The sequence below is a fragment of the Bufo bufo genome, chromosome 4 (assembly GCF_905171765.1).
Source record: "Bufo bufo chromosome 4, aBufBuf1.1, whole genome shotgun sequence".
Lineage (NCBI taxonomy): Eukaryota > Metazoa > Chordata > Amphibia > Anura > Bufonidae > Bufo > Bufo bufo.
This window is the reverse complement of record NC_053392.1, coordinates 489473079-489617257: the sequence shown is the minus strand read 5'-3', so window position 1 is coordinate 489617257 and position 144179 is coordinate 489473079.

Genomic DNA, 144179 nt, shown 5'->3' with positions numbered 1-144179 from the left:
GGTAAGCTGCGTGTGTGCGTATTTCTAAAAGTCATCGACAGCTTCAGCCGGTCTGTCAACACTGCAGCGCTTCATATTGCCAGCTCACCGGCTGTTGTGCGACGTGAGCACGCACTGGAACTCCACGTTCCATATGTTGGCCAGGCTTTGTGAGCAGCAGAGGGCAGTAGTGGAATACCAGCTGCTACATGGTCGTCACATTTCCAGTCAGCTTCCGCTATTCATAAGCGAGGAGTGGGCATGGATGTCTGACCTCTGTGAGGTTTTAAGAAACTTTGAGGAATCAAAACAGATGGTGAGCGGCGATAACGCTATTATCATTGTAACCATCCCACTTCTGTGTCTACTCAAACGCTCGCTGCTCACAATTAAGGCCGACGCTTTGCATATGGAAGAGGTGGAAATGGGGGAAGAAGACATTACACAGGGTTATAGCCAGACCACCCTCCATCCATCTTCTCAGCGCGAATTGGATGATGAAGAGGAAGAGGAGGAGGAGCACGAAACAGTTGCCTCCGCTACAGAGGGTAGTACCCATGGAAGTTTAATTCCATCTGTTCAGCGTGGGTGGGCAGAAGAGGAGGAAGAGGATGAGGAGCTGGACAGTAATCCTCCTGATAACGACAGCGAAGTCTTGCCTGTTGGTACTCTGGCACTCATGGCTGACTTCATGTTAGGCTGCCTTTCCCGCGTCCTGCGCATTATACGCATTTTAGACAACACGGATTGCTGGGTGTTCACCCTTCTCGACCCCTGCTACAAAGGTAACTTGTCATCTCTCATTCCTCAGGTGGAGAGGACGAGCAAAACGGTGCAATACCAGAAGCTCCTTGTTGAAAAATTGCTCCAAAGTTTTCCTCTGAAAACGCTGGCGGCAGAGTCCGTACTTCCTTGGGCAACCGAGGAGGGGAGACAAGGGGAACACACAGCAGTTCCAACAGAGGTAGGGCAACACTCTCCAAGGCCTGGGACAGTTTCATGACACCCCGCCAGCACCCTCACCCTAATGTGCGGCCTAGTGTCACAAGGAGGGAAAAGTTTTGGAAGATGGTGAAGGAGTACGTAGCAGACCGTTTCAGCGTCCTCGGTGGTCCCTCAGTGCCATACAACTACTGGGTGTCCAAGCTTGACACGTGGCACGAACTGGCGCACTACGCCTTGGAGGTGCTGGCCTGCCCTGCTGCCAGCATTTTGTCTGAGTGGGTATTTAGTGCTGCTGGTGGCATTATAACAGATAAGTGTATCCGCCTGTCAACTGAAAATGCTGACAGGTTGACACTTATAAAAATGAACAAGGCCTGGATTGCCCCTGACTTCTCGACTCCACCAGAGGAAAGCGGATGAACATAAAGGCACTTTAATCGTGTTGTTTATAATGTACTGAATATTCTGTATTCCCATGCACCCCTTCCACCACAAAAAAGGGTATGTGGTTGAATCTTCCTTTTCTCCTCCTCCTCATCTTCCATCATATCAACATGCTTATTCGTTGCATATAATACACTCGTATATATGCCCTATGTAGTAGCCCAGAGGGGAGAATCGTGTATGGTCTCAGTCTCACTGAGAATGTATGCCTCAGTGATATAATTCCCGGAAATAAGTATACCAGTAACATAAGGTTGCTGGGAGGTTTTCATTAAAGTGGATTTTGGGTCTGGGTTTTAGGAGTGACCAGAGAGATTGGGTGGAACAGGTCACTCCCGTACTCCATCCAGGGTTTTCCTACGGTGTGGTTAAAAAGGCTGTGGAAATCTTAGCTGGAGAAGAGATCAAGTGTGCACAGGCTAACTGAAAGCTGAACAAGCTGAGAGGGAGGATTTGGTCTCCGAAAGACCCCAGAGAGTGGTGAGATCATATTGTTTTGTTACCCGATTTGGACTGAACACAAAATGTGGGACTTTATGTTATGCAATATGTGTGGGCTGAAGGAAGCTTAAAGCTAAAGTTTGGACATGTTTACTTTTGTTTGCGGAAATAAACACTGCCTGTGGTGAAGACAAAACTGACACGTATGTGTGCACAGTGACGGAGTTAAAACCCCCACACCTCGCATATAATTTTTTACAGGGTTAACTCACCCACATGTCCTCTCATATAATTTTTTACAGCGTCAGCTCACCCGCAGGCCCTCTCATTAAATTTTTTGCAGGGTCAGCTCACCCGCAGGCCCTCTCATATAATTTTTTTTACAGGGTCAGCTCACCCGCAGGCCCTCTCATTTTAATTTTTCACAGGGTCAGCTCACCCACAGGCCCTATCATATAATTCTTTACAGGCTCAGTTCACCCACAGGCCCTCTCATTAAAATTTTTACAGGGTCAGCTCTCCAGCAGGCCCTCTCATGTATTTTTTTTACAGGGTCCGCTCACCCGCAGGACCTCATTTTATTTTTTACAGGGTCAGCTCACCCGCAGGCCCTCAGCGAAAATCTTTTAGAGGGTCAGCTCACCAGCATGCCCTCACCCATAATGTTTTAGATCGTCAGCCTAGCAGCAGACCCTCACGCCTAATGTTTTTGAGGGTCACCAGCAGGCCATCAATCATACTTTTCCGTAGACTGTGTCCGCTGCAGACAGTTAAATTATCCACGCCACATATGCTGTGTAAAGTGTGCGGATATAAATTTTTAAAAATATTTTAGAGGGTCAGCTCACCAGAAGGCCCTCAGCAGAAATCTTTTCAAGGGTCAGCTCACCAGCAGGCCCTCAGCGGAAATCTTTTAGAGGGTCAGCTCATCTGCAGGCCCTCTTGTATCTGTGAGATACAGTGTACCTTTGCCATAGACGCTGCGAACAGTGTCATTACCTGTGGTACCTCTACTGTATAACGTTTCCTCATCCTAAATACCTATGAAATTCCTTGTAATTTTTTAGTACTCATTCCAATGACTGGGCCTCTTAAGAGTCCTGTAATTGTTATTTATCGTTACTACCTACCTGAGTCGGGAGTGGTTAATTTGCACGCCCCCGTCTGCCTTTCTTGGAAGTGGTAGCCTTAGCCGTTACTCAGGCTCCCTCTACAGAAGCGAACCCTGATTCCTCGTTACTCGTGGTCACCATGGTCGTCGACATCACGGGGACGTGCGATCACCAAGAAGTTATCTAGAGTCAACTAAGTGGCAACAGGCCCTTGTACATAATGTTTAAGAGGGTCAGCTCACCATCAGGCCCTCACCTACAATCTTTTACAGGGTCAGCTCACCAGTAGGCCCCCACCTACAAGTACAATCTCACTATCCAAGAGTCTGGTCAACACAATCCTCACCACTAGGGGTCATGTAACTACTTAGCACCGAATGAACCACACAAATCGTCTCGATCCACCTGCTCACAATGGCCATGCACCACCACCCACAGAATAGAGAAAGAGGTATCAAAAGAACCCCCCTGCAGATTTTTGGTGGCCTCAGGTCGACCATCTCTAAGGCATTACCAGGAGACACCTGGCCGATTCAGTGCTGAAGAGGGTACTGCAAAGCCCTCCAAAACACATCCGCCAACAGACCGTCCAGCATAGCAGTGGGAATCAATATGTCATGAGGCAGTCATTTCTGCAACCGGTGTAGCAGGTCATAATATTGTGGTCTGGTGGGTTCAGCTGAGTTAAATTCCCACTGGTGCACCCGCTGAGCCCGGACCAATACATTCACCCCCAGTCTCGCCAGGATCTCACCTTTTACGGTCGGGTAGTCGACCGCTTGATCATCTGGAAGATCAAAAAACACTTGCTGGGGCCCAGATGCCAGGAACGGAGCTACGGCCTCAGCCCACTGGTCTCGGGGTAACTTCTCCCTCACGGCCACCTTTTCGAACATCGCCATATAGGTCTTGACGTCATCCAAGGGGGACCTCTTAAGGATTGCCACACAGACAGCTTTCCGGGCATCGTGGACATTCTGGGACGCTCCGGCCGCTTGCAACGCCATGACATGTTGTAATAGCAGCTGGTTAGTTTCCTGCTGCTGCTTGTTAGCCTCACGCTGCTGCAAGTTAGCCTCCACGAGGGCTTTCACGACCGCCTCCATTTTGTCAGGGGACACGGGTCGTAACCTTGCCGGCTTAATGTAGGACATGCACTTGTGCCCTGGAAAAACAAAAAAACGTTTTGGCCTTCAGGCCTGCCTCACTGCATTTGCACGCGTCCAACACCAATTGTGGGGTTTTGCTCTGGTAGACAAGCTAGCGGACGCAGTATAGAGGCAATCACAAAGTCTTTAACTTAAATAGTTTGGTGTTTATTCACACATAAGGAAAAACAAAATGACCTTTCACAGTCTTGGTGTTTGTCCACACCTTGCGATGTCCATAGAACAAAATCTTCACCTGGTTAGTTTTCCATCTGCAGTCACAGCAGGCTTTAGGGGCCTGTTTCCTGGCATGCGGCTCTCAGCCCTTTAGCACGGCACAAATTCCCAAAACACAGAGACTCCCCAGCTTCTCTGTCAGATGGAGGATAAACCACACCCCACTGAGACTGCTGGCTGGTTTTTATATAGGCCAAAAAAGACCCGGCCTTTAGTGTGGGGAACAGCTACCCACCCAGCACTTTGGCTACTCCCAGTAAGAGCCGGATCGGCTTTACAGCCATACTAACAACAAAACAGTGTCAGTCAGCACTAGCTGCCACTGACACTTAAAACTACCAGCTCTTACTTTACCGAGGCCAGGAATCTCGGTGACACATACCTTCCATCAATGACGGCCCCTTGTGCCTTTCCTACAATATATATATTTTAACTATATTTCCAACGTTTACAGTCTACTACTCCACTGAGAGATTTTATGAATTGAACACATATAATTTTGGCATTTAATTGTCCTGATATATATGAAGGATCAATTTAGATAAGATATACATTATATATATATATATATATATATATATATATATAGTATTTATTTAAGGCCCTACTTGTTTTGATTATATTTTAAATATTGATGTTTATACTTGATGTCTAAGTTCAATTTTCTAGGTGGAAGTGTGTCTGTCATTCATTTTTCAAATCTAAAATTGAGACTCCCCTTTGAAAGCCTTGGCACAGTCTACAAAGGTAAATATGGTTGTGATGTTTAAAGGGATGCTTCCATCGCATTTTGTAAAATAAGTAATAGAATCTTTAACAACCACTCTGTGTAGACTTTCAGCACAGCAGACAGCTTCAGGTAATACTCTTTGCCAGACCAGAGAGAAGTGAGGGTGTTACAGTGACAGCTCAAGCCTGCTGTTCCTCTGCCTTCCGGTTCCAGCATCTTCTTGTTCCTGCAGCATGAACCCGCTGGCCCCTCCCTCCTTCTCCTTCTTGGCAGGTTCGGCCACCGAAGTAACTCTATTCCTCCATGCAGGCTGCAGCCTGCTTCTTCAATGCTAGGCCTCTCTCTGCCAGTAGGGTGCACTCGCACTTACAGGTCTTGCACCCTATTCTTCCTAGGTAATTGCTGGCTACTCTGGGTTATTTAAGGCCCCTTCCTCTATGCAAAGGTGCCTGAGCAATAGGTTCTAATCCACTAGTGTCCTGCAAAGGTGTGCTGCTCTATATTCAGCTGCCTGTGTACCAACTTCTGCCTGTTTTCTGGATACGACCCTTTGCTGCCTTACCTGTCCGCTGCCTAATCTTTGTTTTGACCCTAAACTGCCCGCTCTTACCTTGTAATATTTATTGGGTTGCACTAACTATGCCTGCTCTGACCTCAGCCTCTCCATGACTACTGTTTGGCCTAATCCCTCGGTGCTCTGCACCAGTATCTCTGGACTCCCATGGGTAAATACCGGGGGGCACTTAGATAGCCCAAATGTGTTCAAATGGCACAGCGGATCCACATATGCTTTGTAAAAGAAGTTCAGTGACTCAGAGCACCACACTTTATTATTATTTTATCCGAGTAGTGTGGCTGGAGAGGGCTTCTCACATTATTCTATCAATGCACTCAGGTTTCATGTTTATCTAGGTCTATAAAGAGAACAATACAGCTATCATTCTATCAATCATTCTAGTTCTCCCCCTACTATAGTGATGAGACTTATCTAGCAGATAACTACTTCCCTATGCAGAGCAGTCATAAATTTAGATTATTTTGCTCTACTATTGAGAACTTTTATTTCTCTTAGGTTAATGCCACAGAAGGGCAACATTTAGTAAAATTCAACAGTTTAAAAAAGAGATGAATGACAAATATATTTGTCATGATCGTGTGTTAGGTACCACATCTTGAGCCCTGAGTTGAACCCAGTCTCTAGAGAGACCTGAAAATGGCTTTCCACCAATGGTCCCCATCCAACCTGATAGAGCTTGAGAGCATCTGCAGTAAACAATGGCAGAAAGACACCAAATCAATGTGTGAAAACTGTGACATCATACCTGAGAAGCCTGGAAGCTGTAATCGCTGCAAAAGAGTAAAGGGTCTGAATATGTCAATGCAATATTTTCATTTTTCCTTTTCAATAAATCAGTAAAGTTTTTGTTGTAGAACAAGGCTACAACTGGGTTAGCAAAAAAAAAAAAAAAAACACAATCCCTCATACAGATTTGTGAATGGAAAACTAAAAAAGTTATGGCTCTAGGAAGGCAGCAGGCAAAAAAGAAAAAAAAAAGAAAATTGCTGCATCAATAAGGGGTTAAAGATATTTTCAAAAATATTAGGTCTTATTCACGTGTCAGTAAGTTGTCTGTCATTTTTTTTATGTGTCTGCTTGCAGTACTTTGGACCTTGTTTGGACAGAATGCAGCCATTCTATTCCATGAGTGACTGATGTAATCCGCGTGTTGTGCGTTTTTCACTCATCCATTGCATGGAAAATTAAAACAAAGTTTATTCAAGATAAGTGAAATTTTGCACGTGCATAAAAAAGATCACCCAAATTGAAAATACATTGACACACATTCTGAACTCGGACATTTGTGGATGTAAGACTATTTGACCTCCTCCAGATGACTGGTTTTTATTCCATTCCCCCAGTGCCTTTTTTGGGTTGTTTTTTTTTTGCCCAACCTTTCCTGATTCCGGACGTAAAGGATTTGCACTTAAAGAGATTCCATTGCTTCTTTTTAACATTAGGTGGCAGTTTCTGACTGTGCAACTTGGCTTGATTGTCATTTTGCAATGAATGTCTTATTTGCTGCTGAAATAATATTTGTTTTCAAAACTTGACATTTCTAAAATGTGAATATTCTGCAATGTCTTGTTGAAATTGCATAAGCATGCCTAGAATAGGAGAGCAAGTTATTGATTTTACCACCTGGAATTTCATTCTTGTCACGAAGATGAATTTAGAAAAGAAGTAAGCGATAAGGGTATGGTTACACACTGCAGAAATCCACGCATTTGCTTAACCACTTAAGGACCACAGGTTTATACCCCCCTAAAGACCAGGCCCTTTTTTACAAATCGGCACTACACTACTTTCACCGTTTATTGCTCGGTCATGCAACTTACCACCCAAATGAATTTTACCTCCTTTTCTTCTCACTAATAGAGCTTTCATTTGGTGGTATTTCATTGCTGCTGACATTTTTACTTTTTTTGTTATTAATCGAAATTTAACGATTTTTTTGCAAAAAAATGACATTTTTCACTTTCAGTTGTAAAATTTTGCAAAAAAAACGAGATCCATATAGAAATTTTGCTCTAAATTTATAGTTCTACATGTCTTTGATAAAAAAAAAATGTTTGGGTAAAAAAAAAATGGTTTGGGTAAAAGTTATAGCGTTTACAAACTATGGTACAAAAATGTGAATTTCCGCTTTTTGAAGCAGCTCTGACTTTCTGAGCACCTGTCATGTTTCCTGAGGTTCTACAATGCCCAGACAGTACAAACACCCCACAAATGACCCCATTTCGGAAAGTACACACCCTAAGGTATTCGCTGATGGGCATAGTGAGTTCATAGAACTTTTTATTTTTTGTCACAAGTTAGCGGAAAATGATGATTTTTTTTTTGATTTTTTTTTTCCTACAAAGTCTCATATTCCACTAACTTGTGACAAAAAATAAAAACTTCTATGAACTCACTATGCCCATCACGAAATACCTTGGGGTCTCTTCTTTCCAAAATGGGGTCACTTGTGGGGTGGTTATACTGCACTGGCATTCTAGGGGCCCAAATGTGTGGTGAGGAGTTTGAAATCAAATTCTGTAAAAAATGACCAGTGAAATCCGAAAGGTGCTCTTTGGAATGTGGGCCCCTTTGCCCACCTAGGCTGCAAAAAAGTGTCACACATCTGGTATCTACGTACTCAGGAGAAGTTGAGGAATGTGTTTTGGGGTGTCATTTTACATATACCCATGCTGGGTGAGATAAATATCTTGGTCAAATGCCAACTTTGTATAAAAAAATGGGAAAAGTTGTCTTTTGCCAAGATATTTCTCTCACCCAGCATGGGTATATGTAAAATGACACCCCAAAACACATTCCCCACCTTCTCCTGAGTACGGCAATACCAGATGTGTGACACTTTTTTGCAGCCTAGGTGGGCAAAGGGGCCCATATTCCAAAGAGCACCTTTCGGATTTCTCAGGTCATTTTTTACAGAATTTGATTTCAAACTCCTTACCACACATTCGGGCCCCTAGAATGCCAGGGCAGTATAACTACCCCACAAGTGACCCCATTTTGGAAAGAAGACACCCCAAGGTATTCCGTGAGGGGCATGGCAAGTTCCTAGAATTTTTTATTTTTTGTCACAAGTTAGTGGAAAATGATGATTTTTTTTTTTTTTTTTTTTCATACAAAGTCTCATATTCCACTAACTTGTGACAAAAAATAAAAACTTCCATGAACTCACTATGCCCATCAGCGAATACCTTGGGGTCTCTTCTTTCCAAAATGGGGTCACTTGTGGGGTAGTTATACTGCCCTGGCATTCTAGGGGCCCGAATGTGTGGTAAGGAGTTTGAAATCAAATTCTGTAATAACTACCCCACAAGTGACCCCATTTTGGAAAGAAGAGACCCCAAGGTATTCGCTGATGGGCATAGTGAGTTCATGGAAGTTTTTATTTTTTGTCACAAGTTAGTGGAATATGAGACTTTGTATGAAAAAAAAAAAAAAAAAAAATCTGCATTTTCCACTAACTTGTGACAAAAAATAAAAGATTCTAGGAACTTGCCATGCCCCTCACGGAATACCTTCGGGTGTCTTCTTTCCAAAATGGGGTCACTTGTGGGGTAGTTATACTGCCCTGGCATTTTCCAGGGGCCCTAATGTGTGGTAAGTAGGTAAATGACCTGTGAAATCCTAAAGGTGCTCTTTGGAATATGGGCCCCTTTGCCCACCTAGGCTGCAAAAAAGTGTCACACATGTGGTATCGCCGTATTCAGGAGAAGTTGGGGAATGTGTTTTGGGGTGTCATTTTACATATACCCTTGCTGGGTGAGAGAAATATCTTGGCAAAAGACAACTTTTCCCATTTTTTTATACAAAGTTGGCATTTGACCAAGATATTTCTCTCACCCAGCATGGGTATATGTAAAATGACACCCCAAAACACATTCCCCAACTTCTCCTGAGTACGGCGATACCAGATGTGTGACACTTTATTGCAGCCTAGATGCGCAAAGGTGCCCAAATTCCTTTTAGGAGGGCATTTTTAGACATTTGGATACCAGACTTCTTCTCACGCTTTGGGGCCCCTAGAATGCCAGGGCAGTATAAATACCCCACATGTGACCCCATTTTGGAAAGAAGACACCCCAAGGTATTCAATGAGGGGCATGGCGAGTTCATAGAAATTTTTTTTTTTTGGCACAAGTTAGCGGAAATTGATATTTTTAATTTTTTTCTCACAAAGTCTCCCGTTCCGCTAACTTGGGACAAAAATTTCAATCTTTCATGGACTCAATATGCCCCTCACGGAATACCTGGGGGTGTCTTCTTTCCGAAATGAGGTCACATGTGGGGTATTTATACTGCCCTGGCATTCTAGGGGCCCTAAAGCGGGAGAAGAAGTCTGGAATATAAATGTCTAAAAATTTTTACGCATTTGGTTTCCGTGAGGGGTATGGTGAGTTCATGTGAGATTTTATTTTTTGACACAAGTTAGTGGAATATGAGACTTTGTAAGAAAAAAAAATAATAATTCCGCTAACTTGGGCCAAAAAAATGTCTGAATGGAGCCTTACAGAGGGGTGATCAATGACAGGGGGGGTGATCAATGACAGGGGGGGTGATCAATGACAGGGGGGTGATCAGGGAGTCTATATGGGGTGATAACCACAGTCATTGATCACGCCCGTGTAAGGCTTCATTCAGACGTCCGTATGCGTTTTGCGGATCCGATCCATCTATCAGTGCATCCGTAAAAATCATGCGGACATCTGAATGGAGCTTTACAGGGGGGTAATCAATGACAGGGGGGTGATCAGGGAGTCTATATGGGGTGATCACCACAGTCATTGATCATGCCCCTGTAAGGCTTCATTCAGACGTCCGGATGCGTTTTGCGGATCCGATCCATCTATCAGTGGATCCGTAAAAATCATGCGGACGTCTGAATGGAGCTTTACAGGGGGGTAATCAATGACAGGAGGGTAATCAATGACAGGGGGGTGATCAGGGAGTCTATATGGGGTGATCACCACAGTCATTGATCACGCCCCTGTAAGGCTTCATTCAGACGTCCGGATGCGTTTTGCGGATCCGATCCATCTATCAGTGGATCCGTAAAAATCATGCGGACATCTGAATGGAGCTTTACAGGGGGGTGATCAATGACAGGGGGGTGATCAGGGAGTCTATATGGGGTGATAACCACAGTCATTGATCACGCCCCTGTAAGGCTTCATTCAGACGTCCGGATGCGTTTTGCGGATCCGATCCATCTATCAGTGCATCCGTAAAAATCATGCGGACATCTGAATGGAGCTTTACAGGGGGGTAATCAATGACAGGGGGGTGATCACCACAGTCATTGATCATGCCCCTGTAAGGCTTCATTCAGACGTCCGGATGCGTTTTGCGGATCCGATCCATCTATCAGTGCATCCGTAAAAATCATGCGGACATCTGAATGGAGCTTTACAGGGGGGTAATCAATGACAGGGGGGTGATCACCACAGTCATTGATCATGCCCCTGTAAGGCTTCATTCAGACGTCCGTATGCGTTTTGCGGATCCGATCCATCTATCAGTGCATCCGTAAAAATCATGCGGACATCTGAATGGAGCTTTACAGGGGGGTGATCAATGACAGGGGTGTAATCAATGACAGGGGGGTGATCAGGGAGTCTATATGGGGTGATCACCACAATCATTGATCATGCCCCTGTAAGGCTTCATTCAGACGTCCGGATGCGTTTTGCGGATCCGATCCATCTATCAGTGCATCCGTAAAAATCATGCGGACATCTGAATGGAGCTTTACAGGGGGGTGATCAGGGAGTCTATATGGGGTGATCACCACAGTCATTGATCATGCCCCTGTAAGGCTTCATTCAGACGTCCGGATGCGTTTTGCGGATCCGATCCATCTATCAGTGGATCCGTAAAAATCATGCAGACGTCTGAATGGAGCTTTACAGGGGGGTAATCAATGACAGGGGGGTAATCAATGACAGGGGGGTGATCAGGGAGTCTATATGGGGTGATCACCACAGTCATTGATCACGCCCCTGTAAGGCTTCATTCAGACGTCCGGATGCGTTTTGCGGATCCGATCCATCTATCAGTGGATCCGTAAAAATCATGCGGACGTCTGAATGGAGCTTTACAGGGGGGTGATCAATGACAGGGGGGTGATCAGGGAGTCTATATGGGGTGATCAGGGATGATCAGGGGCTAATAAGGGGTTAATAAGTGACGGGGGGGGGGGGTGTAGTGTAGTGTAGTGGTGCTTGGTGCTACTTTACTGAGCTACCTGTGTCCTCTGGTGGTCGATCCAAACAAAGGGGACCACCAGAGGACCAGGTAGCAGGTATATTAGACGCTGTTATCAAAACAGCGTCTAATATACCTGTTAGGGGTTAAAAAAAACACATCTCCAGCCTGCCAGCGAACGATCGCCGCTGGCAGGCTGGAGATCAACTCTCTTACCTTCCGTTCCTGTGAGCGCGCGCGCCTGTGTGCGCGCGTTCACAGGAAATCTCGGCTCACGCGAGATGACGCCTATTGGCGTTAGCGTAGCCTGGGGGAGCCGCCGCAATGACGCCTTTCGGCGTTACAGTTGCGGGAAGTGGTTAATAAACAACCTCAGTAAAATGTATGGAAACTATTTTAGAAATCGCTTTAACAAATCTTTCCTGAACATAACCTGTGATGCAAAGTTGAGACCTTAGTGACCTGGTTACTTCTAAATCATCTAAGTGATACTTTGATTTGTTATATTGCAATGTTCCTTGGCGTACCAGGTTGGTTACTGGCTGTTGATGCCATCCATATACATGGTATGGTACAGCTTGTGTAATGCCCCAGTTTTACAAACCTATTTATGCAAACCAGTTTATAAAGTTGGTCAACACTGTTGCTTTCCTTTCCCTTTTAATAGAATTTAGGCTTCATGTACATAGTCGTATTATGGCTCCTTTTTGTGTGTATAGGGTTGTATGGGTGTTCCCCTAGAATCATTATTTAGAGTATGTAGATATATCGCTTAACAAAGCATATACGGAAAAACATGGGAACTGCACAGCTTCTTAATTAGCTCTATGACCTGTCTAATATTATGTAGGTCGCCCTTGTGTTTAAATAAATCTTTGTCACATGAAGCAATGAATCCTACAAGACTTAAAAAGGTATGCAGCATTTTTCCAACCGTTTGTACCACAAGAGATCTGTAGTGGGATACTTAGAGTCTTCTGTCCAACCACACTTTATTGAGTCGCAGGTGCACATGATCCAACAGTCAATGGTTGTTCTTTTTTTAACCACTTTTGGTAGGTGACTGCGGACTATAGCATACCCAACAAGACCAGATATTTCAGAGATGATCTGACTCAGTCATCTAGCCATCACAAGTTGCCTCTTCCTGATGCCAAGACATGAACCGACTGTTCGCTTGGTGCTTGTCTTTTTAGACGGGCTGATTGTGTGCTCATTAAAGGGCATCTGTCAGCAGATTTGTACCTATCAAACTGGCTGACCTGTTGCATGTGCGCTTGACAGCTGAAGGCATCTGTGTTGGTCCCATGTTCATTTGAGCCCGCATTGTTTCGAAATATTATATTTTAATATATGCAAATGACCCCCTAGGGGCAACAGGTTTTTGACCTGCAACTGGTTTTGGCTCAATCTAATATTGATGATTAAAGATGAGCGAATTTCTAAAAAATTTGATTTGGCTGGTTCGCCAAAATTTCCGAAAAGATTCGATTCAATATGAATTTATCTGCGTCGAATTGTGTTAAAAAACAGCTATTTCCTGGCTGCAGAGAGCCTGTATAGTGGTGTAGAACACTGTCCCTTGCAGTAGGGAGTCTGCTGTGGTAGTGAAACAATACTGCAAGTCAGTATGACATGCACATGAGAGGTGTCGCTCTTAGAATCACTGCACACTTCACTTATTTGGGCAGTTACGGGGCCGAAACTGACCAAATAACTCTAGTGTGAACTCAGCCTTACAGGTCAATGTTAGTGCCAAGTATAAGGAACCGTGCAGAGGCCCAAGATCTTACTGTAGCGTGAAAACGCACACTCCTTTTACACCATCGTCAGCTGATTCCACATAGATGTCTACAGAACCTGTTCTATTAAACGCTTACAGATGAAACCAGAAGTTTACACACACTATATAAAAATGACACATATGCATGTTTTTCTCAATATCTGACGTGAAATCAGAATAAACCTTTCCTGTTTTGGTCAATTAGGATTACCATAATTATTATTATTTGCCAAATGCCAGAATAATGAGAGAGGCATTTTTATTACTCTCTGAAAAGGCAAAAGTTTACATACATTTCATTAATATTTGGTACCATTGCCCTTAAACTGTATGAATTGGGTCAAATGTTTTGGATATCCTTCCCCAAGCTTCTCACGATAGTTGGTCGGAATTTCAGCCCATTCCTCCTGACAAAACTGGCGTAACTGAGCCATGTTTGTTGGTCACGTTGATCGCAACTGCCTTTTCAGCTTTGCCCATACATTTTCAATAGGATTCAGATCAGGGCTTTGTGATGGCCGCTCCAAAACATTGACTTTGTTATCCTTAAGCCACTTTGCAACCAGTTTGGCAGTATGCTTCGGGTCATTGTCTATTTGGAAGACCCATTTCCGCCCAACCTTTAACTTCCTGGCTGATGTCTTGAGATGTTGCTTCAGTATTTCCACATAATCTTCTTTCCTCATGATGCCATCTATTTTGTAAAGTGCACCAGTCGTGCAGCAAACCCCCCCCCCCCCCCACAACAAGGCTATATTCGAATTCACGATATTTCCCAAATATTTGGGCGAATATTTGTCATATATTCACAAATGCGCGTCATGTGCGTGAAATACAGGTGTGGGTCACTTTTGATACATTTTCCAAGCTGATAGAAGTTTCCTGAGACTGGAGAAAATGGTTAGAACGGCAGATCATTAAAAATGGCTTTATATGCAGTTAGAGTGCTCCAATATATTTGCGATTGCACTAATCGGCACTAATGATGCAAATATTTTGCCGCAATACTTCACATTTTAGCAGGTCTGCATGTATGTATGGACAGCAGAACCTATCACACTACCTAACACCCTGCACTGCAACAGCTACACTATATCAGGATATAACCTACACTGACTATCTCCCACTATCTGTATTATATATATAAGCTATCTAACTATCTATCTAATATAGTGTGGAAAGCACAGAGCACAGCAATGACACTGCTGTCTCTCTCAGAACTTTAAAAAACTGTAAAAAATGGCTGCTAGGGAGGTTATTATATAGTAAGGGGTAGGCAACCTTCCTATTGGTTTCTAGGGATGTTGCTAAGCAAGAAGGGAAGTTACTGATGAAAAAAAATCTAGAATATTCAAAATTACGAATATCTAATTCTCGAAGTGCCGATATTCGCGATTAATATTCGCGATTCGAATATTCGCGCCCAACACTACCCACAACATGATGCTGCCACCCCCGTGTTTCACAGTTGGGATAGTGTTCTTAGGCTTCCAAGCTTCCCCCTTTTTCCTCCAAACGTAACGATGGTCATTATTGCCAAAAAGTTCAGTTTCGTCAGACCACAGGTCATGTCTCCAAAAATTTTGGTCTTTGTTCCTGTGTGCATTTGCAAACATTAATCTGGCTTTATTATGTTTCTTTTGGAGTAATGTTTTCTTCCTTGCAGAGTGGCCTTTCGGCCCATGTTGATACAGTATTTGTTTCACTGTGGATATTGACACAATCTTACCAGCTTCCGCCATCATCTTCACAAGGTCTTTTGCTTTTGTTCTTGGGTTGATATGCACATGTCGGTCCAAAGCACGTTCATCTCTGGGACACAGAACCCGTCTCCTTCCTGAGCGGTATGATGGCTGGACATTCCCATCTTGTTTGTACTTGCGTATAATTGTTTGCACAGATGAACGAGGCACCTTCAGGTATCTTGAAATTGCACCCAGTCAGACTTGTGCAAGTCCACAATTCTCTTACTGATATCTTGGCTGATTTCTTTAGATTTTTCCATAATGCTACAGAAAGAACCAGTGTGTTTCAGGTGTGCATTTAAATACATCCACAAGTGTGTCTCTAATTAACTCAGATGTTGCCAACAAACCTAACAGAAGCTTTCAAACACATGATATCATCATATGGGCAGTCCAGAATTGTTTAAAGGAATAGTAATCATAGTGTACAGTGATGGTCAGTTCGCAGTGTTCACGAGCGAAAACATGCGGGCTGCCATATTTAGTAAGGTAGACTCACCCGGCCGGCGATGCACAGATAAGCCCTTACCTGTGCCGGGAGCCGGTCTGAGATCAAATGCAGTCACCGGGAGCAGGCAGTTCTGAGAACAGCCCGATGAAGGCCCCCGGCGGCTGTTCTCGGAACTGCCTGCTCCCGGTGACTGCATTTGATTTCAGACCGGCTCCCGGCACAGGTAAGGGCTTACCTGTGCATCGCCGGCCGGGTGAGTCTACCTTACTAAATATGGCAGCCCGCATGTGTTCGCTGGCGAACACTGCGAACTGACCATCACTGTACACTATGATTACTATTCCTTTAAACAATTCTGGCTTACCTGTGCATCGCCGGATGGGTGAGTCTACCTTACTAAAGGTGGAAGCCCGCATGTGTTCGCTAGCGAACACTGCGAATTGACCATCACTGTTAGTGTATGTAAACTTTTGACATTGCAGAAAGTAATAAAAAAGGACTTAAAACATTCTTTCTCTCATTATTCTGGCATGTGGCAACTAATAATAATAATTATGGTAATCCTAATTGACCCAAAAACAGGAAAGGTTTATTCTGATTTCATGTCAGATATTGAGAAAAACATGCATATGTGTCTTTTTATATAGTGTATGCAAACTTCTGGTTTTAACTGTATACAAGTAGAGCCCCCCTGACAGAGTGGAGAGGGTGTCAGCAGTAAGTTTTTGTTGACGTCACTGATTATTTTGCCCTTCCTCTGATCCGTCAGAACAATAGCCAGTTGCAGCCACAAATCCAGTTTGGCTGCCCAGTAGTCGAGCGGATCTTCAATGTGGGGTGGCAGGGTGCTGTCCAAGTATGCCATCACCTGCTGGTTCAGGTTCTGCTCCATGTCTAGCTGCTGCTGCTGGTGAGTAGTTTCTTCACTAGGCGGCTTAAGAAAGTTGCTCATCATCGACTCTAGACTCAAGTTGCTGCTGATGGAGCTGGTACTGCTCCTACCCCACACCCCACCACAGCAGCCATGGCAGTGAAATGATAGCGCAGAGGGCCCCCCGGTCAGACCTGCAAGAGGATGGACAATGGCACAGATAGTCAGTGGCCAACTGACTACATAGGATGTCTCTATAGTAGTTAATTTTGTCCTCCCTCTAGGTGGGTGTAAAAAAGGCCCTCATTTTGGACCGGGAGAGAAGGGTCAAACAAGGTGGAGAGCCAGAATTCATCCCTCTGCCGAATGGTAACAATTCGACTGTCACTACCCAAGCAAGTGAGCATGCAGCGGGCCATATGCGCAAGTGACTCGGAGGGACTCCCTGCCTCCATCTCCACTGCATACTGCCACGGTGTGCCTGGGTCATCTGCCTCGTCTTCCTCATCTCCATCTTACTCCACCGGCTGCTCATGCTCCTCCTCTCCTGTCACCTGTGCAGAAAAACCAACCATTTAGCTACACATTGCTTGTGCTCCAATGTCCTCCCCCTCCTCCAGTTCAGCCCCCACAGGGATCATGCGGCCGTGAGATGTAGGCACCACATCTCCAGTCTCCTGACCAGCCAGATGTACCAGCATCTGTTCCAGGGTATGAAGTAGTGGAATGACGTTGTTCATACCGTAGTCCTGGAGACTGAAAAATAATGTGGCATCCTCAAAGGGCCTGAGAAAACGGCAGGTGTCACGCATGAGCTGGCAGACATCGAAGTTACACAGGGGAGAAATTGTTTATGGTCTTTCTCGGTTAGTATAGTCGGTCCAACATATGGAGGGTGGAATTGCAACAGGTGGAAACGTCGCATATCAGCCTATGTTGGGGGACCCCATTCTGCCGCTGCAGCTCAAGAAGGGTGTGCTTGGCTTTTTACGAGTTGCTGAAGTGCATGCAAAGTTTCCTTGCCATTTTTAGGATGTCTTGCAGATGGGTGGAAGACTTCAGGAACCGCTTGACAACCAGACTGAACACGGGCGCAATGCAGGGTGCATGTCTCAGCCCTACTTGATGCAGCGCTGACACCATGTTCTTCCCGTTGTCGCGGAGCAAGCCAAGATTCGATTTCTTGATGAAGGACACGGAGCAGTTTCTCCCCTGTGGCTTAAGGACTGGCCCAAATTCTGTTCTACATATTTGTACAGGGCTGGTACTGCTTTTTGGCAAAGAAATGATGGCTTGGGACTCTCCACCTTGGCTCGGCACAAGCAATCATTACTCTGAAAGGTGTAGAGTTGCTGCATCAGGCTGGACCCCCACATTGGAGCCACGGTTCTCCCAGGCCACTTTATGGTGACGCTGCATATGTTGACGCAGTGCCGTGGTGCCAACATTGGCACCCTGGCCACGCTTCACCTTCTGCCTACAGAGTCGGCAAATGGCCATCTTCACCTCCTCTGGCTGTCACAGGTAATGGGGAGGGGGAAAAACACCAGATAATACACAGAAGGAAATAGACTGGAGTCTAGGCCTCAAAGCTAAGGGTGAGGGATGGTGACCTCCTAGGAATCCCTAGACCTCTCCCTGTCTCCTGCCAATATGAGTATACCCTGAAGGTAAAAATACTCATACACCAGAATTTTAGCCATGGAGACCCTGGAAAGCCCTTAAAGAAGAATGAAGGCGCAGGAGATCCAAAGGAACAACACACCAGCTCAACCAAATCTAGCAGGAAATATCAACCGCATGGTAAGCAGTGTGAGTCAGAACTAAATAGAGCCTCAGTAATGACCACAGGCTGCACCTGGCAAGAGGTGTGGTCGTTACCAAACAACACTACACGGAGAAAACAGAGACTGTCAGATACCCTCACGTGCCGCCAGTCTCTCAGATCTTCTCACCTCTGTAATGGGAGGGACCGTGACACCGACAGCTTAACAAAAAACTGGCACACCGCCGAGTAGGTGATTTTACCCCCAACACTACGCACTGACTGACTGTTACCGCCGCCGCCTCCGTGAACCCATCCACCGCTACTTTCTGGGCAGGTAGAAACCTGCGAAGCGTGTGGTCTATTCCAGCTCCCAATTGCGATTGGCTACATCATCATCGAGTACTGTTGTCACTGTCGTACAAGTCACCGATGTTCTCCTCAAAGGTCTCTGAGCCAGGAGCCTGACCCCTCGCAACACCAGCTCCCATGCCACTCTCCTCATTCCTACTTGCCTGCCTACCAGAGGAAGCAGTGGATGTCTCCTCCAGATCTTGGCTGGGCAGTAGCTGCTGATTGTCCTCTAGTAGCTCGTCCTCGCTTTATAGTGGAGCTGAGCCCACAGCATATAATTCTTCTCTGGCTGAGGGAACAGAAAAGGACAGAGGCAGGTTGAGGACAGGTGACGGCACAGAGACTGCTCCTGGGCCATGCCAACTAAGGGTTGTGTCTGACGAACCCACCGACTCTTGGCTGGGGGTGTCTGATGTCACTTGGAACAAAGTGGATGACCGAGTCAACCATTCAAGAACCGCAGGGTTGCTGGTCAAGACACGACCGCTAGCTGACACTGGGAGCTCAGACCTCTGGAAGTGACCCCTGCTGCCACACCCCCTTATTCTGCTGCGACCTATGCCTGCGCCAGAAACATTTCGGCCTCTGCCCCTCCCCTGTGCTGGGCCTTTCCCTTCTCTGTCTGACATACTGTTAGATCAAATAAGTAAATAAAAAGGAAATTAATACACCCCAAAAAAGGCTGTAATTTTGTCACTTCACCACACAGCGGCAAATAATACTTTTTTTTGCCACTAATACACGCCAAAAAAGGCTTTAGAACATATAACTGCAAAGCTGAACAGCAAATAATTCATTTTTTTTTGCCACTAATACACGCCAAAAAGGGCTGCAATTTTCTCACTTCACCACACAATGGCTAAAAAGCCCCTTTTTCCCCCACTAATACACGCCAAAAAAGGCTTTAGAACATATAACTGCACCGCTGAACGGCAAATAATACTTTTTTTTCCACTAATACACGCTAAAAAAAGCTTAAGAAGATATAACTACACCGCTGAACGTCAAATAATGCTTTTCTTGCCACTAATACATGCCAAAAAAGGCTTTAGAACATATAACTGCGCTGCTGAACGGCAAATAATAATTTTTTTTGCGACTAATATGTGCCAAAAAAGGCTTTAGAACATATAACTGCACCGCTGAATGGCAATTTAATACTTTTTTTTGCCACTAATACAAGCAAAAAAGGGCTGTAATTTTCTCACTTCACCACACAATGGCTAAGCCCTTTTTCCCCCCACTAATACACGGCAAAAAAGGCTGAACGGCAAATACGGTAATACTTTTTTTGCCAATAATATTCACCAAAAAAAGGCTTTAGAACATATCACTGCACTGCTGAACGGCAAATAATATTTTTTTTCCCCCACTGATACACGCAAAAAAAGGCTTTAGAACATATAACTGCACCGCTGAATGGCAAATAATACTTTTTTTTGCCACTAATACACACCAAAAAGGGCTGTAATTTTATCACTTTACCACACAACGGCTATTAAGCCCTTTTTTCCCACTAATACATGCCAAAAAAGGCTTTAGAACATATAACTGCACCACTGAAATGCAAGTAATACTTTTTTTGCCACTAATACACGCCAAAAAGGGCTGTAATTTTCTCACTTTACCATACAACGGCAAATAAGCCCCTTTTTTCCCACTAGTACACGCCAAAAAAGCTTTAGAACATATAACTGCACCACTGAACGGCCAAAAAAGCTTTAGAACAGGGACAAAATCCTACATCTTTCTGCTCCAAACTTAATTCTAAATTCTCGGCAAATTTTATAAATCATTTGAATTATAGGAAAGATACTTGTTTTCACTACTATTTATTTAACAAAAAATAGACACACCTATCAAATAGGGCCCAATATAGACAATGTAATTGCCTGTGCAAACCACATAAGAAAACACTGATAAATAACAAAATTAGCACACTGCTAACAAGATCATGCAAAAATATATATCTTTATTAATCACAATATAAAACCAACATAGAAGATACCATGTGATGATTTGGCCTTGTTTTGTAGCCACAAGATGTGGGCACCTTGCAGTCATTGAGTTGACCATGAATTCTTCTGTATACCAAAGTTTTCAGGAGTCAAATGTGAGGGCATTTTTCCAACAGCTAAAGCTTGACCGAAACTGGGACAATGATTCGAAGCACACCAGCAAATCTACAACAGAATGGTTGAAAAATGAATCAAGGTGTTGTAATGGCCATGTCAAAGTCTAGACCTCAACCCAATTGAAGTACTGTGGCAGGACCTTCTAGGGGTTTTCCCATCTTGCTATTTCATCCTCACCTGCAGCCAGCTCTGCTGTTCACTTCCTGGTTTCCTGCTTCTAAGGCCGAATGCACACGGCCGTGTTCCGCGGCCGAGAGCGGTCCGTAGTATGCTGGGCTGGATTCCTGTTCAGAGCAGGAGCGCACGGCGTCATTGGTTGCTATGACGCCGTGCGCTTCATGTCGCCTCTGCACTACAGTAATACACTATACGAGTGTATTTTTTTCTTTTCCGGCACTGAGTTCCGTCAAAAGGGCTCAATGCCGGAAAAGAACTGATCAGTTTCATCCCTATGAATTCTGAATGGAGAGAAATCCGTTCAGGATGCATCAGGATTAGGGTTGAGCGAACCCGAACTGTAAAGTTCGGGTTCGTACCGAACTTTAGGATTTTTGGACCCCAGACCCGAACATTTCCGTAAAAGTTCGGGTTCGGTGTTCGGCGCTTTCTTGGCGCTTTTTGAAAGGCTGCACAGCCAGTTAATAGACCTTTGAGACTCTATTAACACTACTGTCAACATCAGGTCATTTAGAGAAACAGCAGGTTTTTAAAAGGAAAAATCTTTTTAAAAACCTGCTGTGTCTCTAGATGACCTTATGTTGACAGTAGTGTTATTAGAGCCTCAAAGGTCTGCAAAAATAGGGTAACTATAGCTTCTATAGACCTTTCAGACTCTATTACCACTGCTATCAACATAAGGTCATCTTGAGAAACAGCAGGTTTTTTATTTGTTTTCCTTTAGGTGTTCAAGCAATCAAATAAGTTATGTTTTAACACCTAAAGGAAAAAAAATAATTTTAAAAACTTGCTCTTTCTCTAGGTGACCTTATATTTATAGTAGTGTTAATAGTCTCGTGGGTCTATAAAAGCAGTTACCCTATTTTTACAGACCTTTGAGACTCTATTAACACTACTATCAACATAAGGTCACCTAGAGAAACAGCAGGCTTTAAAAAAATCCCTTTAGGTGTTAGAGTAAATTGCAATCAAATGAACGTTATAAGATTAGGGTCAGAAGCAGACAAGCAGGGTTTCTTTAGCCTCTTGGCTATTAGTTTTTACATTCATAAAGCTCCACATTGAGCTTCAAGCAGCAGACAGATGCCAGGGCACTTCTGTGGTCACCTCACCTGGGCACATGGTCTTTGCTCAGCAGAGTCCTGCCATACATGCTGGGTAGATGCTAGAATGGATTTGTTAGAAGGAGGTCTGTGACGTCACTGGTCACATGATCCACTGTGAGAACGCCTGCCTCCTGCTGTGTTCAGCTTCAGAGAGAAGGGGGCGTGAAAGGATGGACCAATGGCAGGGCAGCTAGCTGATACTGGCCAATCAGCAGCCTCCTGCTCCTATCTGTGGCTTAACACAAGCGCAGCTTAGAGTGAACACTGGCTGGGGAGGGCGCCCGGCAGCGCTGCGCTGCTGTCAAGTAAGTGAAAAAAAAAATAAGTTCGTTTTTCCAACCACCCCAAGCTGTGCCTCTGTGTCGGCCCAGCCCTGAGTAATACACACAGTATTACTCATACACCCAATGCATTCCAATACAGAAGTATTGGAATGCATTGTAAAGGAATATTCCCCCAAAGTTCAAGTCCCAAAGTGGGCCAAAAAAAAAAGTGAAAAAAAAGTTGAAAAAATAAAAATTTAAGTTTCAAGTAAAAATAAACAAAAACATCATTTTCCCCAAATAAAGTAAAAAAAATTGGGAAAAAATAGGGAAAAAAAAAAGCATCCATATTAGGTATCGCCGTGTCCGTATCGACCGGCTCTATAAACATATCACATGACCTAACCCCTCAGATGAACACCGTAAAAAATAAAAAATTAAAACTGTGCTAAATAAACAATTTTTTTGTCACCTTACATCACAAAAAGTACAACAGCAAGCGATCAAAAAGGCGTTTGCCCACCAAAATAGTACCAATCTAACCGTCACCTCATCCCGCAAAAAATGAGCCCCTACCTGAGACAATCGCCTAAAAAAAAAATATATATGGCTCAGAATATGGAGACACTAAAACATAATTTTTTTGGTTTGAAAAAAGCTGTTATTGTGTAAAAGTTACATAAATAAAAAAAATGTATATATATTTGGTATCGCCACGTTCGTATCGACCGGCTCTATAAAAATATCACATGACCTAACCTCAGATGAACACCGTAAAAAATAAAAACTGTGCTAAATAAACCATTTTTTTGTCACCTTACATCACAAAAAGTGTAATAGCAAGCGATCAAAAAGTCATATGCACCCCAAAATAGTGCCAATAAAACCGTCATCTCATCCTGCAAAAAATGAGACCCTATCTAAGATAATCGCCCAAAAACTAAAAAAAACTATGGCTCTCAGAATATGGATACACCAAAACATGATTTAATTTATTTTTTCAAAAATTATATTATTGTGTAAAACGTACATAAATAAATAAAAAGTATACATATTAGGTATCGCCGCGTCCGTATCGACCGGCTCTATAAAAATAACACATGATCTAACCCATCAGATGAACACCGTAAAAAATTTAAAATAAAAACTGTGCTAAATAAACCATTTTTTGTCACCTTACATCACAAAAAGTGTAATAGCAAGCGATCAAAAAGTCACACGCACCCCAAAATAGTGGCAATAAAACCGTCATCTCATCCCGCAAAAATCATACCCTACCCAAGGTAATCGCCCAAAAACTGAAAAAATTATGGCTCTCAGACTATGGAAACACTAAAACATTATTTTTTTTGCTTAAAAAATGAAATCATTGTGTAAAACTTACATAAATAAAAAAAAAGTATACATATGGTTAAGGCTGCAGCGCAGCCTGTAATTGTGGGAGGGGCATGCAGCATTTAGGCCGGCACGCACCTCCTCTCCAGCCTGGCGTTCCTGCGGCGTGCTCGTGCAGTCCGGTCCTCAGCAGCGACCTCCTTACTTCCGGGTCCGCCCCCTCAGCTTCCTCCAGCTGCGTCTCCAGCGTTCGGCTCTCCTCCGCTCCCGGCGTCTCAAGGATTCCACGGTAGGTTAAGCGCAGGTTCTGCCTGTCACCTCACGCTGCCTGGGTGAAGCGGCCTCCAGGGTCTCAGATCCCGCATCTGCCTGGTCGGGGTCCCTGTCCACTGCATCGTCTTCTCCCCTTGTCCTGGGGCACGTTGTCTTCACCACTTCACTGCTGCACGTATTTTTCTCTGTCTCACCTGGGCTTGGTTCAGGCCTGGGCGCTTTTGTGACGCGCTCCTGCGGGCTGTGGGATGGCCGACAGGCGGGGGCCATTGATCCCCCGGGAATGGCTCTCCCCTAGGCGTTTTGCAGCACGTGCGTCCGCGCGGTGGGACGCCCGACACCCAGGAGGTACTCATGCGTCTTTGGGGCATATTGTCGTGCGTTCCCATAGTCTCGGGAAGGGGGGGGGGGGGGGGGGCGCGCGACAATAGGCGTACGTTTGTCCTGAAACCGCATATTTCGGCTGCCTGCGGCTTCGTGCCTGCAGGGCACGACATTTTGGACGCCCAGGTCTGAACCAACATTGGGCAGCCCGCCTACCCGCGGTGAGTTGAGGTTGGGTCTGCTCCTGCATTCCGCAGGTTTCGTTCCTCGATTTCCGGGTGGGTGTGTGGTTCCTGCGCATGATTCACAGCATTCCCGTCCCCCAGCTGTAGCATGTTCTTCCTCCATCTACTGCGGAGTCTTGTCCAGTACTCTGGGTATGACAGCCTCCGCAGTCACCAGTACATGTATCACGGGCCTCACCTCAGGTTGTCCATTTCTCTTACACTACGGCTCTCGGTCCTCCGAGTGTTCCGGCTCACAACATTCTCGCCACAGTCCCTGTCATTGCTTGGTCTTTCCGGATCGCCCGGGCTCTCTCTCACACAGTGTTCATCCTGTCTCAAGCCTTGGATCGCCCAGGGTCGTCTCTCTCCGGTTCGCCCGGTCCACGTATTTGTCTCCTGGATCGCCCAGGTCTTCTTCCCTAGTTCGCCTGGGGCTTCTTCTTTCTCCTGGATCGCCCAGGTCTCTTCCCTAGTTCGCCTGGGGTTCTTCTTCTGTTCCCTGGATCGCCCAGGTCTCTTCCCTAGTTCGCCTGGGGTTCTTCTTCTCCTGGATCGCCCAGGTCTCTGCCCCAGTTTACCTGGGATTCCTTCTTTCTCCTGGTTCGCCCAGGTCTGTTTCAGTTTCTCGGCCATCTGGTCGCTCTGCATTTTTCGGGTGTGGGTTGTCCATGCTTCTTGCTTCCAGTCGGCATGTCCCTCGTGCCTCTGGGTCATGTCTCAGGCTCTCTCGTTCCCTGGGCCAGCCTGATCGGCTGATCCTTTTCAGCGTCTTACCTGTCACCGATTCCTTTGGGGGATCGCCTCCCGTCTCTCTTCCCAGCTGTCGGTCACCTGGTCCTCATATGCATTATCTTCAGATCGCAGGTTTCGGTCCGTTTTTCAGCTCGCGTCAGTCAAAGGTTTAAATCCTTTCTAAGGTAAGTTCAGGTCATGTTCAATCCTCTGAGGACCGTATTTTCGTTTGCTTTTCTCTTCTCTTCTGAAGGTCTGGGTTTTTCTTTAGCTTACCGGTTCGTTATCGGTTTCGGATCTCCGGTTCCTTGGTCTTGGGCTTCTTCTGGTAAGTATTTTGATTGGTTCGTTTCCCTCACCTTTCATCTTCATTTTAGGCTGTTCCTTCGCGACCGCAGCTTCGTTTCCCTCTCATTTACCTTTCCGCAGGTTAAGGATGTCGCACGTGTCAGAGATGGAAGACAATATTTCCCTTCCTGGAACATCGGCTTCGGGTCACTCCGTCAGCGCTTCCTTGCGGAGCTGGACTGTGCCTAGGCTGGTCACCGAGCTCAACCGCAGGGGGATTCGTCATCTCGCGTCAGCCCGCAAGGCGGAATTATACCGCTTGTTGATGACGGCCCCGAGTTCAGTGGAGAGTCAGTCTAGCTCTCCTTCCATCCAGCAAGCCCTGTCCCAGATTCATTCCTCTATCAGTGGGCTTGCCAGTTCTTTATGTGACATTTAGGCCAGGGTTGCAGCCCTAGAGTCCAGACCCTCGGCAATCCCACCCTCCCCAGTGGTGGCACCCCCCCACCTCTAGATGTGGCAGGTAGGCCAGCTTCTGGTCCTCTGATTGTCCCGTCTCACTTCATTCCCGAGCATATTAAGAAGGACATCCTGGCTGGGAAGGATGTGAATTTGGCCTCCATCCTCATCGCCTCCCAGGACATCTCGGAGAATCGGATCATTAATTGCGGGGAGGTTTCGGTGGTCTTGAAGGCCAAAGACGCCAGACTTAACCGCAAATTGTCCATTCCCGAGTTTCTCCTGGCCTTTAGCCTGTATCGGGACATTGTTTGTTCTGCCAATCCGTCCAGGAGGGAGGAGCTTGATACCTACCTGTATCGGGTGGCGGACCTGGGCCACAAGTACGGTGGCCCAGCGTTTTACGATTATCACAGGTCCTTTTCCGGTAAGGCGGCAGCAGCCCTGTCGCAGTTTCAGTTCATGACTAATTGGGCTGATCTCAACATGGAGCTGTTCTGCCGTCATTTCGCCGGTCTCAGAGCTCCCTCCTGCACCTCTTGCCAGTCCATATTCCATTCCTCTGACTGGTGTCCCGATCGGGCTCATCCTTCCCAGCCGGGAGCTGCTCCTAGTACTTCCGGGGCCACCAAGCCCTCGGCAACTCTGAACAAACTGGGCAGACCAATCATCTTTTTAGGTAGCAGCCAGGTCTGCAACAACTTCAATGCGGGGGGTTGTGCCTTTAACGCCTGTCGAGCTCTTCACATCTGCTCGGCATGTTTTCGGGCCCATCCGCGTTCGGCTTGTACCAGGAAATCTTCCAAGAGCTCCTGACTAGCCGACATTGATATAGACCTTCTGGCTGTTCTGCTGCAGGATCACCCAGACCGTCTTTTCGTGGCCTTCCTCTTGGCCGGGTTCAAGGAGGGCTTTCACACAGGGCTCATCACCCTGCCTCAGGGGTCATGGGAGGGTCCCAATTTGCGCTCGGCGTTCGGTGACCCGGAGGCCGTGGATGCCCTCCTTCGATCCGAAGTTGAAAAAGGGTTCATCATTGGTCCCTTTCTCCACATTCCCTTTCAGTCCTGGCGGATCAACCCTATTGGGCTGGTTGTGAAACAGTCTTCGAATAAAAAACTCCTCATCTACGACCTGTCAGCGCCTCATATGTCATCCACCCCAAGCCTGAATTCTCTTATCCCGTCTGAGGAGTATTCTATGCAATACTCGTCAGTTGAGGAAGCCATTCAGCTCATTCTCCAGTCGGGGGTTGGGTCTTGGCTTGCCAAGGTAGACATAGCCGATGCCTTCAAGCTTCTCCCTGTCCACCCGCATCTTTGGAGATACTATGGTATCAATTGGTCGGACAGGTTTTATTTTGCCAACCGCTTAACCTTTGGGTCCAAGAGCAGCCCCTGGCTGTTCAACCAGTTTGCCAGGGCTCTCCATTGGATCCTGGTGCATCACGGAGGTCTTCCCATGGTAATTCATTACCTAGACGACTTTTTGCTCATTGAGAACCCTCATCCGGTCCCCTCAATTCCCGCTACCCTCTTGGAGTTCTTCTCCCTCCTCCAGGTGCCCGTGGCCTCCACCAAGTCCGAGGGCCCTGCCACCAGGGTAACCTTTCTGGGCATCACGTTAGATTCCATCAAGATGGAGGCCAGTCTGCCCCCTGAAAAGTTGACACGGATCCGCTCTGCCATCTCCCGGGCGGTCAGCGCCCTGTCCCTGACCAAGGCGGAGCTTCAGTCCTTACTGGGTCTGCTGAATCACGCCACGAAGATCATGCCCCAGGGCCGATCTTTTCTGGCCAGCCTGTTGCATCTTCTTTCCACATTTCCTGACCAGGATTCTGTTGTCCACCTGAACTGCCACGCCATCTCGGACCTTGCCATGTGGAATACCTTCCTCTCGGATTGGAACGGCATTTCCCTCTTCGTTCCCCGCTGGGACTCGGCTTCCCCGATTATTTTCTCGGACGCAGCCGGTTCCATCGGCTTTGCCGCCATCTTCAGGTCCCACTGGCTGGCGGCCAGGTGGCCTCCGGAAATCCAAGCAGACCCAGCTGCCATCGGTTCTTCTTCCCTCCTGGAATTATACCCCATCGTGGCTGCCGCCTTGGTCTGGGGCAGTTCCTGGTCCAACTTGCCGGTTTTGTTCGTCACGGACAACCAGTCCCTGGTCGATATCATCAATTCCGGCAGGTCCAAATCTCTCCGGGTCATGGCCCTGCTGCGGAAATTAGTGTGGCTATCCCTCACCCACAACTTTCATGTACGTTGTGCTCACATTCCAGGGGATTCCAACACTGCCGCTGACGCCCTCTCCCGTTTCTGTTTTTCCACTTTCTTTCAGGAAATGCCCGAAGCGGATCATTCCGGCACTCAGGTTCCTCCACTCAGCTCATTCATCCTGGATTAGCATCTCTGGTGATCCAGGCAGAGAGACTGGTCGAGGGTTCCCTTTCTCACAACACGGCTAGGAACTATCGGGCCGGGTTTACGGCTTTCAGCAAGTTTGCTCGAGAATTCCCAAGGGGTCAGCTGGAGGAAACCTCATATGTCATGGCGTTCATTGCATTTTGCCACACCCGCCTCTCCTTGTCGCACAACACCATCAAGCTATATTTAGCAGGGCTCCAGCATTATCGCTTGATCGCCAGGCCAGATGGGGGTTCCATCCTCGCTTCACAAGCCGTCAAGGCAACGCTCAGGGGTCTGCAGAAGAAGGGGAAGGGTCCACGCACCCGTAGACAGCCGGTGTCGGGGGAATTGTTCAGAGCCCTATCCTCGGCCTTAGACGGCAGTCCTTTTTGGCCCTCTCTCAGCACGGTTCTGAAGGCGGCTATTTTCCTCGGGTTCTACGGCTTCCTCAGGCCTGGTGAATTCACGTCGGGCTCCGGGCGTCATAGCTTCCTCCAGAAACGCCACCTAGTCTGGTCCGCAGACCATTTTGTCCTCCATCTCCCGTCCTCCAAGACCAACCAGTTTGGTCCCCCCACCGAGATCAAGTTTTTCCCTTCAGGTAACCATTGGTGCCCGGTCGAGGTTCTGTGTCAATTAACGTCCTGCTTCACGGTCTCTCCACCAGACTCCCCTCTTCTGCCTTGTGTAGGTAAGCCACTCACCACATCCAAATTCATGTCCCTTGTCCGGTCCCTCATGCAGGGGTTGGGTCATGACCCCAGTACTATTTCAGGTCATTCCTTCCGCATTGGGGCTGCGTCGGCAGCTTCTAAGCATCAGGTCCCCGCACATGTCATTCGCTGCATGGGGCGTTGGCGTTCGTCCTGTTTCGCCCGTTATATACCAGATCCCCAGGCAGAAATCTCTCAGGCCTTCCGTACACTGGCTTTGTAATATATTCAATAAACTATGTTACCTATTCAGAGTCTTTGGCCCCTTTTCTTGGCGTATCCGCGATCGTGGCTCCCGGCACACCCCAGCCACTAGGTTCAGGGTTTCCCCTTTCCCCACTTCCACCATCCTTAGCCCTGACCACAAATGGTTAAGGCTGCAGCGCAGCCTGTAATTGTGGGAGGGGCATGCAGCATTTAGGCCGGCATGCACCTCCTCTCCAGCCTGGCGTTCCTGCGGCGTGCCCCTCCCTCCCTCCCCTTTCTTCCACTCTCACCTTGGGTATGCCCCCTTTTCTTGGCGTACCCGCGATCGTGGCTCCCGGCACACCCCAGCCACTAGGTTCAGGGTTAAGGGTTTCCCCTTTCCCCACTTCCACCATCCTTAGCCCTGACCACAAATTAGGTATCGCCGCATCCGTGACAACCTGGTCTATAAAAATATCACATGATCTAACCTGTCAGATGAATGTTGTAAATAACAAAAAATAAAAACTGTGCCAAAACAGCTATTTCTTGTTATCTTGCCTCACAAAAAGTGTAATATAGAGCAACAAAAAATCATATGTACCCTAAACTAGTACCAACAATACTGGTACCCTATCCCATAGTTTCTAAAATGGGGCCACTTTTTTGGAGTTTCTACTCTAGGGGTGCATCAGGGGGGCTTCTAATGGGACATGGTGTAAAAAAAAAACAGTCTAGCAAAATCTGCCTTCCAAAAACCGTATGGCATTCCTTTCCTTCTGCGCCCTGCCGTGTGCCCGTACAGCGGTTTACGACCACATATGGGGTGTTTCTGTAAACGACAGAATCAAGGCCATAAATATTGGTTTGGCTGTTAACCCTTGCTTTGTAACCGTAAAAAAATTATTAAAATGGAAAATCTGCCAAAAAAGTGAAATTTTAAAATTGTATCTCTATTTTCCATTAATTCTTGAGGAACACCTAAAGGGTTAACGATGTTTGTAAAATCAGTTTTGAATACCTTGAGGGGTGTAGTTTATAGAATGGGGTCTTTTTTGGGTGGTTTCTATTATGTAAGCCTCGCAAAGTGACTTCAGACCTGAACTGGTCCCTAAAAATTGGCTTTTTGAAAATTTCTGAAAAATTTCAAGATTTGCTTCTAAACTTCTAAGCCTTGTAACATCTCAGAATGGCCTGGATAAGTCAAAGCGTTTTAAAGTTATCAGCACTTAAAGTGACACTGGTCAGATTTGCAAAAAATGGCCAAGTCCTTAAAGTGAAATAGGGCTGAGTCGTTAAGGGGGTTAAGGTAGAAATACACCCATCATTTTCTGGGGTTTGAAAAGCACACTTTTTTTTTTTCTTCAAAAACAGTATTTTCCAGATCTGCAAGTGTTAAATTCAAGTTTAATATATACAGCTTTCATATTCTGTTAGCAAAAAAAGACTTTCCAGCAGTGGTTTCTCTCGCTTTGGCGGCAGTTTCAGAGACCTCTGCTTCTTTAGTGTTTTTTTCCACTTTGGTAGCCGTTCCTTCGTCCTCCCACACCTCTGCCTTAACTTCTTCAGCCTTGGTTTTCTTGGACCCGGCATCATCTACTTGCCCTCTAAAGTCCTTTTCCTCTTTCTCACCAAGGTAGGAGGTACTGGGGACAACAGGGACTTCACCAGACTCGTAGACTTCTGGCATTTTCTCCAAAGGCTCACTTAGGACATGGTTCTCCTTTCCAGAAGAATTCAGGAGAGCCAACCCACAGTAGTAGACAGGATCCGCATACTAGTCGTCCATCTCCTCGTATTCCTTCCCCAGCAGGCTGCTGGCTACTTGGACTGCTTTGCAGGCGGAAGGGACGTCTTTTGGGACCAGTGCTGGCTACCCACTGCCACGAGTGTTTTGGCCTCTGCATCCACATCACCCCCATCAGCTGGTTCAGTAGAAAGATCTTCCGTCTTCTCAGCCCCGGTCGGCACCGCGGCGCCACCATCTCCAATACCCTTCTTAACAGGCTCTGGCTTAGACTTCTCCAACACGTAGATGTTCTTCCCAATGTCATCCTTTGAGCTCATAAGATCCTCCATCTCTGCTCTGAGTTGCTTGTTGAGCCTCTCAAACTCATCTCGCTCCTCTTGCGCTTCTTCAAGGGCTGTAGCCAAGGAGAGGGCTTTGTCTTCGCTTGGTCATGTTCTTCGGCATATCGGGCCGAGATGTATTTCTCTCCAGCCCAGGGCCAGTCAAACTTTTTCTGTTTTTTCTTAGTTTTTCGCACCAGTTTGTTGGAAGCGCCCCGCTCTTGAGCCTCCTGGTCCAACTGCTCCTCACTTGGTTCTGCGACAGCAGATATAGGAGTATCACCATTCTTTTTTGGAGACCCTGTGGTGGTTCCACCCAGAGTCCCTTCAAACACTTTATCAATGTCTACCACAGTTTTCTGTATTTCAATGGTGCCTTTGCTCTTCACCTGGATATCAGGCTGTAGACCCTTCAGCTCACTCATTTCTTTCTGGGTCTCCTCCCTTGACCCCCCTGCAGCCTTCTTCAGTGACTCTGTGAAGACAGCTAGTTTTTTCTTTATCAGATCTAGGGAATGTATAGAGAGGAAGGAATCATCTTCCTGCTTGCAGCTGTACTGACATGTCAGGTAATTTACCACGGCCTAGGTATGGGTCTCAGACATTAGACTGAAGTCTCCCCACTTAACTCTCGTCATGTCAGATACAACTGTCATCTGGTCACTACGGTACTAGTAACCACCTCAACTTCACAAGACTTCAGCCTTGTAGCTTCCCTCTCGGAGTTGCTAATGGTCACAGCGCATATGTCACCTATGACGCTCATGTCATTGTTAACGTTGACCTCTAGGGGCACTGACAAGTTAATCCCTACCTGGGACATTATTTTATTGCTCATAGAACACTGTGGAGACTGCATATCCACCTCTGGTACGTGTGGAACACCTTCTAGGACTGCCACCCTTTCTTGCACGTTCACCAGAGTAGGATTGCTCCACTCTGTGCTCACAATATTTATCAACCCTTCTGCCTCTTTTATAACTTTTCCTCCAGGGGGCACTTTTTCCCCCACTACATCCTGCAATGGAAAAGGCATGTCATCATCATTACCTATTTCACAAGACGTCACATTTTAATTTAGCATTTTATCAGCACCATTGTTTCTAATGGTCACTTCATTTAAAGGGCTAGAAACCACTTCTGCAGGAGTTTCCCCACTAGCTGCAGAAGTGTTTCCCCACTTCACCTCATGTACGAGCACCTTAACATCAAGTTCACATGTTTTGCAAAAATCCACATTGTCATTATGCCGTTCAAGTAACTTGACACTTTCACTTTGCACCCTTATTCTGAATGTGCAGCTCCTTCACATTATCATTTAAAGGGACAGGTACGGGTTCTGCAGGGGTTTTGTCGCTCTCTGCAGAAGTGTCTCCATTACTCAAAACCTCCAAGCATAAGGGAAAATTATGGCCCAATATTCCCTCATATATGAGCGTATTTGTAACATCAGGTTACCCTCAGTGAGAACCTCCTGATAGTCCATATTATCCACATAATTGTCCCAAACATTTAACATTCTATCAGTCTCTCGGGCGGCTATCATGCTACCTTTTCATCGGGCTAGCATGGGATCTCTGACTTTCATTACCCCAAATCTAGATTTGATCATAGGCTCTTTGGGCGACCCAGAAACCTTCTCCCCTGCAGGTTCCTGCTAGGGAGTAACCGCAACAGGTTTACCCGCCTGTTCAGACACTGCATTTTTCCCAATGTCATACACTTCCGAGACGGTTTCTTGCCTCTGTGATTTTTCAGTCACTGACCCAGCCGGTTTCCACTGCGGCAGGATCACTGTCACTGGGACTGCCGCAAAACAGGAACAGTCTTACTGCCTGACGTCGTGGACTCAGGAGACGACGATATTCCCAGGACATCTCTACCAAGATGACCAGCCTTCTCTTGGTTCCTGGTATCCCGAACACCGGCAGACTCCTTAATGCAACCATTGCCACCGGATACAGCCACACCCTTTTGGACTCTGTGCACAGTCGCAGGCAATATAGGAACTCCTGAAAACTGCACTGTTCTCACACCTGGCAAACACACACCTTTGTCTCCGAAACTCCAACTGCAGCACCGACATCTTGGATTTTTGCAAAGGGTCCACTCAGCGTTAGAGAATTTGTCTCGCGGGCCCACTGCAATTGCGCCCTCAAAGCCTCCCACTCTACATCAAAGCACGCCATTTCACTGGGGCCATAACCCAGCTCCTTGGCCATGTTTTCTTGCCGTTTTATATGCTGCCACCATCATGTAGGTCACGGTAACAGACATTTCGGCAACCAAGTCCACTCAGCCAGTGACCCCCCCCCCCCCCCCTAATTTTTTTTCACAAGTCAGTCTCTCTCACCAGGCTTCTGGCCCTTTAAGCTCCACACAGCAACTCCTTTGCAACCTAGCAAAAAGTGTCCAGAACAGCATGAGCAGCACCTGCTCCTTTCAGTGATGTTGTTGCTTCTAGCAACCATATTACCTCTTACTTTTCAGCACGGATGCCTGCCCGCATCTGACACCAATTGTGGGGGATTAGCTCTTTTTCGGGGGTCATTCTCATAATTATAGCCACAACAGCCGGATTGCAGGTCCAAACGTGGGGTTTATTTTCATAACAACAAAACAGAAAATAACACCTTACCCGTTTGGGCTCTAACTAAACAGGAAATATCCTTTCCTCAATTAAAGCGCCGTTCACACACGGTAACAACATGCAGCTTTTCCAGCCTCTCAGTTAGTATCAAGTCCAGTACTTTTGGGGGATTGTGGCCCAGAAGTCCGCCTAACTCTGACCGTCGTTTCCGCGGAGTCCCCCAAAGTTCAGGCTAACACCTAGCCCTGTGGCTCCTAAGCCAGCCCGGCTGAGACCACTCTTACAGATTCTCCGGCAGGACTCTGTTGCACAAAGAATCTCTCCCTGACTGACAGTCTGGGATGGGCTCTGATCCCAGACTGATTGTGGCACCTGGTGCTGCCTCAGAATTGATGACTGACGGGGAAGACATGGAAACTCCTGCCATGAATCTCCCCTAGCAGCCATGAGGCCTGTCACTACCTCACACCATCTATTCAACAATGGCGTCCCCTGTGTCCCTCCACTTCTGAATGTCATCCCCTCTCTGTCCCTCCCTTCAATAATGTCATTGCCGCAGACCTGATGCTTAGCTTTGGGAGCGAGGATCTGTGTTTGGCCTCGTTCCCAGGGCGGCCTTGCTAGCTGGGAGGCTCCCTGCTCCTAGGTCTGCCTTGAGCGCTGAGCTGATCACTCGGTGCTCGACTTGTTTGTCTGTCGGTCATGTGACGCTGGCCACGTCACATAACCCTCACTCCCCACTATAAATACAGACGGCCTGCTGGCTACAGGTTGCCTGTGATTTTCGTCCTATAGGCTGTGTACTTTATTGTTATTAAGCTACCTCTGGAATTGAACCTCGATCCGCCTCTTGACACCTCTTCTTGACACCTCTTTTGACCTCGGCTTGTTTACGGATTTGTCTTTGCCTCTTCCCTTGTTCTGACGTGACCTCCTGGACTGACCTCAGCTAGTTGACCCGCCTCGCCTTCCGTTTTTGTTCTACCTCTTGTTAGCTTATTGTTACTTCTCAGTGGCTGTCCTCTTCCCTGCTGTCTCTTTCTCTCTGCTTGCACTTAGTAGGTTAGGGACTGTCGTCCCAGTTGCGCTCTGTCACCTAGGGCGGGTGGTGCAAGTAGGCAGGGACAGGGGACTGGGTAGCTGCTCAGGGGGTGCACCTCCGCTCTATTTTGATTCCCGTGACTCTACCCGTGACATTCATCCTCTCTGCGTCCCTCCAGTAATGGCCTCCCCTGTGTCCCTCCACTTCAGACTGTCATCCCCTCTGTGTCCCTCCATTCAATAATGTCATCCCCTCTGTGTCCCTCCATTCAACAATGGCTTCCTCTCTGTGTCCCTCCATTCAATAATGTCATCCCCTCTGTGTCCCTCCATTCAACAATGTCATCCCCTCTGCGTCTATCCAGTAATGGCCTCCCCTGTGTCCCTCCACTTCTGAATGTCATCCCCTCTGTGTCACTCCATTCAATAATGTCATCCCCTCTGCGTCTATCCAGTAATGGCCTCCCCTGTGTCCCTCCACTTCTGAATGTCATCCCCTCTGTGTCACTCCATTCAATAATGTCCTGTGTGTGTCCCTCCATTCAATAATGTCATTCCCTCTGCGTCTATCCAGTAATGGCCTCCCCTGTGTCCCTCCACTTCTGAATGTCATCTCCTCTGTGTCCCTCCATTCAATAATGTCATCCCCTCTGTGTCCCTCCAGTAATGACCTCCTCTGTGTCCCTCCACTTCTAAATGTCATCCCCTCTGTGTCCCTCCATTCAATAATGTCATTCCCTCAACGTCTCTCCATTCAACAATGGCGTCCCCTGTGTCCCTCCAATCCATATTGTTGTCCCCTGTGTGCCTCCATTCCATAATGGAGTTCCTCCTGAATTCCAGAGGAACCCCCTTTATTGCCATCGTTGGTGGATTTGGTGGTGCATTTATTTATCTAAAAATGATACTCACCTCTTTCGCAGTTGTCCCGGTCCTCCGATAACTCTCCGGCACGTCCTCTCTCTCTCCACTTCGTCTCCGAAGTCTGATATGGGGGTCTTATTTGAGCTCTGATGGGGGTCTGATATGGGGATCTGATCTGAGGTTTCATATGGGGATCTGATCTGAGGACTGATAGGGGGGTTTGATCTGTGGTCTGATATAGGGGTCTGATATGACAGTCTGATTTGAGGTCTGATATGGGGCGAAAGATATGATAGATGTGTTAAGCGCTAACTACCTACCTGCAGTCATGTACTGTACTCTTATGGCACTGAGCTGGGAAATTAAATTATGAACCTTGTTGGGGACATGGACTGATGTAACTGATGACATTCTCTGTACATATCTGATAAATATGTTGGCACTACAAAAGTAGCAAAAAAGAAAAGAAAAAAAGTTTGCCAAAAAGTGGAGAAAGGTGTCAATTTTCAAATATTCTTCCCAATCTTACACAGAGCAACTGTTCAATACTTATTCCTACTCTATAAAACTTTTATAATGTCTGCAGTAGAAGGCTGGAAGTAATTGAAATATAATTTAAGATAATCTTATAACCCATTGTAATTCTGTGAGATATTAACAAGATCATATTCTAACAAGAAATTTGACATTAGCATTTTGTGTTTCCATTATCACAGTATGTTATCTGTTTTTCTGCATCTCTGAAAGTAATTGCAATGGGAAGAATAGATGATGTGAGATCTCATGCCTAATGTGCAGTAAAAGTGCAGGAGCAGTACTGTGTTTCATTGTGAAACCGTTGAGTGTCATCCACTTATAGATCAAACACTATGTTGGCATATACAACATTTCATTTTTTTGGTGCTAGTAATGCAATGTTCAGTCTGTTCTAAGATCTAATTATAGTGTGTGAGCTCTAGGCCTTATCTATTCTGTTTTGATATGCTGGTAATAACTTTAGCAATAAGGCAATCAGCTTTATGTCACATAAAGAAAAAAATCATGAAAATGAATAGAGCAGTCAACTATGACGTACTACTCTTATATTAACTGCTAGTACAGATATACAGGTAAAGATTTATTTTTATTTTACTTTTGGTTAGCGTATTTTTTGCTTTTCCCAAAAGTGGGGGAAAATGGCAGTGCATCTTATAAAGGGAACTCTAGCGAGCCCTTTCATTATGGAAGCGTTCTTTAGTATGTAGGAGGAGTGGTAAGTGTAGCGCTGCTAGCGCTGGCTGTACTCGCCACTCCCTGGTCTTCTTTCGGGCACATGTCCTGACTTTATATAGCGTCATAATGTAGTGCAGGTATGCGTGCACTATAATCTGATGCTGTGCGACGTCTGGTGCCAGTGCAGTGCGGGGCCAACCTTAGACCGGGGATTGGTGATTGCAGGGAGAGCCCGCTGGTTCTGCAGAGTGGAGGTGCCATCCGGAGTAGGAGAGGTAAGTTATTTTATTTATTTTATGTCTGATCTGAGGTCTGATGAGGATAAGTGGTCTGATTGGGGGGTGAGGGGGTTGATCTGAGGTCTGATACAGATTGTTGGTCTGATTAGGGGGGTTTGATCTGAGGTCTGATACAGATTGGGGGTCTGATCTGAGGTCTGTTAAAGTTTGGGGATCTGATTGGGGAGTCTGATGTGAGGTCTAATAAAGATTGGGGGCTGATTGGGAGATCTGATCTGAGGTCTGATAAAGTTTGGGTATTCTGATACAGATTGGGGGTCTGATCTTAGGTCTAATAAAGGCTGGGGGGTCTGATATGAGGTCTGATAAAGTTTCGGGTGTAATTGGGGGTTTATACTTTAACTCAGCTATCTCTGGCAGTCTTATAGAGCTGAATAGAGCGGCAGACACACCTGCATGTCTGCTTCTTCATTTGAACAGGACATGTGCCCCAGTGGTCAGAGCCCCCACGATCCCCTGTGGATAGGGGATAGATTGTTGTAATGGGACAATACTTTTAATGGTATTCAGACAGTTCAAATAAGGATTTATGGAGTCACAGAGAAACAGTTTGCAGAAGCGCTCTACGAACACTGAATATTTGACTTGTTTTATGTTGCATTACTAGTATAGTCATTATACTGTAAATTTCAGATTCTTAGTGCACAACTTGATCAAATAATAATAAAACTAATAGTAAAACCTTAGAAGGTATTTTTATCTTTTTTTACAACCAGTCTGTCAGATTCCAAAATCAAATCATTACATGTAATAAACATCCATTATGGACAGTGCCCTTATCCTTCTCTATATAGCATGCGTACTTGTCTATCAACATCTCCGCCGGTCAAGACTGAACAGCAGTTGGACCTATTTTGTTACTTCTTACAGCTGCTTCTACACCCAGTGGTTATTACATTTCATAGTATGGAGATGTCCATTGACACTACATATGTGGCTGCCTGGTGAAAATTACAACCAAGCTGCAATCTCACATGTGTACCAAAGTAGTGAGACAGCTAAAAAAAACATATACAGAATATAACATTGCTACAGGCAGATACACCCCCCCCCCCCCTCTATGGTTATACCTGGGACCTAGGACCTAGGTAAGTGCTATACCTATGGCTGAGGTTTCTTCATAGTTCTTATCACTGAAGATATGGAGCTTCGTATTAGCTTTAAATCTCCACATGAGTTTTTTCACAACACATTTACCGTATGATGAAATTTAAAGGACATCTGCCAGCAGATTTGTATCTATGACACTGGCTGACCTGTTGCATGTGTGCTTGATAGCTGAAGGCATCTATGTTGGTCCCATGTTTATATATGCCTGCATTGCTGATAAAAATCTAGTTTTAATATATGCAAATCAGCCCCTAGGAGCAACGAGAACATGGCCATTATGCCTAGAGGCTCTGCTCTCTCTGCAGATGCCACACCCTCTTCACTTTGATTGACAGGGCAGATATGATGATGTTTTCACTGCCTGGCCCTGTCAATCAAAGTGCAGACGGTGCAGCAGTTGCAGAGGGAACAGAACCACTAGGTGTAATGGCAACGCCCCTTTGCTCCTAGAAGCTCATTTGCATATATTAAAACGTATTTTTCTTAATGACATTTTTGAGCATTGCAATCAATTATTGCTTTTCCATAGAGTTATGGATTTAAGTTACAATGGTTTCAACTTACAGTGGTCATTCCAGAATTATTGTTGTAACTTGAGGGACCATTGTATCTTGTATGTCATAGTCACATGCAATATTCTGTATGGGCACATGACTAATTTGATGTCACTACCAGAGCTTTGGGACGTTCTCACAGCTCTGTTTCTCCACCCCTGTGATGATGTCACTACTAGAGCTGGGAGGAGTTCTCACTGCTCTGTTTACTTTTGGTTTCCTTCCTCCCAGCTGTTCCTTATGCGTTTGATTTCCCTCTCTTTATATCACCCCTCCTCCTATTGTAGGGCGTGGATTATAGTTCTCATTTCAGTTGTAGCACTTGCTTTAGTATCTTCACTTGTAGCTATCAGTTCACTGGACCTGTGTTCTGCTGCAGCAAGCACTCCGGATATTGCCAGCTGTCCTTGGATCCGTCTTCTCTGCGGCTGCAACACCTTCAGCTAAGTGTACAGACATTGTTGTGTACCAGATTATTTTCTGACTGGATCTGAGGTGGCCACGGTTCCCTCCATATACTGAGTAGGGCACCGGTGGCTGTGCCCCTTCCACTATTGTAGGGGTTACAGTGGTCATCAGTCTTAGGTACGTGGGCATGCCTCGTTCCGCCATTTGGATCCGGGCATGTGCTTAGCAGCATAGGGAGAGCTTTGAGGGTCTGACAGGGGTCACCCTTTATCCTCCCTAGTTTGGGTCCGGTCAGTAGTTCTTTTACTGTGTATACTATTGTTGCTCACATACAGCCGTGACATTATAATCCACCAAAACCGTCCTTTTTCTGTTTACGCCAAATTCGGACTCTACCATTTGAATGTCTCAACAGAAATCGAGACTCATCAGACCAGGCAACATTTTTCCAGTCTTCAACAGTCCAATTTTGGTGAGCTCGTGCAAATTGTAGCCTCTTTTTCCTATTTGTAGTGGAGATGAGTGGTACCCGGTGGGGTCTTCTGCTGTTGTAGCCCATCCGCCTCAAGGTTGTGCGTGTTGTGGCTTCACAAATGCTTTGCTGCATACCTCGGTTGAAACGAGTGGTTATTTCAGTCAACGTTGCTCTTCTATCAGCTTGAATCAGTCGGCCCATTCTCCTCTGACCTCTAGCATCCACAAGGCATTTTTGCCCACAGGACTGCCGCATACTGGATGTTTTTCCCTTTTCACACCATTCTTTGTAAACCCTAGAAATGGTTGTGCGTGAAAATCCCAGTAACTGAGCAGATTGTGAAATACTCAGACCGGCCCGTCTGGTACCAACAACCATGCCACGCTCAAAATTGCTTAAATCACCTTTCTTTCCCATTCTGACATTCAGTTTGGAGTTCAGGAGATTGTCTTGACCAGGACCACACCCCTAAATGCATTGAAGCAACTGCCATGTGATTGGTTGACTAGATAATTGCAATAATGAGAAATAGAACAGGTGTTCCTAATAATTCTTTAGGTGAGTGTATATATATATATATATACACTGCTCAAAAAAATAAAGGGAACACTTAAACAACACAATGTAACTCCAAGTCAATCACACTTCTGTGAAATCAAACTGTCCACTTAGGAAGCAACACTGAGTGACAATCAATAAATTTCACATGCTGTTGTGCAAATGGGATAGACAACAGGTGAAAATTATAGGCAATTAGCAAGACACCCCCAATAAAGGAGTGGTTCTGCAGGTGGTGACCACAGACCACTTCTCAGTTCCTATGCTTCCTGGCTGATGTTTTGGTCACTTTTGAATGCTGCCGGTGCTTTCACTCTAGTGGTAGCATGAGACGGAGTCTACAACCCACACAAGTGGCTCAGGTAATGCAGCTTATCCAGGATGGCACATCAATGCGAGCTGTGGCAAGAAGGTTTGCTGTGTCTGTCAGCGTAGTGTCCAGAGCATGGAGGCGCTACCAGGAGACAGGCCAGTACATCAGGAGACGTGGAGGAGGCCGTAGGAGGGCAACAACCCAGCAGCAGGACCGCTACCTCCGCCTTTGTGCAAGGAGGAACAGGAGGAGCACTGCCAGAGCCCTGCAAAATGACCTCAAGCAGGCCACAAATGTGCATGTGTCTGCTCAAATGGTCAGAAACAGACTCCATGAGGGTGATATGGGGGCCCGACGTCCACAAGTGGGGGTTGTGCTTACAGCCCGACACCGTGCAGGACGTTTGGCATTTGCCAGAGAACACCAAGATTGGCAAATTCGGCGCCCTGTGCTCTTCACAGATGAAAGCAGGTTCACACTGAGCACATGTGACAGAGTCTGGAGACGCCATGGAGAACGTTCTGCTGCCTCCAACATCCTCCAGCATGACTGGTTTGGCATTAGGTCAGTAATGGTGTGGGGTGGCATTTCTTTGGAGGGCCGCACAGCCCTCCATGTGCTCGCCAGAGGTAGCCTGACTGCCATTAGGTACCGAGATGACCCCTTGTGAGACCATATGCTGGTGCGGTTGGCCCTGGGTTCCTCCTAATGCAAGACAATGCTAGACCTCATGTGGCTGGAGTGTGTCAGCAGTTCCTGCAAGACGAAGGCATTGATGCAATGGACTGGCCCGCCCGTTCCCCAGACCTGAATCCAATTGAGCACATCTGGGACATCATGTCTCGCTCTGTCCACCAATGTCACGTTGCACCACAGACTGTCCAGGAGTTGGCAGATGCTTTAGTCCAGGTCTGGGAGGAGATCCCTCAGGAGACCGTCCACCACCTCATCAGGAGCATGCACAGGCGTTGTAGGGAGGTCATACAGGCACGTGGAGGCCACACACACTACTGAGCCTCATTTTGACTTGTTTTAAGGACATTACATCAAAGTTGGATCAGCCTGTAGTGTGTTTTTCCACTTTCATTTTGAGTGTGACTCCAAATCCAGACCTCCATGGGTTGAAAAATTTGATTTCCATTTTTTCATTTTTGTGTGATTTTGTTGTCAGCACATTCAACTATGTAAAGAACAAAGTATTTCAGAAGAATATTTAATTAACTCAGATCTAGGATGTGTTATTTTAGTGTTCCCTTTTTTTTTTGAGCAGTGTATATATATATATATATTTTTATATATATATATATATATATATATATATATATATATACAGTCAGGTCCATAAATTTTGGGACATCGACACAATTTTAACATTTTTGGCTCTATACACCACCACAATGGATTTGAAATGAAACAAACAAGATGTGCTTTAACTGCAGACTGTGAGATTTAATTTAAGGGTATTTACATCCAAATCAGGTGAACGGTGTAGGAATTACAAAAGTTTGCATATGTGCCTCCCACTTTTTAAGGGACCAAAAGTAATGGGACATAATAATAATCATAACTCAAACTTTCACTTTTTAATACTTGGATGCAATTCCTTTGCAGTCAATTACAGCCTGAAGTCTGGAACGCATAGACATCACCAGACTCTGGGTTTCATCCCTGGTGATGCTCTGCCAGGCCTCTACTGCAACTGTCTTCAGTTCCTGTTTGTTCTTGGGGCATTTTTCCTTCATTTTTGTCTTTAAGAAGTGAAATGCATGCTCAATCGGATTTAGGTCAGGTGATTGACTTGGCCATTGCATAACATTCCACTTCTTTCCCTTAAAAAAACTCTTTGGTTGCTTTTGCAGTATGCTTTGAGTCATTGCCCATCTGCACTGTGAAGCGCCGTCCAATGAATTCTGAAGCATTTGGCTGAATATGAGCAGATAATATTGCCCGAAACACTTCAGAATTCATCCTGCTGCTTTTGTCAGCAGTCACATCATCAATAAATACAAGAGAACCAGTTCCATTGGCAGCCATACATGCCCACGCCATGACACTACCACCACCATGCTTCACTGATGAGGTGGTATGCTTAGGATCATGAGCAATTCCTTTTTTTCTCCATACTCGTCTCTTCCCATCACTCTGGTACAAGTTGATCTTGGTCTCATCTGTCCATAGGATGTTGTTCCAGAACTGTGAAGGCTTTTTTAGATGTCGTTTGGCAAACTCTAATCTGGCCTTCTTGTTTTTGAGGCTCACCAATGGTTTACATCCTGTGGTGAACCCTCTGTATTCACTCTGGTGACGTCTTCTCTTGATTGTTGACTTTGACACACATACACCTACCTCCTGGAGAGTGTTCTTGATCTGGCCAACTGTTGTGAAGGGTTTTTCCTTCACCAGGGAAAGAAATCTTCGGTCATCCACCGCAGTTGTCTTCCGTGGTCTTCCAGGTCTTTTCGTGTTGCTGAGATCAGCGATGCGTTCCTTCTTTTTAGGAATGTTCCAAACAGTTGTTTTGGCCATGCCTAATGTTTATGCTCACTCTCTGATGGGTTTGTTTTGTTTTTTTCAGCCTAATGATGGCTTGCTTCACTAATAGTGACAGCTCTTTGGATCTCATCTTGAGAGTTGACAGCAACAGATTCCAAATGCAAATAGCAGACTAAAAATGAACTCTGGACCTTTTATCTGCTCATTGTATTTGGGATAATGAGGGAATAACACACACCTGGCCATAGAACAGCTGAGAAGCCAATTGTCCCATTACTTTTGGTCCCTTAACAAGTGGGAGGCACATATGCAAACTGTTGTAATTCCTACACCGTTCACCTGATTTGGTTGTAAATACTCTCAAATTAAAGCTGACAGTCTGCAGTTAAAGCACATCTTGTTTGTTTCATTTCAAATCCATTGTGGTGGTGTATAGAGCCAAAAATGTTAGAATTGTGTTGATGTCCCAATATTTATGGACCTGACTGTATATATACAGTACAGACCAAAAGTTTAGACACACCTTCTCATTCAAAGAGTTTTCTTTATTTTCATGACTATGAAAATTGTAGATTCACACTGAAGGCATCAAAACTATGAATTAACACATGTGGAATTATATACATAGCAAACAAGTGTGAAACAACTGAAAATATGTCATATTCTAGGTTCTTCAAAGTAGCCACCTTTTGCTTTGATTACTGCTTTGCACACTCTTGGAATTCTCTTGATGAGCTTCAAGAGGTAGTCCCCGGAAATGGTTTTCACTTCACAGGTGTGCCCTGTCAGGTTTAATAAGTGGGATTTCTTGCCTTATAAATGGGGTTGGGACCATCAGTTGCGTTGAGGAGAAGTCAGGTGGATACACAGCTGATAGTCCTACTGAATAGACTGTTAGAATTTGTATTATGGCAAGAAAAAAGCAGCTAAGTAAAGAAAAACGAGTGACCATCATTACTTTAAGAAATGAAGGTCAGTCAGTCAGTCGAAAAATTGGGAAAACTTTGAAAGTAAGGGCTATTTGACCATGAAGGAGAGTGATGGGGTGCTGCGCCAGATGACCTGGCCTCCACAGTCACCGGACCTGAACCCAATCGAGATGGTTTGGGGTGAGCTGGACCGCAGAGTGAAGGCAAAAGGGCCAACAAGTGCTAAGCATCTCTGGGAACTCCTTCAAGACTGTTGGAAGACCATTTCAGGGGACTACCTCTTGAAGCTCATCAAGAGAATGCCAAGAGTGTGTAAAGCAGTAATCAAAGCAAAAGGTGGCTACTTTGAAGAACCTAGAATATGACATATTTTCAGTTGTTTCACACTTGTTTGTTATGTATATAATTCCACATGTGTTAATTCATAGTTTTGATGCCTTCATAGTCATGAAAATAAAGAAAACTCTTTGAATGAGAAGGTGTGTCCAAACTTTTGGTCTGTACTGTATATATATATATAGAGAGAGAGAAAGAGAGAGAGAGAGAATAGAGAGAAATACAAATTGTAGATAGCAGCACTCCAATTGAAAAGCCAGGTTCTAAATCCTCAAAATCTCAGACAAAAAAAAATTCACAGTATGTAGAAGAAGAAGCGAAGACAGAGGCAGCACTCCAGAATTGTGAAGAAATGTGGGACCCATTTCTTCACAATTCCAGAGTGCTGCCTCTTCGCTTATATATATATATACACTCACCTAAATAATTATTAGGAACACCATACTAATACGGTGTTGGACCCCCTTTTGCCTTCAGAACTGGCTTAATTCTACGTGGCATTGATTCAACAAGGTGCTGATAGCATTCTTTATAAATGTTGGCCTATATTGATAGGATAGCATCTTGCAGTTGATGGAGATTTGAGGGATGCACATCCAGGGCACGAAGCTCCCGTTCCACCACATCCCAAGATGCTCTATTGGGTTGAGATCTGGTGACTGTGGGGGCCATTTTAGTACAGTGAACTCATTGTCATGTTCAAGAAACCAATTTGAAATGATTGGAGCTTTGTCACATAGTGCATTATCCTGCTGGAAGTAGCCATCAGAGGATGGATACATGTTCTCATTCTGTTTACGCCAAATTCGGACTCTACCATTTGAATGTCTCAACAGAAATCGAGACTCATCAGACCAGGCAACATTTTTCCAGTCTTCAACAGTCCAATTTTGGTGAGCTCATGCAAATTGTAGCCTCTTTTTCCTATTTGTAGTGGAGATGAGTGGTACCCGGTGGGGTCTTCTGCTGTTCTAGCCCATCCGCCTCAAGGTTGTGCGTGTTGTGGCTTCACAAATGCTTTGCTGCATACCTCGGTTGTAACGAGTGGTTATTTCAGTCAACATTGCTCTTCTATCAGCTTGAATCAGTCGGCCCATTCTCCTCTGACCTCTAGCATCCACAAGGCATTTTTGCCTACAGGACTGCCGCATACTGGATGTTTTTTCCCTTTTCACACCATTCTTTGCAAACCCTAGAAATGGTTGTGCGTGAAAATCCCAGTAACTGAGCAGATTGTGAAATACCCAGACCGACCCGTCTGGCACCAACAACCATGCCACGCTCAAAATTGCTTATATCACCTTTCTTTCCCATTCTGACATTCAGTTTGGAGTTCAGGAGATTGTCTTGACCAGGACCACATCCCTAAATGCATTGAAGCAACTGCCATGTGATTGGTTGACTAGATAATTGCATTAATGAGAAATAGAACAGGTGTTCCTAATAATTCTTTAGGTGAGTGTATATATATATATATATATATATATATATATATATACACACACAGTATATTAAAATTGTCATCTAGCCCCAACCTTTTTTTTTATCGTGTGTGTCATTGTTTGGTCTCCTGAATAATGCGCAGCTTCTTCACCCTTATTGACTTTCAATTGCCAGCAATAGCGACAGTTAAACTTGTAACCGTATATGCATTTTATTCTACTTGTGTCCCCAAAATTATGCATTGTGATGTGTGAATTTGTTCGGCTGAATATGTAGTTGGCTAAATGGATTTTCTTTCTGCTACTGAATATACACTGCGTGCAGAATTATTAGGCAAATGAGTATTTTGACCACATCATCCTCTTTATGCATGTTGTCTTACTCCAAGCTGTATAGGCTCGAAAGCCTACTACCAATTAAGCATATTACGTGATGTGCATCTCTGTAATGAGAAGGGGTGTGGTCTAATGACATCAACACCCTATATTAGGTGTGCATAATTATTAGGCAACTTCTTTTCCTTTGGCAAAATGGGTCAAAAGAAGGGCTTGACATGCTCAGAAAAGTCAAAAATAGTGAGATATCTTGCAGAGGGATGCAGCACTCTTAAAATTGCAAAGCTTCTGAAGCGTGATCATCGAACAATCAAGCGTTTCATTCAAAATAGTCAACAGGGTCGCAAGAAGCGTGTGGAAAAACCAAGGCGCAAAATAACTGCCCATGAACTGAGAAAAGTCAAGCGTGCAGCTGCCAAGATGCCACTTGCCACCAGTTTGACCATATTTCAGAGCTGCAACATCACTGGAGTGCCCAAAAGCACAAGGTGTGCAATACTCAGAGACATGGCCAAGGTAAGAAAGGCTGAAAGACGACCACCACTGAACAAGACACACAAGCTGAAACGTCAAGACTGGGCCAAGAAATATCTCAAGACTGATTTTTCTAAGGTTTTATGGACTGATGAAATGAGAGTGAGTCTTGATGGGCCAGATGGATGGGCCCGTGGCTGGATTGGTAAAGGGCAGAGAGCTCCAGTCTAACTCAGACGCTAGCAAGGTGGAGGTGGAGTACTGGTTTGGGCTGGTATCATCAAAGATGAGCTTGTGGGGCCTTTTCGGGTTGAGGATGGAGTCAAGCTCAACTCCCAGTCCTACTGCCAGTTTCTGGAAGACACCTTCTTCAAGCAGTGGTACAGGAAGAAGTCTGCATCCTTCAAGAAAAACATGATTTTCATGCAGGACAATGCTCCATCACACGCGTCCAAGTACTCCACAGCGTGGCTGGCAAGAAAGGGTATAAAAGAAGAAAATCTAATGACATGGCCTCCTTTTTCACCTGATCTGAACCCCATTGAGAACCTGTGGTCCATCATCAAATGTGAGATTTACAAGGATGGAAAACAGTACACCTCTCTGAACAGTGTCTGGGAGGCTGTGGTTGCTGCTGCACGCAATGTTGATGGTGAACATATCAAAACACTGACAGAATCCATGGATGGCAGGCTTTTGAGTGTCCTTGCAAAGAAAGGTGGCTATATTGGTCACTGATTTGTTTTTGTTTTGTTTTTGAATGTCAGAAATGTATATTTGTGAATGTTGAGATGTTATATTGGTTTCACTGGTAAAAATAAATAATTGAAATGGGTATATATTTGTTTTTTTGTTAAGTTGCCTAATAATTATGCACAGTAATAGTCACCTGCACACACAGATATCCCCCTAAAATAGCTAAAACTAAAAACAAACTAAAAACTACTTCCAAAAATATTCAGCTTTGATATTAATGAGTTTTTTGGGTTCATTGAGAACATGGTTGTTGTTCAATAATAAAATTAATCCTCAAAAATACAACTTGCCTAATAATTCTGCACTCCCTGTACATGGATTCAAAAAGCATAACAATAAGACCAAGACATAAAGACAGCGCTAGGATTTAACATTTCTAACACCCTAAAAGTTGTCTGTGTAATTATTTCCCTTAAGCTATCTATATTTTAATGCTCATCAAGTCAAGTGATTTGTGTAGTTAGAAAGATTATTATAAATGATCTATTGGAAAGGATGAGTGAAATCATCGGGTAACAGCAATAACTGTCAAAAAGCAGAAAATCGAGAAACCGTGACAGCTCTGAAATTTGGCGATGTCAGTCACATGTCAGCATGTCACACAAAGGCAGGTGCCATTTATGAAGAATACCAGGCGATGATGACTGAAAGAATAAGGTCACATAAAATAAAAAGGTTTCATTTGCAGATCCTAATTATATTTAAAGAGCAATTCTATATTGCCTTGTCTCTCACAGGACCCAAAAGGGTTAATATATGTACTTTTCACAAACATAGAAGAGGATTCTTTACGGTAAGAGCTGTGAGACTATGGAACTCTCTGCCTGAGGAGGTGGTGATGGTGAGTACAATAAAGGGATTCAAGAGGGCCTGGATGTATTTCTGGAGCGTAATAATATTACAGGCTATAGCTACTAGAGAGGGGTCGTTGATCCAGGGAGTTATTCTGATTGTCTGATTGGAGTCGGGAAGGGGATTTTTTTTCCTCTAAAGTGAGGATTTTTTCTTCTAGCTCAGTTTTTTTTTTTGTCTTCCTCTGGATCAACTTGCAGGATTAACAGGCTGAACTGGATGGACGGATGTCTTTTTTCAGCCTTATAAACTGTTATTATGTCAATGTTAAATAATCACACAGGTGGGCACCACTAGGGGTAAGAAAAGGGAGACAATGCGGCAGCACTCTGCAAATCAGACAAAGTACAACAATGCTTACAAAAATTATGGTGCTAATACTACGCTTAAAAAGCGAGATGCTTGGTCAATGCATTTTGTACAAAACCATCTAAGCCCGTATGCCAAACGTCAAGGCGATCTCTGTTACACGGGTCCTAACACTAAATACTACCTGTTATGCGCCATAATGACCGCCATAAAATTCAGGGAGTGTTGGACCCACATGCATGCCGGATCCACTCTGCCTTTTTCCGTTTTTTGTGCCAAAATGGCCTCCATTACAAGGGATGCAGGTACCAACATGCATGCTGAGCCCACTCTATACCCTTCCTGGTGCTAAACAGCTTCCAATGAATGTAGTGAGAGCAGGCCACAGCTTTATACTGAAAATAATTAAAATCAGCCTATGGGGCAGACAGGCTAATCAGGAGTGCACGACTCGCTGGAGTGCCACATCTCCAGCAATGTAAATCTGCAAAAAAAGGGGGTTAGTCAGCACCTCCCAGTGCGCAGGTGCACGCCGCCATGGCAAAGACCTAGAGGAAAAAAAAGGGAGACAATGCGGCAGCACTCTGCAAATCAGACAAAGTACAACAATGCTTACAAAAATTATGGTGCTAATACTACGCTTAAAAAGCGAGATGCTTGGTCAATGCATTTTGTACAAAACCATCTAAGCAAAATGCATTGACCAAGCATCTCGCTTTTTAAGCGTAGTATTAGCACCATAATTTTTGTAAGCATTGTTGTACTTTGTCTGATTTGCAGAGTGCTGCCGCATTGTCTCCTTTTTTTTCCTCTAGGTCTTTGCCATGGCGGCGTGCACCTGCGCACTGGGAGGTGCTGACTAACCCTCTTTTTTTGCAGATTTACAATGCTGGAGATGTGGCACTCCAGCGAGTCGTGCACTCCTGATTAGCCTGTCTGCCCCATAGGCTGATTTTAATTATTTTCAGTATAAAGCTGTGGCCTGCTCTCACTACATTCATTGGAAGCTGTTTAGCACCAGGAAGGGTATAGAGTGGGCTCAGCATGCATGTTGGTACCTGCATCCCTTGTAATGGAGGCCATTTTGGCACAAAAAACGGAAAAAGGCAGAGTGGATCCGGCATGCATGTGGGTCCAACACTCCCTGAATTTTATGGCGGTCATTATGGCGCATAACAGGTAGTATTTAGTGTTAGGACCCGTGTAACAGAGATCGCCTTGACGTTTGGCATACGGGCTTAGATGGTTTTGTACAAAATGCATTGACCAAGCATCTCGCTTTTTAAGCGTAGTATTAGCACCATAATTTTTGTGAGCATTGTTGTACTTTGTCTGATTTGCAGAGTGCTGCCGCATTGTCTCCCTTTTTTTTTCCTCTAGGTCTTTGCCATGGCGGCGTGCACCTGCGCACTGGGAGGTGCTGACTAACCCCCTTTTTTTGCAGATTTACAATGCTGGAGATGTGGCACTCCAGCGAGTCGTGCACTCCTGATTAGCCTGTCTGCCCCATAGGCTGATTTTAATTATTTTCAGTATAAAGCTGTGGCCTGCTCTCACTACATTCATTGGAAGCTGTTTAGCACCAGGAAGGGTATAGAGTGGGCTCAGCATGCATGTTGGTACCTGCATCCCTTGTAATGGAGGCCATTTTGGCACAAAAAACGGAAAAAGGCAGAGTGGATCCGGCATGCATGTGGGTCCAACACTCCCTGAATTTTATGGCGGTCATTATGGCGCATAACAGGTAGTATTTAGTGTTAGGACCCGTGTAACAGAGATCGCCTTGACGTTTGGCATACGGGCTTAGATGGTTTTGTACAAAATGCATTGACCAAGCATCTCGCTTTTTAAGCGTAGTATTAGCACCATAATTTTTGTAAGCATTGTTGTACTTTGTCTGATTTGCAGAGTGCTGCCGCATTGTCTCCCTTTTTTTTCCTCTAGGTCTTTGCCATGGCGGCGTGCACCTGCGCACTGGGAGGTGCTGACTAACCCTCTTTTTTTGCACACTAGGGGTAAGGTGAGCTGATTCAAAGGGTGAAAGGACAAGATAGAAAAGATGTGTGATTATGCTAAATTAAAATATAACTTTATTTTGTTGATTATTAAAAATGTCAAGACCGGCTAACTATGGTGTTTGAAGTAACTCATGTAAAATAATTACCACCTCCTGTACTCACGCCTACTAGGTGAATCGGCAGACTCCTTTAAATTAGAGGGTGCACTCTGACTCCACATGTTATAATCAATGTAATTTCAGCGGGTCAACGTTATGGGTCATATTCCAGTGTATATGGCAGGTAAGGGGTGCAAGTGTGTGTTGAATTCTCCACATTATAATGTTACACCATAGGAATGTATATAGATCGTTTTTATTAGGCTGGAGCTAGGTGTAGATGTATTACGTGACAAAGAACATTTGTACGACTTTTCTGCAATCTGCTGTTGTATGACAATTTTATAGCTGTAATTTGGCTATAAAGGTACAACCAAATGCAGAAAAGTTGTATGAGACTTGCATTGTGGTCTGTGGTGGCATTGCGCCCACAAAAACGCTACACTTTTTAAATTTATGCGATTGCCGTTTTGAAGTTGCACCACAACACCATTGACAATTATTAGACACCATGTTGCTCAATTTTCATGTCACACACCACATGTTGCCATGCATCCCTAGCCTAATGTGCAGTACCCCAGAATAGGGTACTTGCAAAGTTGTTGTTATTTAATATTATTTGGTTATATGATGTATTGTATTATACCTGCATAGTTCTGTATGGATAAGTCAGGGTTAACAATCCTGACTCTGCCCTTGTAGGAGGCTAGGAGACTTTAGTGTGTGATTCTAGTGTTAGCTGAGGAAGAGAGAGGAGCTACATGTGCTCCTCAGAAGACTATGCCAAGTCTGGAGAGCACCCGACAGGGTAAGGAGGGTGATGAGGGACTGTTGGTCCCCCTTCCCCCTCCTCTCCCCTTATATTTCCCTGGTTAGGGGTAAAGATTAGGCCCTGGTTAGTTGTTAGGAGGGAGGATAGTAAGGGGTTAAAGAAGTAGTAGGTGGAGTAAGGAAGGAAGGGAAGAGCCGGTGGGAGGAGGAGTATGGGTAGTTATATATAGGGGAGGTCAGTGTTAGGGACTTCCTCTTGACAGGGTAAGCCGAGTTGGTGAGATGTTACCGCTGGCTTGGCTCTTGCAAGATGTCCGCAGGTGATGATGCGCTGCGCGCTTCTCTCCTGGCGCGTTTTCATGCGGAGGGGGAAGGATGGCTGCGATCTTTCTTGCGCAGCTTTGATCCTTCCTCGGCCTCTGCTCCTCCTGCGTCTGTCCCCTTAGTTCCGCTGGAGACGCCGCATGGTGGGTTCCCCACGGTGGTGGCTCGGGGTGTGTGGCGCTCGACGCGTAGTCGCCGCCCCCCTGATAGGCTGCGTCAGGTGTCCCCCTTCCCTGTTTCGGCGGCTGATGCCCGCGGCTGCTATGTACCGGTGCGGGGATCAGAGCCGGAAGTAGGCCGCATCTTGGCTCCTCCCCTTCCGCCTTCTTCTTTGCTGGTCGCATGTATCCCGGCGTGGCAGGCGAGTGAAGCGGCCATTATGGGGGCAAATCACTCTAGCGATGTTGCGGCGGATGACCGCCCCCTCACTCCTCCGCCATCACAAGCTGCCCCCCCACCTGCGGCAATGCTTTCCCTCGCTTCCCCTATGGTTGGAGGGTCGGCTGGGAGTTCGGCTCCTCCTACTGGGGGATCTTCTGTGGCGGTTGGTGCTGCAGGGTTGAGCCCTTCATTAGCCCCCCTTTTACAAATTACTCCCACTCCTGCCGCTGCGGCCTCTCCGGTTAGATCATGCAGACACAGGGAGAAATCTTTGTCCCCCACTTCCTCCAGAGAGGACAGGAGACGGGGGCAGCATAGCCGCAGGAGGCGGCGTTCCAGTCGACATTCCAGGTCCTCCCGGTACAGCAGGCGGTCCAGATCTTCCAGGTGGTGTTCTCCGTCATCTTCAGATGGTTACTCGGGCACCTCGGAAGAGTCTGTTCGTACACCGCGATCCGGGCGTGGACGACTGGCGGTTGGTGAGGTTTCCAGGGCTCCTAGCCTGGCTTCGGTGGCAGTACACAGGGATGCTGTGCCTGTACCTGCAGTGGCTCCGCCGGCGGTTCCGGCTTCTGGTGAGTACCGATATGTGGGGGCGTGGGGAGCGGGAGGTGTTAATGTGGGTTTAGAGTCTTTATTAAAATCGTTGCTGGATAGGTTGCCCGTGGTTTCCCCTGATCCCCCTGCGGTTTCGATGGTTGGGGTGGCGGAGGTTCCAGTGGTGGCTTCTTCACAGGTGACAAAGGCCTCCGCGGTTTTGGCAGGGATCCATAAGGATTCATGTTTTTGTGGTGTCAGTCCTTTGGGGGCTTATTTAGAGGAGTCGGTTATGGAGAAAATCTGGTCCCACCAATACGTGGACATATGGTCCTTGGTGTCGGTGGATCAGCATGGGGTGGATAAAGAGAAGCGTTTTGTGGATAAGCCCTATGATAAACTGTTTAAGGTAGCCAGAACTATGAATAATTGGTTGCAGGCTTTTGCGTTTTTGGGGTGTGTGATGGGGCAGAGGCATCCGGAGCGGTGCGCTGAGTTGTTTATTTACATGGACACAATTTATAGTGCATATAAGGCGCATGGGGGTAGTGCTTGGTGGAAATACAATGAGGAATTTCGGAGGCGTCTTGCGCTAAAGCCTGAGCTGCGGTGGGGTGTGAAGGCCACGGATGTCTGAATGATGTTTTGAATCTGGTTGTTCGTCGGTGATTCATTATCTCGATGACTTCTTGTTTGTAGCGCCAGGGGGTGAGGGGGTCTGTTTTCCTTTTTGGCTTTGATGGAGCGTTTTGGGGTTCCCATTTCGGCTGAAAAGACGGAAGGTCCGGTGACACGGTTGTCTTTCTTGGGTATCGAAATAGATACAGTTGCTATGTTTTAGTATCTTTCGTTTGCCGCAGGACAAGTTGGTTGGGCTCAAGGCTTTGATTGAGGGGTTTCTGGTGGTGCGGAAGGTGACTCTTAGGCAGCCGCAGTCGCTCCTGGGTTTGTTGTGTTTTGCTTGCAGGGTTATGCCTATGGGGCGGGTCTTCTCGCAGCGTTTATCATTGGCGACGCGGGGGGTGCTTTCCCCTCGTCATCGTATCCGGCTGACCAAGTCGCTCAAGGCTGATTTAAAGGTGTGGCGTGAGTTTTTGTGTTCTTACAACGGCCATACGTGTTATATTTCGCAGGAAATATCTAGTTGTGAGCTGGAGTTGTGGTCGGATGCGGCTGGTTCCTGTGGCTTTGGTACGGTGTTGGGTAAGGAATGGTGCGCTTCCCCTTGGCCTGTGGAATTGTTCCCTATTGTAGTGGCAGTGGAGATTTGGGGTGATAGGTTAGAAAATAGTCACGTGTGTTTTTGGTCGGATAACCTGGGCACGGTTCAGTGTATTAATAGGTTGTTCTCTTCGTCATTGCCGGTATTAGCGTTGCTTCGGCATTTGGTCCTACGGTGCTTGGAACGCAATATTTACTTTAGAGCCCGTCACGTGCCGGGGGTGGATAACAGGATTGCTGATGCCCTCTCTCGTTTCTGTTGGCAGGTTTTTCGGGACCTTCTTCCGGAAGCGGAAATGGATGGAATGGCGTGCCCGGATTTCCTGTGGCGGCTAGTGGTCAACAATTAATGACGTTGGTCAGCTCTTCGGTGACTCCGGTCATGTGGCAGGCGCATGGTAAGGCCTGGGCTGAGTGGTTGGCGGTAAAAGGTAATAGGGAAGTGGCGGCACGGGACGATTTGCGTTTGGAGGTCACGGTGGAGTGGATGTTAAGGCTGCGTGGTCAAGGGGTTTCGGCTCCGGTTGCGCGGCGTAAATTGGCCGGGGTGGGTTTTTATTTTAAATTATGTGGGTGGCCAGATGTCACTAAAAATTTCTTGGTGTGGCAGAAGGAATATGTGGTGCGTGATAGTAGGCGTCCGATTTCGTTTAGTTTGCTGGGCAGATTGGTGGATGCGTGTTGAGTTGTGTGTTCATCGGGGTTCGAGCAGGCTTTAGTTGCGGCATGTTTTAGCGTTGCTTTTTTCGCGGCCCTACGGGTGGGGGAACTGGTAGCGCCTTCAAGCTCTCGACTGGGTGGTTTGTTGGTGTCGGATGTGATTCTCAATAATAATGCGCTGCGGGTTCGGATTAGTTGCTCAAAAACCGATCAGTTTTGGAACGGGGTGTGGTTACCTATCCATCCGGTCTCGGGTGGGGATTGCCCTATAAGATTGGTCTCAGATTACCGAGCGGTACGGGTTAGTGGGGGGAATTTTTTCGCGCATGCTGACGGGTCCCCCTTGACAAAATTTCCGTTTTCCTCGGTGTTGCGTAAATGTTTGGCGCAGTTGGAGTTAGATCCGGGGGAATTCGGCACCCACTTCTTTTAGAATAGGTGCGGCGACGGAGGCGGCTAGGGCAGGGTTGCCGGAATCGGAGGTCATGCGGATTGGTCGTTGGAGGTCGGCCTGCTTTGCGCGGTACGTAAGGCCAGATTTATTGGTGAGTTAGGTGATATATATATATATAAAAAAAATAAAAAGAGATTGATTGACAGATGAAAATGGTGGAGGTTGTTACATGCGTGACAAACTTGTTGGTGTTTTTACTAATTCTGTTTCTTTTCAGAAGTCGTTCATCCGGTGATATGGTTGGTTGGACATTTCTATATCTTCTGGGCAGCGCAGAGGGCTGAATGCAGGCCTGGAGGTCACAGCCTGGGATTCAGGGAAGTGGAGGTGCACTGGAGGGGGCTTCGGGGGCTGAGATGGTCCCAGGTGTTGCCGGAGGTGGTGGAGATTGGACGTAGATCAGTGGGGCCAGTGATACTGGTCTTACATGCGGGAGGGAATGACCTGTGTTCCCAGAGGATGCTGGAATTAATGGCGTTGATGAGGTCTGATTTGGAGCGCTTCCCTGCGTTCTTCCCGGAGCTGGTTATAGTGGTGATGGTGATGGTGATATGTGGTTTCAAGACCAGTTCGGTTCATTATGTCTCTCTTTTGAGGTTCGATGTAAGATGGAAAGTGGAAGTCACAGCTGGCGGCATTTGAAAAGGAAAGGTCGTGCTGAAGAGTTATTGGCGTACGTACACCCTGGGGGAATGGTTCGTGGAGGAGGTGGTGTTTTTTGATACCGTTTTGTTAAATGAAAAAATTAGCTGTGGCCGATCATCACCCAGTAAAGGATTGGTTGATAAAACTAAGTTGTTGGAGTCTTTATTTGGTTTAAGTTGGAAGGGGCTGGTGGGGTACCCCCCTCCTTTTCCCCCTCCTTGCCCTATCCCCATTTTAGTACCAGCAGTCCCAAAGAATCAGTATCTCTGAGATATTTGCATTAAAAAAGCCATGACTTCTTTACAGTACTCCAGAGACAAAAGTGCAGTGTCCCACTCAGTGATGGTCGTGGGCACTTCAAAATTTGGTATTTCTGTGTAATCTGTAATTCCTTATAACAGGCTGTTTTGGAGGAGAGTGTCATTTCATTTATTCGCTCCTAGGTGGTGCTGGCACCACTTATATATCCTGGGGTTTGCTAATAATGAGAAATTCAGTTGGTTGTTGGTTGTTGAGAGGAAAAGGTAGGAAGTTAATGGAGGAGCAGAACAGGCCTAGTCCACAATGTAGCTGCTATTTTAGCCCCTTGGTTCTGGCCAGGCTAAGGGAGTATAGAGAACTGTATTCCAGCAGCACAGCACGGACCAGTGAGTCTACGTCTGGATATAGACAAAGTCTAGTGGAGGTTAGAGCTAAATTAGCCAATGGACTTCACAAGCACCAGTGACCAGGAGGAACCTAAAAGTAGCTGGACACAGCCGGATGATTAATGCGCAAAATTATCCTTTACCACATGCCTCTACGGTGTGGGCCAAATTCTATATCCACCCTCCCATCACTACAGAACATACAGGGTAATACAGCACACATACCTCTTACATCCAGTGATGTCTCTTTGACGTAGATGTTCTTTTTCCTCATCTTCTCCTTTCAGACCTTCAGACCAGACCACCATTTTTCAGCCATTTCTCGTCTCTGCAGTTTGACAAAAAAAATCTTAGTTTACTACTTTTCTATCATCCTCCCATCTTCTGGACAAATCATCCTACCACCCCCAATACTGTGCCGCTGTGCTCCCCAATATTATAATGCAGAAACAGATAAACCCCCTGATAATACTAGTACCACACAGATAATACCCCCTTCAATAATTATTGGCACACAGTGCCCTAAAATAACTGCGCCCAGCAAATAGTGTCCCTGACACTAACAGTGTAAACATAACGTCCCTCAAAAATAATTGTGGTAAGCGGATACTGTGCCAAGGTGCCCCACAGTAATACTGCTCCCAAAAGGACCACCAATAGTAATAATTCTCTGCTAGAGCACACATGGTAGTAATAGTGCTCCTACAGTGCCCCCAACATGTCCCCACTGTGCCCCAGAAGTAATAATGCTCCCATAGTGCTCATACTAGTAATCATGTTCCCTATAGACCCCCAGTAGTAATAAAGCTCACCATAATGCCCCCCATTATTAATAATTCTCCTTATAATGTGACAGTACAAAAAAATGCCCCCTTAAAATGTGTGCCAGTGCAAAAAATACCCCCTTTAATACCCCCAGTTGAGCTAATGTCCCCATAATGTGCCAGCTTGAAATACCCCTATATAGTGCCCCAGTAGATTCCCTCAGTGTCCCCCATAATTTGCAAGTATAAAATACCCCTTCTTAGTGCCCCCCATAGATGACCCCATAGAACTCCTCTTCCCCCTTCCCCATAGTACCCACCATAATGTCTCCCAGTATAAAATGCCCCTATACAGAGCCCCCCATATAAAATACCCCTTCTTTGTGGCCTCAGTAGATGCCCCCATAGTGCCCCCCTAATAATGTGCCAGTAAAAAGGGCCCCCATAGATGCCCCCATAGTGCCACCCAATAATGTGCCAGTTAAAAATTCCCCCATAGTGCCCCCCAATAATGTGCCAGTAAGAATTGCCCCCATAAATGCCCCCACTGTGCCCCCCAATAATGTGCCAGTAATAAGTGCCCCCATAGTTGCCCCCCCCAATCATCTGCGAATAAGAAGTGGCCCCCCCATAGATGCCCCCCAATCATGTGCCAGTAAGAAGTGCCCCCCATAGATGCCCCCCCAATCATGTACCAGTAACAAGTGCCCCCTCAATCATGTGCCAGTAACAAGTTCCCCCACAGCGCTCCCCTCCTGTATTGTACCATATAAAAAAAATAAACTCAAATACCTACCTTCATCAGGCTGGCAGAGATGTGATGCAGGCCTCTTCTGGCCTGTGTCCTGCACTGTATGGGTCAGGCAGTGCGATGAGGTCATCGCACTGCCTGCAGCTGCCTCTGATAGCATCTGTATTGCTGTCCTGAGGTAGTAGAGGGTAAACAATTTGCTGAGGGTCCCACAAGGATGACACTTGGCAGAGGTGGTGATGGTGTGATGGGAATTAGCACAGTCATGCATGGTAAATTGAGACAGGCCACTCAGTTCCATGCCCATATAGGAGCCCGTATGAAAAAAAATGAATAACACAGTTTCTTCTAGTAACATTCAGACAGGGCCTGTATCTAAAACTTGCTTGTGTGCATCAACCCTTAAAGAGAATGTGTTACCAAAATGTTGTTGGTGATAGCAAAATGAAAATTAAAAAAACACACCAAACTTCTTTAAAAATATAACATAAAAACAGTAGGCCATTTTCTGATTACACATTCTCTTTAAGGCCTCCTGCACACGACCGTTGTTGTGTTCCGTTCCGCAAAATGGGGTACTGTTGTTCCGTGATCCGTTTCCGTTTTTGTTTCCGTGTGCCTTCCTTTATTTTTGGAGGATCACCAGACATAAAGGAAAGTAAAAAAAAAATCTAAGACAGGTTTGCCATGCAAATGATAGGAAAAAAACGGACGCGGATGACAATCTTGTGTGCCTCCGTGTTTTTTAGCGGTCCCATTGACTTGAATGGGTCCGCGAACCGTTTTCCGGAAAAAAAATTGGACAGGTTATATTTTTTTGATGGACTGGAACCACGGATCACGGACACGGATGACAAACGGTGCATTAGCCGAGTTTTCAACAGACCCATTGAAAGTCAATGGGTCCACAGAAAATCACGAAAAACGACACAACGCACACGGAATAAAACAACGGTCGTGTGCATGAGGCCTAAGGCCTCTTTCACACGGTTGTTGCGGGAAAATGTGCGGGTGCGTTACGGGAACACCCGCGATTTTTTAGCTAGAGTGCAAAACATTGTAATGCGTTTTGCACTCGCGTGAGAAAAATCGTGCATGTTTGGTACCCAAACCCGAACTTCTTCACAGAAGTTCGGGCTTGGGTTAGGTGTTCTGTAGATTGTATTATTTCCCCTTATAACATAGTTTTAAGGGAAAATAATAGCATTCTGAATACAGAATGCATAGTAAAATAGCGCTGGAGGGGTTAAAAAAAATAAAATAAAATAATTTAACTCACCTTAGTCCACTTGATCGCGATGCCCGACATATCCTTCTGTCTCCTTTACTGAACAGGACCTGTGGTGAGCATTCATTACAGGTCAAGGACCTGTGGTGACGTCACTCCGGTCATCACATGATCCATCACCATGGTAAAAGATCATGTGATGGATCATGTGATGACCGGAGTGACGTCATCACAGATCCTTGACCTGTAATGAATGCTCACCACAGGTCCTGTTCAGTAAAGGAGACAGAAGGAGATGCCGGGCATCGCGATCAAGTGGACTAAGGTGAGTTAAATTTTTTTTTATTTTTTTTTTTAACCCAACCAGCGCTATTTTACTATGCATTCTGTATTCAGAATGCTATTATTTTCCCTTATAACCATGTTATAAGGGAAAATAATAATGATCGGGTCTCCATCCCGATCGTCTCCTAGCAACCGTGCGTGAAAATCCCACCGCATCCGCACTTGCTTGCGGATGCTTGCGATTTTCACGCAACCCCATTCACTTCTATGGGGCCTGTGTTGCGTGAAAAACGCTGAATATAGAGCATGCTGTGATTTTCACGCAATGCACAAGTGATGCGTGAAAATCACCGCTCATGGGAACAGCCCATAGAAATGAATGGGTCGGGATTCAGTGCGGGTGCAATGCGTTCAACTCACGCATCGCATCCACGCGGAATACTCGCCCGTATGAAAGGGGCCTAAGAGTGCAGTTTTCTAAAGCCTTTTTTGATTGTGCAATCAGTGCAACATGTGCCTTCACCCTTTGCAAGCAAAACTTTGACATATAATATGGGCCAGATGTTGTTAGATTTTCTTTATCAAGATGTAGAAAAATTATCTAACTGTCTTTAAGTCCCATTAACTAGCTTCAGATTGTTTTATGAAGTTATAATTTATTTTAACAGAAGTGACAACTTGTTTCATAACAGCTGGAAGCGGAACAAGATTGGAATTTAATTGTCTTTTTAATAAGTCCAGTGGGGTGCCAGATACAGACCAGCAGGCTATGGTTTTGAACCTGACTTGTTTTGGAATGATGCATGCATTATTTTTTTCTTCACAAACACAAGCAATAAAATATTACACATTCACAAAAAGTAGTGATATCATAAATTGAATTATGTTTATAACATTATGCTGTAATTTTTGTATATTTTGGGGATTGTAATATTTTTTATCCTGTCAGGACTAAGCCACTTTTCACCTGAAGGACCATGTTGTTTTTTTGCAAACCTGACGTATAACTTTGGAACACTTTTACTTATCCAAGCCATTCTGAGACTGTTTTCTCGTGGCACATTGTACTTCATGATAGTTGTCAATTAGAATCAATATGTTTTACCTTTATTTTTGAAAAAATCAAGTATTTACAGAAAATTTTGAAAATTTCTGCTTTTAAGATGGATAGTGATAACTCATAAAATAGTTATTACTTAACATTCACCAGGGGCATAGCTAAAGGCTCATGGGCCCTGGTGCAAGAGTTAAGCTTAGTACCCCTTTCCTTCAGTTCTTTGTGGCAGGGGGCAGGGGTGCACCTAGCCTTTCTGCTGCCTGAGGCAAAAATGGTGTCCCCATGCCAAATACAATTCCACACGTCTTACATCCAGTGACATCTCCTCTGATGTAGACATTCTCTTTTCTCAGCTTCTCCATTCGGACCAGACTGCCATGACAACTTAATTCAGCCATCTCTTGTCTCGGCTGAGTTTGAAAAATAGACATCTTAGTTTCCTACTTTTCCATCATCCTCCCCATCTGGGAGGATGAGAGTGAGAGTCTGGCTGTGAGCTGGTTTCTAGCACTGATTCAGACCCTGTTCACACACCACGGACAGTTAAGTGGTAGGACCCCATGCGTGCTGAGACACTGTGACGTGGTGCATGAGGGGCTCCGATATATGTTCCTGACTGGAGGATATTGGCAAAGTTCTCAGCTTTTAACATCGGCCTGAGGAATTAGCTAGTATTGTCAGTTGCGTATCATTTTGGTGCATTTTCTGCAGTGATTTGTGTGTATATATATTTTATCATCTGCACAATGTATCATTTTGTGTAAGATGTCCTTGTGGTGCATGCGGTCTGCCCCGGTATCCTCCATTGTACGCATTTTTTGCTGGGGATTACCGTTGTCTGCGGACCGCATGTGGAGGAATTGCTCCCCCGGTTATAGACACGCTACAGTGTCTGGGTTTGGAGCATTTTCACCCGTTTAGGCCACTTTTTTCAGTGAGTTTTTTAAGCTGATACTGTGCCAGGATGCCCCCCTCCCCAGTAATAGTGGTCCCAAAAGTCCCAGCATTGGAAATAACTATCTGCCAGAGTGCACTTAGTGTTAACTGTGTTATCCCCCAATAGTAATAATGCTCCCATAGTGCCTATACTAGTAATTATGTTCCACATAGTCCCCCAGTAGTAATATTTCTCCTTATAATGTGAGCCAGTAGAAAAATGCCCCCTAATTAGTGTTGAGCGAGCATGCTCGTCTGAATTGCTGTTCGGATAGATTATTGGCTTACACATACCTGGCTTTTCGCATATAGCCTTTGTGTGGTTGTCTATTGTATGTCAAAGGTAATGTGAGTCCAAGATACATCCAGACATCCTCCCAATGCTGTTTCCAAACTATTGTGGTGGGGTTTCCATCAATTTTTTTACTTTTTTTTGTGAACCAGACACAATCTTCTCTTCCAAGCAGGGGGTGCCTGGGGTTCTCCCATGGACTTCCATTGTGCTTGGGTGCTTGGTAGAGCACACGAGCATACTGATTTGTTCGGCAAGAGCACACAAGCACTTTGGTGCTCGATCAACACTACCCCTAATGTGTGCCAGTATAAAAATACCCCCTTGTAATGTGTGCCAGTACTAAAATTATCCCTTATAATGTGTGCTAGTGCAAACAAATCCTCCTTATGATGTGCACCAATACAAAATACAAAAAATACCCCTTTATAGTGTGTACTAGTACAAAGCATACCCCCTTATTATATGCACAAGGACAAAAATTACCCCCTTATAATGTGTGCCACAGCAAGAAATGCCCCATTAAAATGTGTGCCAGTACAAAATAAACTCCCTTTTACTGCTCCCAGTAGAGATAATGTCCCCTTAGCTCCCCCATAATGTGTGCTAGTACAAGAACATGCCCTTTTATAAACTCTTGGCTGTGAAAATGCAATTTTTTTTTTTTTTTTTTACTATAAAGGCCCAAATTTTTCATTTTTACAAGAGGTAACAGGAGAAAATCATCCCACAATTTGTAACCTTTTTTCTCCTGAATATGACAACATCCCACATGTGGTCGTAAAGTGCTGTATGGAGAGACTGCAAGACTCAGAAGGTAAGGAGCACCAATTGAATTTGTATCTGTCGCCAACACTCTGTAATTTATATATACAGTTATGCAAATAAGTATTTCATCCCTTTACAAATGATTACTTAGTACCTGGTGTGACGTTACGTCATACATATCTACCTCGCTGTGAGTATATATATATATATATTTATAAACACAGCGAGGTACAGATGTATGATGCAACCGGCTGATTTTGTACGTTTCACACACACATAAATATATATATATATATATATATATATATATGTGTGTGTGTGTGTGTATACAGTTGTGGCAAAAAGTTTTGAGAATTACACAAATATTAGTTTTCACAAAGTTTGCTGCTAAACTGCTTTTAGATCTTTGTTTCAGTTGTTTCTGTGATGTAGTGAAATATAATTACACGCACTTCATACGTTTCAAAGGCTTTTATCGACAATTACATGACATTTATGCAAAGAGTCAGTATTTGCAGTGTTGGCCCTTCTTTTTCAGGACCTCTGCAATTCGACTGGGCATGCTCTCAATCAACTTCTGGGTCAATTCCTGACTGATAGCAACCCATTCTTTCATAATCACTTCTTGGAGTTTGTCAGAATTAGTGGGTTTTTGTTTGTCCACCCGCCTCTTGAGGATTGACCACAAGTTCTCAATGGGATTAAGATCTGGGGAGTTTCCAGGCCATGGACCCAAAATGTCAACGTTTTGGTCCCCGAGCCACTTAGTTATCACTTTTGCCTTATGGCACGGTGCTCCATCGTGCTGGAAAATGCATTGTTCTTCACCAAACTGTTGTTGGATTGTTGGAAGAAGTTGCTGTTGGAGGGTGTTTTGGTACCATTCTTTATTCATGGCTGTGTTTTTGGGCAAAATTGAGAGTGAGCCCACTCCCTTGGATGAGAAGCAACCCCATACATGAATGGTCTCAGGATGCTTTACTGTTGGCATGACACAGGACTGATGGTAGCGCTCACCTTTTCTTCTCCGGACAAGCCTTTTTCCAGATGCCCCAAACAATCGGAAAGAGGCTTCATCGGAGAATATTACTTTGCCCCAGTCCTCAGCAGTCCATTCACCATACTTTCTGCAGAAGATCAATCTGTCCCTGATTTTTTTTTGGAGAGAAGTGGCTTCTTTGCTGCCCTTCTTGACACCAGGCCATCTTCCAAAAGTCTTCGCCTCACTGTGCGTGCAGATGCACTCACACCTTCCTGCTGCCATTCCTGAGCAAGCTCTGCACTGGTGGCACTCCGATCCCGCAGCTGAATCCTCTTTAGGAGACGATCCTGGCGCTTGCTGGACTTTTTTGGACGCCCTGAAGCCTTCTTAACAAGAATTGAACCTCTTTCCTTGAAGTTCTTGATGATCCTATAAATTGTTGATTGAGGTGCAATCTTAGTAGCCAAAATATCCTTTCCTGTGAAGCCATTTTTATGCAACGCAATGATGGCTGCACACGTTTCTTTGCAGGTCACCATGGTTAACAATGGAAGAACAATGATTTCAAGCATCACCCTCCTTTTAACATGTCAAGTCTGCCATTTTAACCCAATCAGCCTGACATAATGATCTCCAGCCTTGTGCTCGTCAACATTCTCACCTGAGTTAATAAGACGATTACTGAAATGATCTCAGCAGGTCCTTTAATGACAGCAATTAAATGCAGTGGAAAGTTTTTTTTGGGATTAAGTTAATTTTCATGGCAAAGAAGGACTATGCAATTCATCTGATCACTCTTCATAACATTCTGGAGTATATACAAATTGCTATTATAAAAACTTAAGCAGCAACTTTTCCAATTTCCAATATTTATCTTATTCTCAAAACTTTTAGCCACGACTGTACACTACACCCTGCACTTAACCCTATCAGCTACACTATTCACTCACTAACCTACACTGACTATCTAACACTAACTATCTGGATTATATATATGAGCTAACTATATCATGTCCCTAACACCCTACACTGGAACCTATCAGCTACACTATTCACTCACTAACCTACACTATCTAACACTATCTGGATTATATATACAGTGGGGCAAACAAGTATTAAGTCAGCCACCAATGCAAGTTCTCCCACTTAAATAGATGAGAGAGGCCTGTAATTTTCATCATAGGTACACTTCAACTATGAGAGACAGAATGGGGAGAAAGAATACAGGAAATCACATTGTAGGATTTCTAATGAATTAATTGGTAAATTCCTCAGTAAAATAAGTATTTGGTCACCTATAAACAAGCAAGATTTCTGTCTCTCACAGACCTGTAACTTCTTCTTTGGCCCCTTTCATACGGGCGAGTATTCCGCGCGGATGCAATGCGTGAGTTGAACGCATTGCACCCGCACTGAATACCGACCCATTCATTTCTATGGGGCTGTTCACATGATCGGTGATTTTCACGCATCATTTGTGCGTTGCGTGAAAATCGCAGCATGCTCTATATTCTGCGTTTTTCACGCAACGCAGGCTCTATAAAAGTGAATGGGGTTGCGTGAAAATCGCAAGCATCCGCAAGCAAGTGCGGATGCGGTGCGATTTTCACGCACGGTTGCTAGGAGACTATCGGGATGGAGACCCGATCATTATTATTTTCCCTTATAACATGGTTATAAGGGAAAATAATAGCATTCTGAATACAGAATGCATAGTAAAATAGCGCTGGAGGGGTTAAAATAATAAAAATAAAAATTTAACTCACCTTAGTCCACTTGATCGCGATGCCCGGCATCTCCTTCTGTCTCCTTTACTGAACCGGACCTGTGGTGAGCATTCATTACAGGTCAAGGACCTGTGGTGACGTCACTCCGGTCATCACATGATCTTTTACCATGGTGATGGATCATGTGATGACCGGAGTGACGTCACCACAGGTCCTTGACCTGTAATGAATGCTCACCACGGGTTCTGTTCAGTAAAGGAGACAGAAGGAGATGTCGGGCATCGCGATCAACTGGACTAAGGTGAGTTAAATTATTTTTTATTATTTTTTAACCACTCCAGCGCTATTTTACTAAGCATTCTGTATTAAATAATGCTATTATTTTCCCTTATAACCATGTTATAAGGGGAAATAATGCAATCTACAGAACACCTAACCCAAGCCCGAACTTCTGTGAAGAAGTTCGGGTTTGGGTACCAAACATGCACGATTTTTCTCACGCGAGTGCAAAACGCATTACAATGTTTTGCACTCGCGTGGAAAAATTGCGGGTGTTCCCGTAATGCACCCGCACATTTTCCCGCAACGCCCATGTGAAAGAGGCCTTTAAGGCGTGACGGATTAGGTCTGGATGCATTCAGGGTGCGTTCAGTGAAACTCGCACTATTTTGCAAGCAAGTTCAGTCAGTTTTGTCTGCGATTGCGTTTTGTTGTTCAGTTTTTTCGGCGCGGGTGCAATGTGTTTTGATGCGTTTTTCACGCGCAGGATAAAAAACTGAAGGTTTACAAACATCTCTTAGCAACCATCAGTAAAAAACGCATCGAACCCGCACTTGCTTGTGGATGCAATGCGTTTTTCACGCAGCCCCATTCACTTCTATTGGGCTAGGGCTGCGTGAAAAACGCAGAATATAGAACATGCTGCGATTTTCACGCAATGCAGAACTGATGCGTGAAAAACAATGCTCATGTACACAGACCCATTGAAATGAATGGGTCAGGATTCAGTGCGGGTGCTATGCGTTCACGTCACGCATTGCACCCGCGCGGAAAACTCGCTCGTGTGAAAGGGGCCTAAGAGGCTCCTCTGTCCTCCACTCGTTACCTGTATGAATGGCACCTGTCTGAACTTGTTATCAGTATAAAAGATACCTGTCCACAACCTCAAACAGTCACACTCCAAACTCCACTATGGCTAAGACCAAAAAGCTGTCAAAGGACATCATAAACAAAATTGTAGACCTGCACCAGGCTGGGAAGACTGAATCTGCGATAGGCAGGCAGCTTGGTGTGAAGAAATCAACTGTGGGAGCAATTATTAGAAAATGGAAGACATACAAGACCACTGATAATCTCCCTCGATCTGGGGCTCCACGCAAGATCTCACCCCGTGGGGTCAAAATTATAACAAGAACGGTGAGCAAAAATTCCAAAACCACACGGGGGACCTAGTGAATGAATGACCTGCAGAGAGCTGGGACCAAAGTAACAAAGGCTACCATCAGTAATAAAACAACGTCGCCAGGGACTCAAATCCTGCAGTGCCAGATGTGTCCCCCTGCTTAAGCCAGTACATGTCCGGGCCCGTCTGAAGTTTGCTAGAACATTTGGATGATCCAGCAGAAGAGGATTGGGAGAATGTCATATGGTCAGATGAAACCAAAGTCGAACTTTTTGGTAAAAACTCAACTCGTCATGTTTGGAGGAGAAAGAATGCTGAGTTGCATCCAAAGAACACCGTACCCACTGTGAAGCATGGGGATGGAAACATCATGCTTTGCTGTTTTTCTGCAAAGAGACCAGGACGACTGATCTGTGTAAAGGAAAGAATGAAAGGGACCATGTATCGTGAGATTTTGAGTGAAAACCTCCTTCCATCAGCAAGGGCATTGAAGATGAAACGTGGCTGGGTCTTTCAGCATGACAATAATCACAAACACACCGCCTGGGCAATGAAGGAGTGGCTTCAGATCTCCAGATCTCAACCCCATAAAAAACCTTTGGACGGAGTTGAAGGTCAGTGATGCCCAACGACAGCCCCAAAACATCACTGCTCTAGAGGAGATCTGCATGGAGGAATGGGCCAGAATACCATCAACAGTGTGTGAAGACTTACAGAAAACGTTTGACCTCTGTCATTGCCAACAAAGGGTATATAACAAAGTATTGAGATGAACTTTTGTTATTGACCAAATACTTATTTTCCAGCATAGTTTGCAAATAAATTCTTTCAAAATCAGACAATGTGATTTTCTGGATTCTTTTTTCTCATTATGTCTCTCATAGTGAAGGTATACCTATGATGAAAATTACAGGGCTCTCTCATCTTTTTAAGTGGGAGAACTTGCACAATTGGTGGCTGACTAAATACTTTTTTGCCCCCCTGTATGAGGTATCAGATGTCACAGGAATTCAGCACAGCACAAAGATCACACTCCTCTCTCTCTCAAAACTGCATGAAACAGCACAAATTGCTGTGGGGAGGTTTTCTTATATAGAAAGTGGTAGGCAACTTTCCTATTGGTTGCTAGGGAAGTTGCTAAGCTCTTCTAGTCTTCTCATTGGCCCACAAGCTAGAAGCAGGGAGCGATCATGTGTACTGTGGAAAAAAAAATTAAATTCGAATTTACGAATATATAGCGCTATATTCTAAATATATATTCTCGCAGTGCCGATATTCACGATTAAAATTCACTATTCGAATATTCGTGCTCAACACTAGTGATGTCAGTAGTATTCTACATTTAATGAACTAAAGTACTCTATATGACCAAATATAGGTGGAGCTTCCTTCTGATTAGTGGATTTTCTTTTTAGCTTCAGCCACTCTTGTTCTAGTATTCTGGTTTATATCTTAGTGAAATTTAACATTATAGTGTCTTAAGATGCCATCATTCCAACCATTTAGTTTCTCAAATTGCTGTCCTTTTATAGCTATCTGGTCAATTATTATTGATTGATTATTGAGAGGAGAGCAATAGTAGATCAGACACAAAGCAGTAGTTTACCATCTACCTTCAGTAGCTAAACTCATTACTCTTCCTCTGGAATCAACTTCAGGAGAAGAATAGTTGTTCAACAGCTTCATTGATTGGGTTTCGAAATTCAAGCAGAGGGACCGAAGATTTAGTTGCATGATGCAAGGCTAACCAAGCTTTAGCTGAGTAACATAAAGAAGAACACTATTGAACTGACTGAACTGTAATAGCATTGTCTGGAATGATGAATCACCTTTAATCTTGTGGCAATATGATAGATAGTTCTGATTTCAGAGAATGCTTCCAGTAATATTGTATCATGTCAGTGCCATAGTTTGGTGGAAAAAAAATGATTTGGCTTTCCATGATATGGACTAGACTGGAACATATTAATGCAACAGTATATACTGAAATTAAATTAATGCTATTAAAGTAATACTCTGGGTGCCAAGCTGAAAGCAGTTATTCTCAAGAACAGAGGAGCCCATTCCACTTCCTAAACCTTCCTCTGATGGTCCCTGCCGATCAAGGAATCTGTACGTTTCTTCTGACACTAGTTACCTCCTGTAATTTGCCTATGCTCAAAGATATAGCAAAATGATGTTTGAACAGCACCATCTGGTATTAGCGCTTGGTGTACAGTATGTCTCCAGGAGGACTTGAGCCAACTGACCCACACTATAACCAATAGTTCAATGCCAGGTTGGCAATGGCACACTGCAGAAGCAAAAATTTGGTGAAAGAGCCCATTAATCAAAAATGCAGCATTTCGGCAAACACTATGGGGGAGAATTATTATGAGGGAAATTTTTTTATTTTTTTTTTAATAAATGTTTTTATTTTCATTTTCAGCATATAAAAAAATAACAAGAGAACAGACAGGGAACAAAAGATATAAACAGTGATGGTTCCCAGATATACATAAAAGTTTGTTACATAATTATCATTAATCATCAGGAGTCTATCATTATCCTGTCCTGTTCCCCCCCCCCCTTGTATCCTGCATATATCATAACAAATTATAATAACAAATTATAAGAACAAATTGTAAGCCCCCCCTCCCCCCCTCCCCCTTGGTTGTCTTGGTGGTTTCTACAGAAAAAAAAAAAAAGGAAACAAAGAAAAAAACTGAAGAAATTGATTTCTTGATCTCATATCGGGGATTTCAGTCTGGGATCTCAATCCTCCCTCCTTCGTTTCCTATTTTCCTTTCCTTTCCCTTTTCTTTATATTAATTCTAAATTTTAAGCACATCTCACCTACTCCTTATCTCCCCTCTTTCCTCATATCCGTTTACCTTCCCTGTTCATTTTATTTTATCTTACAGGCATATTCATATCTCTGCACCCTATCACATAGGTTCTTCCATTCTTCAATATTTGGTGGTGCGTCCGCCCCCCACTCTCTAGCCACCACAACCCGCGCCAGCATCAATCCTTTTGCCCATTTCCTTTCATTTCTGCTGTCTAGACCTATTTTCCTAATATATTCGAGCACCGCTATAGAAATTTCCAGTGGCGCAGTGCACCCAGTTGATCTAATTAGCTCCTGAAATACCTGAGTCCAGTACACCTGAATAGGAGGACAATACCAGATCAGGTGGATAAAATCCGCATTGTTTGCTTTGCACTTCCAGCATCTACAATCCTTTGTTTTATACATCCTACTCAGCACCCAAGGGGTGATATAGGTTCGGTGGAGAATGAAGAACTGTATCCACCGAAAATTGCTCGATAAAGTGCTTCTTTTTATGCTTTTATAAATGCATCTCCAATCAAGACTGTTAGACTCCACTTCTAATGTCCATTTTCTTTCACTATTAAACTTAGTCACTCCCCCTAGCCCCCTTTTAATTTTTTTATATATCTGTGAAATTGATATTTTAGTCCCGTTACTGTGATAACAGAATTCTGCAAATTCTGAGTGTTCAGTGACTAAATACTCTTTATTCTCTGTTGCGTCAAATGCGTGCTTTAATCGGGTATATCTGAACCGTGTAAGAGTGTCTAATTCTATACTAAGCCCCAGTTCCTCTAGTGTCCTAAACTTTCCTTTCGCCTCAATCTGTGAGATAAACTTTATACAATTTTTTTCCCAGAATACATAGTCATCCAACTTCTGAAACTCACCTAAATTTATATTCCCCCATATTGGGGTAATCTTTAGTGAATAACTTATCCCCAGTAGTTTTTTAACATTAACCCATACTAAGTGCATCATATTACTAATTGGACACTTCCTACCTTTTATTTTAATAATCCCAGTTTCCAGGACACTAATAATATTGTATTGAAGACCTTCAAACTCGCCCACCAAAAAATAACGCAGTCTATCATCCTCTGTCATTAACCACTGAAGCTGGGATGCATAATAATAGGCTCTGAAGCCGGGGACGGACAAACCGCCATCTTCTTCATCTAACCACAAGTACTTTTGTTTCAGCCTAACCCTTTTTTTCCCCCATATGAGATCATTTATCAATCCTTCCAATACATTAAAACAATGATCCCCTATCCACACAGGGCAGGAGGAAATAACATAAAGAATCTGCAGTAGCAGGACCATCTTGATAATGGCAATTCGATCTGCCTGTCGCATCAGTAATTTTTGCCAAATACTTATTTTGTTTTTAACCCTTTTTAGCAGGGAGGAGATGTTAAGTTCTATATACTCCTGTAGCTGTGAACGGATTTTTATTCCAAGATATTCAAATGCTTCTGTGGGTTTTAATATTTTAACATTAATATCCGTTCGCATAGTTTCATAGCCGATGGGGAGCAGCACGGATTTCATCCAGTTCACCCTAAAGCCGGAAATTCGGCCGAACTGGTTTACTATCCCCATCAGGTATGGCACCGTTTGCGCCCCTCCTTCCAGAAAAAACAGGATGTCATCCACGTATAAGCATATTTTGTCTGCTACACCCCTTCCCCCAAACCCCCTAATATTGTCATCTGCTCGCACCTTACATGCCAACGGTTCGACGAATAAGGCAAACAATAAGGGGGAAAGTGGGCACCCCTGCCTGGTTCCCCTTTGCAATACTACCGACTCAGATATCTCCCCATTAATTTTGATCCTCACTTTCGAATGATGGTATAGCAATTGCACCCATCTAATATATTTTTCCCCCAAGTTCATCTCATGCATTATTTTGCAGAGGTATGCCCACTCCACCCTGTCAAACGCTTTCTCCGCGTCCAATGACAGGATGGAGTGGGCGCCCTCCCTGCTCATCTGGATATTCAGCAGGATATTTGTTTGAACCTGACGTTTCGGGACAAACTCTGATTGGTCTAAGTGTATTATTTTTCCTATAACTCTTTTTAGGCGGTTTGCCAGTAGTTTAGCACATATTTTAAAATCGGTGTTGAGAAGAGAGATGGGGTGATACGAGTCCACCTTACTCTCATCTTTCCCCTTTTTTCTTATCAAGGTTATCACCGCCTCCGAAAGGGAAGCAGGGAGTTCCCCCTTGTCCATAGATTCATTAAGGACCCGCAGGAATACAGGGAGAATCACCTCACCATATCTTCTATATATCTCAAAGGGGAGACCATCCAACCCAGGACTGGAATTACCCTTTATAGATCTGAGGGCATCCCGTAATTCCTCCAGCTCCACAGGGACATTCAGTGAGTCCCTGTCCTCCTCGGAGAGACTAGGGAGCGGTACACCCTCCAGAAAGAGTCTTATATCCTCACACCCCCCTACTCCCTCCGAGGAGTAAAGGTCCTTATAATATTTAACAAATTCTCGCTCAATTTCTCCCTGGTTGGATGTTATCCCCCCATCTCTCCTCTCAACACACTTGATTCTGCTGTCCCCCCTTTGGTTCTGTATAAGAGTGGTCAGCAGTCTCCCTGGCTTCCCTGATTCCCTGAAATATCGGGCCCCCTCAAAAAAACTTTGTGTTGTGCCTTGTCCTCCAAATACTTATTTAGTAGCATTTTGGCCTCTTCTAACTGAGCCGCAATTTCAGTGGAGTTGTTTACCAAGAGGTCCTCCTCTACTTTGTTTATTTTGTCCCCCAGCTCTCTCTCCTTTTTGGTAAATTTATTTTTTAAGCCCTTAATTCTGCAAATGATAGTACCCCGTAGGTATGCTTTAAATGCATCCCATACGTACCCTATTTGTGTAGATCCCAAGTTAATTTGCCAGTACTCCTCTATTTCAGCGCCAATACATTCATCTTTATTTATCAGATTTAACCAGTGCGGGTTCAGCCGAAGCTCTCTCCTCTTTAAACTATTCATTGTTTTAAATGTCAAGCTAATTAGAGAGTGATCAGAAATACTATTTATCTCATACCTCATTTTTAATATCTGATCTACCAGTTCGGAACTAGCTAATGCCATGTCAATTCTTGACATTATCTTATTTCCGCGACTAAAGCATGAATATATTCGCTTATCGTCATACAGATACCTCCACACATCTGTTAATAACAGTTCCTGAGATATTCTTTTAAGAAGAGTTGGTTGACTTGTGTCATGTTTGTCATTTGAAATCACTGAGTATCTGTCTAGCTTATTATTCATGACGCTGTTAAAGTCACCCATTATCAATATAGGACATTTTCCTCGGGAGTCTGCGAACTCCACCAAACGGTGAATCACACATAGAGAGAATGGCAGAGGTATATACACAAAAGCCAAAACACAAACTATACCATTCCACTGACCAGAAATACATATCTACCCCTGTCATCAATCTTCTGATCCAATGGGAGGTAATCTACTTTGTGATGGATATATACGCTAACTCCACACGAGTAGGTAGAAAAACATGAATGGTACTGATACTTAGCCCATTTCCGCATAAGTAAGTTTGTCTTATCCCTTGTGTTATGTGTCTCCGTTAATCCCACAATGGCCGGGAGATGTCTAATGATAGTGTCAAAAACCATAACCCTCTTAACCTTGTCTCCCAGTCCACGTACATTCCATGTAATAATCCTACTCATGTGTGCCTCCCACCTGCAATTTCATACATTTCATCAATACTAAACCCACCAAGACAACCATCCCAACCGTTACCCTTCCTCCTACCCTCCCTTTCCCTCCCTTATCCCCCCCCCTTATCCCCCTTCTGGTCAGCAAAATGGAACATCTCCCCCACCTCTTTCACTACGCCCATTCCCCCCCCCCCACCTCCCCCCCCCCCCGCATCTCGCGGCCTACATCACGATCATATTCCTTTGGCATCCAACCACTCCACTGCTTCCTCTATGAGGGAAATTTTTAAAATCTGCATTGCCATAATTTGCACAACATGTATCAAATGCCATTTAATGTTAGAAAAATAATGTGAATCTTTAAGGTTAACACTTCTGGCTTGAAATGTTACTTCACCTTCTCTGCAACCTTGTTAATTAGTAAGATTGCAACAAATTTTACAACTTTTTAAAAAGTTTCAGTTGATAAATCTGGCTTAAATCAGCTTTCTAGGCCAACCATGTCCACTTTCCCAGTTTAAAAAACTGAAATGAGTGGTGTCAAAATATACAATGCCTCAAATTTTTATGAAAATAAGGCCTAAAGTCTCAAATCTATTTTGCAACTTTTTATTAGCAAAAATTTTATAGTGATTCATTTCTTATACAGGTTCATAGGTGGGTTATAAAAACGATTTACTGGAACCTGAGCATAATTGCAGACTGAAGGAGCTCCCTGATAGATAACACCAGTAAACAGATACCAACAATATATACAGTGCTGTGAAAAAGTATTTGCCCCCTTATAGATTTCTTTTGTTTTTCCACATTTGTCGCACTTAAATGTTTCAGATTATCAAACAAATTTGAATATCAGACAAAGATAAATATAAAAATGCAGTTTATTAGGGTAATGATATAGTAGACCAGTGTGGCATACTAGGTGGTGCTGCGTGGAGTCGGGATCCCACCCCGTATATATGATAAAATAAACTCCAGCAAAATTTGCTTTGGTATTCTTAGTATTTATTGTAATGTGGCAAAGTAACACTTTGTGTGACGTTTCGGCACAATAGCCTTTTTCAAACACATGCCGCTCTGGAGGAAGGAGCCAGATAGTGCTGCGCTGAGGAGAGGTATATCATGCAAGTGTATGCAATTGGTATAAGCTTTGTTACTTTGCCGCATTACAATAAATACTAAGAACACCAAAGCAAATTTTGTTCCATGTATTCACCATTTGTGGATAGGAGCTCTCACTGTGGTTCGCTGAAGTCTCAAAGCTAGAGATGAGCAAAAATTAAAAAATTTGATTCAGCAGCTTTGCCGAAGTTCCACAAGAAATTTGATTAGTCACAGATTAATTATTCAAGAATCGCTATAAATTAGGTATACCCAGACCACTCTGACTTATGTTAAGGCCTCACGGAGTCACCGTGCTGTGGGTGGGTTGAGGTCATGCTGCAGTGAAGAATCACTTGGCCAATTAGCCCACAGCTGCCTTTCATTTATTAATAAAGACCGCACTGTATAGTCAGTGCTCATTGTTATTGGCTGCGCGGTTCCTTTAATGCACCTTTAAACAGGGGCTGTACAAGCTTATCCAATCCCAGCGCTCTTCTGCCCTACAGGTAGGAGCCCTTCTTCTGCTATTTGCTTTTCCTCCTTTTCCACATCATCTAATATTGATGAGAATATGCAACCAGGAACATCCAGATCCTCATCTCTCTACATCTTGCTGACTTTTCAAGAACATGGAGACTTTGAAGGATGATTAGGAAGAAGTAAAGCCAGCAAAAGATGAAGATGGTCATCATTAAGACTTGGCCCCCCTGAAGGCTGCAGACTGGATGGTATTAGTTGGCACACTGGCACTGGAATAATAAAGGCTTCCATCTTATTGGTATTGAATTACATACCTTAGTTTACGGCGGATGTAGGAATAAATAAATGTAGAAATAAATAATTAAAACTGACGCAGCATAAGTGTCCGTGCAATGTCCCTGCAGTCTCCCCCTCCAATATTCTTCTATTAATCATTCATCAGCATAAGCACTTGTCACGTCTCTCCCTATGCTCAGCTCACAGGCCAATGGCAGAGATCGCAAGGGATGCGGGTTTTAAAGGGCTATCTGCGGATTGGCTGGCTGCACGGCATTATGGGTGATCTTGCATTCTTGTCTTGTCTCCTCTAAACAAAGTTTCACTTTCTAACACGTGCAGCTGCCATTTTAGGAAAACCTGATTCATTACCACAAAGCGGGAGAAAATTTGAATTTGTTGCGAATCGAAGTTTTCCTAAACCTCGGACCGAATTCCACTTTAAATTCTTCACTTTGCTCCACTCTAGCCATAGCCTTAGAAATGGCTTCGTAATCTTTTCCAGACTGATGTCAATCTTTTCCTTTCTCATCTGTGAATCACAGTTACTTCATGGGGGGGGGGGAATTATTTTTTCACATAGGACCAGGTTGTTTGGGATAGATATATTTTTTCTCTTAAATGAAATCATCATTTAAAAACTGCTTTTTGTATTTACTCAGGTTATCTTTGATATTCAAAATTTTTTAATCTGAAACATTTAAGCTGGCAAATGTGCAAAAACTAATGAAATCTGTAAGGGGGCAAATACTTTTCATAGCACTGTAATATACACTGCTCAAAAAAATAAAGGGAACACAAAAATAACACATCCTAGATCTGAGTTAATTAAAAATTCTTCTGAAATACTTTGTTCTTTACATAGTTGAATGTGCTGACAACAAAATCACACAAAAATAAAAAAATGGAAATCAAATTTTTAACCCATGGAGGTCTGGATTTGGAGTCACACTCAAAATTAAAGTGGAAAAACACACTACAGGCTGATCCAACTTTGATGTAATGTCCTTAAAACAAGTCAAAATGAGGCTCAGTAGTGTGTGTGGCCTCCACGTGCCTGTATGACCTCCCTACAACGCCTGTGCATGCTCCTGATGAGGTGGCGGACGGTCTCCTGAGGGATCTCCTCCCAGACCTGGACTAAAGCATCTGCCAACTCCTGGACAGTCTGTGGTGCAACGTGACCTTGGTGGATAGAGCGAGACATGATGTCCCAGATGTGCTCAATTGGATTCAGGTCTGGGGAACGGGCGGGCCAGTCCATAGCATCAATGCCTTCGTCTTGCAGGAACTGCTGACACACTCCAGCCACATGAGGTCTAGCATTGTCTTGCATTAGGAGGAACCCAGGGCCAACCGTACCAGCATATGGTCTCACAAGGGGTCTGAGGATCTCATCTCGGTACCTAATGGCAGTCAGGCTACCTCTGGCGAGCACATGGAGGGCTGTGCGGCCCTCCAAAGAAATGCCACCCCACACCATTACTGACCCAATGCCAAACCGGTCATGCTGGAGGATGTTGCAGGTAGCAGAACGTTCTCCACGGCGTCTCTAGACTCTGTCACATCTGTCACATGTGCTCAGTGTTAACCTGCTTTCATCTGTGAAGAGCACAGGGCGCCAGTGGCGAATTTGCCAATCTTGGTGTTCTCTGGTAAATGCCAAACGTCCTGCACGGTGTTGGGCTGTAAGCACAACCCCCACCTGTGGACGTCGGGCCCTCATATCACCCTCATGGAGTCTGTTTCTGACCGTTTGAGCAGACACATGCACATTTGTGGCCTGCTGGAGGTCATTTTGCAGGGCTCTGGCAGTGCTCCTCCTGTTCCTCCTTGCACAAAGGCTGAGGTAGCGGTCCTGCTGCTGGGTTGTTGCCCTCCTACGGCCTCCTCCACGTCTCCTGATGTACTGGCCTGTCTCCTGGTAGCGCCTCCATGCTCTGGACACTACGCTGACAGACACAGCAAACCTTCTTGCCACAGCTCGCATTGATGTGCCATCCTGAATAAGCTGCACTACCTGAGCCACTTGTGTGGGTTGTAGACTCCGTCTCATGCTACCACTAGAGTGAAAGCACCGCCAGCATTCAAAAGTGACCAAAACATCAGCCAGGAAGCATAGGAACTGAGAAGTGGTCTGTGGTTACCACTCCAGAACCACTCCTTTATTGGGGGTGTCTTGCTAATTGCCTATAATTTCCACCTGTTGTCTATCCCATTTGCACAACAGCATGTGAAATTGATTGTCACTCAGTGTTGCTTCCTAAGTGGACAGTTTGATTTCACAGAAGTGTGATTCACTTGGAGTTACATTGTGTTGTTTAAGTGTTCCCTTTATTTTTTTGAGCAGTGTAGTAACATAACATAGTTTGTAAGGCTGAAAGAAGACATTCATCCATCCAGTTCAGCCTGATCTCCTGCAAGTTGATCCAGAGGAAGGCAAAAAGCAATCTCAGACTCAGTGTATCACAATTCTCCACAGCAATACAACTCACAGTAATGTGCGATGTGCAAGTACATCACAGATCACCTCAGAAATAAAATGCATAGACAAGTGCAGTGTGTGAGTATCGCAAGCTCTACAGCAATATAAGTCACAGGAATGTGCAGTGTGTGAGTATATCATAGCCAACCCGCTGCTTTCACATAGGGAAGCATTGGGAGGTAGGGATGAGCGAACCCGAACTGTATAGTTCGAGTTCGTACCGAATTTTGGGGTGTCCATGACACGGACCCGAACCCGAACATTTTCGTAAAAGTCCGGGTTCGGGTTCGGTGTTCGGCGCTTTCTTGGCGCTTTTTGAAAGGCTGCAAAGCAGCCAATCAACAAGCGTCATACTACTTGCCCCAAGAGGCCATCACAGCCTTGCCTACTATTGGCATGGCTGTGATTAGCCAGTGCAGCATGTGACCCAGCCTCTATATAAGCTTGGGTCACGTAGCGCTGCACGTCACTCTGCTGATTCAAGCATAGGGAGAGGTTGCTGCTGCGACGTTAGGGCGAGATTAGGCAGATTAACTCCTCCAAAAGACTTCATTCTGTGATCGATCTGCAGCTGTGGATCATTGAAGTGCTAATATCGACTTGCTCACTTTTTTGAGGCTGCCCAGAGCGTTTTTAGATCACTTTTTTCTGGGGTGATCGGCGGCCATTTTGTGGCTTGTGGTGCGCCAGCACAAGCTATCACCAAGTGTATTTAACCATCAATAGTGTGGTTATTTTGTGCTATATCCTACATCAGCTGCAGGCTGAGCCTGTGTCACCGAAGTGCATTTAACCATCAACAGTCTGGTTATTTTTTGGCCATATACTACATCTGGTGCAGGCTGAGCCTGTGTCACCCAAGTGCATTTAACCATCAATAGTGTGGTTATTTTTTGGCCATATACTACATCAGGGGCAAGTTGAGCCTGTCACCCAGCGCTTAAAAAATAGACCTGACATTTCTATTCAACCAAATTTGTACTGTTTTAGCTGGTCAAGTTATTTGTAGTGACCGTAAAAGCACACTTTTTGTTCTGGGTTGAAAAACTATTCCCAAATTTGCCATTCTCAAAATAACTAGTTTCTGCTATATGAGGCCTACTTGAAATCTATCCCAAAAAGGATATCTTACATTGAAGGTGCTGATAGTGTCATTCAGAAAAATTTAACACACACGCTACCGTGCAGATACAAGTCTAATTCTGTGATTAAACCTATACCTGTCACACAGCGCAAAAAAAAACAGGCCTCACATTTCTATTCAACCAAATCTGTACTGTTTTAGCTGGTCAAGTTATTTGTAGTGACCGTAAAAGCACATTTTTTGTTCTGGGTTGAAAAACTTTTTCCAAATTTGCCATTCTCAAAATAACTCGTTTCTGCTATATGAGGCCTACTTGAAATCTATCCCAAAAAGGATATCTTACATTGAAGGTGCTGATAGTGTCATTCAGAAAAACCTAACACACACGCTACCGTGCAGATACAAGTCTAATTCTGTGATTAAACCTATACCTGTCACACAGCGCAAAAAAAAACAGGCCTCACATTTCTATTCAACCAAATCTGTACTGTTTTAGCTGGTCAAGTTATTCGCAGTGACCGTAAAAGCTCATTTTTTGTTCTGGGTTGAAAAACTATTCCCAAATTTGCCATTCTCAAAATAACTAGTTTCTGCTATATGAGGCCTACTTGAAATCTATCCCAAAAAGGATATCTTACATTGAAGGTGCTGATAGTGTCATACAGAAAAATTTAACACACACGCTACCATGCAGATACAAGTCTAATTCTGTGATTAAACCTATACCTGTCACACAGTGCAAAAAAAAACAGGCCTCACATTTCTATTCAACCAAATCTGTACTGTTTTAGCTGGTCAAGTTATTTGTAGTGACCGTAAAAGCACATTTTTTGTTCTGGGTTGAAAAACTATTCCCAAATTTGCCATTCTCAAAATAACTAGTTTCTGCTATATGAGGCCTACTTGAAATCTATCCCAAAAAGGATATCTTACATTGAAGGTGCTGATAGTGTCATTCAGAAAAATTTAACACACACGCTACCGTGCAGATACAAGTCTAATTCTGTGATTAAACCTATACCTGTCACATAGCGCAAAAAAAAAACAGGCCTCACATTTCTATTCAACCAAATCTGTACTGTTTTAGCTGGTCAAGTTATTTGTAGTGACCGTAAAAGCACATTTTTTGTTCTGGGTTGAAAAACTATTCCCAAATTTGCCATTCTCAAAATAACTAGTTTCTGCTATATGAGGCCTACTTGAAATCTATCCCAAAAAGGATATCTTACATTGAAGGTGCTGATAGTGTCATTCAGAAAAACTTAACCCACACGCTACCGTGCAGATACAAGTCTAATTCTGTGATTAAACCTATACCTGTCACACAGCGCAAAAAAAAACAGGCCTCACATTTCTATTCAACCAAATCCGTACTGTTTTAGCTGGTCAAGTTATTTGTAGTGACCGTAAAAGCACATTTTTTGTTCTGGGTTGAAAAACTATTCCCAAATTTGCCATTCTCAAAATAACTAGTTTCTGCTATATGAGGCCTACTTGAAATCTATCCCAAAAAGGATATCTTACATTGAAGGTGCTGATAGTGTCATTCAGAAAAACTTAACACACACGCTACCATGCAAATACAAGTCTAATTCTGTGATTAAACCTATACCTGTCACACAGCGCAAAAAAAAACAGGCCTCACATTTCTATTCAACCAAATCCGTACTGTTTTAGCTGGTCAAGTTATTTGTAGTGACCGTAAAAGCACATTTTTTGTTCTAGGTTGAAAAACTATTCCCAAATTTGCCATTCTCAAAATAACTAGTTTCTGCTATAAGAGGCCTACTTGAAATCTATCCCAAAAATGATATCTTACATTGAAGGTGCTGATAGTGTCATTCAGAAAAACTTAACACACACGCTACCATGCAGATACAAGTCTAATTCTGTGATTAAACCTATACCTGTCACACAGCGCAAAAAAAAACAGGCCTCACATTTCTATTCAACCAAATCTGTACTGTTTTAGCTGGTCAAGTTATTTGTAGTGACCGTAAAAGCACATTTTTTGTTCTGGGTTGAAAAACTATTCCCAAATTTGCCATTCTCAAAATAACTAGTTTCTGCTATAAGAGGCCTACTTGAAATCTATCCCAAAAAGGATATCTTACATTGAAGGTGCTGATAGTGTCATTCAGAAAAACTTAACACACACGCTACCGTGCAGATACAAGTCTAATTCTGTGATTAAACCTATACCTGTCACACAGCGCAAAAAAAAACAGGCCTCACATTTCTATTCAACCAAATCCGTACTGTTTTAGCTGGTCAAGTTATTTGTAGTGACCGTAAAAGCACATTTTTTGTTCTGGGTTGAAAAACTATTCCCAAATTTGCCATTCTCAAAATAACTAGTTTCTGCTATATGAGGCCTACTTGAAATCTATCCCAAAAAGGATATCTTACATTGAAGGTGCTGATAGTGTCATTCAGAAAAACTTAACACACACGCTACCATGCAAATACAAGTCTAATTCTGTGATTAAACCTATACCTGTCACACAGCGCAAAAAAAAACAGGCCTCACATTTCTATTCAACCAAATCCGTACTGTTTTAGCTGGTCAAGTTATTTGTAGTGACCGTAAAAGCACATTTTTTGTTCTAGGTTGAAAAACTATTCCCAAATTTGCCATTCTCAAAATAACTAGTTTCTGCTATAAGAGGCCTACTTGAAATCTATCCCAAAAAGGATATCTTACATTGAAGGTGCTGATAGTGTCATTCAGAAAAACTTAACACACACGCTACCATGCAGATACAAGTCTAATTCTGTGATTAAACCTATACCTGTCACACAGCGCAAAAAAAAACAGGCCTCACATTTCTATTCAACCAAATCTGTACTGTTTTAGCTGGTCAAGTTATTTGTAGTGACCGTAAAAGCACATTTTTTGTTCTGGGTTGAAAAACTATTCCCAAATTTGCCATTCTCAAAATTGTGGTGAACGGGAACAATGAGGAAAACATCTAATAAGGGACGCGGACGCGGACGTGGACATGGTCGTGTTGGTGTTAGTGGATCCTCTGGTGCTGGGAGAGGACATGGCCGTTCTGCCACATTCACACGTCCTAGAGAACCAACTACCTCAGGTCCCAGTAGCCAGCAGAATTTACAGCGATATTTGGTGGGGCCCAATGCCGTTCTAAGGATGGTAAGGCCTGAGCAGGTACAGGCATTAGTCAATTGGGTGTCCGACAGCGGATCCAGCACGTTCACATTATCTCCCACCCAGTCTTCTGCAGAAAGCGCACAGATGGCGCATGAAAACCAAGCCCATAGGTCTGTCACATCACCCCCATGCATATCAGGGAAACTGTCTGAGCCTCAAGTTATGCAGCAGTCTCTTATGCTGTTTGAAGACTCTGCTGCCAGGGTTTCCCAAGGGCATCCACCTAGCCCTTCCCCAGGGGTGGAAGAGATAGAATGCACTAACGCACAACCACTTATTTTTCCTGATGATGAGGACATGGGAATACCACCTAAGCACGTCTCTGATCAGGGGCGTAACTAGAAGTGACTGGGCCCCACAGAAAATATTTGTAAGGGCCCCCCCCCAGTGCGCTTCGCACCTTCCTCCTCCTGTGTAAACCCCACTCCTTTGGCACAGTGTAGCGGTATACTGTATATTGTGGGGCACAGTGTAGCGGTATATTGTGTGGCACAGTGTAGAGGTATACTGTATATTGTGTGGCACAGTGTAGCGGTATACTGTATATTGTGTGGCACAGTGGATGCTATATGTGTATAACAAACATATTTCACATGAAAACTTACAGTTACTTGACCCTTGGGGATCTCGGACAACACTTCCACACTTTGGCCGGGGGCTCGGCGGAGCTGATGTTGTGCTTTATCCTAATGAGAAAGATTTCATAATAAGGATTTGGAGAAGGGGCAGAGGAATAGCAGAGTAGAGAGAGGCTGGTGCTGCTACTAGGGGGTCATACCATGGGGGAGTAATAAAGCCCACCATAATGCCCCCCCCCCCGTAGTAATAATTCTCCTTATAATGTGACAGTGCAAAAATACCCCCTTGTAATGCCCCCAGTTGAGCTAATGTCCCCATAGTGCCCCCACAATGTCCCAGTATAAAATACCCCTATATAGTGCCCCCAGTAAATGCCTCCATAGTGCTCCTCTCCCCCCTTCCTGCTAGTGCCCCCCATAATGTACCAGTATAAAATGCCCAATATATAGTGCCCCAGTAGATGCCCCTCAGTGTCCGGCCTCTGATAGGCTGCCGGCCTAGTGTCCCCCATAATGCCCCCCCATCATGTGCCAGTATCAAGTGCCTCTCTCCTCCCCCCCCCCACATGTCCCAGTATCATAGCGCCACCCCCCCCCCACAAAAAAAGTGCCAGTATCATAGTGCCACCTCCCCCCCCCCATGTGCCAGTATCAGGTGCCAACCCCCCCTCCCCCCCAGGTGCCAGTATCAGGTGCCAACCCCTCTCCCCCCCATGTGCCAGTATCAGATGCCTCTCTCCCCCCCCATGTGCCAGTATCAGGTGCCAACCCCCCCTGACCCCCCAGGTGCCAGTATCAGGTGCCTCCCCCCATGTGCCAGCATCAGGTGCATCCCCCCCATGTGCCAGTATCAGGTGCCAACCCCCCCTCCCCCCCCAGGTGCCAGTATCAGGTGCCAACCCCTCTCCCCCCCATGTGCCAGTATCAGGTGCCAACCCCCCCCCCAGGTGCCAGTATCAGGTGCCAACCCCTCTCCCCCCCCATGTGCCAGTATCAGGTGCATCCCCCCCATGTGCCAGTATCAGGTGCCAACCCCCCCTCCCCCCCAGGTGCCAGTATCAGGTGCCAACCCCTCTCCCCCCCATGTGCCAGTATCTGGTGCCTCTCTCCCCACCAGGTGCCAGTATCAGGTGCCAGTATCAGGTGCCTCCCCCCATGTGCCAGTATCAGGTGCCTCTCCCCCCCCCCATGTGCCAGTATCAGGTGCCAACCCCCCCCAGGTGCCAGTATCAGGTGCCAACTCCCCCCCCCCCCATGTGCCAGTATCAGGTGCCTCTCTTCCCCCCCCCAGGTGCCAGTATCAGGTGCCTCTCCCCCCCCATGTGCCAGTATCAGGTGCCAACCCCCCCTCCCCCCCAGGTGCCAGTATCAGGTGCCAACCCCTCTCCCCCCCCCATGTGCCAGTATCAGGTGCCTCTCTTCCCCCCCCCAGGTGCCAGTATCAGGTGCCAACCCCTCTCCCCCCCCCCATGTGCCAGTATCAGGTGCCTCTCTTCCCCCCCCCAGGTGCCAGTATCAGGTGCCTCTCCCCCCCCCATGTGCCAGTATCAGGTGCCAACCCCCCCTCCCCCCCAGGTGCCAGTATCAGGTGCCTCTCTTCCCCCCCCCCCCAGGTGCCAGTATCAGGTGCCTCTCCCCCCCCCATGTGCCAGTATCAGGTGCCAACCCCCCCTCCCCCCCAGGTGCCAGTATCAGGTGCCTCTCTTCCCCCCCCCAGGTGCCAGTATCAGGTGCCTCTTCCCCCCCCATGTGCCAGTATCAGGTGCCAACCCCCCCTCCCCCCCAGGTGCCAGTATCAGGTGCCAACCCCTCTCCCCCCCCATGTGCCAGTATCAGGTGCCTCTCTTCCCCCCCCCCATGTGCCAGTATCAGATGCCAACCCCCCCCCCCAGGTGCCAGTATCAGGTGCCAGGGGCCCTGAAGGGGCCCTGAACAGTTAAGACATCGATAGAACTTGAAAATAAACTGTCACACACGCTGCCGAAGCCGGGCCCCCTTGGCAGCCCGGGGCCCGAAGCAGCTGCTTCCCCGGTAGTTACGCCACTGTCTCTGATGATGACGAAACACAGGTGCCAACTGCTGCGTCTTTCTGCAGTGTGCAAGGGATCAAGACTGGGTGGAAGACGATGCAGGGGATGATGAGGTCCTAGACCCCACATGGAATGAAGGTCGTGCCACTGACTTTCAGAGTTCGGAGGAAGAGGCAGTGGTGAGACCGAGCCAACAGCGTAGCGAAAGAGGGAGCAGTGGGCAAAATAAGAACACCCGCCGCCAAGAGACTCCGCCTGCTACTGACCGCCGCCATCTGGGACCGAGCACCCCAAAGGCAGCTTCAAGGAGTTCCCTGGCATGGCACTTCTTCAAACAATGTGCTGACGACAAGACCCGAGTGGTTTGCACTCTGTGCCATCAGAGCCTGAAGCGAGGCATTAACGTTCTGAACCTTAGCACAACCCGCATGAACTGCAGTGGAGTAAACACCTTAAAAACAAGGAGGAACTCACTCAGGCTCCCCCTGCTACCTCTTCTGCTGCTGCCGCCGCCTCGGCCTCTTCTGCTGCTGCCGCCACCTCGGCCTCTTCCTCTGCCTCTGGAGGAACGTTGGCACCTGCCGCCCAGCAAACATGGGATGTACCACCAACACCACCACCTGCGTCACCAAGCATCTCAACCATGTCACACGGCAGCGTTCAGCTCTCCATCTGACAAACATTTGAGAGAAAGCGTAAATTCCCACCTAGCCACCCTCGATCCCTGGCCCTGAATGCCAGCATTTCTAAACTATTGGCCTATGAAATGCTGTCATTTAGGCTGGTGGTCACACACAGCTTCAAACAGCTCATGTCGCTTGCTGTCCCACAGTATTTTGTTCCCAGCCGGCACTACTTCTCCAAGAGAGCCGTGCCTTCCCTGCACAACCAAGTGTCCGATAAAATCAAGTGTGCACTGCGCAACGCCATCTGTGGCAAGGTCCACCTAACCACAGATACGTGGACCAGTAAGCACGGCCAGGGACGCTATATCTCCCTAACTGCACACTGGGTAAATGTAGTGGCGGCTGGGCCCCAGGCGGAGAGCTGTTTGGCGCACGTCCTTCCGCCGCCAAGGATCGCAGGGCAACATTCTTTGCCTCCTGTCTCCTACTCCTCCTACTCAGCTTCCTCCTCCTCTTCTTCCACCTGCTCATCCAGTCAGCCACACACCTTCACCACCAACTTCAGCACAGCCCGGGGTAAACGTCAGCAGGCCGTTCTGAAACTCATATGTTTGGGGGACAGGCCCCACACCGCACAGGAGTTGTGGCGGGGTATAGAACAACAGACCGACGAGTGGTTACTGCCGGTGAGCCTCAAGCCCGGCCTGGTGGTGTGCGATAATGGGCGAAATCTCGTTGCAGCTCTGGGACTAGCCGGTTTGACGCACATCCCTTGCCTGGCGCATGTGCTGAATTTGGTGGTGCAGAAGTTCATTCGCAACTACCCCGACATGTCAGAGCTGCTGCATAAAGTGCGGGCCGTCTGTTCGTGCTTACGCCGTTCACACCCTGCCGCTGCTCGCCTGTCTGCGCTACAGCGTAACTTCGGCCTTCCCGCTCATCGCCTCATATGCGACGTGCCCACCAAGTGGAACTCCACCTTGCATATGCTGGACAGACTGTGCGAGCAGCAGCAGGCCATAGTGAAGTTTCAGCTGCAGCACGCACGGGTCAGTCGCACTGCGGATCAGACCCACTTCACCACCAATGACTGGGCCTCCATGCGAGACCTGTTTGCCCTGTTGCGCTGTTTCGAGTACTCCACCAACATGGCCAGTGGCGATGACGCCGTTATCAGCGTTACAATACCACTTCTATGTCTCCTTGAGAAAACACTTAGGGCGATGATGGAAGAGGAGGTGGCCCAGGAGGAAGAGGAGGAAGAGGGGTCATTTTTAGCACTTTCAGGCCAGTCTCTTCGAAGTGACTCAGAGGGAGGTTTTTTGCAACACCAGAGGCCAGGTACAAATGTGGCCAGACAGGGCCCACTACTGGAGGACGAGGAGGACGAGGATGAGGAGGAGGTGGAGGAGGATAAGGATGAAGCATGTTCACAGCGGGGTGGCACCCAAAGAAGCTCGGGCCCATCACTGGTGCGTGGCTGGGGGGAAACACAGGACGATGACGATACGCCTCCCACAGAGGACAGCTTGTCCTTACCTCTGGGCAGCCTGGCACACATGAGCGACTACATGCTGCAGTGCCTGCGCAACGACAGCAGAGTTGCCCACATTTTAACGTGTGCGGACTACTGGGTTGCCACCCTGCTGGATCCCCGGTACAAAGACAATGTGCCCACCTTACTTCCTACACTGGAGCGTGATAGGAAGATGCGCGAGTACAAGCGCGCGTTGGTAGACGCGCTACTGAGAGCATTCCCAAATGTCACAGGGGAACCAGTGGAAGCCCAAGGGGAAGGCAGAGGAGGAGCAAGAGGTCGCCAACGCAGCTGTGTCACGGCCAGCTCCTCTGAGGGCAGGGTTAGCATGGCAGAGATGTGGAAAAGTTTTGTCACCACGCCACAGCTAACTGCACCACCACCTGATACGGAACGTGTTAGCAGGAGGCAACATTTCACTAACATGGTGGAACAGTACCTGTGCATACCCCTCCACGTACTGACTGATGGTTCGGCCCCATTCAACTTCTGGGTCTCCAAATTGTCCACGTGGCCAGAGCTAGCCTTTTATGCCTTGGAGGTGCTGGCCTGCCCGGCGGCCAGCGTTTTGCCTGAACGTGTATTCAGCACGGCAGGGGGCGTCATTACAGACAAACGCAGCCGCCTGTCTACAGCCAATGTGGACAAGCTGACGTTCATAAAAATGAACCAGGCATGGATCCCACAGGACCTGTCCATCCCTTGTGCAGATTAGATATTAACTACCTCCCCTTAACAATATATTATTGTACTCCAGGGCACTTCCTCATTCAATACTATTTTTATTTTCATTTTACCATTATATTGCGGGGCAACCCAAAGTTGAATGAACCTCTCCTCTGTCTGGGTGCCGGGGCCTAAATGTGTGACAGTGGCCTGTTCCAGTGGTGGGTGACGTGAAGCCTGATTCTCTGCTATGACATGAAGACTGATTCTGTGCTGACATAAGGCCAGATTCTCTGTTACGGGACCTCTCTCCTCTGCCTGGGTGCCTGGGCCTAAATATGTGACAGTGGCCTGTTCCAGTGGTGGGTGACGTGAAGCCTGATTCTCTGCTATGACATGAAGACTGATTCTGCGCTGACATAAGGCCAGATTCTCTGTTACGGGACCTCTCTCCTCTGCCTGGGTGCCTGGGCCTAAATATGTGACAGTGGCCTGTTCCAGTGGTGGGTGACGTGAAGCCTTATTCTCTGCTATGACATGAAGACTGATTCTGTGCTGACATAAGGCCAGATTCTCTGTTACGGGACCTCTCTCCTCTGCCTGGATGCCTGGGCCTAAATATGGGACAGTGGCCTGTTCCAGTGGTGGGTGACGTGAAGCCTGATTCTCTGCTATGACATGAAGACTGATTCTGCGCTGACATAAGGCCAGATTCTCTGTTACGGGACCTCTCTCCTCTGCCTGGATGCCTGGGCCTAAATATGTGACAGTGGCCTGTTCCAGTGGTGGGTGATGTGAAGCCTGATTCTCTGCTATGACATGAAGACTGATTCTGCGCTGACATAAGGCCAGATTCTCTGTTACGGGACCTCTCTCCTCTGCCTAAATATGTGACAGTGGCCTGTTCCAGTGGTGGGTGACGTGAAGCCTGATTCTCTGCTATGACATGAAGACTGATTCTGCGCTGACATAAGGCCAGATTCTCTGTTACGGGACCTCTCTCCTCTGCCTGGGTGCCTGGGCCTAAATATGTGACAGTGGCCTGTTCCAGTGGTGGGTGATGCGAAGCCTGATTCTCTGCTATGACATGAAGACTGATTCTGCGCTGACATAAGGCCAGATTCTCTGTTACGGGACCTCTCTCCTCTGCCTGGGTGCCGGGGCCTAAATATGTGACAGTGGCCTGTTCCAGTGGTGGGTGACGTGAAGCCTGATTCTCTGCTATGACATGAAGACTGATTCTGCGCTGACATGAAGCCAGATTCTCTGCTATGGCATGAAGAGACTGATTCTCTGCTGACATGAAGCCAGATTCTTTGCTATGGCATGAAGACTGATTCTCTGCTGACGTGAAGCCAGATTCTCTGCTATGGGACCTCTGTCCAATTGATATTGGTTAATTTTTATTTTTTTAATTTTTATTTTAATTCATTTCCCTATCCACATTTGTTTGCAGGGGATTTACCTACATGTTGCTGCCTTTTGCAGCCCTCTAGCTCTTTCCTGGGCTGTTTTACAGCCTTTTTAGTGCCGAAAAGTTCGGGTCCCCATTGACTTCAATGGGGTTCGGGTTCGGGACGAAGTTCGGGTCAGGTTCGGATCCCGAACCCGAACATTTCCGGGAAGTTCGGCCGAACTTCTCGAACCAGAACATCCAGGTGTTCGCTCAACTCTATTGGGAGGCTATTGGGCATGCGTGGCTTCATAGAGATGCTTTGAATCAATGCATTTCTATGAGGAGTGTTTAGCGTGAAGGACTAGGTAGCACCTCTAGTGGCCGTCTGATGAGTGGTCACTAGAGGTGTTCCATGGCAGTAATGTAAATACTGACTTTTTTTGTGAAAAATCAGTGTTTACATTACAAAGCTTGCAGAGACATGCTACAGACACCAGAACTACTACGTTTAGCTGTTGTGGTTCTGGTGACTATAGTGTACCTTAATATAGAGAAAAAAAAAGAATCAGCACAATAGTATTAAATAAAATGGCTGTATCATTATTCTAAAAATTAAAAAAAGCACAACTTCTGACACAAATATATAGTATTTTGCAAATCACTTTTTTTTTTCAATGTGCAGATAGTACTGTACTACTAACCCCTCCATCCACCCCTCCCTCCCCCTTCTCCATCCCCCCACCCCCTTCTCCAACCACCCAGCACCCTTAGGGCTTGTTCACATGACTGTGTGAAGCCTGTGCCCATGCTGGAGACCGCAAATTGCGGTCCGCAATGCACGGGCACCGACCGCGGCCCAGGCTCATGGGGATCGCGGACCTATTCACTTGAATGGGTCCGCGATCCGTCCGTTCCGCAAAAAGATAGAGCAAGTTCTATATTTTTGCGGAGGCACGGAACGGAACCCCAGGAAGCACTCCGTAGTGCTTCCGTAGTGTTCCAATCCGTGCTTCCGTTCCACATCTCCAGATTTGCAGACCCATTCAAGCGAATGGATCCGCATCCGTGATGCGGAATGCACACGGAACGGTGCCCGTGTATTGCGTCGCAATTTGCGGTCGACAGCATGGGCACGGGCTTCACATGGTCGTGTGAACAAGCCCTTATATAAAACAAGTAATATATATATATTGTGAGACAGTGACAGGTCTCACTCAGGTTAGAGGCATGGAAGGGGTGGATAGTGTGGTCCACACCCCTGTTCCACCTCAGGTGAGACAAGCTGGAGGTAATCAGCCTGGCATAAGGCACCTCCCAGAGTGTCAGAAAGGGGGTAGTGTGTTACCTGTGGACAGAGGCCTGGAGGCTCTGTCTGTGTGGTCTCAGCTGGGCAAGGCTGAGGGACCACAAGGCTGGGAGATAGCCTGGAGTTGGGGGACGCAGCGACGCCTGGGAGGGTCGCAGGGCCATAGTCAGGCAGACTACTGAGCCCCGATCCCCCACAAGAGACACTGAACTGGAGACAGTGGGCGTACTGTGCTCTGTACAGCCAGGAGGCTGTGGGACATTGGCTGACAAAGCCGCATGAGTTCACAGGGTGTGAACTGTGACTTTAGGTGAGTCAGGATATTATATGTTTAGTTAGAGCCCAGCCGGGCAGGTGTTTATTTTGTACCATTTATGTTTGGATTGCTGAGGAGCCAAATAAAGTGATGTTTGGACCAGAAACTTGGTGTCTGGCGACGATATTTGTGTGAATCACCCCCGGAGAAGAGCTAAACCCCCCACAATATATATATATATATATATATATAGAGAACAAAGAAGTAGGACTGCACTCCAGTGCAGAGGCTGCGTACAAGTTACATAGTTTTAATCCCCATAGTGCTGCGTACAAAAAATTGTAAAATACATTATGTATTTTACAATTTTTTGTACGCAGCACTATGGGGATTAAAACTATGTAACTTATGATTGGGCTTGCACAGGTGTCTCATGTGGACCTGGCTGATTTTGCTACCCGCCCTAGTCCACTACACCCCTCCCTGACTGGGCGGAGATGATGGAGGTGGATAGTATTTTAGCTGGGAACATAGGAGACACTTAGGATCATGACTAAGAACATGACAGTTCGAAACGCGTAGATCTTTGGAACCGGTGGGCACCAGTGTTTTTTTGACTGCTGTATTTTCCTGAATTTTGGTGACAATAAAGACCGGGATTTTCACATTATCCATCGTGGTGCTGGAGCATTTCTTCTATTTCCTCTATCTTCAATCAGGACTGGCTTGAGTCCGCTCCGTGCACCGCTGTGCAGGACGTTGAGGTGAGCTGGCTGTAACCCTTTCCATGCAACACAGGACATACCCAGGTCAGTGACTCAGCGGCACGGTTATTGACTTTTAGGCTCTGCCGTGTGTGCCATCGGTCAGGTCCGTTACCCTGCAGCCCAGTATCGACTTGCGGGCTCTGCTGTGTACGCCGCCTTGGGTACGGTTGTTCAGTTGGGCTGGTACCGTGACTCTTAGCCTGGGGTATAGGGTATTCTGGACACTCCGTTGTTGCTACACTACAAGGTTACTCGAGCGTCTAGGCTGGGAGTATTCAGGGCTCGTGAACAGTGTCGTTTGGGGCAAGAGAAGGGAATGTGATGTGTTGTTCATTGTATTTGATACTGTATGTGATATACTGTGTTTGTAATTACTGTTAATACTACTGTTCAGTAAAGTTACTGTTTTTGCATCAAAGGCTGGTGTCCGTGTCACTTTCTTTATTCCATGACTTCGCTGTATCCTGGGGGTCCCTCCCCGGTTCACGGTCTTACACAGAGACCAGCACCAGGGCTGTAACCATGAACCTCTTGCCCAGGAAGGCCAGTCTTAGCCATTACCTTGGTGAGAAAAGACCTGGGGATGGAAGGTGTGAACCGACATGTAATATAATGGGGGAAAATGGGAGGGCAATTAATGAATGTAGTATATGAGAGTATAGTGAGGATGTTGGTGCTGGAGGTTAATGGGCATGGATCTTGTACTGGAAGGGGCTATTAGAGATGGGTTGTCATGTACTATGGGGTTTAAGATGGAGTGTCATGTCCTATGTGGTATTATATGGGTATATTGGGTAATAAAGTAGTATTTGATGACTGATTTCATATATTGGGTAGTGTTAGATTGGGACTGTCATGTGCTTGTGGGTATTAGATGAGGTATGTCATACTCTGGAGGTATTTGGTGGCTGATGGCATGCACTGGGGGTATTAGTTGGGAGGATGTCATGTGCTGGGAGTATTACATTGGATATTTCATGTACTGGGGGTATTAAATGGTTGATGTTACATACTGGGATTTAAGTATGCCATTTGTAACTAGCACCCACAACGTATATGGTTTGGAGTCCAATAAATTTAGGGGTCTGATCTGGAGTCTGACAAATTTAGGGTGTCTGATCTGGGGTCTGACAAATGCAGGTACTTTCGTCTGATACTGATAAATTTAGGTGGTCTGGGTCAAGTTTAGTTAATGTAAATTTATTTAGGTTTCTTATCCGGCATTTGAATTTATTTAGGGGGCCTAAATTAATTCAGGGGTCTAGTCTGGGGTCTGTTATTTTAGGAGGTCTGATTTAATTTAGGAGTCTGAATTCTGAATTCATGTTGCTATAAAGGCTGAAGATGGCTTCAAAAGTAGGAACCAAAGATGTGTTAGGAAAAAGCTCTGCAGTTGTCAGGGGAAGTCATCTTGGCAGTCTGGGCTGTATGCAAAAGAAACGGAAAATGAACAACAGAATCTTTCACATGTGAATACAGTCTTACTAGGTGGGGGCACTTTAGATCTGTGGATCAACAATATATCATTGTCCAAGGTTTTCGCATAATTGTTTTGGCAGCCACAATTGTGTTTTATTACTTTGGCCTATATCGTGCGTAAATTTAACCTTATTTCCTCTTGCTTTTTTTGTGATTGAAATGGCTAGAATTTTACTGTTATTGATGTTTTCATTTCACTGGTCCAAAGTCACAGTTGCTTATAACGAACTATATAATGATATTTTCTATAATTTGTCTACTTTTTATTGCAAACATAATGGAAACAGACTATTTATTGTCTGAATCTTTTACAAATGCGCGTCATCTGTATTTTGTAGGGATAACGGGATAAAACAAATTATGTATAAAATGATTTATGTTATTAAAAAATAAATCAGATTGGTTTGGATTCTGCCGCCTAAGGTTTTAAAATCATCATTGTAAAATATTGGTTCTATTGTTTTGTTTATCTGTTTGCGATGACCTTCACAATCAAAAGTATGAGAAGATTGGGTAATTGGCTTCAGTCGGCCAAACTCTCCTAATTCAACTCTCTATTTTATAACTTGCAATTTTATTTTATCTCCTAGTAAAATTGACTTCTTAGAGGGGAAGACATTTATTCAAGTTTTATTGTTGTGACATAATCCAGATAACATTCAAGAAGTGCACAATGTTACAATTCAGTGAATTAATGTTTTCTGGTCTTTGCATTGAAATGTGAGCATATTAAAAACATCTTTGCAATGGACCATAACAACTCTGCACACTCCTGAGCCTGATTTATTGAGCGATAAATATTATCTGTAAACTTTCCCATACATTATTCATTTTGCTTATTTTATATCACTATCAGTTTCCATAAGTCTGTGCTTTCTATACCTGACTGAAAAAAAGGCAATCTTAATGGCTCTTGTGTTAGAAACTTCATCAGTTACCCTTTTATTCAAAAGTTCATTTTTCTTGCAAGTTTATCTTAGAAATAGCATTTTGTTGGTATCACATGCCTGCATTTATGCATAGGCTGAACCCTTCGATCCCTGGTGTGTGCTGGAGATGCAGGTCGTAGAAGGGGACCCTGACACACTTGTTTTGGTGTTACCCCTTAATTCACATTGAGGACATTTCTCAAATGCAGATCCCCTTATGGCCTCTATTTTTTTTCCTTAATGTCTCTCTAATACCAATGGGGCATAAAACTGCCCGACTGCTCCTGCATATCAGCAGCTCGATGCCTAATTGCAAGTCATTGGAAGCGTACATTACTCCCTACCAGTTTAGAATTATATAAGAGGGTCAAAGATTTATGTTGCATGGAATATCTTTCTATATAGAGAAAAAAAGGAAAACAAAAAAACACAGCACCTCATGTGTGGTATCGTCGGGGTGGCTTATAGGTAAGGTAATACTGGTTATGCTAAACAGAAACTGTTGTGAGAAGTCACAACAGCTAACAGTCGCTTTGCTGGTTATAGCCCTACCAGCATAAGGGATTCCGTGCTGCTACCTGGGTTCCCACCCGCCTCGAGACGCCAAGGATTGGGAACACTTGAAGAAGAAAATACTGGAGAAAAATTGGAACCGTTCCTCTGGCGCTGCTAGCGTATAGATCAGTCTTTTAGGTGAGTTTAAAGACTTATTTATTTATTAATAATTATTAATATAATAATAAAAAAGTCTTTATACTCACCTAAAAGACTGATCTAACAGTATATGCTAGCAATGCCGGAGGAATGTCTCCAATTTTTCTCCAGTATTTTCTTCTTCATGGAATATCTTTTGGCATTATTGAATAATACATTAGATACCTTTATGGCGCTCTCGTCTCCATGGGATGCCTATTGCATCTTAAAGGATGACTACCCTTTTTCAGCTGTGGATTCTTTCCTCACAGATACATAATGCTGATCCTCCAGTCAAAGGATTCCTGCATTTTTTACATCTCCCCTTACTTGTGTGTGATGTCTTATCTTGTAAGTCAGTCTTAATTTTTTTCTTTTGATTCTTTCTTACTATTGAATTGCATTTAATGTGTTAGCTACTTACCATATTATATTAGAGTTAGGGCTCTTTCACACTTGCGTTGTTGTGTTCCGGCATAGAGTTCCGTCGTCGGGGCTCTATGCCGGAAGAATCCTGATCAGGATTATCCCAATGCATTCTGAATGGAGTGAAATCCGTTCAGGATGCATCAGGATGTCTTCAGTTCCGGAACGGAACGTTTTTTGGCCGGAGAAAATACTGCAGCATGCTGCGCTTTTTGCTCCGGCCAAAAATCCGGAACACTTGCCGCAAGGCCGGATCCGGAATTAATGCCCATTGAAAGGCATTGATCCGGATCCGGCCTTAAGCTAAACGTCGTTTCGGCGCATTGCCGGAGCCGACATTTAGCTTTTTCTGAATGGTTACCATGGCTGCCGGGACGCTAAAGTCCTGGCAGCCATGGTAAAGTGTAGCGGGGAGCGGGGGAGCAGCATACTTACCGTCCGTGCGGCTCCCGGGGCGCTTCAGAGTGACGTCAGGGCGCCCCAAGCGCATGGATCATGTGATCGCATTGGACACGTCATCCATGCGCATGGGGCGCTCTGACGTCACTCTGGAGCGCCCCGGGAGCCGCACGGACTGTAAGTATACCGCTCCCCCGCTCCCCGCTCCTACTATGGCAACCAGGACTTTAATAGCGTCCTGGGTGCCATAGTAACACTGAAAGCATTTTGAAGACGGTTCCGTCTTCAAATGCTTTCAGTACACTTGCGTTTTTCCGGATCCGTAGTGTAATTCCGGCAAGTGGAGTGCACGCCGGATCCGGACAACGCAAGTGTGAAAGAGGCCTTATCCGCTGATTGTTTCGTTTGTCAAAGATGAACTGGTTGATAACCCTACAGAGGGAGGATGTTCTGTTCAGTTAAAATACTACTGTAAGTCACTATATTGTCATAGTTTCTAAAGGGTAGATATGTGACTTTCTAGTAAGAAAAGTCCCCGACATGAAGGTCTTGCTGACTGTTTTTCATTTGTGTTCATTATATTGTCTGACGTTGTAGAGGAACAATGTACAATGCCCTATTCTACTGTATAAGCTGTTTCATTATGTGATTTTCCTCCTCATTGATACATCACAGGCGTGGATACTACTTATTTATTTTTATGTGTATCACTTATGTTAACAATGTGTTTTTTTCCTTTTGCACTTTGCAAAACTTTAATAAAAATACAGTTAATAAAAAAAAGAAATAACATTTTGCAACAGAAATATACAGTTGGCAGAAAAAATAAAATAACAATTTGTAATTGCCTGGATTTCTACATTGATTACTAATAACATGTGGTCTGATGGTCACAATTATAGACAGAAGCTAACTAAAGGTCACATAATGAGCTGATAAAGTATTGAAGATTGGACTTAATCCCTGGATTGTTCAGTGGATCTGTGGTTGGCTGTTGAATCGATATCAGAGTGTTGTCGTTAACCCCTTAAGGACTCGGCCCTATTTCACCTTACGGACGTGACCTGACCAGTGTCACTTTAAGTGCTAACTTTAAAACGCTTTGACTTATCCAGGCCATTCTGAGAATGTTTTTTCGTCACATATTGTACTTTATGACACTGGTAAAATGAAGTAAAAAATAATAATTTTTATTTATAAAAAAATACCAAATTTACCAAAATTTTTTAAAAGATTGCAAATTTCCAAGTTTCAATTTCTCTACTTCTATAATACATAGTAATACCTGCAAAAATAGTTATTACTTTACATTCCCCATATGTGTACTTCATGTTTGGATCATTTTGGGAATGATATTCTATTTTTTGGGGATGCTACAAGGCTTAGAAGTTTAGAAGCAAATCTTGAAATTTTTCCAAAATTTTCAAAAACCCAATTTTTAGGGACCAGTTCAGGTCTGAAGTCACTTTGCGAGGCTTACATAATAGAAACCACCCAAAAATGACCCCATTCTATTAACTACACCCCCCAAGGTATTTAAAACAGATTTTAAAACTTTGTTAACTCTTTAGGTGTTCCACAACAATTGATGGAATATAGAGATTCAATTTCAAAATGTCACTTTTTTGGCAGATTTTCCATTTTAATAATTTTTTTTCCAGTTACAAAGCAAGGGTTAACAGCCAAACCAAACTCAATATTTATGGCCCTGATTCTGTAGTTTACAGAAACACCCCATATGTGGTCGTAAACCGCTGTACGGGCACATGGCAGGGCGCAGAAGGAAAGGAATGCCATACGGTTTTTGGAAGGCAGATTTTGCTGGACTGGTTTTTGCACACCATGTCCCATTTGAAGCCCCCTGAAGCACCCCTAGAGTAAAAACTCCCAAAAAATTGCCCCATTTTAGAAACTAGGGGATAGGGTGGCAGTATTGTTGGTACTAGTTTAGGGTACATATGATTTTTGGTTGCTCTATATCACACTTTTTGTGAGGCAAGATAACAAGAAATAGCTGTTTTGGCACCGTTTTAATTTTTTGTTATTTACAACATTCATCTGACAGATTAGATCATGTGATATTTTTATAGACCAGGTTGTCACGGATGCGGCGATACCTAAAATGTATACTTTTTTTTTATTTATGTAAGTTTTACACAATGATTTCATTTTTGAAGCAAAATCATGTTTTAGTGTTTCCATAGTCTGAGAGACATAATTTTTTCAGTTTTTGGGCGATTACCTTGGGTAGGGTATTATTTTTGCTGGATGAGATGACGGTTTTATTGGCACTATTTTGGGGTGCGTGTGACTTTTAGATTGCTTGCTATTACACTTTTTGTGATGTAAGGTGACAAAAAATGGTTTATTTAGCACAGTTTTTCTTTAAAAATTTTTACGGTGTTCATCTAAGGGGTTAGTTCATGTGATATTTTTATAGAGCCGGTCGATACGGACACGGCGATACCTAATATGTATACCTTTTTTTTATTTATGTAAGTTTTACACAATAATATCATTTTTGAAACAAAAAAAAAATCATGTTTTAGTGTCTCCATATTCTGAGAGACATAGTTTTTTCAGTTTTTGGGCAATTATCTTAGGTAGGGTCTCATTTTTTGCAGGATAAGATGACGGTTTGATTGGCACTATTTTGGGGTGCATATGATTTTTTGATCGCCTGCTATTGCACTTTTTGTAGTGTAAGGTGACAAAAAATTGTTTATTTAGCACAGTTTTTATTTTTTATTTTTTACGGTATTCATCTGAGGGGTTAGGTCATGTGATATTTTTATAGAGCCGGTCGATACGGACGCGGCGATACCAAATATGTATACTTTTTTTTTATTTATGTAAGTTTTACACAATAACAGCTTTTTTAAAACAAAAAAAATGATGTTTTAGTGTCTCCATATTCTGAGCCATAGTTATTTTATTTTTTGGGCAATTGTCTCAGGTAGGGGCTCAGTATTTGCGGGATGAGGTGACGGTTAGATTGGTACTATTTTGGTGGGCAAAAACCTTTTTGATCGCTTGCTGTTGTACTTTTTGGGATGTAAGGTAACCAAAAAATGGTTTATTTAGCACAGTTTTTTTTTTTTTTTTTTTTTTACGGTGTTCATCTGAGGAGTTAGGTCATGTAATATTTTTATAGAGCCGGTCGATACGGACGCGGCGATACCTAATATGTATATATGTATACATACATATATATGTATACTTCCCCCCCCCCCCCTATTTTTTACCAATTTTTTTTAACTTTATTTGGGCAAAATGACGTTTTTGTTTATTTTTACTTGAAACTTGTAATTTTTTTGGGGGAAAACTTTATTTTTTCAACTTTTTTTTTCACTTTATTTTTTGTCCCACTTTTGGACTTGAACTTTTGGGGGTCTAATCCTTTACAATGCATTCCAATACTTCTGTATTGGAATGCATTGGCTGTATGAGTAATACTGTGTGTATTACTCATACAGCTTCCGGCCTGTGAGATCCAGGGGGCTGGATCTCACAGGCTCGTCACCGGAAGGCAGCGCGATGCCTTCCTTAGGCATCGTGCTGCCTTCCATGCCATTGGGTCCCCCCCACAGCCCCATGGGGACCCGATGGCACCGCCGCCCGCACAATAAAAAGCCGCAAACCGCAGGTCTGAATTGACTTACCGTTTGCGGCGATCGCCGACACGGGGGGGGGGTCACGGGACCCCCCCGCGCATTTAGCCGTGGTGCCTGCTCAATGATTTGAGCAGGCACAGTGTTCCGATCACCGCCCGACGGGCGGCGGTGATCGGAACTATAGATGACGTACCGGTACGTCATGGATCCTCAAGGACTCGGGATCCATGCCGTACCGGTACGTCTTGGGTCCCTAAGGGGTTAATGGGTTTTATTCTGAGAAAAGACGTGTCACAAGTGGTGTACCTCAAGGATCAGTCCTCGGTCCCATTTAAAAAAATATTTTTGTAGGCAACATAGGAGATGGTTTGGTAGGAAAGGTTTGTCTATTTGCCGCTGATACAAAAGTGTGTAATAGGCTTTTTATTCCTGGAGGGGTTTGCAACATAGAAAAAGATTCTAGCTTCGCTAGATAAATGGTCCCAACAATGGAAACTGAAGTTCAGTGTTTCCAAATGTAAAACAATGCACTTGAAGTAAAGGAACACTCAGTCTATTATATTGGCAGCTCTGTGTTAGTGAGGACGTCAGAACTGAAGGATTTAAGCCTCCTGATATCAGACAGCTTCAAAATGAGAGCACAGTGTGGACAGGCAACAGGGAATTAGGCACATTTAGACTGGCGCTGGATATGCCAAAGTTATGTATGTAGAGGCCGGCACCTCTCCATAACTTCAGCGGATCCACCGCAAGATATAGGGGTTATTAAGACTGGCATCTAAAACGTTGGTATTAATAAATGACCCCCTTGGGGCTAATACACATGAATGTGCCATGTTTTGCGGTCTCCAAATTGCGGATCCGCAAAACACGGATGCTGCCCATGTGCGTTCAGCAATTTGTGGAACTGAACGGTCGGCCCATTATAGAAATGCTTATTCTTGTCTGTTTTGCGGACATGATCTATCATTTTTGCACGGCCATGGAATGGAACAAGTGATGCAGACAGCAAATGGAGTGCTGTCCGCATCTTTTGTGGCCCCATTGAAGTGAATGGGTCCGCAAAAAATGGGGGAAACATGATCGAAATGGGGTTTTGTGAGATTTTTTTTTAATGATGATCTATCCTCTGATTGGTCGGGATCTGATCAGCTGTTCGAAAAGGCAGCAGCGCTACTTTAAGTGCTTTACTAGGCCAGTGGCATCACGTTCATCGTTCACGTGGCCTAAGAGCAGCTCAGCCCCATGCAAGTGAATGGGGATGAGTTGCGATGCACAGCCACTATACGATGTACAGGGATGTGCTTGGTGAGCTGTGAGAAGGCAGCGGTTCTAACAGGAGCGCCGGTACCATCTCAAACAGCTGATCGGCGGGAGTCCTGTGTGATAGACCCCAACCGATCAGATACTGATGACCTATTCTGAGGATAGGTCATCAGTATTAAAATGTCGGAAAACCCTTTTAAAGGTTTAGAAAAGGTTCAGGAGGGAAGAAGCTATACACAAGAACAATGGGGAATAATCTGAAATTAGCTGGGGGTAAGATAAGAGTCAAGAAATATTAGTTTACTGAAAGAGAAGCTTGGAACAGACTTCCAGCAGAAGTGGTTGGGACATTTTTAGTAAATGAATTTAAACATACCAGGGATATGCACATCTACCCTAAGATTTAAAACAATAATAATATAAGGGCAGGCTAGAAGGACCAGTTGGTCATTTTCTGCCGTCAATCTTCTATGTTTCTGTGTAATAAGACACATAGTTTCACCATTCATGTCTTTTATTGAGCACATTGAGTATACATCCACAATGCAGGGAGAAAAAGAAGCCTTGATTTAAAATTAGACAAAATGAATAATGTATGCAAAGTTTATAATATACAGTATATCGCTCAATAAATCAGGCTTTGAAGTGAGCAGAGCTGTTATGGTCCACTGCAAAGATATTTTAATATGCACAAATTTCAATGGAAAGACCAAAAAACATTAATTCACTGAACTGTAACATTGTGCACTTCTTGAATGTTATCTTACCTTTTCATTTGCACAGTGGATGTGCTCAATGAAAAAAAATAAAAAATAAACATGAACAGATTTGTATGGTATTAATTTAGTTGGATTGTGCTTGTCTAATAATTATGAATTGGGTCCTTTTAACCCTTTCTGGACATCCACCATACATGTATGTTGCCCACTTGTGAATGCAGCTAATGTCGATTGCTCACATTTTAGCCTTCAGATGCCTTGGTCAAATGTTACCATAACATCTGAGAGCACCTTTGTGATTGGACCGCGCTACAGCCAGGGAGAAAGAGACGCCCATTGAGACACAGGGCTGTCTTCTTCTCCCTGTACCGATGCTATTCATTAGCATACCAGGCGGGAGAATTCAACAGGGGCACAGCGGGCGAACAGAGCGGCGCCCAGTAAAAAATAGTAAGTGCTCTTAGATCCCTGCTCTATGCCCTACATAACCTGCTACTTATTTCATAATGTCTGGACCCATGAAAGGTCCTTTTTAAATAAGTGTTTATGTTTAAAGTTAAAGTGAAAGTACCAGTCACACAGTTAGAAACACAGCTGAACAGCTCAATATTTTTAATACAGGCCTCATGCACACTACCGTCCTGTTTTTTGGGGTCGGCAATTCGCGGATCCGCAAAAAACGGAAGCTGCAAAGCACGGAGAAGAATAGAACATGTTATATTTTATTAGCGGGGCCGCGGAACGGAGCAACGGATGCGGACAGCACACAGAGTGCTGTTCGCATCTTTTGCGGCCCCATTGAAGTGAATGGGTCCGCATCCGAGCCGCCAAAACGGTGGCTCGGATGCGGACCCAAACAACGGCCGTGTGCATGAGGCCAAAGGCCAATTGAAAATATGATTTTTAGCCAAAAATAAGTTAAATGCAATCATTAAAAAAATTTACTCCAAAGGTGTACATAGCCTTTAAGTACTAGGCCTATTTTCGTTTTTTTCTACCCACATTCCAAAACCTATAACTATTTTAATTTTCCTTTATACTATATGAGGGCTTAATTTTTGCAGGATAAGTTGTATTTTTTATTCACAACATTTAATTTACCATATCTAGTATTGGAAAATGGGAAAAAAATTCTTTGTGGGGCAAAATAAAATAAAAAAGGCACAATTCCGACAAGGATTTTTGGGTTTTGATATTACGGCGTTCACTGTGCGCTTAAAATGACATAAAATTCTTATTCTGTGGCTCAATATGCTTATGGCAATACTAATTTTGCATATTTTTTAGTTTTACTACTTTTAAAAAAATAAAAGCATTTTGAAGTAAAATTGAAATTTTCTTTCAATCGCCATTTTCTGACAGCCATAACTTTTTATATTTCTGTTTACAGAGCTGTATGAAGGCTTTTTTTAATCACTGTTATTCAATTTTTTGTGGGGGCTAAGGTGACCAAAAATGGCGAATCACGTGTTTTAATTTTTTTCTGTTTCAGTGTACACCGCACAGGAAAAGTATTTTTATATTTTAGCAGTTCAGACATTTTTGGACTTGGCGATACCTGTTATGTTTATTTATTATTATTATTATTATTATTATTTGTATATACACAATTTGGAAAGGGGGGGTGACTTTTTACAGAATACCATTTAACCCCCTTAGGGGTATAGAACCTGGGATTTTTTTGATCGCTTGTCCATTTCACCATAATAGAGAACTATTATGCTGATTGTGATTCTGCCACTGTGCCTGCTGAGCAGTGCTTCATGCAAAGCTTTGCAGGCAGATTACCATGAAATGCCTGAGAACCTTCAGCAGGCCCCAGGCTGTCATGTCATAATCAGAGCCCTGAGATTTCAATTTGGGTGCTCCGATCAGAGGGAGCCGCATCCCTCTGCCTAACCTTACAGATTCCACGACCACTATTAAATGCAGATTCTGAGGGGTTAAATGACTGATTTCAGGGTCATTGCCGATCCTAGTCATTGCAGCTGGGTGCCTGCTATATTATACAGCCGGCACCCAATGCCTATGGACTGAGCTTGCTGCTCTGAGCATTACCTCAGCCACTATGACATCACGGTGGCTGAAGGGGTTAAAAATAAAAAAATTGAAATCACCCAATTTCCCTAGAATTAAAATTAAAATAAATAATAAATAAAAGCTTGTTTATTGGGTGGAAGCATCATTGATGCGGACGCCTAAATGATTGTTTCTGGGCAGCAGATCATGGTGTGTAAATAGCAATCTGCTGCCCAGAGACAATGGTTCTCTATGGGGATGATCACAGTGATGGCAGCAGATAACTACCTGCTGAGTCAGTCCATGTAAAAGTGCCTGATGCAGGGCCATAGTGAATGGTAATAAAACAAGGCAATTGACGTTTTAAAGAGACATCACACTGGATGATGGAAACTGCATGGGTGGATGAACAAACCTTACTACCACCCTTAATGTCAGCAGCACATCCCCTGCTGATGAATGAGCATTATACCCACATAAAAGATCCAATCAGCAGTCAAACAAGTATTTCCTCATTTGTCTGCTGGTTGCTCGGCTGTTTACACGGGCCAGTAAATCAGAAATGCTCATAAGAACTTGTTCACTTGATCATTGACCCATGTAAAAGGCCCTTTAGATAGCAATCTGACTACATTCTGATTCACTTAAATTTCTTGCAATAGTACTTAATAACTGTTGTGTATGACCTCTAGTTTATCCAGGTTAATCAAAAGGTATTCACATTTAAAGGGACACTGATAGGCCGTTAGAGCATATAAAGTGACATATATTCTTGTATTGGTCTTAATATGCTTAATTAAACTATACCATTATCACCCCTCGCTGCCTTTCCTTTACTTATAAAAAGTGTTTTTATCAATATGCACATAACTTTGTGCCCTTTTTTTTCTCCCGACGCAGTGAAATCCCACACATGCCCAGTACTATCTTCTACTGGAGCTGGAGGGTGTCGGCGACCTTATCCGGCGCAGGCACGGAGCGACAAGATGAGGTTGATGCCAGGAAGATAGTACTGGGCATGCGCGGGATTTCACCGCGTCGGGAGAAAAAAAAGCCGCCCAGTGCAGTGAATACTAATGAGCTGGGCGGCACTAGGAGGCGGCAGTTGGGGCGCGGCTGGGCACACAACTGAATGAGAGACAGCCCCTTGGGCACAAAGTAAGGTAATGTGCATATTGATAAAAACACTTTATATAAGTAAAGGAAAGGCAGCGAGGGGTGATAATGGTATATTTTATTAAGCATATTAAGACCAATAGAAGAATATATGTCACTTTATATGCTCTAACGGCCCTTTAATGGCTGCTACAGTATTTTTATAGGGTAAGAAATTATGAGCATGGCTTCACTATGTTGTGAACTTTGGTGCTCATATGTATACAGCTACAGCTAAAACTACTGTCATGATTTGTGTTCTTAACGGAGCCTCATCTGGCATTAATTCTATCCAATGGAAGACACTCAGTAGAAATCACAGAGCAGTTGGGTGCTGTGGGGGCAGCAAGGAGTTTATTAACTATGTGGGGGTATTACTACTACATATGTTGGGCACTACTGAGCAATATTACACAGTGCTCCACAGTGTGGGGCCTAATGGCGTCAGTATTGTCTGGGCAGCAGTTACGAGCAATAGGGATTTCCCTGTTTCCTCATGTTTATCTGATGTCTAGCATTATTACAACATACTAAATCATCAATAATGATGAAGCAAATGTGTGACAATATATAAAAACACCAAATAGACAAAGGGACACACATATAAGAAAATCACACATTTTTATTGAGTAATTAACATTACAGAAGACATAAAAATAATAATAATAGCAGCAGTAATGCAGACAAGCGCTACGACAAGCAACTCATTTGCCGGATAGAGGGTGTGCCTGATCCTAGTACAGGGGGAACATAAGTGCCGCAAAATCAGGCAAGATTAGAACAATCCCTACTTAAATATAAAGAATCCCTATTAAATACATAAGACTACACTAATATGAGCAATTATGAGGGCCAGCTAGAAAGCACCTCCAACAAAAAAGCCCATAGGCAGTATAACAACAAACATTAGTAGTAATAGCAATCATGTAAAAACAGCAACATATTACCTAAGGTAAATGGGATCACCAGAGGATCAGGCCCTGAACCGACAAAGAGCGCACCCCAACGTACGCTTCGCTCCGCTCCGTTTCGCTCCGCTCCGTTTCGCTCCGCTCCGTTTCGCTCCGCTGTGCATCTGCCCCACGCCTGATCAGGTGATTAACTTGCTCAGCTTGGTTAATTTAGGAAGAAGTTTTGGAGTGATTAACGTTCCTTTAAATGTTCATGTTTTATTTTATTTTGTTGCTGGGTAAAGAGTGAGCTTTGTGCAACTGTATCCAGAATCCTTGCATGCCTTATGTAGATGGGGATCTGTAGTCCTTCTGCCTTTCATTGCTTCAATCATTGAAGTTTTTGGTTTCCCTGTGGATTTATTTATATTCACGATCCACTCTCATCATGTATACATCTTCTGCGTGCTCCATTACCGGACTACCATCTACTTCATCCATTTGCCATCATCATTTCGTTCCTGTAATCTATCAGTGAGTACACTTCTGTGTACATACTGTCTGCCAATGTTGATATATGCTTCATAATATTATTTTTGTGACCGTCCTGTTATTATCTAAATCGACCCTACTGTAAGTCCTGAGACACAGTAGGTACTGTAAGGAATTATTCTTATCTTCCCCCCAAATGTGTACCCCAGGTACAAGACCTCGGTATTCAGCTTGATTTGATTCCTATATCTGACGTCAGAGAGAGAGCCATAATGAAGCAAGACACAGTGCTGTGCAATTATCAAAATGACTCTAAATTTTATTATCCTTATGACACATATATATAGTATTCAATGACGTGATCTTTAAGTTAAACAGTAACACATGTTTTTAGCCAGCTACACCTTTATCTTATCTCTTTGCCAGAGTCCAAGGCTATCTATACCATGCAAGCAAAAACTTCTGGTCATGGCTTTTTCTATGGACTTTGACCCATTACGTGTCCATGCTTATGTAATTAATGTATGGAACATGATGTAATATAAACTTATATAAAAATAGGTTTTGAACTGAAATAGAATCCTTCAATCCTCTCTTTAACCACCTCCGGACCGCCTAACGCAGGATCGCGTTCCGGAGGTGGCAGCCCTGCGCACAGTCACGCATATATGCGTCATCTCGCGATGGCCGAGATTTCCTGTGAACGCGCGCACACAGGCGCGCGCGTTCACAGGAACGGAAGGTAAGAGAGTTGATCTCCAGCCTGCCAGCGGCGATCATTCGCTGGCAGGCTGGAGATGTGTTTTTTTTAACCCCTAACAGGTATATTAGACGCTGTTTTGATAACAGCGTCTAATATACCTGCTACCTGGTCCTCTGGTGGTCCCATTTGTTTGGATCGACCACCAGAGGACACAGGTAGCTCAGTAAAGTCCCACCAAGCACCACTACACTACACTAGACCCCCCCCCGTCACTTATTAACCCCTTATTAGCCCCTGATCACCCCTGATCACCCCATATAGACTCCCTGATCACCCCCCTGTCATTGATCACCCCCCTGTCATTGATTACCCCCCTGTAAAGCTCCATTCAGATGTCCGCATGATTTTTACGGATCCACTGATAGATGGATCGGATCCGCAAAACGCATCCGGACGTCTGAATGAAGCCTTACAGGGGCGTGATCAATGACTGTGGTTATCACCCCATATAGACTCCCTGATCACCCCCCCTGTCATTGATTACACCCCTGTCATTGATCAACCCCCTGTAAAGCTCCATTCAGACGTCCGCATGATTTTTACGGATCCACTGATAGATGGATCGGATCCGCAAAACGCATCCGGACGTCTGAATGAAGCCTTACAGGGGCGTGATCAATGACTGTGGTGATCACCCCATATAGACTCCCTGATCACCCCCCTGTAAAGCTCCATTCAGATGTCCGCATGATTTTTACGGATGCACTGATAGATGGATCCGATCCGCAAAACGCATCCGGACGTCTGAATGAAGCCTTACAGGGGCATGATCAATGACTGTGGTGATCACCCCATATAGACTCCCTGATCACCCCCCTGTAAAGCTCCATTCAGATGTCCGCATGATTTTTACGGATGCACTGATAGATGGATCCGATCCGCAAAACGCATCCGGACGTCTGAATGAAGCCTTACAGGGGCATGATCAATGACTGTGGTGATCACCCCATATAGACTCCCTGATCACCCCCCTGTAAAGGTCCATTCAGATGTCCGCATGATTTTTACGGATGCACTGATAGATGGATCCGATCCGCAAAACGCATCCGGACGTCTGAATGAAGCCTTACAGGGGCATGATCAATGACTGTGGTGATCACCCCATATAGACTCCCTGATCACCCCCCTGTAAAGCTCCATTCAGATGTCCGCATGATTTTTACGGATGCACTGATAGATGGATCCGATCCGCAAAACGCATCCGGACGTCTGAATGAAGCCTTACAGGGGCATGATCAATGACTGTGGTGATCACCCCATATAGACTCCCTGATCACCCCCCTGTCATTGATTACCCCCCTGTAAAGCTCCATTCAGATGTCCGCATGATTTTTACGGATGCACTGATAGATGGATCGGATCCGCAAAACGCATCCGGACGTCTAAATGAAGCCTTACAGGGGCGTGATCAATGACTGTGGTGATCACCCCATAAAGACTCCCTGATCACCCCCCTGTCATTGATTACCCCCCTGTCATTGATTACCCCCCTGTAAAGCTCCATTCAGACATCCGCATGATTTTTACGGATCCACTGATAGATGGATCGGATCCGCAAAACGCATCCGGACGTCTGAATGAAGCCTTACAGGGGAGTGATCAATGACTGTGGTGATCACCCCATATAGACTCCCTGATCACCCCCCTGTCATTGATCAACCCCCCTGTCATTGATTACCCCCCTGTCATTGATCACCCCTCTGTAAGGCTCCATTCAGATATTTTTTTGGCCCAAGTTAGCGGAATTTTTTTTTTTTTTTCTTACAAAGTCTCATATTCCACTAACTTGTGTCAAAAAATAAAATCTCACATGAACTCCCCATACCCCTCACGGAATCCAAATGCGTAAAATTTTTTAGACATTTATATTCCAGACTTCTTCTCACACTTTAGGGCCCCTAGAATGCCAGGGCAGTATAAATACCCCACATGTGACCCCATTTCGGAAAGAAGACACCCCCAGGTATTCCGTGAGGGGCATATTGAGTCCATGAAAGATTGAAATTTTTGTCCCAAGTTAGCGGAACGGGAGACTTTGTGAGAAAAAAATTAAAAATATCAATTTCCGCTAACTTGTGCCAAAAAAAAAAAAATTCTATGAACTCGCCATGCCCCTCATTGAATACCTTGGGGTGTCTTCTTTCCAAAATGGGGTCACATGTGGGGTATTTATACTGCCCTGGCATTCTAGGGGCCCCAAAGCGTGAGAAGAAGTCTGGTATCCAAATGTCTAAAAATGCCCTCCTAAAAGGAATTTGGGCACCTTTGCGCATCTAGGCTGCAAAAAAGTGTCACACATCTGGTATCGCCGTACTCAGGAGAAGTTGGGGAATGTGTTTTGGGGTGTCATTTTACATATACCCATGCTGGGTGAGAGAAATATCTTGGTCAAATGCCAACTTTGTATAAAAAAATGGGAAAAGTTAGATATTTCTCTCACCCAGCATGGGTATACGGCGATACCACATGTGTGACACTTTTTTGCAGCCTAGGTGGGCAAAGGGGCCCATATTCCAAAGAGCACCTTTAGGATTTCACAGGTCATTTACCTACTTACCACACATTAGGGACCCTGGAAAATGCCAGGGCAGTATAACTACCCCACAAGTGACCCCATTTTGGAAAGAAGACACCCCAAGGTATTCCGTGAGGGGCATGGCGAGTTCCTAGAATTTTTTATTTTTTGTCACAAGTTAGTGGAAAATGCTTATTTTTTTATTTTTATTTTTTTTCATACAAAGTCTCATATTCCACTAACTTGTGACAAAAAATAAAAAGTTCCATGAACTCACTATGCCCATCAGCGAATACCTTGGGGTCTCTTCTTTCCAAAATGGGGTCACTTGTGGGGTAGTTATACTGCCCTGGCATTCTAGGGGCCCAAATGTGTGGTAAGGAGTTTGAAATCAAATTCTGTAAAAAATGACCTGTGAAATCCGAAAGGTGCTCTTTTGAATATGGGCCCCTTTGCCCACCTAGGCTGCAAAAAAGTGTCACACATCTGGTATCTCCGTAATCGGGAGAAGTTGGGGAATGTGTTTTGGGGTGTCATTTTACATATACCCATGCTGGGTGAGAGAAATATCTTGGCAAAAGACAACTTTTCCCATTTTTTTTATACAAAGTTGGCATTTGACCAAGATATTTATCTCACCCAGCATGGGTATATGTAAAAAGACACCCCAAAACACATTCCTCAACTTCTCCTGAATACAGAGATACCAGATGTGTGACACTTTTTTGCAGCCTAGGTGGGCAAAGGGGCCCACATTCCAAAGAGCACCTTTCGGATTTCACAGGTCATTTACCTACTTACCACACATTTGGGCCCCTAGAATGCCAGGGCAGTATAACTACCCCACAAGTGACCCCATTTTGGAAAGAAGAGACCCCAAGGTATTCGCTGATGGGCATAGTGAGTTCATGGAAGTTTTTATTTTTTGTCACAAGTTTGTGGAATATGAGACTTTGTATGAAAAAAAAAATAAAAAAAAAAATAATCATTTTCCACTAACTTGTGACAAAAAATAAAAAATTCTAGGAACTCGCCATGCCCCTCACGGAATACCTTGGGGTGTCTTCTTTCCAAAATGGGGTCACTTGTGGGGTAGTTATACTGCCCTGGTATTCTAGGGGCCCAAATGTGTGGTAAGGAGTTTGAAATCAAATTCAGGAAAAAATGAGGAGTGAAATCCGAAAGGTGCTCTTTGGAATATGGGCCCCTTTGCCCACCTAGGCTGCAAAAAAGTGTCACACATCTGGTATCCCCGTACTCAGGAGAAGTTGAGGAATGTGTTTTGGGGTGTCTTTTTACATATACCCATGCTGGGTGAGATAAATATCTTGGTCAAATGACAACTTTGTATAAAAAAATGGGAAAAGTTGTCTTTTGCCAAGATATTTCTCTCACCCAGCATGGGTATATATAAAATGACACCCCAAAACACATTCCCCACCTTCTCCTGAGTACGGAGATACCAGATGTGTGACACTTTTTTGCAGCCTAGGTGGGCAAAGGGGCCCATATTCCAAAGAGCACCTTTCGGATTTCACAGGTAATTTTTTACAGAATTTGATTTCAAACTCCTTACCACACATTTGGGCCTCTAGAATGCCAGGGCAGTATAACTACCCCACAAGTGACCCCATTTTGGAAAGAAGAGACCCCAAGGTATTCGCTGATGGGCATAGTGAGTTCATAGAACTTTTTATTTTTTGTCACAAGTTAGTGGAATATGAGACTTTGTATGAAAAAAAAATAAAAATAAATAAATCATAATTTTCCGCTAACTTGTGACAAAAAATAAAAAGTTCTATGAACTCACTATGCCCATCAGCGAATACCTTAGGGTGTGTACTTTCAGAAATGGGGTCATTTGTGGGGTGTTTGTACTGTCTGGGCATTGTAGAACCTCAGGAAACATGACAGGTGCTCAGAAAGTCAGAGCTGCTTCAAAAAGCGGAAATTCACATTTTTGTACCATAGTTTGTAAACGCTATAACTTTTACCCAAACCATTTTTTTTTTACCCAAACATTTTTTTTTTATCAAAGACATGTAGAACTATAAATTTAGAGCAAAATTTCTATATGGATGTCGTTTTTTTTTGCAAAATTTTACAACTGAAAGTGAAAAATGTCATTTTTTTGCAAAAAAATCGTTAAATTTCGATTAATAACAAAAAAAGTAAAAATGTCAGCAGCAATGAAATACCACCAAATGAAAGCTCTATTAGTGAGAAGAAAAGGAGGTAAAATTCATTTGGGTGGTAAGTTGCATGACCGAGCAATAAACGGTGAAAGTAGTGTAGGTCAGAAGTGTAAAAAGTGGCCTGGTCTTTCAGGGTGTTTAAGCACTGGGGGCTGAGGTGGTTAAAACCTATTTAAATATATCTATATAATGTGGGTTTTTCATTTTGTTCCTTTCTAGTTTTTTCCTTAGTTTGCTTGTAAGCCTTTAGGTATTCCATGTACCCTTCAGGAGTATAATCCTGAGGCTTTGTCGAGGTTGTGTTTGCCTCTTCTACCTATACCGGAATATAGAGGAATGTTGAGTGTACCCCTCTTTTGGCCACATTGTTACATATGGCAAGAAGGGAGGGCACACACTGCAGACAACAGCAGAGACACACTATTGCAGCGATCACGGCGAGTCCACTCCTAAAACATATCTTATTTGACCAAAGTCAGGTATCCAGCCAAAAAGCCAGTCCCACCAACCTTGGTCAACATCTTGTTTTATATGTTTTATCATCTCTTCTAGTTGGCCTATTTTATCTTTTATTCCACGGGAGTGATCTAATAAATTGGAACAACACATCCCTGGAACGCTGAGCATCCTACACCATGTTGGATCAATAAATAGTCAATAGTTGCCCTATTCTGCAAGATAGCCTTTTTATACGATTGTATATCCAGCAGCATATCTTGCAGAACTGCACTAGTGACATCTATCTGTTTTACCATACAACAGGCAAGTTTTGATATTGTCCTGTGGTTATATATGGCCAACCCTGGTACTCCTATCAAAGATACCCCTTAACTCATATATTCTGATCTAGAGAGGAGATTCACATTATAATCACAATTTTCTGGTAACTGCAGGGAAGTGTCTCTCGTGTGTCGTGTCTGCATTGCTGGAAATAGTGGTATCATTGCTAATGTCAACCTAGCTATTGTACAGGGTCCCTCTGTAATATCGGCCGGTATATATGTGTGACTAGTATTTCCACAGGCCAATACACATCCTGCTGGTAGAGGTACATGTTTGTCTAGGGATGGTACTGTTTTTGCAATATTACATTGCATATATATATATTTTTTTTTTCTAATACTATCTTTCTACAACTTTCTAGATTTCTATCATATTACTTTGCAGAGTCTCATATGTAGGACAGTTATAACGAGCATGATAAGGATTTACATATCCATATTTAACATCATGATCCTGCAAATCTGTGTCATTTGATTGGGAATGTAGGAGCCCTGTCCATACATCTACTGGGGTGGGGACTGCAATTATCAAGGCACTACATTTCAGCCATCTCGAGGAATTTCCCAACTGCGTCATCTCATTGGGGGTCAAGGCCGTCTGCCTCCGTTAGTACCCCTTCTGTATCTTCTTCGAGGTCAAGGCTGTCTGCCTCCATTAGTACCTCTGGGCCTCGTTGGAGGTCAGGGCTGTCTGCCCCCGTTAGTACCTCCTGTCCTTCTTCAAGGCCAAGGCTGTCTGCCTCCGTTCCTGCCTCCTCTCTTTCTCTCACAAGTTTCACTCGGGTGGCGTCGATCCAAATTGGAGATTGTTCAGTCAGCACAGCTGTTCTGGTTACTGCAACGACGGTAGTAGGTGGGCCGTATACGAAATCACCTTGAGCTCTTCCTTTCTTCAGTGTTTTGACCACCATCTCATCCCCCACCCTATATGGGTGGGTGGGTTCCTGTGGAAAAGAGGGAGACTTACAAGCAACTTTGTCCTCAGTTTTGTTAAGTACCTGTATCAATTTGGTGACATAGTCTTCCCTAATCTGGTCTATGTCGCCTTCCTGTACCACTAGGGGGTGACTTTCCCAAGGAGTTGGAAAGGGCCTACCCATAAGGATTTCAATGCTGTTATGTCCTACTCCGTAGAAATGTGCTATTAAGATGGAAGCACTGTATTGGGGGAATGCATAACTTCCCCTCTTTGCAGACTAATTCTAATCCTGTCTTAGGATTTTTCTGCAATACTGGATAACACCAGTCTTGCTGTTCCTGTTCAGTGGCGTACCAATAAAGATCAGTAAGTATTTGCGACATCTCATGGGTTGGAGGTGCCAGACATGACATCTCCCAATGGTTACACAAACCTGTGAGGTTGCATTTGGCCACTCGTTTCGCCACCTTATCTGCCAGCGCATTGCCCTGTGAGACATGATCCTTACCATCTGCTGCCGTGAATCCTCTCCTCTGCCAGATCATACCATGGTCCCACACTACCCCATGTGTGTACCTACTTTCAGTATAAATGGTGACAGGTCTGTCAACATATAGAATACATGCTCTAGTGAGTGCAATGAGCTCAGCTGCCTGCTGTGTTGAGTGTGGATGTCCTTGAGTAGGCCTACAACATCATGAGTGGTGTGCAAAATGGTGTAATGTCACATTGTGAAAGGAGTTGCCAACTCTACCATCATAGCACAGGCTGCAAGAGAACACAGACATGCCGGCATCCCCTGGACAGAGGTGGGCATAACCTTTGAGAAAAATACACAAGGACGCAACTTGCCTCCGTTTTCTTGTGTCAGTACACCCGCCATGGTTTTACAATTTTGGCGTGCAAACATGTGGAAGGGCATATTATAGTCAGGGAGGCCCAGCCCTGGACTCGACATGAGCGAACATTCCAGATAATCAAATGCATTGTACATTTCAGAAGACCATTTAATCAAATCTGGATTTTCTTCCAGAGTGGCTTGCCTCAAAACATTGTCAATAGTGGGAGCAATCAGGAATCCATTGTCTACAGTAGTTTATCATACCAAGGAAAGATAACATTTCTTTCCTGGTGTGCGGAGCGACCAAACCCGCAATAGACTGGACTCTTTCTGCACTGATTCTCCGTTCACCTTTTGTGAGGACAAAGCCCAAGTATTCAACCTGCATTTTACACCATTGCATTTTCTTAAGTGTCACTTTGTGACCATATCCTGACAATCATTATAACAGTGATAAACCATCCTGAATGCTGGCCTCCGCTGACATGCTACACAGTAACAAATCACCGACATATTGCAGCAGCACAGAACCTTGGGGGGATGTACCATGGTTTTAACATCGCTTGGAGGACTATGCTGTACACTACAGGTGAATCAGCATATCCCTGGGGTCTGCACCAGGTCAGTTGGCGTCTGTCAAAGGAAAAAGCAAAAAGTAGTCTGGTTATCTTATCAACTGGGATAGAAAAGAATGCATTTTTCAGATCTATCACACTGAACCAGACAGCGTCTGCTGGAATGGCAGATAATAATTGAGTGACATCAGATACAACAGGGGCTATAGGCACAATGATGTTGTTGATGGCCCTTAAATCCTGTACAAAGCGGGCAGCACCATCTGCCTTTGTCACTGGATTCACGGGCGTGCTGTAGGGTGAAATCACCTCTTCCAGGATTCCCTTTTGTAGGAATTCTTCTATCATTGGCCTAAGTCCATCAAGTTTCTCTTTTGACAGCGGGTATTGTTTCTGGAACACTGAGATGACACCTGGTTTCACAGTAGCTTTGTAATGTGTGCAATCTATGAATCCTGTGTCATATTCATTTGAGGACCATAATGCAGGGTTAATGTTATTCTGGGTGGTCCTGTATGTTTGCAAGAATCAGTGGCACTGGTGTAGAGACTGGAATGAGACCTGAGTGTACTCTTATGCCCTGAGTCTTTGCTGATACCTGCAAGTCAAGCTTAATGAACAAATCTCTCCCTAATAGGCTGACTGGGCAATCTGGTATAATGCTGAAGATATGATCTGTGACGTATTCCCTGTCCATGGTCTCGAGTGGTAGTGAGTCAGTTTTTGAAAGGTTTTGTCAAAACCCCATTAATTCACATAGAAGGCTCACACTTCCTTCCTACCACTCTGTCATCTAAGTCCACCCCCTTTCAGTCGGACGCTGTGGTCCTCCCTTTGTCCGTTAGTAATCTGCCAGCTGTCCATTAGAACAGAGCTCTGATGTTTAGCACAACACTTAACATGTAACATGTAACTTCAAACATTGAAACAAACAGATCTGACAATACAGACATGAACACACAAAGGGCCCATAAAAACTTTCATTGACTTCAATAAAAAAAAATGTACAGCTTGATCAATGCTGTTGGCACCAAAAAAAACAAAAACTTCCAAAAAATAAATAAAAATAAAATTCTCAATGCGCATATTATATAAAAACAAATACCGTATTCCATACACATTCACATACATTTTCATGTACTTAAAACAGCTCATAATCAGTCTTCACACATATTCGCCTCAATTACAACTCAAAGCCACACCCATTCACATTCCACTGAATCATTCATGTCTTCCAACCCACATTGTTTCATCCCGAAACTTGCAGCACAGACAAACACAGCTTTCCAGGAAACAGATATCCATACCACATACAGTTTGTTGCTGCATTTTCCAATCTCTTCTGGTTTTCCCTCTGTGATTAATCAACTCTTATAAGAAGACAATATACATGTTATAAATATAGTCATTTTGTTAAAAGCTGGATTCCTTGGGGAAGAAAATGACCGAACAATTCTTTATCTTGTATAATATATTACAAATTACTTACTCTGCCCGCTTCCCTTGGAATGTGTTTGTGTGAAGGCGGGGGAAGTGGATTTCTATAGCTCACACTAGAACTAGATACATACAATTCTTATCCATTAACTGATGCTGTCTGAAGTCCACGTGGAGACGCTCTTTTTTATGGTAAGCATTAGTCTATCAGATTGTTAATAAATGTGGAAATAATTAGACTGTCATTCTGGAGAACCCATAGCCCTGCCTCCAATCTCCAGCAATCCACAAATCTCCAGAAATCAATAACGCTTTCTGAGGGTTTTTGCTTACATGCTACGGCTACTGGGAGTGAAGACTTTTGTTTAAATACCTCTATCATGTGTTTTCTATCTCCTTTCTGCATATAATCGATATCTCATGAAGGGTTTAGGTTCAAAATACGGTCAGGCGGCAGTGTCGCCTAAGCATAGACCCTTGACCATGTCCATGTGATATATGCTATTGTCTCCTTCCCTGGGAAAGGGGTCTACCGCTTCCATTGCCTCTGTCCACTCTGCCAATTTATCTACCCATGGGTTAACAAGGTAATACTGTGTAGGACTGACTCGGGCAACATATTGTTTACATGTTTCTCCTGGTTCTGGTTTAGGGTATTCTATCTTAGATTTTTTTTTTGGACTACCCATTATTAAAACTTATTTTCTTACAAAAATAATTCAAAACACAGAATGTTAGTCTTGGGACGACAGCTGTACACTTACGACCCAGCCTGTCACTTCCCCTTATATAACTATTAGATAAAACAAGTTATCATGCAAAAACTTCTACAATTATCAAACAACTTATCATGCAAAAACTTCTACAATTATCTTATTAAGAATCAAATCAAGCTGTTAGACCTTCTGTTTCCTAAACAGATCTTTTACGGGACTCCCTGAGCCCTCTGAATTGCACTTTCCTGGTTACTGGATTCCCGGAATCCTTTCTGTTCCCGGAACAGATTTTTTTACGGGGCTCCCGGAGCCCCCCTGAAGTGCACTTGTCTTATTACCGGATTCCCTGAATCCTGAGGCAAAAACTCCCTGAGTTTATGCTTACTGTATCCCTGATACAGTACTTCGAAGTCTATCTAAGGGTCCCTTACGTACTTACTTGAATCGAGACGTGGTCAGTGCCCCCGGAATTGCCTAAAGGACAAAAATCAGTGTCTCTTCTTACCAAACATCAGGGATGACCTTCCCAATTCCGGACGAAAGCCCCCAAATTGTAAGGAATTATTCTTATCTTCCCCCCAAATGTGTACCCCAGGTACAAGACCTCGGTATTCAGCTTGATTTGATTCCTATATCTGACGTCAGAGAGAGAGCCATAATGAAGCAAGACACAGTGCTGTGCAATTATCAAAATGACTCTAAATTTTATTATCCTTATGACACATATATATAGTATTCAATGACGTGATCTTTAAGTTAAACAGTAACACATGTTTTTAGCCAGCTACACCTTTATCTTATCTCTTTGCCAGAGTCCAAGGCTATCTATACCATGCAAGCAAAAACCTCTGGTCATGGCTTTTTCTATGGACTTTGACCCATTACGTGTCCATGCTTATGTAATTAATGTATGGAACATGATGTAATATAAACTTATATAAAAATAGGTTTTGAACTGAAATAGAATCCTTCAGGTACCTGGGAAAGGCAACTGCTAAGGGTCAATCTTGGGAGCATCTTAAATTGATTAATACAGGATTGTAAAAATGGTGCACATTGTGCCTAGTTTATCAGAATGGGGCAAATAAAATCGTACATTTATTACATACGGCTCCAGTGATATAAAGAGGAGTGGAAACGTGATCTGTGGAAGGATTTATCACGCTTCTCTATCTGGCAGTCTAATGGAGGAGTCTGGGAATGTTGGGGAACGTTACCTGCCTGACTGCATTGTGCCAACTATAAAGTTTAGTGGAGGAGGGCTAATGCTATGAGATTGTTTTTCAGGGGTTCGCCTAGGCCTCTAAGTTCCAGTGACATGCTGCTTGTGGTCACATCACCGATGAAGCCAGTCATCGGCTGGAGTGCTGTATGTGACCATGCCCATAGCCAGCCAGTGCCAGGACCAGAAGATGGAGAGAGCAGAGGACAGTATGGAGCAGGTAAGTATGAATCTTCTGTTTTAGTGGCCATGCTGCTAGAACCTGTTAAAAAAATTTCTTTTACCGGAAAACCCCATTAATGCTTCAGCATACCAAAACATATCAGACAAATATATTTTTCCAATTTTGTGAGAGCAGTTTGGGAAAAGCTCTTTTCTATTGCAGCATGACTGTGCCCCAGTGCACAAAGCAAGAACAATAAAGCCATGGTTGGGTGAGTTTGGTGTACTCGACTGGCCTGGAGAGAGCCCTGACCTCAACCCTAAGGCCTCTTGCTCACGACCGTATGTATTTTGTAGGTCTCAAAAAACATATACGCAAAAAATACGGATGACATCCGTGTGCATTCCTTAATTTGCAGAACGAAACAGCTGGCCCTTCATAGAAGAGTACTATCCTTGCCCGTATTGTGGACAATAATAAGACATGTTCTATTTTTTTTGCAGAACGGAAATACGGACATACGGAAACGAAATGCACACGGAGTAACTTCCGTTTTTTTTTGCATACCCATTGAAGTAAATGGTTCCACATACGGTGCGCAAAAAAAAACGGAAATACTTTTATGTGCAAGAGGCCTAAGAAATATATTTGGGATAAACTAGAAATGAGATTGTGAGCCAGGCTCTCTCATCCAACATCAGTGTCTGACCTCACAAATACTTTTATTATTGCTCTTCTTGATAAATGGTCACAAATTCCTATAGAAAGACTCTAGAATCCTCAGAAGAGTGGATGCTGTTTTAGCTGCAAAGGAAGGACAGGCTCCATATTAATGCCTAAGACTTAGAATGGGATGTCCTAAAAGCTCTTGTGGGTGTAATGTGTGTGTATCAATACTGTTTTGTCCATATAGTGTATTATCAATGCTTTAGTGTAGCACAGCCAGAATTATTCTGCTTCTGCACATTAATCCCAGTGAATTTTTTTTCTTTTATCAGTAGTCTTTTTACAAATGGCCACTCGGAGGAGCTCTTGACTTGCAAACTGCTTCAAGCAATCTTTTTATCTGTTTTAGTTTGGCGTCATACTCACTAAGGGCAACCTGATACAAAGCATAATTATTTTTGAGGAAGAGTTTTTATCAATTTAATCTATGGGGAGTGACAGTCTGATTAGCAGTTTTTTTCAATATAGAAATCATGTGATTCTTGTGGCGTACAAAAATATATATTTATTATATTTATCACAATGTATTTTTTGTAATGTCAATTATCTTATTTTAATTGTTAATTGTTTAGTTGCAGTGTAGGCCTTAATGTTTTAATAATATGGACAAATCCCATTTTAGTTGTAAGATTTGACTACATAAATAGCCTATCAGTGCATGTTTCCACAGCACACCATGAAACACTGCAGTGCAGAGACGTGTGAGTGCTGTTGAGCGTAACCTCAGAATGGTGAGCAGGAACGCCTCCCCTCGGCTGAGATCAGGGAAGGCATTCTGTTGCCATAATAAGCCAGAGCCTATAATAGGCTTTTAGGCTTATTACTTGTATATTACAATTCAGACCTGAAGGTGGCAGCATTGAATTGTAATATACAGATTTTTGTATAGTAATGGATAAAATTCCATTACTTTATACAAAATGGCAATCTAATGATTGCATTTCGGGGTCCACTTGGGGGACCAAAAAAAGTAAAAAAAGTAAAAAAAAATATATATATATATCAAAATGTAAATCATCACCCTTTCCCCCAAAATTAAAATAAATAATAAATAATAAACATCATAAGCATTGCCGCATCCGAAAATGAATGGAAAGAAAATCAAAATCGATTTGCCTTTTTTCATTACTTCTTCTCCAAAAATTGAATAAAAAGTGTTCAAAAAGACAATCGTATGAATAAAAACTACAGATTGTCCCCCCAAAAATAAGCTCTCACACAGCTCTGTAGACATAACTTTAAAAAAGTAATGGGGGTCAGAATATATATATTTTTTCAGTATTAAAATACAAAGAAAAACTAAATAAATGTGGCATCGTTATAATTATACTGAGCCAGAGAATGAAAGGAACTAGTCAGTTTTACCGCATAATGAATGGCGTAAAAACAAAACCCACAAAACTTTTTTTTTCAATTCCGCCATATATGGAATTTTTCCCAGCTCTCTACTACATCATATGAAATATTAAACTATACCATTCGGAAGTACAACTTGTCCCACAAAAAACAAGTCCTATGGCTATGTGAACGGAAAAAAAAAATGTCTCTGGGAAGGCAGGGAGTAAAAAAAACAAAGACGGAAAATCACCATGTCAGGAAGGGGTAAATGTCAGTGTATATTAACATTTTCTTATTTATTACAAAAGGCATCTTAAATAAGCTTTACATCTCATATAACTAGAATGATTGCTACAGGAATTCCTCTGGTTAACGTAACTTTTTTGACTGTAAAGCTTTTTGAAAATATACAAAATAAAAAGTGACAGTAGGCAGCGCCACATGTGTGGTGTCGTCTGATGCAGCTATATCAAGCTTAGTGTGTTGTGTTGTGAGGAGTCACAACCACTGAAGTACACCTTGCTGGACTGCTGCCGCGATTCTGTGCCCAATCCGCTGGATCGATCACTGGGAGGAGTATACACATCAAGTGAAATAAAGATGTGAACAGCTTGCTGGGCGCTGTCAACAGGATTTTAAACAACCATCGTAGGTAGTGCCGAGATATCTTTATTGTAGTTTTGTCAACGCATTTCAAGGGCAGAAGAGCCCCCTTCTCCTGCCCTTGAAATGCGTTGACAATACTACAATAAATATATCTCTGCACTATCTATGATAGTTGTTTGAAATCCGGCTGACAGAGGGCAGTAAGTGGTTGACATCCTTATTCCACTTGACATGTAAGCTTTTTTAAAAGTGATATTTTTTTGAAAAGTGAGATTTTCCAGAATTTATTACTTGCTATTTTGTATGTCAGCAACTTAGAAGGGAGATAGGGGTTCTCTACTGTTTCCTATTGAAGAGACACAGCTGTGTATGGAAAGTTATTTTTCAGACAATGCTTGATGGGAAAAAGTAGGGAAATTTGCTAATACCAGCCAAACCAGAAACATCTGTAGGCAGCACTGTTTTGGGGTGCTTGCACCTCATCAGTACAGAGCAGGGTACAGGTTGGCTGTATGAGATTTCTTAAATTCAGATTAAGAGGGGGTGTTAATTTTTGCCATGGAGCATTGCATGAAAAATCCGTTTTACATACACTGTTGTGACCCTAATGAGAAACAGTACCCTTTCCACCTGCATCAAAGGCATCTCATCCAACCACCCAGTATCTTGCTTTGTATTCAGAATGGACAAGAACCCCCCTAAACAGTGTTGTCTAGGAATTGGTGGCTCTAGTTTGTCTGGCATGAACTAATTTCCATAAGTCTTAGCACTGAAAGAGGTGTTCCCAAAAAAGAACTGGCAAAAATGAGTAAGAAGCAGTTTTTACAAGCTACCTCTTGTTTTTCAATGAATCCTATCGCTTTCAAAAGGGTTGTCTGGTTTGAAGACAAAAAACAAACAACATGTAGAGATGGCCTTGCGGTTCGCCTGGTGGTGGTTTGACGATGAAATTTGCGCGTTCGCAATTCACCGAACATGCAAAATATGGCGATGTCCGCCGGCGCCATATTCTTTTGCATTGCGCGAACATTGACCCATGACACATCCATCAGGTGGGACAGAACAGCCAATTGAGATGTTTCATCACATGGACACACCCCCACCCTCTAAAAGAACCCTATCTGGCAGCCATTTTACATTCTGTGTTTTGCCAGTGTAGGGAGAGGTTGCTTTGTGGAGCAGGGGAAGGCTGTTACGGAAACCAAATGCTAGCTAATAGGGCGACATAAGTCCTTTTAAGGACTGGTATAGCTGTGCTATCGATAGGTGTGATATACTGAGGGGTGTGATATACTTACAATATACTTTCTAACATAGAAAGTATATTATAGTGCATTAGTATTGTGCAGCAGTTGTGTGCGGTTCTGCTGTGTAACCGCCGCTATATGGAGGGACAAAAAACTGATTGAGGGGTGTGATATACCTTCTTCCACAAAATACTTATTGAGGGCTGCGATATACCTGTTGCCCCAAATAAACAGGGTGGTGTGACATAACTGTTATGGCAAAAAAAATAATTGAGTGGTGTGATATACCTGCTTCCACAAAATATTGATTAAGGGGTTTGATATACCTGCTTCCACCAAATATTGATTGAGGGCTGCGATATACCTACTTCCACAAAATACTGATTAAGGGGTTCGATATACCTGTTTCCACCAAATATTGATTGAGGGGTGCGATATCTCTGCTTCCACAAAACACTGATTAAGGGGTTTTATATACCTGTTTCCACCAAATATTGATTGAGGCCTGTGATATACCTTCTTCCACAAAATACCGATTAACGGGTTCGATATACCTGTTTCCACCAAATATTTATTGAGGCCTACGATATTCCTGCTTCCACAAAATACCTATTAAGGGGTTCGATATTCCTGTTTCCACCAAATATTTATTGAGGCCTGCGATATACCTGCTTCCACAAAATACTGATTAAGGGGTTTGATATACCTGCTTCCACAAAATACTGATTGAGGGCTGTGATATACCTGCTTCCACAAAATACTGATTAAGGGGTTTGATATACCTGTTTCTACCAAATATTGATTGAGGCCTGCGCTATACCTGCTTCCACAAAATACTGATTAAGGGATTGATATACTTGCTTTCACAAAATACTGATTTAGGGCTGCGATATACCTGCTTCCACAAAATACTGATAAAGAGGTTCGATATACCTGTTTCTACCAAATATTGATTGAGGCCTACGATATACCTGCTTCCACAAAATACAGATTAAGGGGTTCGATATACCTATTTCCACCAAATATTGATTGAGGCCTGTGATATACCTGCTTCCAAAAAATACAGATTAAGGGGTTTGATATACCTGTTTCCACCAAATATTGATTGAGGCCTGCAATATACCTACTTCTGCAAAATACTGATTGAGGGCTGCGATATACCTGCTGCCACAAAATACTGATTAAGGGGTTCGATATACCTGTTTCTACAAAATATTGATTGAGGCCTGCAATATACCTGCTACCACAAATATTTCTCTTCTCTAGGGACTTAGGCACAGGGTCATTTTGAAATTGACAGGCAGAGGAAGAGGCAGGCCATTCCGCAGGGGTGGTATGGGTTGGGCAGGTGCACCAGGTCGGAGAGTAAGTGGGAAGTTGGAGAAGGCACGTGTGGTGTGTGGCGCACCAGAGTTGGTTGAGTGGCTCACTCAGCCTTCCGCTTCTGCACCCTCCTCATCCTCTGTATCTGCACCCTACTCACTCTCTGCTGTGTGCACCCCCAAATACACCACCACACCACCATAGCCCTTCCACTCAAGTCAGAGGAATTATTTTACCATCCATTCCCAGACCTTACCGATGCACAACCATTCTTGACATCGGATGAGGAAGAGGAGGTAGCAATCGCCACCACCCAGCGGTCTGATGACAGTACCCAGATCAGCCCAAGGAGGGAGGTCCCCGCTGTTGCTGCCTACTCCGTGATCTCAAAAGTCAGTGGTGGTAGAGGTGAAGATGATGACGTGTCGATGGATGTCACGTGGGTGCTCACAAGAGAGGAAGAGGAGGGGAGTTCAGAGGAAGAGATGGAGCAGCAGAGAGGGAGGAGAGGGAGGAGAAGCAGGCAGAGCTCGCAGGGCACAGTAGGCAAAAAGCAGACTTCAAATGTATCTGGAGCGAGCCATCCACCATGCATGGTCACTTCTGGCGCTCCAAGGACGTCTGAACATGGCTCCGCAGTGTAGGCTTTTTTTAACATGTCAGCTTCTGACAATAGTGTTGCCATCTGCAGCCTGTGCTGTCATCGCATAAGTCATGGTAAGCCCAACACTCACCTAGGGATGACTGCCTTAAGAAGACACCTGGCCTCCCATCACCGAGCCCAGTGGGAGCAACGCCATCAGAAACCACAAAGCCACACTCCCAGCGCTCCACATCCTGCCTCTTCTCCTTCTTCTCCTCTCTCCTTCCATTTGTCCTGCACTCCACCTTCCACCGTGCCATCGGCGTGTTCATCTGGCAGAAGGCAGGCTTCCGTGGCCCAAATATTCAAGCGCAAAAAGTTGATGACGCTGGATAACCCTCTTGCCCAACGGCTGACCGCTGGCTTGTTGGAACTGCTAGCCTGCCAACTACTGCCATATAAACTGGTGGACTCAGAGGCCTTTAGAAAATTTGTGGCCATTGGCACACTGCAATGGAAGGTCCCCTGAAGGAAATATTTCTCCCAGAAGGGCATCCCAGTGCTATATGGCCACGTTCAGCGGCAAGTGAATATATCTCTGGCATACAGTGTCGGTGCCAAGATACATCTGACCACAGTGATCACACGTGATCTAGCAAACATGGGCAGGGAAGGTACATACTGCCCACTGGCTGAACCTTTTGATGGCCGTCAAGCATGTAACCCGTGGCTCCTGTGTGGATTTGGTGTTACCGCCAAGGATTGCATGCAGGCCTGCCTCTTCTTCTCCTCCTCCTACTCCATCCTCCGTTTCCTCCTCAGCTGACTCCTCATTTTCCACTGCTACCGCCTCTTCCGCTGCGCCCTTCAAACTCCCCATAACCTATTGGAAGTGCCAGGTGAGACAATGCCCTGCTGTGCTGCGGTTGTTGTGCCTTGAAGCCAAGAGCCACACCGGTCCTGCACTGCTCCCAGCTTTGCTGTCACAGGCTGATCAGTGGCTAACTCTACTCAATTTAACAGATGGTTAAGTGGTGTGCGACAATGCGCTGAAACACTGCAAAATGACACAAGTGACGTGCACGGCACACGTCCTGAACTTAGTCGTGCAGCGATTTGTTGCCAAATACCCCGGGTCCAGGACGTCTTGCGGCAGGCCAGGAAAATCTCTGGCCATTTTAGAAGTTCTTACACGGCCATAGCTCGCCTTGCTGACGTTTAGCGGCGACACCACCTGCCCGTGAGACATCTGATTTGTGACATCCCGACGCGCTGGATCTCCACCTTGTATATGCTTGATAGGCTGCTTCAGCAGCAATGTGCCATTAACGACTACCTGTACGAACTCTGCAGCAGGACAGGTTCTGGTGAGCTTGGTTTCTTTTCACTGCGCCAGTGTCTTCTGCGGCCATTTAATGAGATCATAAAACTGGTCAGTCGCAGCCAGGGTGCCATCAGTGAAATCGTACCTTACGCCTTCTTTCTGGAGCATGCATTGCGTAGTGTCATTGATTAAGCCGTCGAGGAGCAGGAGCTAGAAGATGAGGAAGTCGCAATGCTGAATGAATTCCAAGGGGGTCTACTCTATCTGATACAAGTCAGCAGGAGTCTGAAGAGGAGTCAGAGGAGGATGGTGGCTGGGGGGAGGAGGACGATGTGCAAGAAGAGCAGGCTTTGAGGGGGGCTTTAAACTTTTCTGGGATCCCTGGTGTTGTCCGTGGCTGGGTGGCTGGGGGGAGGAGACAGAGGACGACAGTCTCCTGGGCGATGAGCAGGAGCCAGGGCACTCCACCACTTCCAATTTAGTGCAAATAGGAGCTTTCATGCTGCAGTGTTTGAAGAGGAACCCTCGTATATAAAGCATAAAGGGCAAGGACCAGTACTGGGTGGCAACGTACTTAGAACCCCTGTACAAACACAAAATGGCGGACATGTTACCAGCATCACAGAGGACTGGCAGAATGCAGCATTTCCAGGCCTTGCTGCGAGATATGCTGCATTCTGCTGTTGAGGGCGCTGGCAGAGGAATTTCCACCCACAGCGAAACAGGTGCGGGTACCAATCCTACCGCACCTGCAAGAAGAGGGCAGTTTGAAGATGTGTTGGTCACTTCGGATATGAGATCATTCTTGCAACCAACCCATCGACAGCCGCCCTCCGGATCCAGCCTCAGGGTACGCCTAGACTGACAGGTGTCCGACTACATCAGGTTAACGACCGATGTGGATGCTCTGAGAAGCGAGGAACCCCTGGACTACTCGGTGTGCAGGCTTTACCTGTGGCCAGAGCTGGCACAAATTTCCATGGAACTCTTGGCTTGCCCCTTGTCGAGTGTCCTGTATGAAAGGACGTTTAGCACAGCAGGGGGGATCATGACTGATAAGCGCACTCGCCTAGCTCACGACAGTGTGGACTATCTCACATTTCTAAAAATGAATGAGGCATGGATCTGGGAGGAATTCAACACCTGTGACAACCACGTGTAATTGAATTTCCTCATGCCAGCCCACACATATCCGCCACCACCCAGAACAAAGGATGGTCCTTGTCTTATGTATATACAGCGGCATAAAAGGCCTTTTCTGTAAAGTGAATGCCTAATTTTTGGGGCCTATACTCCAGTGGCCTAAAGTAACATTTTTAGCCAGTGACCGCCTCATGTACCTCCAGCCACATAATCACAAGTTTCTTTTTTCTGTCAGGTGAATGCCTAATTTTTGGGGCCTGTACTGGCCTACATTAAAATTTTTATCCAGTGACCGCCTAATGTACCTCCAGCCACATCATCACAAGTTATTTTCTGTCAGGTGAATGCCTAATTTTTGGGGCCTGTACTCCAGTGGCCTAAAATATAAATTTTCTAGGCTCCAGCAGGGCACATTTTTGAGAGTTTCCCTTTAATACACATAAAAATGGCCCCTGAATAAAATACGTATTTTTTGTGGAAATTTCTGCCAGTGATCCCCCTCTGGTATGTCACTGTCCATGTTTTGGGACTATTTGTGCACTTCTAGTAAGTATTTGGTGGCTGCAAATATGACCTGAAGGTTTTTCAGGTTTGCCTGCCATTTAAATCACGAGCGGTTCGCGAACATTTGATCACTAACGGGTGTTCGCGAATCATCCCGGCTGTTGTTCGTCCATCACTATCCAACTGTAATATGGAATACATTGTTACTTACCAGACAGCTCCAACTCTGCCAGACCAATTCTCCTGGCAGGGCTCTGTTTACCTGGCTGCAGTGGTGACATTTCGCCGTGAACACAGCCCTGGCCCCATAGAAGTGAATGGGGCCTCAGTGAAAAACGCATTACATCAGGATGTAATCCGGGTGCAGTCATGATGCAATGCGTTTTTCATTGATGGTTGCTAGGATATGCTGTTTGTAAACCTTTTTTTCACGAACTGATTGCACCCGCGCAGAAAAACTGAAACACAGAACGTATTCGCAGACAAAACTGACTAAACTTGCTTGCGAAATGCTGCGAGTTTCACTGAACACATCCTTAATGCATCCTGACACAATCTATTTTGTTCGTGTGAAATAGACATTTCACAGATTTTCAGTTTCGCAGCATGTAGTATTTATGTAAAAGGGTTTCTCGGGGAATGATTTGATAGGACTACCAGCAACCTGTCCTAGAATGTGAGGAGGACTAGCTGCTATCCCTTGCGGAGCTGCCTGGGGGGGATAGGGGACTGGGCCTCACTGCACATTACACTGTTTTACCATAGATGGTACTGATGTGATCCTGACTATGATATGCCATCATGGCTGAGCAGCCTGACAGGAAAACCCACCAATATGCAGTATATGCCAGTGCCAGAGTGTGGTGTGTAGTGAGGCCCCTCCCCCCATCTAGGCAGCTTTTCAAATGGAGGCCGCCAGACCTGATCACAGTCTAGGACAGGTTTCTGGCAACCATTTTAAATCATTCCCAAAGAACTCCTTTAAGGACTGTGCCCTTCATAAAGCAATACACGTGGCAGCTTTGTACCTGCATGAATGGAGGACCCATGGACATGACAATGTTGCATGCATAAATACTGCATGGACACACACAGTTCTAACATGTCTATATTTCAGGGCCATAAGCTTTCTCCATGCTGCTGTCTGGTGCCTCTATGAGGCTCTCTTGTTTCCAATAGAAGTAGTATGTCTAAGGCTGTGTTTACTGTTTACATCACCTTTGTCTCACGTTATGAGTCCAGCAAAAAAGGTATATGTTAAAGGCTATGTACACCTTTGGGGGCAATTTTTTTTGATTATTGCATTGTTCTCATTTTGAGCTAAAAATATATTTTTTTAATTGGTCCTTTATTTAAAATATGGTGTCCTTTTTTCTGTACAGAGCTGACATGCTCTAGTAGCACCCTTTGGATTTTATGTCTTTTCCGTCAGACCAGGAGCAGACGGACTCCTTATCTCTGCTCTCTGACCTTATAAACACTCATTATAGGTCAGTCCTTATCTTACTGATAAGAATGTAACTTAAATAAGTGTTTAAGACCTCTCAGTAGTTTAGAGATAAGGTTTATTAGGTGACCAGCACAAAGGGAAAGTGAAAGTACCAGTCACACAGCTAAAAAAAAAAAATCAGTTAACCCTTTGTGACGGAACAGCTCAATATTTTTAATAAAGGTCACACAACTAAATAGAAAGAATCTTTATTGCACATCCACATGCTATGCTTTGATCTAATAACTGCTTCCCAGCATAATTAACATAGCTTCTCAGCGTAATAACTAGTATACACCCCCTATGTTGCATACTATACATGAGGCATTAGTATACATTTTGATCAAAAAGCGAGTGGGAACCTACTATAAATTTGGCACAGCTCTGTGTGGCGACCCAGCAGCTAAACAGCACCCCTGCTGCTTAATAATGCCACCCCGTCAATGGGCCCCACCAACCTGCCAGCACAGCACAACAGCAACAGCGACTGCAACGCAACACCGCACCATGTGAACAGTTGTCAAACCTTATCATATTCTCTCAGGAACTCCAACTAAATACTTAATAAAGTTAATAAAGGCCATTTGAATTTTTATTTTTATTTTTTACCAAAAATGAGTAACATGCAATCATAAAAAATTGTCTCCAAAGGTGTATATAGCCTTTAAATGGTTACTTTTTCTTTACAAAGGAACCCTATGGTAATGATTGGGTTGACTCTGTATGGTATCCATCTGAGGCATACGCTGCATATATGTCATTTATATATGTTCAATGTGGGACAAAAATGTGATGTGAGCTCAGTCAAAGAGAGAATACCGCTTTAAAGATGCATATGATAGAGAATTCCACTGTTTTTTTTTAATAGATTATTTTAGAATCCATTAAAAAAACTCCATGAAAAAATTAAAATTAAATGGCACATGGATATGCAATGTGGGCCCTACCAGCTACAGGCATATGTTCTTGCATGAGCCCTTAACCTGTGTCCATACATCTCATATATGCTTTAGTGATACAAGATACAGTGGTCCCTCAAGTTACGATATTAATTGGTTCCAGGACGACCATTGTAAGTTGAAGTAGTTGTAACTTGAGTCCATATCTTTGTCAAAAACTAGTGATTGGTTAGAAAGCCCCAAAATGTCATTGCATGATAAGAGAAAATGAAAATTTTTGAAAAATAGGCAGATAACTACGAAGGATAAAGCAAGTTTTTACAGTCAACAGTCAGTTATAGCTCCTGGAAGCTGTAAACCACCTTCTATGATGAGGACTGAAGCTTCTTCAGGGTCCTGTATAGTATACAGTGTATAGGAAAAATAAAATGGAGCTGCCCTCACCTGGTGTTCAAAGGAGGAGCTCACTCTGGCGGAGACAGAGGGCAATACAGGACATGTAGTAACGCACAGGGGTTTTACAAGGGTATTAACCATGTCGATTGGTTGGATTGGAGTCTGAGGTTTTGTATGTTGAGTCTAGTTTCAACTTATGATGGCCTGGAAGAGACAATTATATGTTGAAAATATTGTATCTTGAGGGACGGCTGTTTTATATTTGCTTCCAAAAAAAAGTCATGCTGGCCAAGTTGAAACAACTTTTTTAGCATAAAAATTTAAATGAAAGTAAAAGCAGAATCTTTGATAAGCATTTATAAGTCTTTTGATAAATGCACCACATTGCAAGGTGTGAGAGCTGAAATAATGTTCAGATACAGTGATCGGGTAGAATACGGTAATTCTTCTCTGGTGAGCGGATTGTGTAGCATTAATCCTGATGGACAGCACATTTACCGACATTCAGTATCTGGATTAACTGTCACACAAGTCATTGACAGCCCAGAAATGCTCTATCGCCCAGAGTTTATTACATATCTGGTAACTAATAAAAGACTTCACCGGTGAGCATTAACGTCTTTGCTGCGTTGCTAGGGTGTTAAACTTAGTGAAAAATTCAATTTCATTTTTTGGTCTATTCTGTGCCAGATCAATAGGAAATCATCAATCAATATCAGATCAGATTAGCAACAGTTTGATAGAAAAAACCTTCCACATATATTTTTCAGCATTCATAAATGTCAGTTTTCTCCTGTCCATAATTTATCTTCTCTGCGGTGAGAGAACAGTGGGAACTCTTTCGACTTGTTATCTTCAGGGCGCCATACAATGCTTGGCAGAAGGACTAAAAGAAAAAAGCTGGGGTTTTGCTTTTCATCCTCAAGAAAACTCTGTATATGAATACAATCACTCATAGTTTTTAGTTCTACAATTCTGTGTCTATGAATCTTTCTTTTTTGAAGCTTTTAAGCTTTTTTAAAAGTATTTTTCCAATCTGACTACCCATAAAGATATCTTTGTATTTATCAGATCATGCTCTATATTTGCTTATTTATGCTACCTTTCATGCTGCAGAATGCTGCATTGTTCACATCATAAAGGCACTGTCTACTAAATAGTCTATGGCAAATATCTCAGTTATGTCTGCCAACTCCTCACTTCTGCCTATTGATATATATTCTTTATGTAATTTTATCTCCATGTCATGTCAGCACTATGTCAATGGCTTACAATAGTGGGAGAAAGGCAATTGAAAACTAGTGGGGTCATTTATTAATCTGAAATACGCCTAAATTAGGCGTATTTCAGGCGCATATGGCGCAACGGTAGGCCCGTCTCATTTACCATTAGAAAATGGTCTAAATGTAAGACCGCTCGGAAGCGTATTACATTTAGAACTGGTGCTGGATGTGCAAAAGTTATGGAGAGGCCGTCGCCTCTTCATAACTTCGGCGGATCCGCAACCAGCTATGGGGCTTTATTAAGACCGGCATCTAAAACGCCGGTCTTAAAGAGGACCTTTCACCGATTCTTACCCTATGAACTAACTATACAGACATGTGGAGCGGCGCCCGAGGATCTCACTGCACTTACTATTATCCCCGGGCGCTGCTCCGTTCTCCTGCTATGCCCTCCGGTATCTCCGTTCACAAAGTTATGGTAGGCGGAGTCTGCCCTTGTTCTTCAGTAGCGCTGGCCAATCGCATTGCAGAGCTCACAGCCTGGGAGAAAATAACCTCCCAGGCTGTGAGCTCTGCGCTGCGATTGGCCAGCGCTAGAGCAGAACAAGGGCAGACTCCGCCTACCATAACTTAGGGACTGGAATCTCCGCCTACTATAACTTAGTGAGCGGAGATATTGGAGGGCATAACGGGAGAACGGAGCGGCGCCCGGGGATAACAGTAAGTGCAGTGAGATCCCCGGGCGCCGCTCCACATGTCTGTATAGTCAGTTCATAGGGTAAGAATCGGTGAAAGGTCCTCTTTAATAATATGTCCCTATTTGCCTACTTCACAGAAAGCAGTTGGGACCTGGACACCTAGCTGGCAGTTTGCTTAAAGGGGGGTTGTCCAGTTTATAAAACTCACTTTCACAGATTCTCTTTAGGAACTCAGAGTTAAGAAAGACTGTTCCCCTGTTCAGGATCCTTATCTCTTCTATCTCAGCCTGAGTGGACAGCAGTTACAAAGAGCTTCTCATTTTGTAAGACCTACCCTGCTCCTACAATATACATATTGAGGATAATTATTTTCTCCACCGTTGATGAATTTTGTAGCCACCAGAAATAAGAACCAACATCTTTATAGTATGGAACTCAACTCCACAAACAATCAATTGATTTAAAAGGAAACTGTATAATGTCTAGATTCTCCTATGGTGGAGCTGCAGAAAATTAGAATACCGGTACATAGGGGGACATTTATCAAGACCAGTATTTCATATGCTGGTCTCATTCTCTTCTCTGCTTGCTTTTGATGCATCCCTTTTGATGCATCCCATCACATTTGTGTAGGTCTGTGTGCCAAAGTAGAGATATACATCAGCAATGGAGCTGGTGTATATTTCCGTATAATGTATACCAGTTTCCTAATGTAGATTATAACAAATGTGCCGGACAACCTACTACAGCCCCTCACCACTCACCACTTTGACAATTCGGGAGCGGTGAGTAACCCCATCCCCCGAAGATTGCAACATTTTGAGCAACAGCAGCATGCGCCACAGTTTGCAACTTTTTGGCACCAATTTTCTGGTACAGATAAATGTCTCTCTTAAAGCATAAATGTCCCACAGATAACAGATGGTTAACGTATTGTCAAGGGCCCTTCTATGAATTAGATATCCAAAGCAAAATCACCCATACCTCAATGTGTCAATAATTCTATAAAGAACTAGGCATTGACTTGTTTTGGACACAACTTTATTCACATTAATACACGCTGGTTTAAGACAAAAATCTAATTTTATTCACCCAATGAATATGACAGATGAGGTACTAAACATAATTGATCTGCTTTCATCTTTAAGACAAATCCTGAAGGATAAGTTCTTAAATTCAAACAAATTGACAAGGCCAAAACTAACAAATTGACAAGGCCAAAACTCCTCTGTCAAATTTTCTTGTACCACCTTTCTGTAAATCTCTGATCAACCTCAAATTTAAGAAAAAAGAAATGAACTTTGTGGAACATGAGGAAAATGTGAACTTTAAAATCAATAATGTGTAATGTCTCATTCACCCGTCAGTGTTTTGGTCAGTTATTTCCATCAGTGATAGGTACCGAATCTTTCCCTTATACCTTTTGTCTGTGGAGGCTCCGATCCTGGCTTTTGCTCACAATCACTGATGGAAATCACTGACCAAAACACTGATGTGTGAATGATGCTTAAGTCTGCTTCATTTCTAGCCCTTGGACTCTTTTGGCAACAGAAAGATTTCCTGATAATCTACCCTTTATGTAATGTACAACTCAGAATGAGCTTGCCACCAATGGAGCATTTGTGCAAGAAGGAATACGCTTAGTTGAAGAGCCAGAAAGCCCCTGGGTTGGCGAATGGCAATGCACTTGTGGACTTTCAAGCACCAAACATGGCCCCATACTCTTCTGAACACACTGCATCAGTGCATATCTCTCATATTTATACTAAAGTCTGAAAAAGCATAAGTATTTGACAACCTGTCCTAAATATGTTGCCAACTGGTAATTAAAGGCAATTGCACATCAAATTATACTTTATTGTTTGATGGCAAAATAGTATGGGGACATGTCTGCCATTTACTGAAGTTGTGAGTCTGCTGGTTTCAGGAGTGTTCGCCCACCCGATTAACCCCTTCACAATTTCGGTCATACGTCTAACGTTCAGTCTTTTAAGATGTCACCTACTCAGGGGGGTTTTACACAACAGACACTTGGTGGCCGCCACAGTCTGGCCGGCGATATCGCTGATCACGGATTTTTAAACCCTCAGATGCCGTAGTTAATTCTGATAACAGTATCTAAGTGATTATTTTCCAAGAGCACTCTAGGGAACCAAGCATTTTCTCTGCTCAGACAACGAGTAGGCCATCCAGTTGATATGGCATGGACCTTTTGAAGGCTCTGAGTCCTGTGATAAGGCTTGATATCGAATGGACTGATTCTCCTGTAGACTGCAATGGTAAATTATTGCAGTGTATGGGAGAAGCGATCAGAAGATAAATAACAAATAAGTGTGAAAAACTTTATAAAAATATATAAAAATATTCCAATCACCCTCTCTCCCATTTTAAAAATAAAAAAAAATAATAATTTTTTTAAATTTTTTATTGCAATGTCCCAAAATACCTGAACTAGGAAAATATAAACATATTTATCCCATACGGAGAACGGTGTAGTGCAAAATGAAAATCAAAATTGCTGATTCACCGTTTTTTTGGTTGCTTCACCTCCCCAAAAAACTGAATAAAAAGTCACACACACAGCAAAATGGTATCAATAAAAACCACAGATCACACCGCAAAAAAAGGAACCCTCACACAGCTCGGTAGACATAAATCTAAAAAAGTTATGGGGGTCAAAATATAGTAATCCAAAGAAAAAATGTATTAAAACAGATGAAAAACTAAAAAAAATGTTTTTTTTCCAGTCCCACCCCATATGGAATTTTTTTTTCAGTTTCCCACTAAATTGTATGCAGTGTTAAATGATGCCAATAGAAAGTGGAACTTGTCCTCAAGTGGCTATGTTAATGAAACTTAAATAAGTAATGGCTCCAAAAATGCAGGGAGTAAAAAACAAAAATGGAAAATCACTGCAGCATAAAGGGGATAATGTCCACTTTGTATATGTGCAGTTATATGGATGCTGTCAGTCACTAGTGAAGAGGCGGGGGAGCTATATTGATAATGCCATATTTTTATACATTTTAGTCCCATATAGAGACATCCACTATCCACCTTTTTTTTAAATAAAATATGCAGGCATACTTTTGTGATAGACATGTAGCATAGTTAGTGGTGGTGTTGTCAGTTCTTGAAAAATCCACCTTTTTAGGTGAAGAAGAAAGTCTTGTGCAGTTTTTTCTATCCCCATGATTTGGATAACTGCAGCCGATCTGAGTATATGACAACCAAATATATATTATTAATTTGGTATGAACTTTGAGGTTTACCTGTCAAAGGATACAGTATAAGCGGCTGTGTTATATCTTACTGCTGCTTGCTAATGTATGGCGATAGGTTACTGCACTTTAGATTGATGAGTCAATTAAAAGTTAAGTGCATGACATGGAAATAGAGAGCATAATTAGGGAACTACTGGAGTAGACTCCTAAATCATATATCTCTTCTTATTACATTGATTCCTCTAATGATCTAATCTACAGGATCAATAAGGCAATGTATTCATGCCACATATAACTGTATGTTACATATCTCACCACGTGTCTATGCTTAGATCCTCATATAATTATCCACATCACAGGGTGGTATCCCGAGGCAGATTCTAATTAATATTCTTGTTGTCACTGGTAGTGCTTTCTTTAGCCAGCAGGCATCCAGACATGTTTATATGTTATTTCACACAGAAGAATTAGGGTAGGGCTACACAGTAACCAGTAGCGTACCTCCAAAATAGGCAGACCACGTAGCTGCTATTGGGCCCGTAGGGAAAAGGTGCCCACAGTAAACCAAGGGCTCCGTCCCCTAATTATACTGATCAAGTCCAGCTACAGTATAGTATCCCTATCATCAGTGGAGAAATATGAAGGACCTGTGATGATGTAATCACAGGTCCTGTACATCTAGTAAAGGAACTGCACAAATAATAGTGTAGTTCCCAGGTTAGATAAGAACATCTGCCAGGACCTGTGATGACATCATCTTCAGCAACACGGGTCCTGTACATCTAGTAAAGGAACTGCACAAATAATGGTGTCATTCCCAGGTTAGATAGGAGCAGCTGCCAGGACCTGTGATGATATCATCTTCAGAATCACAGGTCCTGTACATCTAGGGTTGCTACCGGCAAGGCCGGTATTTGAGTGGCCCTGCCGTTGCCAGTAATTCTTTTGCCGGTATATTCCTAACAGGACTGCTACTAATGAGTTCTTCCATTGCAGGGCGCTCATTAGTGCAGACTTTACCTCCCCTTACCCCCCTTGTGTTAATAAAAAAAAAAGCACTACTCACTGTAAAACGTCATCACACTGGAGCAAAGGCCCTGTCCTGAGCTTCCAGTCAGCAGTGAGCGTTCACAGCGGCATGAGCAAATGGAGGAGGTGAGTGCTTTTTTTTGCAGAAACAAAAAAGGGGGCACTAATGGGGGCATTATTCTAACTGGGGGCATTATTCTAATGGGGGGCACTAATGGGGGCATTATTCTTCATGGGGGCACTAATGGGGTTATTATTCTTCCTGGAGGCACAAATAGGGGCATTATTCTTCCTGGGGGCACAAATGGGGGGCATTATTCTTCCTGGGGGCACAAATGGGGGGCATTAATTCTGGGGTGCACTAATAGGGCAATATAATAATAGCAAAGACAGGTGCATTCTGCGGTCTTACTAAACCCTCAAACTGATGTTAAAATTGAGAGATTAGCCAACATATCCTACTGTGGAAGACATGCCTGATCCCGAGCACCGCGCCAAGGTTTCTCAAGTAGTTCGGGTCCTAACACTCACCTACCTGAGCCATATGGGCAATACCTGGGGCCAGTGGGCGAATTACAGGAGCGTGAGGTCCGACTCACAGACAACTCACCAGTTACCTCCAGCATGTAACCATGCTAGCAATGGGAGGATGGAGGAGTCTGCGAGTCCCACTCAAGACTGGCTGATATGGCCCAGGCCTCGCAGATGCACCTAAATGTAGCCTGTGGATAGAAAACAGGCACATTTAAATTTGAGTTTATGCACCTCCAGGCATCTCTATATACAAATAAGCTGAAAAAAATGGCGTGGTTTTAGGTTAGGACGGAGGTTCATCTTCCAGCAGGACAATGACCCCAAACACACTGCTAAAGCAACACTTGAGTGGTTTAAGGGGAAACATGTAAATGTGTTGGAATGGCCTAGTCAAAGCCCAGATCTCAATCCAATAGAAAATATGTGGTCAGACTTAAAGATTGCTGTTCACAAGCGCAAACCATCCAACTTGAAGGAGCTGGAACAGTTTTGCAAGGAGGAATGAGCAAAAATCCCAGTGGTAAGATGTGGCAAGCTCATAGAGACTTATACAAAGCGACTTGGAGCTGTAATTACTGCAAAAGGTGGCTCTACAAAGTATTGACCAATGTTATGCACATTGACCTTTTGTGTTATTTTGTCCTATTGGTTGTTTGCTTCAAAATAAAAAAAAACATCTTCAAAGTTGTCGGCATGTTCTGTAAATTAAATGAAGCAAATCCTCAAACAATCCATGTTAATTCCAGGTTGTGAGGCACCAAAATACGAAAAAGGGGGTGAATACTTTTGCAAGGCACTGTACGTCCCTAACAGCAATATGTCACGCAAATGGCTAGTCGCGTGACCAAAACAGTTATGTCACACAGCTACGGTATCCTAGAGCTGCAATTTGGCCGTGATAATATGAGAAGAAAAGGTTGCATGCAAGTCACAGTCTTGTGTGAATGGATCTTCACATAAATCATTGCTCTGCTAGATTTATATCAAGCTAACAGCTCAAGGGGAGTGTAGCTAAGGGGGCGTGTCCATGCTCTACCTATCACAGCTCAGGAGGCAGTTGAAGAATGAAACTGAGCATGTGCGGCCATCTCAGTGAGCAGGCCAAAGAAATAAGAAATTAAAGGGTTTCTACCACTTTGTTTTCACATAATTAGCTTTCAGACACTAGCGATCCGCTAGTGTCTGCTCTACCAAACAATCCTAATATAATAGCTTATTGTGCAGCCGTTTCGCTAAAAAAACGAACTTATATTGATAAGCTAATGAGCCTCTAGGTGCTATGGGGGTGTCATTAGCACCTAGAGGGTCGGTCTACCTTCACAAAATGCCGCCGCCCAGCGCGTCCCTCCAGCCCGCCCATCTCCTCCGGAATGCGATCCTCCCTGTGAGCCAGCGGACGAATTCTCGCGCATGAGCCGTGCGCGTTTGTATTCGGCGCATGCGCAGTGAATGTCTGACCGCTTTCTTCACAGACATCTCCACTGCGCCTGTTCCTCGGAGCACTATGACGTCATCGGCGCAGGCGCAGTGGAGATGTCTGAGCAGGGAGCGGTCAGACATTCACTGCGCATGCGCCGAATACAGATGCGCGAGAATTCGTCCGCTGGCTCACAGGGAGAATCGCATTCCGGAGGAGATGGGCGGGCTGGAGGGACGCGCTGGGCGGCGGCATTTTGTGAAGGTAGAACGAGCCTCTAGGTGCTAATGACGCCCCCATAGCACCTAGAGGCTCATTAGCATATGAATATAAGTTAGCTTTTTAGCGAAACGGCTGCACAATAAGCTATTATATTAGGATTGTTTGGTAGAGCAGACACTAGCGGATCGCTAGTGTCTGAAAGCTAATTATGTGAAAACAAAGTGGTAGAACCCTTTAAATGGCACTATACAGATACATTTTACTGAATAACTCAGGAGCTATACAAAATGTTTAATTACATGCAATTACAAAAGTATTCAGATCCAGGTGCTGGTTTGAAAACTGTAGAAAAATTTTCGTAGTCCAATCACAGCAGAGAGCATCACATACAAGAAGAAGTTGAGTTTTTTTTTTTCTCCCTGGCTGTGACGCTCTCCGCTGCGATTGGACCGCTCTACAGCCAGAGAGAAGGAGATGCCTATTGAGAAACAGGGCAGACTCCTCCTCAGTGTACCGATGGTATTCATTAGCATACCAGCTGGGAAAACTGCAGGGGGGCACAGCGGGCGAACGGAGAGGCCCCCAGACAAACTAGTAAGCAATATTACATCAGTGCACAGTGCCCTACATTACCTGCTAGTTATTTCCTAATGTCAGGACCCATGAAAGGTCATTTTTAGACTGGAGTCCGAATTCTGGTTCTCAATTGTTTTTATTAAATTTTAAATAAAAGCATACAATAGAAAAACATGTACATCATGAAAGATTCCTGAAGTCTCCAACATTTATAGGCATCATATAGACAAAGTACATATGTACATATAGACAAAGAAAGCATCCAGATTATCCAGTTTTCCAGCAATCTCAATGAGCAAACAAATTGCCAAAACACTGTAGGGTGAGTAATATAGAAAAAAAAGGAAAATTGGGGGATCCCAGACAATTAGGAATTCTGAAATAAGACTCCTGAGTGCTTAGGCCAGTAACTATAGTGAAAACTGCACATGGTAAGGTGAGCCTGAAACCCAAACGATGGGGATCACATAAAGAAGACACAACAAACAATATGAAGAGAAAAAACAGCACCCAAAAATTTCCATCAGGAATAAATAAGGGTAAGTCCCCCATGGAAAAATGAGATATCTGAGTATCCACAACCCAAGGACACACTAGTTCATGGATGGCCAACCTGAGGCTCTCCAGATCTTGCAAAACTACAACTCCAACATGCCCAGCCTACAGCAAGACATGGTGGGAATTGTAGTTTTACAACAGCTGGAGAGCCACAGGTTGGCCATGTCTGCACTAGTTTCTCGCCTCCACAGCTTGGAATACAAATTCTGGACTTGTTTCCTGGCCCAACCACAGGTTTAACGATGTGATACTGCTATAGACCCCTGTGAAGCTGGTAATTCAGTTCAGTCACCTGTGTCAGGGTGGGAAGCATGTCTGGAATGCAGGCTTGTGATTTTAGCTAGACTAATTTAACAGCAGAAAACCGGCGCACATTCTATAGGAAATCTACTCCAGCTCCTAGCAGTAGTAGATTGCAGTTCTGGCTCATGGACGCCACTCCAATTAGTTTAAGTAGTTTAATCTTCTTCCAGTGGGTTTTTCACTAAGCCTGACATGTGAAACACTTGTCTTTACAGGGAGTGCAGAATTATTAGGCAAGTTTTATTTTTGAGGATTAATTTTATTATTGAACAACAACCATGTTCTCAATGAACCCAAAAAACTCATTAATATCAAAGCTGAATATTTTTGGAAGTAGTTTTTAGTTTGTTTTTAGTTTTAGCTATTTTAGGGGGATATCTGTGTGTGCAGGTGACTATTACTGTGCATAATTATTAGGCAACTTAACAAAAAACAAATATATACCCATTTCAATTATTTATTTTTACCAGTGAAACCAATATAACATCTCAACATTCAAAAATATACATTTCTGACATTCAAAAACAAAACAAAAACAAATCAGTGACCAATATAGCCACCTTTCTTGGCAAGGACACTCAAAAGCCTGCCATCCATGGATTCTGTCAGTGTTTTGATCTGTTCACCATCAACATTGCGTGCAGCAGCAACCACAGCCTCCCAGACACTGTTCAGAGAGGTGTACTGTTTTCCCTCCTTGTAAATCTCACATTTGATGATGGACCACAGGTTCTCAATGGGGTTCAGATCAGGTGAACAAGGAGGCCATGTCATTAGATTTTCTTCTTTTATACCCTTTCTTGCCAGCCACGCTGTGGAGTACTTGGACGCGTGTGATGGAGCATTGTCCTGCATGAAAATCATGTTTTTCTTGAAGGATGCAGACTTCTTCCTGTACCACTGCTTGAAGAAGGTGTCTTCCAGAAACTGGCAGTAGGACTGGGAGTTGAGCTTGACTCCATCCTCAACCCGAAAAGGCCCCACAAGCTCATCTTTGATGATACCAGCCCAAACCAGTACTCCACCTCCACCTTGCTGGCGTCTGAGTCGGACTGGAGCTCTCTGCCCTTTACCAATCCAGCCACGGGCCCATCCATCTGGCCCATCAAGACTCACTCTCATTTCATCAGTCCATAAAACCTTAGAAAAATCAGTCTTGAGATATTTCTTGGCCCAGTCTTGACGTTTCAGCTTGTGTGTCTTGTTCAGTGGTGGTCGTCTTTCAGCCTTTCTTACCTTGGCCATGTCTCTGAGTATTGCACACCTTGTGCTTTTGGGCACTCCAGTGATGTTGCAGCTCTGAAATATGGCCAAACTGGTGGCAAGTGGCATCTTGGCAGCTGCACGCTTGACTTTTCTCAGTTCATGGGCAGTTATTTTGCGCCTTGGTTTTTCCACACGCTTCTTGCGACCCTGTTGACAATTTTGAATGAAACGCTTAATTGTTCGATGATCACGCTTCAGAAGCTTTGCAATTTTAAGAGTGCTGCATCCCTCTGCAAGATATCTCACTATTTTTGACTTTTCTGAGCCTGTCAAGTCCTTCTTTTGACCCATTTTGCCAAAGGAAAGGAAGTTGCCTAATAATTATGCACACCTAATATAGGGTGTTGATGTCATTAGACCACACCCCTTCTCATTACAGAGATGCACATCACGTAATATGCTTAATTGGTAGTAGGCTTTCGAGCCTATACAGCTTGGAGTAAGACAACATGCATAAAGAGGATGATGTGGTCAAAATACTCATTTGCCTAATAATTCTGCACGCAGTGTAGTACATGACCCTAATAAGTATTGTTTATAGCTACATCCCTATCATCCCTATACACCCGCCCCAGTTCATTGTCATTGTTATTACTTTGCACAATTCCCCATAATTTATATTACAATTAAATACACTAACCTAGTATAACCCCCCTTCCTTTTTCATCAAGTATCTTAACAGATTAGGAGGCCTATATCCCCCCCCCCCTCAATTTTCTCTTCTAATCTATTGGCTAAATGTATCAACGTGGTACATTATTTATCATTTTTGTTATTTATTATCTTTTTATTGGATCTAAATCTGTGTGTCAATTCTGTATTGGTCAGGGTCCCCTTTTGTCTCCACATTCCCTCTCTCTTCCATCATCCCTGACCTTAACACGCTTCATAAAGAATAGTTTTAAAGATCTTCTTGTGTATCAATGGTTGTTAACTTGCCTGATGAAGACATCTTTCCACCCTCAAAAAGCATATCAAAAATTAGAAAACTTTAATCCTTATACTTACCTGTCAAGAAGTCTTCTGGGGATTGTGCCGTGGTTCCAGACCCGTTCCTGCTGTTTCTTCACTATTACTAGATAGAGGGCAGCACAGTGGCTCAGTGGTTAGCACTGGTGCCTTGCTTCACTGGGGTCCTAGGTTTGAATCCAACCAAGGACAACATTTGCATGGAGTTTGTATGTTCTCCCCATGTTTGCGTGGGTTTCCTCCAGGTACCCTGGTTTCCTCCCACACTCCAAAGACATAGTGATAGAGAACTTAGATTTTGAGCCCCATTGAGGACAGCTTGATGCTGTCTGAAAAGCGCCACAAAATATAGTAGCGCTATACAAGTGCATAAATAAGTAAATATATGCGCTGTATAAGTGCATAAAACAAATATCTGTGGCCTTGGGTTCAGGAATTAACTAGTTACCATGTGCCTTAATTGGAGATATCGATAAAATGAGTACATGAGAGGTCATATGTAGTTTGCATCAGTTCAAAGGAAGAAAATGAATGTCCACTATTGAAAAACACTTTTTTATACCTATTGTAAATATATACAAAATTCTAACATAATTTTTTAATAGTTGTCAGAATGTTTGACTTGAAAATGACATGACGGTAAAAGGTAGACATTCACTTTAAAGAGCATCTATCAGGAGATTTGTACCTATGACATCGGTGTTGGTCCCGTGATTATATGTGCACACATTGCTGAGAAAAATGATGCTTTAATATATTTAAAGGGATTCTGTCATGAGATTTGAGCCCTATAAGCTAAACATATGGCCAGGTCCATACTAATAACACGAATCCTAAACTGCCCTTATTAAACCTGCTTGTGGCTCTATTAGCCCAAAAAACTGTTTTTTATAAGCTGTCACTCACCTACCTAAGGTGCCCAAGGGGTTTTACGTTAACCCAGGGTGCCCGCCCGCACCCCTCAATGAAGCCGCTGCCAGGAGTCCACGGCGCATCAGGCTGAGCCTAGTGCGCAGGCGCCGGATCTAGCAGAGGGACGGGAGGATTGAGGAGGCGGGGCTGAGGTGAGGAAGGCGGCGCTGGGCACCAGACGGCGAGGGGTGCGGGCGGGCACCCTGGGTTAACGTAAAACCCCTTGGGCACCTTAGGTAGGTGAGTGACAGCTTATAAAAACCAGTTTTTTGGGCTAATAGAGCCACAAGCAGGTTTAATAAGGGCAGTTTAGGATTCATGTTATTAGTACGGACCTGGCCATATGTTTAGCTTATAGGGCTCAAATCTCATGACAGAATCCCTTTAAATGAGCCACTAAAAGCAACAGGGGCGTTGTCGTTACACCTAGGGGCTCAGCTCTCTCTCTGTAACTGCCGCACCCTCTGCACTTTGATTAACTTCAGGAGTAGTCAGGACCAGGCATTAATACATTTGCAAAGCATGGCCTTGTCAATCAAAGTGCATAGTGTGAAGCCATTGCAGACAAAGCAGAGCCTCTTGGTGTAATGGCAACACCCTCGTTGCTCCTAAAGGCTCATTGGCGTGTATAAAAAAATTGTTTTTCTCAGCAATACAGGCACATATGACTAACACAGATGCCTTCAGCTGCCAAGTGCACATGCAACAGGTCAGCCAGCTTCATAGGTACATTCTATATGCTGGCAGATGCCCTTTAAAGGGGTTCTTTGGGGATTATTTATTTTACTGAAAATAAATAAATATCACTTTAATATACAGTACAGACCAAAAGTTTGGACACACCTTCTCATTCAAAGAGTTTTCTTTATTTTCATGACTATGAAGGCATCAAAGCTATGACTTAACACATGTGGAATTATATACATAACAAACAAGTGTGAAACAACTGAAAATATGTCATATTCTAGGTTCTTCAAAGTAGCCACCTTTTGCTTTTATTACTGCTTTGCACACTCTTGGCATTCGCTTGATGAGCTTCAAGAGGTAGTCCCCTGAAATGGTCTTTCAACAGTCTTGAAGGAGTTCCCATAGATGCTTAGCACTTGTTGGCCCTTTTGCCTTCACTCTGCGGTCCAGCTCACCCCAAACCATCTCGATTGGGTTCAGGTCCGGTGACTGTGGAGGCCAGGTCATCTGGCGCAGCACCCCATCACTCTCCTTCATGGTCAAATAGCCCTTACTTTCAAAGTTTTCCCAATTTTTCGCCTGACTGACTGACCCTCATTTTTTAAAGTAATGATGGCCACTAGTTTTTCTTTACTTAGCTGCTTTTTTCTTGCCATAATACAAATTCTAACAGTCTATTCAGTAGGACTATCAGCTGTGTATCCACCTGACTTCTCCTCAACGCAACTGATGGTCCCAACCCTATTTATAAGGCAAGAAATCCCATTTATTAAACCTGACAGGGCACACCTGTGAAGTGAAAACCATTTCAGGGGACTACCTCTTGAAGCTCATCAAGAGAATGCCGAGAGTGTGCAAAGCAGTAATCAAAGCAAAAGGTGGCTACTTTGAAGAACCTAGAATATGACATATTTTCCGTTGTTTCACACTTGTTTGTTATGTATATAATTCCACATGTGTTAATTCATAGTTTTGATGCCTTCAGTGTGAATCTACAATTTTCATAGTCATAAAAATAAAGAAAACTTTTTGAATGAGAAGGTGTGTCCAAACTTTTGGTCTGTACTGTATATATATATATATATATATATATATAATCCCAAATTTCTTCATTATTTATAATGGCTCATTTTATCTAGGGAGTAATCATCAGTGGAAATGACAGCCGTTCTATTAGTACACACAGAACCTGTCCTAATCACACAAGATGACAAGTTACCTAACACACGCCTCTCCTACTTGTCAGGGATTATGTTCCTGAATACAGTTTAATATGATCTTCAGCTGAATCCCTGTAGGAATGGAGTTCATGAGGAGACCTGAGACAGAGGAGGTGGGGATGTGGCTAATGAGCAGCAGCACTTGTATGCAGTCTCCATTACCACAGAACTACATTAGTCATGTCTGTCCTATGTGTACTTCATGTCTCCTCATGAACTCCATTCCTACAGAGATTCAGGTAAAGATCTTATCAGTTGTATTCAGGATCATAATCCCTGACAGACAGGCAGAGCAGAGAGGAGGATGAGGCAGCTCTTTAGCTCAGTGTTATGAAGTAACTTGTCCTCCTGTGTGATTAGGACAGGTTTTGTGTGGACTAGTAGGATGGCACCATTTTATTTCTCCTAATGATTGCTTCCCAGACAAAATTATCCATTATAACTAATGAAAAGTATTTTGGAATATACTTACAATAAAGT